Raw genomic sequence first — 137,293 nt, 5'->3', positions numbered from 1 at the left:
GGGCCTTAAATGGCAAGGTGACAAATTTGTATTTGGCCCTCTGGCCAATAGGGATTCACTGAAGATCTCTGCACAGAAGAGTGACATGGTCAGACATGGGCATTGGAGACATCACTTTTGCAGCTTCCTGAAGGAGGGGTGGTGGGTTAGAGTTTCTTAAATCTTCTCTTCTCTACTAGATCTTGAGTTCCTTAAGGTCAGGGATTGGGTTTTATTCAACTGTCTACCCCAAGACACAGGGCTCCCTAACACAACAGGTATCAATAAATACATGATTGATTTGACTATGACCTATTAAAATGTCTCCTAATAGAGTAACCTATTAAAAATGACAAGGAAGTTGCTGGGTTTTGGGGGTTTTTTTGCACTGGGATGATTATGGATTCAGGATGTATGGAGACCTAAGGAGACTGAGGGGAAACATTTCTCACTGTCACATCAGGTCCCTGGGGAGAAATCTTTTTTTTTTTTTTTGAGAAGGTCCCTGGACTATTGGCTCAGGCAGTCTTAATCATTAATGTGTCAGAAACATTCCACAGACAAACACTGAAAATGAGGGGGGGAGATGCACCTCCTTTGGCCAGGATCTAATGGCCTGCCCGTAAGCGCACTATTGATAAAGGCCTGATTTACAGCATATTTCCAAGTGGAGTCAATTTCCAACCTGCTCCTTACAGCGGCAAGGTCACCTTGCCTGAGGAGCAGCTCTGTTTATGTGCATGTTTTTGAATTTCACCTGATGGGAAAACACAAGGCCTGGATTAGCAGGGATTTGGTGGCCAGTGAGGAATAGCCCATCAGGAGGAGACTGCAAATCGCTTCTGCTAAGATTTATGAGCAATTACGCTGAACTCCAATCCAAACCCCATCTCAGCCACAGGCCCCCCGGGGCTTCCACAGGCCCCCCGGGCCTTAGCGCCACATTTTTAATAACTTCCATTTTCACCGACGTTGGCAATAATAGAAGCACTTAAGTAACAACCAGTGGGGAAAATATGTGATTTATCTTCATAGGTCATCATGGGCAGGGACTCCAGGGAGCCGAAGCTGAGCAGGGAGACCTGACAGGACTGCAGAGGAATTGGCAGATGGACATACCCCGGGCATTCCTGGGGACTTGGGGATGGCCAGTCAGAACATCCATGTCACAACAGGAAAGAGAGCCTTGGGAAATGCTACCTGGCTTTTTATTTAGGGGGGGTGGGGCCTCTATGAAACCAAATTAAAAAAAAATATTGGCATTAAAAAAACTAGTGTTTAAAGAATAAAGGATACAGGTGTTACTGGGGTTTGTCAGAATATGTTTCACTGCCCCCCCCAAGTATTCCCAAGACTATGGAAACAGAAACAACAACCGCACGTGTGTGTGTGTGTGTGTGTGTGTGTGTGTGTGTGTGTGTGCAATTTACAATTTACAAGGCATTATTTTATAGGAGCCTCTCAATGACCCTGTGGGGCAGCCAGTATAGGGATTATTAACCCCATTTCATAGATGGGAAAGCTGAGCCTCAGACGAATTAAGCAATTTGCTTACAGCGACAGTTAGTAGGAGACACAAAATGAGAACCCAGATCTCCTGACTACAGTCCAGAGTTCTTTCCCCTATACTATCCTGCTTCTCTGTTCAAAGGAATAGCTCAATTAATTTCAATTCAGCAAACATCTATCAGATGCCTCCTAATACTTGAGATAGCTGCACTGTGTCTGGAATCAGGAAAACCTGAATTGATTTTTTTTTAAATTTTAAATTCTTTTCAGTTCCAAATTCTCTCCCTCCCTCCCCACCTTCTTCTACCCACTGAGAAGGCAAGAAATAGGATACTCATTATAAATATGGAGTTCTGCAAAACATATTTCCACAGTAAGACCTGAGTTGAAATCTAGCCTCAGGCACTTACTAGCTGTGTGACCCTGGACAACTCATTTTACCTCTGCCTACCTCAGTTTCTTCATCTGCGAAATAATAGCACCGACTTCCCAAGGTTATTGTGGGGATCAAATTAAATAACATATATAAAACTGTTAGCACAGTGCCTGGCACATAGTAGGAGCTTAATAAATGCTTCTTTCTTTCTTTTATCCTTCCTACTATGTCAAAGCAAGAGCCAGCAGAGGGGTAATGAAGAGAAAGCAGACTTCAGAGTCAAAAATACCTGGGTTTAGGTCCTTTCTCTGACATGGAATACCTTTATGACTCTAGCCAAGTCACCTAACACCCCAGTGCCCCACGCATCTCATTAACACTATAAATTGCAGAACTGTGACTGAGCTGTACTAGTAGAGGGGGTCTCTACTCCGCAGAGTTCCCCAGATCTATAAATTCACAGGGTTGGATTGTGCATAAGAATGTGGAAAGTGTTGTGTGCTAGGTGAGCAGGTACCTCACCAGGAAACTCCCCCAGTAGAGTTTGGAGCCTAATATGGGGTTAAAGTATGCACACAAATCACTATGCCATGGGAATAGGAGCCACTCTCTTGGCCATTAAAGAGAGATGAACCGGGGCAGTTAGGTGGTGCAGTGGATTGAGCACTGGCCCTGGAGTCAGGAGAACCTGAGTTCAAATCTAGCCTCAGACACTTGACACTTACTAGCTGTGTGACTCTGGGCAAGTCACTTAACCCCATTGTCTAGCCAGAGAGAGAGAGAGAGAGAGAGAGAGAGAGAGAGAGAGAGAGAGAGAGAGAGAGAGAGAGAGAGAGAGATGACCAGAGAACAGGTGGAGACAGAACATAGATACCCTCTTCCAGTGAAGCAAAGAACAGAGACAGGAGAATATGAAATCAGTGTCAGCTGTGAGTATCACATGGAGCATTAGGGATCACAAAGCACTTTAGGTAATTCTCTCAGTTGACCCTTACAACAAAGCCTGTGAGGCAGGCATAATAGGCATTACCAGAGGCAGCACTCTGGGCAATGGATTTGAAAGTCAGAGGACCTGAGTTCAAAACTCTGAAGCTTCCTACTTGTCTGATCTTGAGCAAGTAACTCCATGGCTCTTTCCTTACCTGTAAAGTGAGAGGATTTAACCAGATGGCCTCTGAAGTGTCTCCTAGCTCAAAATCCATAATCCTCTGATGTCTCACATTTTGCTGATGAGCAAACAGGCTAAAAGAGTTAAGTGCCATGCCAAAAGTGACATAACTATTGAGTGTTAGGGGTAGGATTTGAACCTAAGTCTCACTTGACTCTAGGTGGCTCAGTGGATAGAGCTCTGAGCCTATAGTCAGGAAGATCTGAGTTCAAATCTGGCCTCAGACACTTACTTGCTGTGTGACCCTAGGCAAGTCACTTAACCTCTGTTTGCCTTAATCCACTGGAGAAGGAAATGGTGAACCACTCCAATATCTTTGCCAAGAAACCTGCATGGAGGTATTGCCTTCCTATGGTCCACAGTGTCATAAAGAGTTGGACATTACCAACAACTCTCTGGATTTTCAATCCAACATTCTTTCTCCCATACTAGTCTGTCTCTCAAATATAATAGGATATCATGGTTAAAGAAAGATGTCGGGCTTTTTTTGTGGCAGTGGTTGTTTTGTTTTTGTTCTTAAGGATAGCAGAGAGCTGCACAAGTTTGTAGGAGGGGAAGGGAAAAGAATCTAGGAGAAAGGGAATTGATGATGAGAAAAATGGAATAATCAATGGAGAAAGGTCCCAGACAGGTCAGAAGGGGATGGGATCAAGGGTATAAATAAAGCAATTAGCCTTGGCAAAGCAAAAAATTCTCATTCTCTGAGACTGGAGAGAGAAGCAGAGAGGGGGGAGCTGATGACATACAGAGGCTTTGATTGGTGGAGGAGAAATAAGGAAGCCCATGAGGGATGTCTTCCATCTTCTCAGGGAAAGGCAAGGTCATTGCTGAGAGAGAAGGCAGTGGTCATAGAATTGGGGGCTTTTAGACAAGGTTGAGAACAGCTTCCACAGGGAATGTGATGAAAAGTGAATTAGAGACAAATAAATGATTTTCATCCATTAGACTGCCCAGTTGAGGTTAGACAGCATGAATTTTAGCAGACCCCATCAGCATGATCTGTGGCTTTCCTCAGCAGTATCTGACAGTTCAGGGGTATGAGAAGAGAGAAGGAGGATGGTGAGGGTAGCCTAGGGACTGAGGATTAGCTGGTGGAAACAGGATAAGGAGGAGGAGGGCAAAGGATTCAAGGTTGGAGGACTTGTTGACATGGCATGAATTAGGAGTGGATCCAGTCAGTGTCATGGCTGGCTTTGCAAATGTTTTACATAGATACTTCTCTGGATATGCCTAGACCACTGTCTATAGGCAGCTACACTGAATCAGGTATTATGCCCATATGTTGGGCATCCACCTGTGACCACTGATAGACCTCTCTGACGATGACCAATCATCTGCTTAAACTGCTACCTGTTGTCTTGTCTGGAGTTCCAAATATTGTCTGCTTGCCCCAAGTGTCCCTACCACTCAGTGTGGTCAGTCTAACTTCTGATTCCTGCCTTCTAACAGATAGGCAGCTAAATGGCATAGTAGATGGAGTGCTGGACCTGGAACTAGGAAGTGCTGAGTTTAAATATGACCTCAGATACTAGCTGTTTGATTCTGGGCACATCACTTAACCTCCATCTGCCTCAGTTTACTCACCTGTAAAATGGGGATAATAATAGTATCCACCTCCCAGTCATGATGATAAAATGAGATATTTGAAAAATGCTTTGCACACTTTATATTACCATATAAATACTAGCTTTTATTTATTATTATTATCATTATTATCATCCTCATCATCACCATCACCATCTCTAGGCAGATCTATAACACCCTCAACTGAGCCCCAGGTCCAACAAGAGTCAAGCTCACCAGGGTCTTCTAACATTTCTGCTTTTACCAGGTCCATTCTGTCACTTCAGTTTCCCTAGATAGTAGATGTGATAGAGATAGAAGGATGAAATCTTGGAATCAGAAAAATATGTTGTTCCAACCTTCTTTTAAGGCCTCAAGGAAGTCTCAGATGGAGCAGTTCCAAATAAAAATGAGGCCTGTGGTGTGTCCATCTTAGTGGATCATTAAAATGGAGGGGGAATGGGGGACAGGGTATATCACTGAACATGGAGATAGTGAGCTTCTTGTCACAGAATACTTAAACAGAAGCTAGATGCTGGGGGGAAGATTCCTGCGCTGATTGGGAGCTGACCTTCAGTTCTGAGATTCTCTGATTGAGACAGGCCCATCAACCCTGGGAGGCTCCACTTAGAGCCTCTGTCTTCATTGGAGAAATCACCAAAGTGTCTTGTAATTAGAAAGCTGGCTTTAAAAAGCAACAGTTTTCCTGGCTAGAAAACACAGGCACCTGATCTGGGGGAAGAGAGGATGATGGCAATATTTTAGTTTCAAAATCCAGAGGCTGGCTTTACTTACCCTGCCTTTGTCCTCTCTAGATGCAGTGCTCTGCCGGTCTCCCTGGCTATCTGGAGGATGTAACTGTTGTTTGGAATACCAAGCTTGCACTATGGTATTTAAAACAGAGACACAGACAGCAATGTTTGCTGTTTCTAAAAATGTATCCTAGCCCAACGCCTGGCTTTTGACCTCTCCTCTCTAAGAAAGCTCAAGGATGAGTCCTGCTGCTGCTATTTCCAACTCAGCTCTTCAAAGTGCTCCCAGAAAACTCCAAATGAATTTCAAAGACTTCTAAAGCACTATTTTATTGATTCCTTTAAGGCATATTTTCCTATAATTCTTAATTTTGTATTTTACTATTTGTACTAAGTCACTGGATGGTCTTTTCCTTGTGCACATTGTAGGGGGTGGGGAGGAGGAGGGCAAGATCTAATAAGAAAGAAGTCCTTATGCTACCATCTACTCTCACCCCCAAATCTGCTTGTTAAATTCTACGCATCCTTCAAGGCCCAGCACAGGTGTCCCCTCCTCCACGAAACCTGCTCTAGCTGGAAGCGACTTCTCCTTCACAGGCTCTCTCATGGTCCATCTCTTATGCATTTATCTCCCACGCATCATAACTAGTTTTTAAAATAAGTTTTTATTAATGACCTCTCTTTCTGCTTCACCATAGTTATTCCATTTATCTCTTGCTCTCCTCATTCCATTTGACAAATAGTATTTTCAGGGAGGAAAAAAAATTAGAAAAACTAATCACACATTGAAAAAGTCTGAAAACATGGGAAATGTGTAAGACCTATGGACTTCCTAATTCCAGAAGGAGTGAGTTGGGGGTGTCCTCTCATATCTCTTCATTTGAGTCCTGGCTGATTTCTGGATTTTGGTTACATTTGCTTTGGATATTTTGATGTGTAATTCGTCCTGCATTGTTGTTACTGTATATGTTGTTTTCTTGGCTCTGTTCACTCTGCACCAGAGCATAGACATCTTTCCATGCTTCTCTGTATTCATCACACACATCATTTCTTGCAGTAGAGTAACATTACGTTCATATACCACAGGTTGTGTAGCTATTTAGCAATTGGATACCTACTTTGTTTCCAATTCTTTGCTACCACAAAATGTGATGCTATAAATATTTTTGGTGTCTATGGAGACTTTCTTTTTATCAATGGCTTCTTCGGGTTATAAGCCCAGTAACGGAATCTCAGATTCAGAGTATGGACATTTTAGTCACTTTATTTGCATAATTCTAAATTGTTTTCAAAAATCTCCCAGCTCCACCAACAATATATTAGGGTGTCTATCATTCTACAACCAGTTCAACATCGAAGATTGCCAATTTTTGTCATTTTTACCAAATTGCAGGGTATGAAACTGTAGGGTTGTTTTGATTTGTGCTTCTCTTATTAGTAATAATTTAGAGCACGCTTTCAAGTTGTTGTGGAATACTTCGCAATTCATCTTTTGAGAACTATTTGTTCATATCCTTTGACCAAGCACTTATCTGTTGGGGAATGGCTATTAATACATATTATATATATATAATATGTATATATATATATATATATATTATATATATATATATATATATATATATATATACATATATATATACATATATATGTGTGTGTGTGTGTGTGTGTGTGTGTGTGCGTGTGTATGTATGTATATGTATATATTATTTACAAATCTTGTATACAAAATCATTATCAGATACATATTTTTTCCCATTTGACCACTTCCCTTCTTATCCTAGGTGCATTAATGTTGTTTATGCAGAAGCTTTTCAATTTTATGTAATCAAAGTTATCTATTTTATCTTTTGTAATAGCCTTTATCTCTTGGTTGGTTAAGAATATAACTCTTGGGGCAGCTAGGTAGTGCAGTGGATAGCGCACCAGCCCTGGAGTCAGGAAGACCTGAGTTCAAATCAGGATTCAGACACATGATACTTACTAGCTGTGTTACCCTAGGCAAGTCATTTAACCCTGATTGCCTCACAAAAAAAAATACATTTTTACCCACAGCTGTGAGATGTACATGATCTGTTTCTCTTCTAATTTGTTTCAAGTATATCTTTAATATTAAGATTGCATCTCCATTTAGAATGCATCATGGGAAAGCCTAATTTCTACCAGACTCCCTTCTAGTTTTCTCAGCATTTTATATTAAATAAAGAGGGTTTTTTCCTAGGTAATTTCAATTTTACATTTTATCAGACACTAAGTTATTGAGCTCTATTCCCTCTGAATCTCTCTTGTCTGGCCTATTTTATTCATCTACCCCTCTATTCTTTACTAATACCAGATGGTTTTGATGACTGCTACTTTATAATATAGTTTGAGGTCTTGAAGTACTATTCTCCCTTTATCCCTACTTCTTTTCACCATTTCCCTTGACTTTTTAGATCTTTCATTCTTCCAAATGAATTTTGTTTATTATTTTATCAAGTTCTATAAAGCATCCCCTTGGTAATTTGATTGGCATAGCATTAAAAGTGTAAATTAATCTTGAGAGTATCATAATTTTTTATTATCTAGGTACAGCCTAGCCATGAGCACTGAATATTCCTCCAGTTATTTATGTTGTTCTTGATTTCTTTAAAGAGCACTTTGTAATTGAGTCTATATAAGGATTTATCTCACTCTCTTCATTATCTATCCTCTCTCTCTACTTCAGACCTTCATACTCTAGATAATATTCCTATAACTATCTAGTTTCTTTCTAGTCTCTGTATTCCTCAAGTTAGCAACACTTCCCAAGTATCCATTTTAGGCTCTCTCCTCTAGGCAATTTATGCCACTGACATTAGAACTTGTTCTGTGGATTCTCCTTTATCATTTTGCCTGACTCCCAGAATAATGCCACATCTTACAGTTGTCAGAGCAGACACTTCCCGATGGTAGCTCCCCCACCCAATGTATTCATGATTATTCAGCCCATGGCTCATCCATACCATCCCCCATTATCTCTTTTCCTCCCATTTGTCTTTAAATCTTCTTGCTGGGTCCATGACCTCTCTCCTTGTCCCTAGGAGTTCCAACTGCCTCCCCACCCCCTCCCAGGGTAGGACAAATGGACTTTTAAGCATGAAATTGCCCAGACCACACCCCATTTCCCTTCACAGAGTCTCTTCATCTACAGGAGCATTCATCAGTAGAGCCCCCTTCTACCACCAAAACAAAGCCTCCTTCCTTTCTTCCCCTTTTCATTCCTTTCCCCCTCCCCCTTACCAGTTCTCTTTTGGTCTCTTTACTTCCCCTCATTGCTAGCCTTTTTTGATCTGGGCAAATCACAAATTCTCTCTATTACCCTGTTCCCTTCTTCCGCTCTTTTCATATACCCTCTCATGTTGTACTGTAATCCCACAAAAACCCTTGATTCACCTGTAGGCAAGGTGTCACCAGATCTTGTCCATAATGCCCCCATCATTCCACCTCTTTACTCTGACCACCACCAGAGTTCTGTCTTCATCCTCGTCTCATGTACATTTAGAAAGAAGTCTCTTGCTAATGTCTTTGCTGTCAGTCTTTTCCAGTTGCTGCCTTAGACTGTTGCATTTATTCACTCCTCCTGCATTTTTATTGTCTGAGGTGTTAGAGAAGCAAATAATCTCTTCAATTTTGGTTTTCTTTTTGAAAATGTTTCAAACACCTCTTTATCTATCTTCTTTCATTTATCATCAAGTTCAGATTTTCAGGGTAGGTCATCCTGGGTTGCATCTGAGCACTATTGCTCTTTGGGAAATATTATTCCATTACCTCCTACATTTTCAGGTGAGTGCAGAATAGTCTTGTGTTATTTGAATTTCCTTTTCTTTGTATTTGAAAGTCTTTCTTTTGATGACTTGCAGAATTTGTTTCTGAATTGAATTGTTAAATTTAACCACTACTTGACTAGGAATTTGCAGCCTTGGTTTTTGTTGTTGTTGTTGTTTTTCTGGAGGCAATCTATGAGTTCTTTCAATTGAGATTTCATTTTCTGTGTTCAAAAGTTCTGGGTAGTTTTCTTGTGTTGTTTCTGGCATTATAGTATTCAGGTGTTGTTGGGGTTTTTTTTGTCTTGCCATGTTCTTCTGGGAGATCTATGATCCTTCAGTTGTTTCTAGGCATCCTGACTTTAAGATCTATACGTCTTACTTACATAGTGAGCATATTTTCTTTTAATGTTCTTGTTTTTTAATTCTCTTCTTCCAGATTGTCCTTTACTTCTATGTATTTGCATTTCTGATAAATTGTTCTCTCTTTTATTTCTTTGGTGAGGTTTGCCATTGTAAATTTTACTTTTTTTTCTATTCTGTCCATTATTTTTGCTGTGCGGGCCATAAATTCTGCTTTCATAATTCTCTTTTAAATCGTTCAGAAATAGCATGTTGTGGTTCCCTGTTCTCCTCTCATCCCACAGTGTTCCCTGTCTCATCAAGTGTTGGGTGATTTCTCTTTATTTTGCAGTGTTTATTCATAGATGCCTGAATTTGTTTACTAGATCTGGGGGCCATAATTCTTTCTGTTGTTACTGTTTTCCTTGTTGATTTATCTGCTTATGTTCAAGGTCTTTGAGTTTTCTTCTTCCTCAGATCTTTGACAATTTCAGTCTTCACCTTCCCTACCTTATTTTCTACTGCTGTACACTTTCTCACTCTCTCTTCTCTGATGGTGGTTTCCTTGGGGGCTAGTTCTCAAAGTGACTAAGCCTCCTTTCATGCTGGGCAACTCATGGTTCACCAACTCAAATATCTTTCTTAAGTAACTTTTGGGTGGTCACAATTGGCCTCATCTGGATGCTGAGGTTTAGTGGACTGCTGAGCTGACACCACCCTCTCCTCAACACACACATGTTGTCCTGTCCTGCTCCCTCTGTTCCTTGGTTCTTTAGGCCAGCACCAGTAGTTCGGAAAACTGCTGCATGGTTGTCATGGCACTGTCTGCCATGGTGCTGATAGTTCAGAACTTTGCAGTGCTGATGCTGTGGGGTTGTCTGCTGCACACTTTTGCTCCTGAAGGGCTCCCACAGATCTAGCTGTCTTGGCAAACTTCTGCAGCTTGGAATTAGGGTCTCTATGACTTAACTTCTCTTAGCCTCAGTTTCTTCTTCTGTAAAACGGGGGAAGGGGATTCAATGCCCTTCTTCATTTTACAGCTGAAGAAATTAAAGCTAAGACATTAAGTGACTTGCTCAAGGTCACACATTTCATATGTGTCTGAGGTAGGAATCTAAGCTAGATCTTCCTGATGCTGAGTTCAGTGATCTCTCCACTATACCACGTGGCCTACAAAAGGAGGCCCAAAGGAGTTAGGTGACTAATTCCAGGTTATACAAATAGTGTCAGGGGTGGGATTCAAACCCGGATCCTCTGATTCCAGAGCCAGTATTTTTGCCATTGTAGATTCTTAGTCTTTGTTGGCTCTTCACCCATGTCATGCCCACTACGGATGTTGCCCAAGGCTCTATCCTGATCTTCTTCTGTTCTCTCTATATCTCCTTTATTAATCACAACAGCACCTATGGGTTCAATTATCATTTATATGCTGATGATTCTCAGAAATATATATCCAGTCCTAACCTCTTTCTTGAGCTTCAACATCCCTAACTGCATTTTGGACATCTGGGATTGGTTGTCCCATGGACATCTCAAGCTCAAAATATTCAAAATAGAACTCATTATCTTTTCCCCAAACTCTTCTCTCTTCCAGACTTCCCTATTACTCTTGAGGGTTCTCCATCTCCCCAGTTACCCAGACTTGAACCCTTGGTGTTATCCCCATCTTCACTTGCTCTCACCCCACATGTCCAATCTGTTGCTATGTCTTGTCATTTCTACCTTCACAGCATCTCTCATGCATATGTCTTTCTCTACACTCAGAGCCACCACTCTAGTGCAGGCTTTCATCGCCTCTTGCCTGGACAATTGCAATAACATCTGGATGGTCATGCTGCCTCAAGTCTCTCCCTACTCCAATGCATCTTCAACTGAACACCTAAATTTTCCTAAAGTGCAAGTTTGACCATGTCGCTCTTCCTCATTCAATAAATTCCAAATGGGGACATGGAGAGTTGGACACCACTGAAATGACTGAATAAAACACGCATATATATCTTCTATGAACCTATTTACATGTTTCCATCATATATATGTATATATGCATATCTATACACACACACATATATATTTATGTCTCTTCTATATACTTAATTATTTACATGTCTCCCTCAGAATGTATGCTCCTTGAGGGCAGGGACTATGTTCTTTGTCTTTCTTTCTATCCCTAGTGCTTAGCTCAGTTACTAGAACAAAGCAGATGCTTAATAACTTCCTGGATCAAAAATAATGTCCTCTGGCATTTAAAGCCCTTCACAACTTGGTTTCTTCCTATTTTTTGAGTCTTCTTATATTTTATCCCTCTTTGTATAGTCTATGACCCAACAATATGGGCTTCCCTAGTTTCCTTCAAGACTCAGCTCAAATCTCAATATCATCAGGAAGCCTGTCTTATCTCTCCCCGCTTCCCCTAGCTTATCTTCTTGTCTCCTCCCTCTCTCTCTCTCTCTCAAAACATATACACACATATATGCACACACATATATTTGTGTGTGTGTACACGTATGTGGGTAGCTAGATGGCAAAATGGATAGAACACTGTGTCTGGAGTTGGGAAGACTCATTTTCCTGAGTTCAAATCTTGCTAGCTTACTAGCTGTGTGACCCTGGGCAAGTCACTTAACCCTATTTGCCTCAGTTTCCTCATCTGTAAAATGTACTGGAGAAAATGGCAAACCATTCCAGTACCTTTGCCAAGAAAACCCCAAATGGGGACATGGAGAGTTGGACACCACTGAAATGACTGAATAAAACACGCATATATATCTTCTATGAACCTATTTACATGTTTCCATCATATATATGTATATATGCATATGTATATACACACACACATATATATTTATGTCTCTTCTATATACTTAATTATTTACATATCTCCCTCAGAATGTATGCTCCTTGAGGGCAGGGACTATGTTCTTTGTCTTTCTTTCTATCCCTAGTGCTTAGCTCAGTTTACTAGAACAAAGCAGATGCTTAATAAATGCTTATTTGACTGTCTATCCCAGGCTGCCTCCCTACCTAAGAGACCTTTAACGAATGATTGTTGATTGAGTGATGGATTCTACCATCCCCCTCGGCGTAGATAAGTACAGAGGCCTAAAACAGGACAGATGTTTGGTGAGGTGACTGAATAGCTGTAAACATCATCTCCTTTTCTGCCCTGCAGATAGTAATTTCCTATCAGTGTTTGGTGAGATGGACAAAGCAGAAGAGTGTGTCACGCCCTTAGTGTTCTTTCCCTTGCCTGCCTTCTTTCTAAACCAATCCTAGTGATAAAATATGTTCCCTGAAACCACTAATGATGAAACAGGCCCCATGAACCCCTAACAAATCGAAGTTGTCTGACTTAAGTGAGATCTTAGGAGAACCTGGTCTGGCTCCAACCCTGAATGGCTGTACTTGGGTTGGGCTGACAACAGGAACCTTTGTATGTGATCCTCTTTCCTTCCCGCTCCCCACCCCACCCCCAGAATTTACCAGAGGCCAAGGCCAGTCTGGCCTACTTAGTGCCCATCTGTGACCAGCGGTCATCCATGCCAGTAACATTCTGCTCCTCAACAGCTGGGAGGACAAAGGCTACACATGTAATGAAAGGCAGCCCTCTCCTAATGTGGCTGCTACCGTCTGGGTTTGGGCTCATCTCCTTGTTTCCAGACAGCTCACATCTGAAAAGGGAGCTCAGCCTTAAGGGAACCATTCATTCCCCAAGGCACTGATCCATCAGGGCCTGGCAAGACACACCAGGCCTTGATTCTTGATCTGAATGGGAAGGATTTATTCATCTTCTCCTCCGAAAGAGGGAGGCTATTTGAATGACGTTCTCCCCCCTCCCCTCTAAAGGATTTGCTAACTGCTCTTGACTCCAAGAGAGAAAAATGCAAGGCTTTTAGGCTCAAAACATAGCTAAGGAGTCATTTCATCTGAATTTCCTCCTTCATTACATGAGGAAACTGTGACCCAGAGAAGCTAAGTGACTAGCAAGCACAGTGCCTGGCACATAGTAGGTGCTTAATAAATGCTTCTTGACTGCTTGATTATTCAACTAAAGTAAAATAGTTACCTCATGGCAGGGCTGGGCCTAGAACAGGGGTCTCCTGAGTGCCAACATTATGATCTTTTCACTACCTAAATAACCTTGGGCTAGTGTCATAATCTCCCTGGGCCTGAGTAGAAGACCCCTGAGGTCTGTTTGAGCTCTAAATCTCTGACTGTATGATTTTAGTTACTGGTCTTTCTGTTTTCAGAGGCACTGAAGGTCAATCCTTGTGCCAGGTGGACATCTCCCTTGTATATAAATGTGGGTCAAGGAAGTTCTCTGTGTTCAAGGTCTCTAGTAAAAGGGAAGCCATCCCCTCCCTCCCAAGTAAGTCCATTCTATTTTCGGACAAATCTAACCGTTAATAAATTCATCCCATTTAGCAAGGTGAAATCTGCCTCTTTATAACTTCTAACCATTCCTCTTATCTCTGCCTTCTGGGGCCAAACAGAACAAATCCCATCCCTCTTCTAAATGATAGCCCATTCTAGACATTCAGAAGATAGAGACGTCTTCTGGATTCTTTTCTCCAGGATAAACAACCTTAATCCATTCACAGGAGCACAGGAGAAATGCTCCCTGTTAGGCCTGGACCCCATTCCTCTCATGATCCTGGCTCCCTTCTTTCCAAAATCAAGGTACAGAAGAGACCAGGTCTGAGTACGACGAGGCTAGTGAGGTGGCCACCTTCCTTCTCCTAGATGCTGTGGGCCTTAACACTATTTATGATTATTTCAGCTTTTTTCACTCCCAGATCATGTTGCTGGATCATCTCATACTTGCAGGCCCAGGTCTTTTTTGCATGAATTGTCTTACCTCTCACACCCTGGATTTATGATTTTTTAAAAACTCAAGCTCAGAGGATTTTTTGTTGTTGTTGTTATTGGTCTAGAACTGTGATTTCATTGGTGTAGAGTCCTCATGGTAAGGAAACTCAGTCCACCAAAATAGATCAGCATCTGCTTAGCAACTTAAAATCACGGAGGGCTGCATGGTTGGTAAGTCAATCAGTCAGCCAACAAACATTTATTAAATGCTTACTATTTAGAATAACTTATAGACATAAACTTTGAAAAGAGAGAGGCCATTTTAATAGCATTCCTCAGCACCTCTCAGGGCCAGGCACTGTGCTAAGCATGGGGGAGACAGAGACACATAAAAATATAGTCCCTGTTCCCTGGGAGCTCACATTTTAACAGGAGAAACAACCTGTAAATAACTGCGCACGTACAAGATTAATACAGTGTAAATGAAAGGTGATCTCAGAGAGAAGGAACTGGGGGAGGGGGAAAGAAGGAGGAGCCAGAAAGTCTCCTTCAGAAGGTGTGCCTTGAAGAAAGCTAGGAGGTAGAGCGGAGGATGAAAAGTATTGGAGACACAGGGGACAGTCAATAAAAGGCAAAGAAATGCAACAGAGTACCGCCCTCAGTGCCAGTAAAGGGACCCCTGTGATCTCCTTCTGACCATCTGTGGGCTGACAGCTCTGGAAACTACCACTGCTACCTCCGATTCCCTCACCCACAAGGTCTACTGCTGGTTTGCTGGGGCATGGCCTGCACTGGACAGTACTCCTCTCTCACCCTGGTGCAACAGACCTTTCCTGCACATCTTTTAATCTTTTAAAATTGTCTTGCCCCATCCTTTTGTGGGTTCTGCCACTCCAGAATTTGTTTTGAGGCATTATTTAAAGTTGTTTGGAGGGGTTTAGGGGAGAGCTCAGGCAAGTCCCTGACTTTTCTCTACCATCTTGGCTCTGCCATCAAAAGTCAAAGAAATGGGGCATCGTGTTTGAAGAGCAGCAGGTAGGCCAATGTAGTCGGATTGCAGAGTATAGAGAGAGGAAAAAAAAGAGTAAGAAGATTGGAAAGGTAGGAAGAAGCCAGGTTGTGAAGGGCTTCAAATGCCAAATATTTTCTCTTTGATCCTGGAGGTAATAGGGAGCCATTTGGAGTTTTGGAGTGGAAGAGGGAAGAGGAATATGGTGACATGGCTGGATCTTTGCCTTAGGAAAATTACTTTAGCACCTGAATGGAGAATAGAGTAAAGAGGGGAGAGGCTTGAAGTAGGGGGACCAAGGCTATTGCAATAGACCAGATGATGAGGTCCTCCATGACGGTGGTCCCTGTGTGAGTGGTGAGAAGGGGACACATATATGAGATGGTGGGAAGGTAGAAACAAGACTTAGCAACAAACTGGATATGTGAGGTGAGAGCGGCCCTTGACAGTAACATTAAACTGGGGAAGAAAGATGAGAAGTTCTGTTTTGGGCATATTGCGTTTCAGTTGGCTTCAAGACATTCATTTAGCATCTGTTCCCAACCTATGGTCTTATCTTTTTTTCTTTTTCTTTCCTTCTTTTCTTTTCTTTTTTTTTTCTTCCGGTATGCCAACTTAGCTTTTAAAAAGCTAATTTTATTGCCCTCAGCACAAATTATCCGCCTTAGTTCATTCTGGCTTTAGCCTTCTCATACTATTTCCCCAGGACAATGATACTCCTGTTTTATTCATCCCCCAACTCTTGTCCTTGTTTCCATCTCCTATACGTATTTTTTTAGAATCTAGGTTGGATGCATCTACCTCATCTCTTTAGGTGGTTTCCTTGGATACTCTGGTCTTTTTTGGGAAAAATTCCCTCTTTTTCCTCTCACCAGAATCATTTGCATGTATTTCTTCAGAATTTCATTTTTGAAATCTATAAACCTTCTTTCCCTATGGAATTTTAGAACATAGGATACCACTTATTTTCTCTCTTAACTTCTCTAATCCTATATTCTTAAGGTCTAATGTCTATGTGAGACAATACTACCTTTCCTCTCCTATTAACAGGGTAACTAGGGGGCTCAGTGGATAGAGTGCTGGCCCTGGAGTCAGGAAGGCTTATCTTCCTGAGTTCAAATCTGGACTCAGACACTAGCTGTGTGACCTGGCCAAGTCAATTAACTCTGTTTGCCTCAGTTCTCTCATCTATAAAATGAAATGGAGAAGGCAATGGCAAACCACTCTAATATCTTTGCCAAGGAAACCCTAAGTAGAGTCACGAAGAGTTGGACACAACTGAAAATTGACTAAACAAAATCATGAATTCTAAATTAAAGTGGTCCTTTCTCCAAAGGTTCCTATTTTTTCTACTTCTACAACTTGATGATCTTTGCTGGTCAGAATCAGGTATGAAATAACAATTCCTTCTCACTGCTTTCTTCATCTTTTGAGCAACGACTTTATCATGAAGGCAAGTCAAGAGTTTTTGAGAAGCTTGCTTTTTGACAGAGATGGAGCTCCAGCTGATACCCAGGTAACTAAAGTCCTGTATCACTGATATATCATGCCCTTCGAATCTAGGAATGCTGACTCTAAATTCATCACTTCCCACTGCACTATCTCAATAATAATAATAGTAATAATAATAATAATAATAATAACAGCTAGCATTTATATGGTACTTCAATTAATTTAATTAAACTCCAATTGCTACCTATTGTCTCCAGGATCAAATATAAAGCTTGCAAAGCACTCCATAAATATTATCTCATTTGATTCTCACAACCCTGGGATGTAGATGCTATTATTATCCTCGCTTTACAGAAGAGGAAACTGAGGCACAGAGCAGTTAAGTGACTTCCCCAGGATCCCACAGCTAATAAGTGTCTGAGGCTGGACCTGAACTCAGTTCTACCTGAGTCCTGGTCCTGTGCTCTAGCAACTGCTCCACCTAGCAGCCATAATAATAATATTGACATTTATATAGGCCTCAGTCTAAAACCACTTTGTATGTACTATGTCAATTGTGCCTTATAACAACCCCATAAGGGTGCTTCCAGGAAGAAGACAGTATGACCTAGTAGATAGGACTTGGAGTCAGGAAGACCTGGGTTTGAATCCCATCTCAGACACTTACTAGCTATGTGAGTCACCCTAGGCAAATCACTTCTGAGTGACTTCTTTGAGTTAACAGTTTTCTCATTTGTAAATAGGAGGGTAAAAACAAAAATTAACTCTAATTTGTTTCTTGGACTCATCTATTTCTCCCTGCTGATCAGGTAATCTATAATATACTCCTTTGACATTATTGATTCTTCTTCTCCTTCCACTGACCCTCACCCAAATGCCTTCCACCATCTGGTAGAGTGGCATGATTACAGAGAACTGTGCTGTCTTCAGCATGCATCTAACAAATGACCCATTTACATCACCAAGATTTGGTAAGATGGGATGCACAATTGGAATCTGCCTCTGGAAGGGATATACCATATTCAAAAGGAACCCAATAGATAAAAGAGAAGTGGATTCACGTTGTATAGTAAGAAGAAGAACTCTTGAGTTACCTGTTGATTAATACTTGTCGACCTTAGGCCATAATGTTGAGTAGTGTGTGTTTCTTGCCCATTCTTTCTTGAGCAATCCTACAAAGACAAATCCAGAATGGAAAAGTGTGAAAAGAGCATGTGATGTAAGAGTCAGAGTACATGCATTTGAATCCTGGCTTTTCTATATATTACCTGTCTGCCTTTTGGCAAGTAATTTTATCTCTCTAAGTCTTAGTTTCTTCATCTGTAAAACAAAGGGGTATAAGGTAGAAGGGGGATTGGACTAGATGGTGTCTAAGGTCCCTCTGATCCTACAACTCATCCATACCCCAAAACATGGGACACTCAAGGTAACCAGTTCAGTGAACTTAATGCCCTCTGATGTATAACAGCATCAGGGCTGTGCATGAAAGGAAGAGAATGAAAGGATGGTGTTGAGTGAAAGATGGACTAACCCATTGGAACTCAGGACAATGGCAGCTGGGAGAGTAATCGCAGCTTAGAGGAGAGAGAGGTCTCAGGAAGATGAGGCAGGAGCATGATAAAATAACTCCAGTATCTTTCATAAATGTTCATCAAGTTGAATTTCCCCTCCCTGGCCTCCAATTTCCACAGCACTCATTTATCACAAGGAGAAATTCTGTGTCTCATTCTCTCCTTTGTGGTGGGGGCTTTCAAGCTCCTGGTGGTCATTGTCTTTGCTGAGGACCAACATTCTGATGCCCACATCATCCCAGGCAGCACCTGGGCCTGCCCTGATAATCTTCATGTGCACTCCATCAGAGAGTCAGAGACACTCAGACCTGGAAGGAGCCTCCTTTGGGTCATCTAACATTCAAGGCTCTCCATAATCTGGCAATGTCCTACCTTTTCCACCTCATGTTGTACTATCCCCCTTCCTGGACTCTGTGTGCTAACCTGGACTATTCACTGTCCCCTCCCTAAATACAGTTCATGCTCTCTTGTCCCTCCATATTTGCTCATGCCATTTCCTATCCCTGGAATGTCAGCTTTAGGCCAGGGGCCAAGTAGTGTATGTTTCTTGAGCCTTCTGTCCTCTGCAGTCCTACTGAGCTCAACCCAGAATGGCATAGTAAAAAGGACCCTACAGTTGGAGTCAGAAAGTCTGTGTTTGAATCCTGGCTCTGCAACTTAATACCTGGTGACCTTGGCCAAGTCATTTCCTGCCTAAAACAGATATAAGAAATGTCTAGAGAATGATCCCAGAAGCAGCAGTAGTAGTCCTACCCCGAGGTTACACTGCCCCTGGGCACTTTCCTTCCCTGAGAAGCAGCTGGAAACAAACAAAACAAAAACAGGGGAGGAAATTACCCCAAGACCACTCAAGCAATTCCTAGGCAAAAAAAAAAAAGTTTTCTCCATCAAAATCCATAGGCTTTTCTTTGTCAGAAGTCCTCATCCAAGCCCACAAACCCACCCACCAGCCTATTATAAAGAGAGGCTCCCTGGAATTCTCTGCGGTGCTTCATCCAGACCAGACCAGGTGACTCCTTGGAAAGCAACTGTCCAGGTCTGACAGAAAAATTCTCCCCTCCCCTCTCCCTCCTCAGTGCCTCTACGGCATAAACCTCCTGCTCACCACATCCACTTTCACTCATGCCATTCCTTCCCAATTTAGCTATATCAATTAATAGTGAATCAATAAACATTTATTAAGCACCTACTATATGCCAGGCCCTGTTAAATGTCAGGGACGTAAAAAGAGGACATAAATACTCAATAAAAAATTGTAATCACTTAAAAAAAAAAGAGCTATATCAGTCTGATGAATCCTTTATGCTAGAACAAGTCCTAAGCCAAAAATACTAAAGACATCTTACTTCTCTGTCTCAGTTTCCTTATCTGTAAATGGGTAGGATTTCCCAAGATTCTAAGATTCCATTCAATTTGAATCTACATCTTCAAAATATAGGAGAAACGGATCCCTCTCCTGCTTAGTGCATGAAATCCAAATGCCATCTCCTTTAAGAGGTCTTCCTTAATTCCCCAAATATGAATGGGCTTTTGTCCTTTGGACTTCACAGAACATATTGTCTATACACCTCTCATACATTTACTATTACTCAAGTATCACAGTTATTTGGCCATGTATCATATTCCCCTACTAGACTATAAGCTCCATGAGACCATGGGACATAGGACCATGCTTTAACCAAACTTTGTTTATACTACCTTATTAAATGTGAGGAGAACTGAATTGAATCTAGTCCAACCCAAGCCCAAAACAGGAATCTGCTTTACAACATTCTTGGCAAATGCTTATGCAGACCTGACCCAGCAATCAGGCATCAAAAGATGTCACTGAAACAGATCCAGACTACTTTATGTCTTCTGGGGATATGTTCTCCTTCCACTGTGGCGGGGCCAGTGGCATTTAGACCAGCCTGGTGCCAGGAGAAATTACTGTACCAGGAAACCTTACTCCCCCACCCCTGCCTCTTGGATAAGCAAATTGAAATTCTCTGCCCCACTAGCTTGGCATTCTGCATAAATTATTCTGGGTTTTTTTTCTTCTCTGTCTCCTCCTCTTTCCCCTTCAGTAACACACAGTGATAAGATATGAGTTTTATTCAAGTTTTTGATTAATTGACTTCAAAGGTTTATATTATCTGAGCTAGATCTGGCTTCCCTCTGCTTCTCCGTCAAAACTCCCTTTGAAGCAGAGGAATGGATGGGGAGAAGAGGGTGCAAGTCAGGGCTATTTTCTAAGGCTCAATTTGGTTTTCCGCTGAAGCTTTCAAGCTTAAATCTGAGAAAATTTCAGTATAGTATAATGGAAGAGCGTTGGATTTGGAGTCAGGACCCAGGTTCGATTCCTATCTCAGCTACTTACTATCTGTGTGACTTTGGCTAGTCACTTGAACTCTCCAGACCTCAAGGGGGTTGAGGTAGATGGCCTCTGAGGTCCTTTTCTAGTTCTAAATCTGTGGTCCTATGATATATCATAAACCCTCAACACTGACAACTATCCAGGATTCTAAAAGTTTAAAGGTCATGGGATATTTAACCCGAAAGGGACTCTTAGGGATAATCAAGTCTATGTTTCTTACTTTTTGTCGCTGTTGTTCAGTCATTTCAGTTGTGTCTGATTCTCTGTGATTCCATTTGGGATTTTCTTGAAAACAAGATACTGGAATGGTTTGCCCTTTCCTTTTCCTGCTCATTTTACAGATGAGGAAAGTGAGGCAAACAAGAGTTAAGTGATTTGCTCAGGATCACGCAGTGAGTAAGTATCTGAGGCTGGACCTGAACTCAGGTCTTCCTGAGTCCCGGCCTGGCACTCTATCCACTGTACCACCTAACTGTCTGTCTCTTACTTTAGAAATGAGGCAAACAAAGGCCCAGAGGCAAGAAGCCCCTTGCCCATGTCCACACAATCACTGTCAGACATGGGTCTAGAACCTAGGTCTTCTGTCATTCAGGCCATGTCTTTCTCTGCCACATGGTCTTGCCTCTTCAGAAATATAATTTCTGGGAAATCTCAAAGCCTGAAGTTGGAAATAACCAAAGGAAAACAAATTATCAGAAATTCAGGCTTAAAAATTAAATTCACCCAACAGTGGGAATTTAATCTCCCTTTGGCATCCCTCTGGGGGGGGCACTGCCAAGGTGCCAGTAGAAATATTTCAGGGAGCCAGCATCTATCAAACACGAGCCCTGTACCAGTTATATGAGCTTCTAATATTAGTGAGAAAATGGAGAAGTGGGGCCATTTCTTTTTTGTCCTTCCCCAAAGGTATCTCTGGCTGACACCTCTATACCCAGCTAGGATTCTTCCCAAGAAAATCACAAAGGTCAACTTTAACCACAGCTCAGTCATAATTATCCTGGGATGCAGAGGGAAGATATGAATTTTAATCAAGCATTTGCTTCATCCGGTTGGCTTCTAAGGGCTACAAGGAGCTATTGTCAGGTTTATTTAAGCTTCACCAGTGTCATCAGCAAGTTGTAACAAAGAAAGCCAGGCCTGTTCCCTGTGACTTTGCAGAAAATCACGGATATGAATTCTCATCTCGTAATAAATAACTGACTAGAAGAAAGGAAATCTCTCTGCAGCAATCTGTAAATAGGGCGATGGCTCCAGAGAGGCACCTGGTCATCCTTTAGCTCTGGCCCTCCTTAGAAGAGGTCAGGTGGGCTAATAAATGATTCAAACATTCCCCATCCTCTAGCCAGCCCCAAACTTATGTCAACACCAACTTCTGGGGACTACTACCATGCAGAATGTTCAGCCTGTACAGGAGACAGAGTGGTACAGTCAAAATAGTGCTGCATTTGGACCCAGAAGCCCTAGGTCCAAATCCCAGTTCTGCTGTGTGTCATCCACATGACCTCGGGCAAGTAATTTTACTTCTCACCTTTGAAATGAGAAGGCTGGACCAGAGGACTTATGTTCTTTCCAGTTTTAAATCTATGACTCTAGGATCTGATACAGTGCTATAATATCTTAGAGAAGCTCACAGGGTCCGTAATTTAGAGATGGAAGAGCCACGAGAGGTTGTCTGGTCCACATTACCCACTCCCCCTCCACTTTAGAGATTTCAATGTCAAACAGTTATAACCAAGGACATCACCTACAAGAACCCAGGCATGGCCTTCAGCTGCAATGACAGATATTCCAAGGCTGCTTGATAACGATGTCAGCATGCACGGCACGGGGTTTGTGGGGCGACGTAAATATTTGGTCTTCCCCTTGGATAGCCATCATTTCATGTGGCTGATTGAATGGAACCCCTTGGGGACCATAAACAATGGCTCACTGCCACGGTGCGTTTGGATAAAGAACCATGGGCACTCTGAGCAAACATGCATTCCATATTTCATTTTTAACCCAATTTCCATATTATCTCCAGAGGATACTTCTTACAGGCACATATTAGTTTTGTCTCTGAAAAAAAATAACACCCGTTCTTTTAGATAAGTAACCTCAATGGTCTAACACTCTTGTTGTTGATATGTATAGATTTAAGGATGCCTTTTAAAAGTCTTCAAAGTTAACAAATATGAAATTAATATTCTAGGCAGTAGCATGGGCTGAAATAGGGAAGAGAAATATCAACGGTGGCCACAAAGATTTCACACCATCAAAAATATACACAGCTTAAAAGCCTGCTCGTAAAACAATATGGCTCCACTACTGAGTATTAATAAAACATCCTTGCAGACAGCTTAAACCACTTTCCTCTGTTATGATGTATTTATTTGCATAAGTATTGATAATATGATATAATCTTTGGGGAATTTGGGGTGAATGGAGGAGTGGCCAAAAATCAGGAGACAGGCAAATGTTTCAATAGTTAAAATTAGATTTCCCCCAACTTAAGGTTGACTCTTCTTAAATTTCTAGAATGGATTATTAACTAGACGGTTTGTGAGCCTTTAGGAGAGAAAGTGATTATCACGAAGAGTCAGCATTAGCTCACTAAGAATGAATTATAGCCCCGTCTCTGTCTCTGTCTCTCTCTTGGCAGGCTTACAGTTTGGTAAATCAGAGGAACTACAGGAATTCTTGCCTCTTTCAGGAATCACAGATTGAGTACTGGAAGGGTCTGTGAAGCAGTCACGTAATCCAACCCATACCTAAAAGGAAACCCCAATATAACATCTCCATCAAATGGCTTTCCAGCCTCTGCTTAAAGATGTCCAGTGTTGGGAAATCCATTCCACTTTTGGTTAGCTCTGGGGTGGGGAACCCATGGCCTCGAGGCCACACTTGAGGACCTGGAGAGCCACATGACAGGTTCCCCACCCTGGTAGCTCTTCCTTGTTAGAAATTTTCCCTGGCCTTCAGCCTCAATATACCTCTTCAACTTCTATCCACTGTTCCTGGTTCTGCTTTCTGGGTCCAGACAGAACGAAGCTAGCCCCTCTCTAAGCTATCACCTTCTAGCATGCTCTTCACTGGCTTCTTCCCACAATTCTACAAAAATGAGCAAGGCTCCCCAGTGATCAAACAGACAATAAACCCACCTTTCCTTGACCTTCGTAGCCTTCCCAGCCACTACCTTCAGTCTCCTCTCTTAAACAGCTTAATGTTTTAAAGCTTTCTACAGCTATAGAGCTCCAAGACTACCACCAGCCGATCTCTCCTCAACCCCCGGCAATCCAGTTCTCATCACCACAACTTTGTTGATATCGCTCTCTTAAGGGTCCCCAACCTTTTCTCAACGGCCAAACTTCTTCTCATTCTCTCTAAACTCCTGGTAGAATGTCTGTGGCCCAGAGGAAAGAACATTGTACTTGGAGCTTAAGAAGCCTTGGATTCAGGTTCCAAGTTCCGACACTCACTAGCTGTGCATCCGTGAGGAAGTCAGTTACCTTCTCTAGTTAAAAATGGCAATAATAATAATACTTTAATTATTTTACAGATTTTATCATGAGGAAAGTGCTTTGCAAACCTTAAAGTACTTTATTTTTTACTGTCCCCTTCTTCTGGATACCCTCTCCTTCCTTGGCTTCAGAGACACCAAACTTGTCCAAGACTCTTCCTACTTTTCTAACTGTTTCTTTTTTTTTTTTTGGCTCCTCATCCTCTTTCTGCCTTCCTAAAGTTCTGCCCTTGACTTTTCTCACTTTACTTTTTACACTTTCTTCTTTTTCCAATTTCATTCACTCTTTAAGTACTCTTATAGACAGATGACTCTGAGATCCGTGTTTCTAATCTTAATCATCTTTCTGAGCCACAGATTCACATTTTTATCTCCAGGATATCTCTACTGGCAACATTCAATTTACACCTTAAATTCAACATGTACAAAACCAGGCTTTTTAGCTCTCCCCCTAAACCTGCTCCTCCCTGCCACGTGACTATTTTTGTCTTTGGTGCCATGATGGAAAATGCTATCCACATCCAAAGAAAGAACTATGGAGTTTGAATGCAGATGGAAGCAAATTATTTGCTCTTTTTTTTTCTTCTGTTTTGTTTTGTTTCCTCTTTCTGGTGGTTCCTCCTATTGGTTCTAATCCTTCCTTACAACATGACTAATGTGAAGATATGTTGAATAGGAATGTATATGTATAGCCCATATCAGATTATGCACTGTCTTAGGGAGGGAGGGGAGAAAAATTTTAAACTCAAAAGCTTATGGAAGTGATTGTTGATAAATCAAAATAAATTAATAAAAGAATTCAATGGAAAAAAAGTTTGTGCTTATTTTTCATTTTCCCCTTTCCTTCACCTCTCATATTCAATTAGTGTCCAAGACCTGGTGATTGCTCCCTTTTAACACTTCTTAAATCTATTTCCTTCAGTCATTCATTCAACAAACATTTGCCGAGCACTTACTGCGATGCACTAGGCTAAGTATACAAAGGGAGAATGGGACAGCCTCTGAATTCAAGAAGTTGATGTTCTATTGAGGGAGAATAGCATAGATAGAAAAAAAATTAATAGAAATAAATCTGAGGGTCTTTTCTCAGTCCTCCTCAACCTTGATCATGTTGAAGTTTCGGATACTGTTGATTACCTTCTTTTTCTGGATACTCTTTTCTGTGACACTGCTTTCTCTTGGCTCTCTCTGTATTTGTCTGACTTGTCTTACTTAGTCTCCTTTGCTAGATCAGGCATGTCCTGCCACCAAACTGGCTATACACCAAGACCATCCTGGTCTTCCTTCTCTTCTGTCTCTCTCTGTACTCTTTCATCTGGCGACCTCATTAAGCTCCCATCGATTCAGTAATTTCTATACATCTGACTCACATATGTGTGTGTATCTGACATTATATATATACATGTATACATATGTATACACACATATTTATACATATATTATACATGTACGTATGTTTAAGATCCCTTGGGCATCTCAAACTTAATATGCTAAACCAGAACTCATATTTCTCCCAAACCCAATCCCCTTCCAAACTTTTCTATTTCTGTTAAGGGTGACACTATCCTTCTAGTCTCCCAGGTTCACAACCAGGCTGTTGTTCTCAGCTCCTTACTCTCCCTTGCCCCACACATTTGCTCACCTGGCCACATCTTGTAATGCCTACCTCCACCACTTCTCCTGCCTCTAGCCCCATTCACAAAGCCACCGCCTTTCACCTGGACCATTGCAATAGTCTCCAAATTTGTCTCCCTGACTCATCTCTCCCAACTCCAGTCCACCTTCCACACACCTGCAAAAGTGATTTTTCTAAAGCACAGTTTTAATCATTTCATGCTCCTTTTCAATAAACTTCAGTGGCTCTCTATTACTTCTAGAATCAAATATGAATTCCTCTGTTGTTACTTAAAGTTCTTTACAATCTGGCTTCAGTTTACCTTTTCAGGCTTGTTATACATTACTACATAATATGGCTTATTATTAAATGCTTATTCCTTCCCCCCCTCCACTACCTTTTATGCACCCTATGGTCTAATCTAGTGAAATTGTCCATCTTACTGATTTTTTTTAATTGTGAATCTTTATTTCATACCTCTTGCTTTTTTCTTTATTTTCTTTATTCATTTCTAATTTTCAACATTCACTTCCATAAGCTTTTGGGTTTTAAATTTTCTTCCCCTCCCCAAGATGGCATGCAATCTGATATAGGCTCTACATATACATTCATATTAAACATATTTGCACATTGGTCATGTTGTAAAGAAGAATTGGGACCAGCATCTTACTGTTTTTTCCTCACAGGGCCTCACACAGAGCAAATCTTCAATAGATATTTGTTGACCAATTGATTGTTCCTTGTACGTGACATTCAATTTCCCATTTCTATGCCTTTGCATAGAAATATACTTCTTTGGCAATATCACTTCTTAGAATCCCAACTCTCCTCCAAAATCTGCTTAAGCATCATCTTCTCCACGAGGCCTTTCCCTATCCTCTACCCCCCAGCCACGTCGTATCTATTTTGCACATATCTCTACATGCATATGGTTTTCCCCAATAGAATGTAAGCTCCTTGAGGGCAGGGACTGTTTCATTTTTGCCTTTGTATCACCAGCAGCTACCACTGTGCCTGACACTTTGATGCTTGTTTTTAACAGGACCTGTGATTTCATCCATAGAAGGAAAGCATGTCCTCTACCAATGCAGAATAACACCTACTCTGCAACTTATAGGTTAAAGAGTCATCTGTGAAACTGAGAGGTTGAGTTATCCTAGGTCACACAAGCAGTATGTGTCAGAGGCAGGACTTGAATCCAGGCCTCCCTGACTCCAAGGCCACCTCCCTATCCTCCATGCCACACTCCTGGCACATAGTAGGTGCTTAATAACTGTTTGTTGATTCACTGATTGGAAAGAAGAAGACTAATTAGGAGGCTCCTGGAAGAGTTCAGGTCCTGTGGGCTTCATGGATTGTTGGGTGAGTGAGAGGAAGGGACAGGTGCAAGATACACTGGGAAATGTATTCCCACATACACTGTTAACCAGAAAGTCCTGGTAACTGAATGGATGTATGTACACGTGGGGTCAAGGAGAAGCAAGAGTCAAGGATAAAAGAAAGTTGCACACCTGACAATTGGGTAGTAGTTTTAATAGAAACAGAGAAGTTAGAGAGTGGCAGGGGTGGGGAGCTTGGGGGAGGAATGTGATGAAATTTTGCTTTGCACATATTAAAGTTGAGCTGTATATAGGAAGTTCAGCTTTTATCCAATAAACAGCCAGCAATACAGGACTGGAGTGTAGGGAAGACCAAGTCTGGACACAGAGATCTTGGAGCCATCTGCATAGAGATAACAGTAAACTCATCAGAGTTGAGCCAGTGAATGGGGAGAGGGGACGACAGAGAGAGACAGAGACAGAGGAAAAGAGAAAGTGGGAGAGAGAGAAAAGGAGAGAGACAGAGAGGGAAAGAGAGTAGGAGAAAGAGACAGAGGAAAAGAGAGTGGGGGAGAGAGAAAAGAAGAGAGACAGAGAGAGAGGGAAAGACAGTGGGGGAGAGAGGCAGAGATAGAGACAGAGGGAAAGAGAGTGAGAGAAAGAAAGAGGAGAGACAGAGACAGAGGAAAAGAGAAAGTGGGAGAGAGAGAAAAGGAGAGAGAAAGAGAGAGAGGGAAAGAGAGTGGGAGAAAGAGACTGAGGGAAAGAGAGAGTGGAAGAAAGACAGAGAGACAGAGTGAGAAAGAGACAGAGGAAAAGAGAGTGGGGGAGAGAGGCAGAGATAGAGACAGAGGGAAAGAGAGAGTGAGAGAAAGAAAGAGGAGAGACAGAGGAAAAGAGAAAGTGGGAGAGAGAGAAAAGGAGAGAGAAAGAGAGAGAGGGAAAGAGAGTGGGAGAAAGAGACTGAGGGAAAGAGAGAGTGGAAGAAAGACAGAGAGACAGAGTGAGAAAGAGACAGAGGAAAAGAGAGTGGGGGAGAGAGGCAGAGATAGAGACAGAGGGAAAGAGAGAGTGAGAGAAAGAAAGAGAAGGAGAGACAGAGACAGAGACAAGAGCCTATTGCCACTCTATCACAGGCCCTCATTAATTTCTGGGACTAAAATAGGTCCTTTCTTTATTTTCTCCTCACCTTCCAATCCATCACTCATACTGCTACTAGACTAATCTTTCTTCCCTAAAGATCTCATCACGTGACTCCTATCTATAAAAATCTTGAATGGCACTTACAAAGACCCAAGTCCTTTACCTGGCATTCACAGTCCTTCACCAGTGGTTGTCACACTGATTCTCTAGACTTATATGTGCATTCTACATTGCCATCAAAGTTCTGAATTTCTCAGCATTATTTAAAACTCAACTTAAATCCTACTTCCTCCACAAAATCATCCTTCATTCCTCCCTCCCTCCTTCCTACCCCTTTCTACTTCTCAAATAGTTTCTCCATTTTAACATCAGAAAGCACTTTGTTCTACTTTCTCCAAGCATTAAACCAGTACTGAGTTTAATACTGAGACCTTAAAGAGTTTCAAGATTTACAAGCTCATACTTTCTAGATATCTTTAGTGGCCTCAAACTATAGCTTAAGTAGCCTATGCTTATGCCTGGCATGAGTCAGCTTAACTGTGCTGGGGTGGGGAACCTGTGGCCTCCAGGGCACATGTGGCCCTCTAGGTCCTCAATTGCAGCTCTTTGATTGAATCCAAACTTCACAGAACAAATCTCCTAGATTTGTTCTGTAAAACTTGGACTCAGTCAAAGGGCCACACCTGAGGACATAGGAGGCCACATGTGCCCTGGAGGCCACAGGCTCCTCACCCCTGCCTTAGGCAAAAGGCCCCACTAGGCACTGGCACTTAATATTAATCAACAGGCATTTATTAAGCACCTACTATGTTCCAGACACAGTGCTAGGCTCTGGAGATACAAAGACAGACAATGAAAAAATCCTTACTCTTGAAAAGCTTATATTCCAATGGGGAGACAGCAAACAAATAAAGAAGTAAATATGAATAAATTTTAAAAAATATAAAGTAACTAAGAAAGGAGGACATGAGTGCTTGGGAGGACCAGGAAAGGCTTCATGGAGAAGGTAGGGTTAAGTTAGTGGATGTATATTTTCTCTCCTCCTGGACTATAAGTCCCCTTGAAGACAGTCCAACATAAACTTTGCATCTTCCCTGGCATAAAGCACAGTGCTCTGCATACAGTAGGTGCTTAATCCATATTTGTTGTGGCTCTTATTTATGTAACTTATTCAAGAGCACACAGATAAACAGTGTCAGAGCTAGGACTAGAACTCAGGTCCTTGTGGACAATGCATCATCCACCCAACTGGCTACATACTGTCCAACACTGTCTACATCATACATGACAACGTCTAACCTAACACACCCACCTCATCTGATAGCATCCATATGCACACTCCCCACTTCTCTGGGAAGACGCAGCTTTCCTCACTAGTTTTCTAGGAGTAAGATCATGTTCACATCTAATGTATGTCTGGGCCCCCTCTGCACCACCAGAGGACTTTGTGAAGTGGGTGTTATTCTCTCACTCGGGAAAGACAAAAGCCAGTGAGGGATAGTGGAGATGTTGTTGGCCAGCCTCACAGTCAAGAAGACCTGAGTCCAGGTACTGCCTCTGACTCCTATTAAAAGTGTGACTCTAGCCAAATCATTCAACCTTTCAATGTTGTTGCATTATTTTTTAGTTGTGTCCAACTCTTTGTGACCCCATGTGGGATTTTCTTGGGATAAATACTGGAGAAAAGTGTCATTTTCTTCTCCATCTCATTTTACAGATGAAGAACTAAGGCAAAGAGGGTTAAGTGACTTTCCTAGGGTCACACAGCTAGTAAGTATCTGAGACCAGATTTGAACTCAGGAAGAGAAGTCTTTCTGACTCCAGGTCTGGTGCTCTATCTACTGTACCACCTAGCCACCCAACCTCTCAGTGTTCTGGGCAATTTCCAAGACTGAAGTTGCAGAAAAATTGCTGATATGTCTGGTGAAGCCTATGGACCTCTTCTTGGAATAATGTTTTTAAATGCATAAAATGAAATACATACAATTATAAGGGAAAACTATTGTACTGAATTAGATTCATCTTTTTTTTTTTAAGTTCAGAGTCACCTCCAGTTAAAGAATAGATATGTTTGTGAAAAGAGTTCCCTCTTGGACTATTTTAGAAAGGCCAGGATCACCTCATCTTAATCATGCAGATACAATGCTCCCTAAATCAAATGCCATATGATTTCTCAACTTAAAGATTACTGGTAGTGGCACGTGCATCATTCATGTCTCATTTGTGCCTCTGCCTGGTTGTGGTCCCTTCCTGGGAGCTGATCATGCACTGGCCTATTTATTCCCCACAGATCACCCATCATTGCTGATAGCTGCCATGTTCTAAGGCCTGCCCCACAGCGACACTCCGCAGGGCTCCTCTGGGTCAACGACAGACGTGAATGACTTGATGCATTAATAGGGTGGGTCCTGAAGGGACACATGGGAGGTGCCTGAGAAGCTCCAGATCCAGCTTTTCCAGGGGCCGAGGCAGTCACAGCAATAGACAGAGCACTAATGGATGTAATGTGCCCCTACCATTCACGGACTGAGGACATGTCAGGGTAGCAAAGGAGTCAATTAAGAAATATGATCTGTTGCTTCCGCATAATGTGCATGGAGAGCTCCCATTAATGTTAATCAGAGTGATGCAGGAAAGAGCGTGCTAACACAAGTCCCCTACATAAAAATCATTTATAGCTTGGTCTCACTACACCTTCTGCCTTGGGCACTGCTACTTGTGGGAAGCTCAGGCAAGGACAGGACAAGGTAGTAGAGGCAGTAAAACGGACTCCTCCCCCAAACCACAAGAATGCCAGGAAAATGTGTGTTTCTCTCCCCCACACACCCATCTCCTATATAGCCACCCTGGATAATCTGAACAGCCCCATCAGTTGGCCCCAGAGGGACCACAGGGGTGATGGTGATAAACTGGGTGGGAGCTATGCTAAGCTTCTACACTCATGGAAGACAATGATACAAGCAAGTGGCACCCTGCTCGGATGCTGGGGGAAAGGATATTTGACTGTAAAATTCACCCTGATTCAACCTGGGATAGAGACCTGCTTGGAAGAGGAGATTAGTGGGGTATTCTTGATAACTGGGCAAGGTTCCATAAGGCCAAAGATTGGCACGAATTGCAGCACAAGGGAGATGCCCAGAGCAGGACTCATTGTTTGGTGGTGCTTTTGAGATTGATATAGGGAGCCTAGTATCCTTGGATAAGGGAGCCCTGGAAAATCCCCATCCAGCTATATGACAGATCACTGAGAGAGGAAACCATCTGGGGAACCACACTACTGAAACGGCTGGAGGCTCTATTACAATGGAAGGAAATGAGCACGAGAGAAAGCCAACGCCATCTGTGGAGACCCAAAGGAGAGCCATGGAGAACCCTAGGTAATGAAGCCTGGTTGTGACAACCAGTGCCCCATGCCGGGGCAGTGAAGAACTGCAGGCAAAGTGAAGCTCTCCAGGGAGAAGACAGTGGAGGAGGATGGCAGCAAAGAGTGACCCTGGGTGTCCCTTCTGAGGCTGCAGGGATCCTCACTAGAGGCAGCCCCTGCTGTAGACCTTCTCTAGGGCAGATGCAACAGGAAGAAGTAGCTAATGTCACACAGGCCTTTGGAGGAGGTCTGCTCATAAATAGGCTTGCTATCCTCCAGGAGTTCTGCTGTGAACCTTTATTTGTTTTAGATGACCTACAAACAGGCTGTATTCTTTTCCTGCTTTGCACTTGGTGAACCATGTGCTTATAAGGGGAATAGGTGACAGTCCATTGGGGGGTATCAGATGGTAAAGTTCTCATATTATCTAGCTGGAGATAACTATCTCAAGAAGTGAGGAATCTTGGGGCAGCTAGGTGGCGCAGTGGATAGAGCTCCAGCCTTGGAGTCAGGAGGACATGAGTTCAAATCCAACCTCAGATACTTGACATTTACTAGCTGTGTAACCCTGGGAAAGTCACTTAACCCCAATTGCCTCACCAAAAAAAAAAAGAAGTGAGGAATCTCTTAAGAGGTACCCAAGTCCTTTGTGCCAGGTGAGAGCTTTTGGTAGGAACTCACACAAGTTTGTGGCTGTATCGGAGTAATGGTACCCCTTGGCAACACACACATTATGGACAGGCACAGAGATGGAGATGCCTGGGTGGGACTGCTTCCCTACCTTTAGTCAGACAACTAAAATCTCTCTATCTTCTCAGGGTAGTGAGAAATTTACCTCCCTTCTCTAGGCCCATTTCCTCCTCTAAAATAAAAGAGTTAGGCAAGATAACCTCAGAGGTCCTTCTCAGTTCAGCTAATTCTGTGGCTCCACGCCTTCATTTCTAAAACAGGCCATCATGAGCAGCTGTGATGCAGGACTTACCTACATATTCACAGGAAACCTGTGTGATCCCAGGCCAGGGCCACATTCCTGTGAAGCCCAGGGTTCCAGTTTGCAAAGCCTTGTCCTAGATGCATGCTGCTTGGACCCTCCAACTTTCCATGCCCCAGAAATGAAAATGGGAAATTACCCAGAAATTGCTTTTATTGTTGGCTGCAGACAGGGCAGGAAGACCCATCTTCTAAGTCACTATTTTCTATGAGGAGATTGCTTTTCCTATTTAACTTTCCTCTCCCTCTTCGCAGTGAAGCCTCAGTCAGCCTCCAACTTTACAAACTAAACCCAAGCCCCTGTCGGATCTTTGGCCAGAAGAGACAGAATCTAAAACAAACCTTACTGCCATCTGCACGAAGGAAGTTGAGGATCATGGGATTTAGAGTCAACAGAGACTTAGAGATGATAGAACCCAGTGAGGGACTGACAACATCAAAGATGTATCTGGAGGAATATGTCCATTGCAGCATGACTAATAATAGCGAAAAGCCAGAAATAAATTATCCTCCCAAGATTGGAGCCAATAGTGGCTGAACATGTTGTGGTATCTGCAAGTCTCTTACAATGCCGCAAAGGATGATGATGAAAAATTCAAAGAGGTTCAGAAAAACATGAAGGAAAAATTGGGACAGTGTGATGCAGTGGTCAAGACCCGGTACATGTGACCAAAGATTCAGAAGCTGAAGGAGACCTCAGAAGCCAGTTAAGTCCAACCCTTTCATGTTATAGATGGGGAAACTGAAGCCCAGAGTGGTTAAATGACTTGCCCAGGGTTACACAGCTGGTAAGTATCTGAGGCAGGACTTCTAGTACAGACAAGTGGCAGCAAGAGAGAATGCTAGACCAGGAATCAGGAAGACCTGAGTTCAAACCCAGCCTCAGACACTTACTGGATATGTGACCCTGGGCAAGTAATTATTTTGGTAATAGTAATATAATAGTTTGAGGTTTGTAAAGAGTTTTATGAATACTATTAGATCCTTACAGCAACCCTGGGAGGTAGGTACTATTATTATTATTCCCAATGTATGGTTGAGGAAACTGAGGCAGGCAGTGGTCAGGTCACTCAACTTCCATCCATCTCAGTTTCCTCATCTGTAAAATGTGAATTAATAATAACTCTCACGGTTGCTATGAGGATCAAATGAGACAATATTTGTAAATTGCTTTGCAAACTTTTGAAACCACTACATAAATGCTAGCTGTTATTCTTAACTCCAAATCCAGGCTTCCACACGACAGCCACAGATTCTTGGTCACTTGTGTCACTTATTATCTATGCGACCTTGGGAAAATCACATTTCTTTGGGCTTCAGTTTCTTCACCAAAAAAACAAGGTTGGAGGGAAGGAGATGACCTTGATGATAAGGTCCTGAATAACTCTAAATCTATGATCCCATGGCCCTAAGTGTTATAAAGTGCACAAGGCAGAACCAAAAGAATAATATACAAAGTCACTCTAACTAGATGCATAAAGACTACTTCAAACAGCACCAACACTCAGAACAAACACAGTGGACAATGTTTATATCCATTTCTAAAGCATTATTTGGCCTTTCTCTTACTTAACAAACAGAAAAAACTACTGAAGCATGAAGTTGCGTCATATCCCCTGAGCATGCATCGGACCCTACGATGTGCCAGGCAAGTCAAAGACAGAACCAAAAAGTAAAAACAACCCAACAAATCAGTCTTTGCCCAACTCTTTGTGACTCCATTTTAGAGTTTTCTTGGCAGATATATTAGAGTGGTTCCTCATCTTACAGATGAGAAAACTGAGGCAAACAGGGTTACGTGACTTGCCCAGGGTCACACAGCTGGTAAATGTCTGTGGCCAGATTTGAACTCACACAGGTGAGTCTTCCTGATTCCAGGCTGGGCATTCTACCCACTGCACCACTAGCTGCCTATTTGAGGGGAGAGAACGCTAGCAACTAGAAAGGAATCAGGAAGGGCTCCTACAAGAGGCGACCCCTTCCCTGGGTTTTGGAAAAGGCCAAGGATCCTCAGAGGCAGAGGAGTGCTATCAATCACCATCTCTCTTTTATTCATCTTTTACTTAATTGTCTTTTAGGAATTGTAGCCACATAGGGGATTTAACTGTGAGTGTGTTGAGGTTTTGTAGACTGTACCAAAACAAAATTTATCTATAAAAAAGGGAAAACAAATTATCAGGAGGGGGTTGGCCTCTTCAGCATCAGTGACTCAGTTTATCAGGATGAGGTGATCTCAAAACTCCCTTCTGGCCTTGACAATCTCCGTCTATGATAATGGTGGTTCCTGGAGGGAGAGAGAGGGTAGGAGTTCTTCCCAAGGGTCCCTTCTGGCACTACACCCTAGATCTATAACTCCGGTTGCAAAGACTTTGTTTTTTCCTAATTGCCTTTTTACACACATTTAGAACATATAATCCTTCCTGGGTCAACTTGTTCCTTTAAAGACTGCATTGAGCAAAAGGCATGAATGTCTCTGGATGTCTCTGGGTAACCTGGAAGATTTAACTTCAAAGTTCCTTCTGTTTATCTCTTAGAAGCTCATTTTACAGACAGATTAAGGAGGCTTTCCATTAGCCTTCTGAGAAATGGGCAGTGATTAGTCGCATTAAATGGTGAAATTCATGCTTCTGTTGAAGCTTTATCAGCTGAGGGGATGGGGGGCGGGGAGGAAGGGAAGAAGCTCAGAAGACTCTTTTTCAAAGAAGCACCTATCACAGCTTGAGAAGTACAGAATGGGCTCAAGGCTGAGCCTTTGCTACCTATTCCACAGCAATCTGAAAGGAAAGGATTCCTACCCATCTCAGGCTACAGGGAAGGCCAGTCAGGCTACTTCAAGAGCAAACCTGCCACTGAAGCACTCAGACCTTGGTTTGCAGAGGCAGAAACCCTTGAGAGAAGAGGGAATTGTAAGAAAAGGGTGGTAAAGGCAGCAGACAGATCAAGAAATGTGAAGACTGAGAACAGACTGGAGGATTGACCAATGAAATTAGATAATAAGGTTACTACCAGCTTAGAAAGGACAGTTTCAATGGAGTAGGTAAGCATGGAACCCAGAGTACAGGGTGACACATGGATGAGTGTGTGATGAGGAAGCAGAGACAGCAGGGAGAGTTGGCTGTGTCTAGAAATTAATTAGTGAAAAGGAAATAAGAAATAAGATGGCAGCTAAAAGGGGGGAGGAAAACAAGCGGGGGCCAAGTTAAAGATTAGAGAAACCCAGGCACGACAGTGACTTGAAGGGGAAGAGCCAATGTTGAGAAGAGAGAAGATTCAGGGCAGAATGCAGACAAATTTTCTGATTTTATAATTCTCTATTTGTCTTTAGCTTTCCTTTCCAATCTTGTGATATTCTGAACTTTGCATTCTTGACACAGTTGTTATGGGACTATGCCCCCTCTTCAGTATTCATCCTCCATTACATGCCCTTGCCTTTAATCCAGGGCTTGTAAAAATCTTAGCTGGTTGCTGAGCTCCCAGAGGATCCAGGTCGGTCTCTGCAGATAACTCTCACCTCATCCTCCTCAGATTTGTTTTTCTTTGTCTTAAGAATTTTCAAGGCTTCTTTCTCCCTTTGCCCCAGATCCCAGAGGGAGAAGGTAGGAACAAGATAAGACAGAATAATGTTATTCAATCATCAGACAAGCTTCTCCATCTGATATTTTTGGTTAATTGTTTTTATTTTTCATAAGAGAGGATTCAGCTGAAGGGGAGGCTCAGAATGACTGCAATATAAAGACAAAAGGCACCAGGAAAATGTTTGTTTGTTTGTTTGTTTGATAGGAAGCAAGAGGATAGGAGCAAAGAGAGGAGGCTGTTGGGGCAATCCAGGGATTAGCAAGGGGAGAACAGCTGATGGTGAAGAGATGAAGGTTCCTAGGGTGATAGGGATCACAGCACTAATTTAAATGGCTGACCGTGGAAAACAAAATGCCAAGATGCCTTGGGCAGAGATGTCTTCCCATTCATGAAACCCGGGGAAAGTAAGAGTGCAGATGTGATGCTGCAGGTCCTCAGAGTCCAAGCTAAGAGTCAAGCACAAGTGTGGGAAGGGAAAAACCATGAGCTTACAGCCTGATGGACTATACAACCAGCAAGATATCTGTTCACTCTCTTTTTAGATGCAAAGTGAAAAGAACAGCGATCAGGGTTCAAGTCTTGGTTCTGCCTCTACTTTGCTGCATGCTTTGGGTAGGATGTTGCACTTTTTGGAATCCTAGTTTTCTTCTCTGTAAAGTGAATCAGTTAGGTAAGATGACCTCTAAGATCCTTTCCAGTTCTGACATTCTGTGATTCTCTGGGGACTTAGTGCAGTATTTCTTCTTTGTTTGCCTGGATTTCACTAGTTTAGGGAACTTCCCCAGTGGGAAACTCACTCTACTGGTAGAACCAGCAGCTCTTCTGTAACTCATTGTTAAGTCACAAGAGCATAGATCTAGAATGGAAAGAGACATGAGAGGTCATGGAGTCCAAAGCCTTCATTTTGTAGTTGGAGAAACCAGTCTTGAGTCACTAAATATCTTGGCCAAGGCTGAACAGGTAGAAATGTCAGAGGTAGGACCTGAATCCAGGTCCCCTAATTCCACAGCCAAGATCCCTTCTACTATACCATGCTGCATCTTTAATGGACTTGGAGAGTCATCTTCACTACTGAGAGGTAAAATGATTTCCCCAGGATCATAGAGGCTGCTAGGTGGCACAGTGAATAGAATGCCAGGCCTGGAGTTCAGTCCTGGAATACCTGAGTTCAAATCCAGCCTCAGACACTTCCTAACTGTGTGCCCTGGGCAAATCACTTAACCCTGTTTGCCTCAGTTTCCTCATCTATAAAAATGAGCTGGAGAAGGAAATGGCAAACCACTTCAGTATCTTTGCCAAGAAAACCCCCAAATGGCACCACCAGGGGTCACATATGACTCAGCAACAACACCAGGGTCTCAACCCACATGTGTCAGAAGACAATTGAACCCAGGTACTCCTACCCCTGAATATGTCTTTCTATCCACTAAATTTTGTCATCTCTCCCACCCTCTATATTTCACAGGAAGATGTAGTTCAACCCCGGTGAGACCCTCTAAAGGTCTCTAGCAGCTCCCTAGCCCAATGCTTCAGACAGAAGCTCAGAAATAACATGAGTGGGATGCTGTGAGGGGGCAGGGCTCTTCCTGGGTCACAAAACAATTGCAGAGAGTGAGCCTGGCATGCCAATGTTAGTTCTTCCTCTGGAGGACTGGCTTTGGAGGGTCCCTCGTCTGACCTGGAAACTCTGGGGCCAAGAAGGCTCCACTCTGCAGCTGGGCCACGTTGTAGCTCTGAATGGCTCCTTCTGTTTGAGGAGTCCAGGGGGGTGTTTAGCATGCATTCCTGCATGCCGGGAGGTGGAGACAGGGTGCTAAGGGACACTCCCAGGAGGCAGCATCAGGCACCATGACAGAGAGAAAGGAAGTGACCTGGAAATGCCAAACAAGGAGAGGGGATGGCCCGAATAGCACAGAGCTGCTCGCTGCCATCGATAATGCACCAGGCATAGGCTGGAACCTCATCTTGGTTAGCATTCGGCGCACTGTAGGACTATCCTGGTGTGGGCTGCAGCCGCAGAGATTGACAGGGTGGAGATTAATCTCCCTGCCTCTGGGATTGGAGGCCAGAGCAAAGAAACAAGCTGCTTAGGTTTTCTATCACGTCCAGTGTTACCTCAAACAGCCGAAACGTCAAGGCCCTGACCCAACGCTGCCTTTTCAGCAGAATGCACTGATAATCCTAGGCAGTCTAAACTGTAATCCTTCACGCGTGATTTCAGCCCTGAACAAAGCAAGGCGAAGATACAAAACTTCTATTCTCTGCCCTCCTGCTCCTTTGCCCTGGGGCTCACTCTTTAGACCAATCACAGAATGATAGACTGTCAGAACTGTGAGAGGGGACCCTGAAGACGATAGAGTCCAAACCCCTCATTTTAGAGAAGAAAGCACTCACTGCCTTGTACCATATATCACTGGGCTATTGGAAGGGATCAGCAAACATCAATCCACAAGCATTTATTTGCATCTATTTTGTGCCAGCCACTATGCTAGCCACCAGGGATACAAAATGTTAAATAGTCCTTGACCTCAGAGAGCTTTTATTCTATCGGGGAGACAACATGTACATACATACATAGAGAACACATGCAAAGATACATGTATACATTATATATATACAACGTTAGATACAAAATAAGAGAAGGTAATTCTGGGGGGAAAGTACCTAGCAGCTAGTGGGTGCTGAAGCTGAGTCTCAAAGAAAACTAGGGGTTCTAAGAGGCAGAGGTAGCACAGTGGAAAGAGCAACATACTTGGAGTCAGAGGATCTGGGTTCAAATTCTGCTGCTATCATTTGCTAACTGTGTGATCTTGAGCAAAGTACTTGACCTTCCTGGGCCTCAGTTTCCACATCTATAAAATGTAGGGGTTAGACTAGATGTCCTCTAAGGTCTCTTTCAACTTTAAATCTATAATCACATGACAGATATATAAAGGACTGTCAGGTGAGGAGGGAGTGCATTCTAGGCATGGAAGAACAGCCAAAGCAGAGGCATAGAGATTGATTTCCATTGAGGAAGAATCACAACCCATCCATAACCGAATATGCAAATCCTATGTGTCTCTATGGCTTAGGTTACTTGCCCAGGCTGTTATGTTTCAGAGGCAGGATTTGAACCCAGTTCTTCCTGACTACAAGCCTAGGACTCTATCTACTATGCCATGATGCCTCTATTCTATGAAATATTCTTGTAAATAATTATTTACAAGGAGTTATTCTTATAAATAATAAAGCAGAGAAATGTGAACTGCTATTAGCATGTGACATGTTAATTTATGAAAATTTCATCTAAGCTCTCCCAAGCCACAGACTCTAAGGCACCATATGCTAGTGTTGGTAGAACACAAAGTCTCTTCTGTCCAAGTCCCAAGTATTCCAGGATGCACTCAGAGCCTGCTCTAATTCTGGCTACTGAAAGCCTCACACTTTAAAAAAAAAAATCTATCACACCAGCATTGACGGTGTGAGAGAAGTGTGCAAAAATAGCCCCAAAGTACAGAAGGAGAAAAAGCATCCTACTTACCACAGTGTGTGCATGACGTGCTCACACCTTGTGATAGGCGCCTCTGAAGGGTGGGGAGCCCCCAACGGAAAACAACTTCTTTCTTCCTTCAACTTCCAAAGGGGCCACTCACTCTTAAGATGTACAGAGTTTGAGCCATCCTGCAACCAGGAAGCAGCCATGAGTTCTGATGAACCCAGAGCCCAGCTTGTAACTGCTCTATCAGGCCTTTCTGAGCCCCAAGTCCAGTGTTCATGCCACCTAGCTGAACCCAGCAGATTATTTTATCTCCTAGACCACATCTTGCCATCTCATCCACAAGGGTAGCATGAGAGATCCCACCACATACCTTGCTGAAATCCATATATGCTATCTGGCATCTCCTTGGTTTACCAGTCTGGTACTCTCATTAAAACAAACAAACAAATGAATGAATGAATGAAAAAAGAAAGGTAAATAGATTACTTTGGCTTGATATAACTGTGGTGATCATGATCTTTGGCGATCATCCCTTTCTTTTCTAACTTTTAAAGAATCATCCTTTTAATAATATGTTTTAGAATATGGACAGAAATCCAGTTCCAACATATTGACCTGTCTCTTCTGAATTTACCTCCTTTCCAATTTGAAAATCAGGACAGCATTCACCCAGCTCCAGTCCTCTAGAATCTCTCCCAATCTTTACAACTTTGTAGAGACTGTTAACAGCAGCATAACCACCACACTGCCCATTCTTTCAGAATCCTGGAATGTTCATTAGGCCGTCTTATCATCCCATCTCGGATTGTCACTGTTTTAGCCTCCCATTCTATTGCTGAGCCATGAATCCAGCCAGAGGTCTCTGCTGCCTAAACATTGCCCAGTGTCTGTGAATCTTAATTTCCCATTGAAGCTAAATATGGTTCCCTCTCGAAGATTTTTAAAAAATCTTTAGAGTTAACAGCCCTACCTCCTATGAGGCACCAGTTCAATTCAAGAAATATTTGTTAAGCATCTGCTAAGCATACAGTCCTATGCTAGGTAGTGGGGATATACAAAATAGATCATTTTCAGGCCCTGCTCTCCAAGAGCTTACAATCAGGGCAGCTAGGTAGCACAGTGGATAGAGCATTGGCTCTGAAGTCAGGAGGACCTGAGTTCAAATGTGACCTCAGACCAAACACTTGACACCTACTAGTTGTGTGACCCTGGGCAAGTCACTTAACCCCAATTGCCAAAAAAAAGAGAGAGCTTACAATCCAATATGGCACAAGACCTGTCCAAAAGGAACTGGTTCCTTTCTAAATCTAGGATCTTATGAATTATGTCACAACAGAAAATGTGATAAGTGCAAAGGAGAAGCACAAAGTTCTAGGAGAAACTAGAGGGGTAAGAGACCATTTTTATGGAACTTAATAAATGCTGTTGATTAGAAAGAGTAAGAGAAGTCTCTAGAGAGAAGGTGGCCCTGTCTGGGCCTTGAAGGGAGAGAATTTAATGTAGGGTGATCTCATCAGCTAGGTGGCAGAGTGGATAGAGTGCCAGACCTGAAGTCAGAAAGGCTCATCTTCCTGAGTTCAAATTTGGCCTCAGACACTTACTAGCTGTGTGACCCTGGGCAAGTCACCTAACTCTGTTTGCCTCATTTCCTCCTCTGTAATAAAATGAGCCTGGAGAAGGAAATGGCAAATCACTCCAGTATCTTTGCCAAGAAAACCCCAATAGGTTATGAGGAGTTGGACATGACTGAAAATGACTGAACAACAAAACAGAAGGTACTGTAATGATAGCTTCTAAGCCAATGCTGTCCTGGAACATAAAAAATGGCAGTCATCCTACACTGAAGCCGCAGAAAAAGTAACAACAATGTTGAACTATTATTTTAACCCTGAGGATACAAAGAAGCCTTCACTGATTCATAGGAACTGATGCAGAGTAAAGAAAGCAGAACCAGAAAAACAACACGTGTGACTACAAAAATGGAAAGAAAAAAACCCCACTAAAACAAAGCTAGACACTCTCAAATTATGATGACCCAACTTTACCAGAGAACAGAGGGGGAAATGATGTGTTCTCGTTTCCTTAAAAGAGGGTGGAGGAATATAGGTGCAGAATGTTGTATACAATGTCAAGCGTATCCACAAATAAATCGCTAAATCTAGGGCTGGAAGAGATCTCAGAGGCTACCTAGTGCACACCAACGAGGGAAACAAAGCCCAAGGAACTTCAGTGATTTGTCCAAGAATACACAAGAAGTCAAACTCAAAGGTAAGATTTGAAAACAAGTCCTTTTGTCTCCAATAGCAGGGCTCTTCATTTAGTTTTGCTTAACAAAGTGTTGATGTTAGAGTGGTACACTCAAAGTGACTATGATAGCAAAACAAAAAGCAGCAATAGAATGTGAATAAAAATAAGAGGCTTCACAGAATAACTGTTCCTCCAGGGCTTATAAGCACAGCTACTGAAGACCTAGAGAAGAAAGTTCTTGTCACCAGAGTCCTTGGCACTGCCAAATGGTTCAACGTTAAAAATTGATATCATTTTGTCAGTGAAAATGACATTAAAAAAGAGGCCTCACCATCTGCTTTGCCACTTCTTTCTATGCATCATAGGACCTTTCACTCTGGTTCATGTTATCTCCCCGATTAGAATGGGAGTTTCTTGAGATGTGGGGCTGTCTTCCAGCACACAGTAACCATTTAATAAATGCTTTATTCATTTATTCATTCATTAATTCAATAAAAAAAATGTTTCCTGCTTCCTTCTTCTTCCCTCCTCTCTGCCCCAACCATACTGCAGGCCTATGCCAAGACAACTCTGCCCATTTCTATGCTTCACATAGCTCCTGGGAATCCGTAGGAAAAAAAAAAATCTATCCTCCATAAGGTTCAACCAATCAGAGATCTCTGGAATTTCCAGGACCTTGGTCATTATCATTAGCTTCTGTTTCCTCTATGCAAGAGGGAGACCAGAAAGCAGCTCTTCCCGAAAACCAAGGTCACCCTTTCTGAGCATAGTTCATTCAAATCTTGACCCTCTGATAAGCCTCCTACACTTCTCCCTTCCACCTGGAACCTTATCATCAGAAGACCCAGGTCTGCTCAGGTCCCACCTGAATAGAATATAATCTACAGAATGGCAAAGAAGAGTCCTGGGCTATACCTTTCTACCATCTCACCAAAGGAATATAATCTCCTCTTCCTCTTCTCACTATTTGCCAGGGGCTTTCATTTGGACTTCTCCATCTCCCTTGTCTCAGGATGATTTGTGCACTTGTCCTTCCTCCATTAAGCACATTACTAAGTATGCTAATCACTAAGTATACAAAGAAAGGCAAAGGACAGTCCCTGCCCTCAAGGAGCTCACTATCTAATCTGAGACACAACCAATAATGTACAAACAAGATATATAGAGGATAAATTGGAAATAATCAACAGAGGGAAGACACTAGAATTAAGTATTGAATATTGTATAAAATAAAATTACAATATACAACATATTAAATATTATGTCTAACACATACCACATGACATATGAAATGTTAATATATAAAATTCCTTAGGAGGAAAGTTAGCCCTACAGAAGAGAAGCCAGGTTGGGGGTGGGGGGACTACAAATGTCTCCAAGTACATGAAGAAAAGGTTAGACTTGTTCTTTTTGGTGCCAGAGGGCAGAAAAGGAGTGATGGGTGAAGGAATCTGCAGAGAAGCCAACTTGGGCTTCAAGTCAAGAAGTCAACAACATATATCAAGTGCTTATGATGTGCCAGGTATTGTGATAAGCACTAGGGACATGAAGAAAAGCAAAACCAGTTGATGTCAGAAAAATTCCCTAATAATTAGAGTCACCCAAGAGTGGAAAAGGCTGCCCTGAGAGGGGGTGGGCTCCCTCCCCCCACCAAAAATGGTCTTCAAAGGGAGGCTGGATGAGCACTTGTTTCCTACATTATAGTTGGGATTCCTTTCAGGTATGCTTTGGACTACATGTTTCTTCTGACTCTCAAGGTCTGTGATCTTTGTCTTCCAAGCACAAGGTATTTGAACAGAACAAACACTTATTAAATGTTTTATCAATAGATGGGTGGATGGGTAGATGGATGGATGCATAGATGGATGGATGGATGGATGGATGGGTGGATGGATGGGTGGATGGATAGATGTATGGGAAGGCAGAGAACCCACGTTCTAGGCCAAGCCAAGCCATAAACCCACTGTGTGACTTTTGACAAGTAACTTCTCTCTAGACATCAGTTTTCTCATCTGTAAAATGGACAAGGTTGTAGGGGTTGGGAATGTTGGACAAGATCCTTCAGGTACCTTCTACTTCTTACTTTCTTTGGCTCCTGGCTTATGCTTATTTATAGTACATGATCTGATAAGGAATGGCAACCTTCGCCTACATTAGGGAAGGAAAGCAGATGGCCATGCTTCAGGACAGCCTGATTCTCTGCCAAATTGGCTTCAGGAAAAGAGCCAGCCCTTGGCCCAAATCCTTTCTGATGCAAAACTCTTCAATAATAATAATAATTATAATTATAGCTAGCAACTACAAAGCTGGCAACTGCTTTACATGTTATCTCATTGGATCCTCATGACAGCCCTGTGAGGGAAATATTTACAGATAAGGAAACTGAGGCTGAGAGAAGTCAAGTGACTTACTTAAGGTCACACAGCTGAGAAATGTCTGAGACAAGATTTGAACTCAGGTGTTCCTGACTCCAAATCCAACACTCCATCCACTTTGGCACCTAGCTGCCTGAGGGAAGAGAAATTGAGTGGTAGGGAGTTTTATTCCTCAGGGAAAACAGGGAAGTGGGATTAACTCATTTGCCCCACAGGAGAATATGGCTGACTCTCTCTGTTGAGTTGCTCAGGGAAAAGAGGAAAGTGGGGCTTACTCACTGGCTGCCCACAAGAGAGGATAACTATCTCTCTGCTGAACATCTTTCCAGAGGAGAAAGGAGCCCCAAAGAATTACCCAGAGCTAGGACCTGGGCTGTATCTGTTTTCACCTACCAAAATGTCAGCTTCAGCCCCAGGCCAGTAAATCCCATGTCCAGCAGGAGAACTGTTTCCTGCATAAATCAGGATAAACCTGGCCTCTGAGTGCCACCTGATCTTGAATTTTCAAAATCACTTCATACATTAATTTACTACATCAATAATTTCCATACGAGGATGTTGTCAAGTAAGAAATACGGGGTGTGCTGACGGAGGCAGAGCTGCTGGGGATGATAAAAGGCTTGGCTTTCAGGGGAGACATAAAAACACTCAAACCACAACAGAAGATGCTGAAGAAATAATTACACTGAGTGATGCCAACTGTTGAGTGACTGAAAGAGTCCCAACCTGAGAACGTGATTCACACAATCAGCAATTAATAGCTTAGCCATGCTGGACCCTTTACTGAGAGGAGCTCAGAACCCAGTTGCACTGGGCCAAGCTGATCTGCCGGCTTCTTAGGGCCACCACCTGCCAGGCATTGTCTGAATAGTACCATTTTCCTAATGGGGAGATTCCCCAGGGTAGTTAGCAATTCTCCAATATGGCCTAGTACTGAGAAGCATTAAATCATAAAACTTAGCTTCTCACATGGTGGGAGGAAGGGTAGAGAGAAAGGGCTTTAGAGAATTTCAGAACTAGGAGGCACCTTAGGGATAATCTAGTTGAACATTCTCTTGGGGAAACTGAGGCCCACAGAGATCAAGAGACTTGCCCAAGGTCATTAAGTATCTCTTCCAATCTCTCAGCAACCAGGAAATTCAAACTACTGGGTAAGGGATTAAAGCAAGCAGCTAGATTGAAATTGCTTTGGGGAGATAAAAACATAAATTCAGGCTGACAGGTCATTATGGAAGATTGTTATTTTACAATGAAATTTACAAAATGCAATGACAGAAGATTCTGGCCACTTATATGTTGAGCTAGAGCACAGGCAGCTTAATTGGGGCCCCTTCCTGGAAGGGCCTGCTCACATACAGTATAACAGGAACCTGCCCTTCAGCAATATGGTAGCGCTGCCCAGATCTTGAGCAGGACTGGGCAAAATGCAGCAGAATCATCATCCTTTGCTAGAGGTGGGGGTGGCGTGAGGAAGTGGCTCTGTGGCTGCTCTGGACCACCTGAAGTCCATGTACTCCTGGCCTTGTTCCAAAGACATTTCCTCTCTGGGGAAGATCTAAGCAATACAATTATCCCAGGAGCAAAAATTTGGAGGGTTTGTATTGAAGGTCAGGGGGTGGATGGCCAACAGATTCTTTGATAGACTCTGAGCCACTCTATTAGCACTGACATCTGCAACCAGGGACCATCTCTGCTCTACCTAAACCAAATCCTGCCCTTCCTGGGATAGGAAATACTCAAGTATTAGCTTTCTATGATCAAAATCATAAAAATGTTAGAACTGGAAGGGACAATGGAGATCAGTGAATCAACAATTATTTCTTGAGCACCTACTATATGAAAATCGGGCATCTAGGTGGTATAGTGGATGGAGTACTGGGCCTGGAGTTGGGAAGACTCCAGGTCAAATCTGCCCTCAAACACTTACTATCTGTGTGATCCTGGGCAAATCACTTAACCCTGCTTGCCTTGTTTCCTCCTCTATGAAATGAGCTGGAGAAGGAAATGGCAACTCACTCTAATATCTTTGTGAAGAAAAATCCCAAAAGGGGTCACTAGAGTCAGATGTGACTGAAAAACAACTAAACATACAAACACACACATATGATAAGCACTGGGAATACAAGCACAATGAATGAAATAATTCCTACCCATGAGGAGCTCACCTTCTTTTCCGGGGTGGGGGGAGTGGGGAAACAAACAATATATATATAAAGAGGATAATTACAAATAAATACAAAGTAATTTGGGAGGGAGGGAACTAGCATTTGGGGGCTCCAGAAACCCAGAAGCAGAAGGTGGTGCTCCAGCTTCATCTTAATGGAGGAAAGGAATACTATGAGAAGGAGGTGAAGAGGAAGTGCATTCCAGGCATGAGGATTAGTGCAAAGGCACATAAGTGGGAAATCTTCGGAGGGTTAGGAATGAGGAAGAGTAAGATAATTTGGCTAGAGTGTTGGGTGTGTGAAGGGGAGTAGTACATACTAAGGCTGGAAAGAAAAGTTGGAGTCAGGTAGTGAAGAGCTTTAAACGCTATTGAGTGGCATCCTAGAGCAAGAGCTCTTAAGCTGGGATTCACTGAACCCCATGAGATCTATGGATAGTTTTCAGGATGTCTGTGAGCTTGGATGGGAAACATTACATCATTATTTTCACTAACCTCTGACTAACATTTAGTATTTCCTTCCAGTCACTAAAAATATGATTTTGAGAAGGGGTCTGTAGGTTTCACCAGACTGCCAAAGGGGTCCAGGACACAGAAAGGTTAAAAACCCCAGTCGTACAGATAATAGGAAGCCGGTTGAGTTTATTAAGCAGGGAAGTGACATGGTTAGATCTGTGCTTTAGGAAAATCCCCCAGGCAGTTGTGTACAGGATGGCCTGGAGCATGGAGAGACTCAACAGGAAGGCTGTAACTTAAGACACCTCAAAGGACCAAGCAAATTCTTCAATTGACATGCCTGGTCCTTCTGGATTAAGGCAGGGAGATCAATTAGGAGATTGTTGCAACAACTTAGGTGAGAGGTGATGAGGCCCTGAGCTAAAGTGAAAGGATTAGATGTGAGATATGTTGTAGCGAATGAAACAACAAGATGTGGCAACTGATTGGACAGGAGAGGCAGTTAGGATGAGGAGTCAAGAACTTTGAACCCCTGGGAGACTGGAAGAATGGCAATACCATGCTTTGTAAAAAAAAAAAATCCAGCCTGGATTCCTCATTTTGCAGAGGTCAAATAACTTGCCCAAGGCCACATAGCTACTAAGTAGAAGACCTAGAACCAGACCTTGGATTTCTGATTCCAAGACCTCAGTGCTCTTTCCATGATGTCATCTCATTCTTCCCACAAACAGGTCTTCATAGCAGTCACATTTTGTATTTCTGCAGTGATTCTCCATGTGCATTCCGGCCACCTTCATGCCTTGCCAATGGCCGCACTAGTTCCCCTACCTTCACCTCCCCCACCTCTTGTTTTCTGAACAATGATAAAATCAACAATCATTCCTGGAAAGAACATGCTCACAGTCACCATCCCTCTGACTCCCTGACCAAAACACCAATTCTTGGCTATTACAACGTAAGCTTCTTGATGGCAGAATCTGCCTCTTTTTCTTTTTTCTCTTTGTATCTCCAGCACTTAGCAGAGTGCCTGGCACCTTGCAGGTCCTTAAAAGTCCTGTTTCTTGGTTAATATGGAAATATGTTTTGCATGACTTCAAGTGGATAATTGATGTCATATTGCCTGCCTTCTCAACAGGTGGGGGGAAGGACTGGAAGGAAGGAGAGAATTTGGTGATTTTTTCCTAAATAATGTTGTAAACAAACAAATTTTAAAAAAGAAATATTATTTCATTTCATTCATCCTGAAAAGGATGATGTTTCCATTGGAGTCATAATCAAGCATAACAACCAAGCAAAATGACCAAACAAGATGCTCAAGCATTTCTTGATCTTGATTCTTTGACTAGGCCAGCCAAAGCAGTACCATGGAGAGAGGCACTTCCAGGGAGCCTTGCTAAGAAGGTAAACATGTAGGTGGTTGGGATTCATATTCTGGAGGGTTCAGAACCTCCCTTCTTTGAGCAAGCCTCTCAACCCTCTTTCATTCATTCAGGAAATACCTTCTTGGCCAGGCAGTGTGCTAGGTGCCTCAATTTTTTCAACACAAAGCTGGTGAGAAATTTTCTCAGCACAAAGAAGCAGGTGCCTCAAGTCATAGCACCTTGGCTCTGCTACTCACTCACTGTGTGATCCTGACTAAGTGACTTCTCCTTTCTGAGCCTTGGTTTTCTCCTTTGTAAAATGAAGGGATGGATTAGGCTGTCCCTGTGAATAATCCATGTCAAAGGGACCATGATTCTATTCAATAAACATTCAGCAAATATTTCCTGATATCAATTATGGGTAGTCCCCTGTGGGTACCATAGAGGAGGGGGATGCAGAGATCATTAAGATATGGTTCTTGTCTCCACAGGATTTATAATTTCTAACAATATTTCTAATAATTTTATAATTTCTAATAATTAATCATTCTACTAATAATTTCTAATAATGCATTACTTATGCAGCATCCCCCACAGAGCTGCCAAACTGCTATTCCTAAAGCCTAGATCTAACCATACCACTCTCCAGATGAAGGAACTTCAATGACTACTAGCGCTATCCTTCAAGAAGGACACACCCAAACAGTCTTAACTTCTGGTGTAGCAAAGAATTGGAAACAAAATAGATACCTGGATAAGTAAATTAGTCAATGGACAATTGTAGGGCATAGATGCAACAGAATATTAGCTTGCCATAAGAAATTATGAATCTGATGTACTTAGAGGAGTATGAGAAGATGTGAACTAAGGCAGAGCGAAAACCAAGACAATGAAATGCACAGACAGAGGCAGTTGGGTGGTACAGTGGGTTGGAACACTGGGTTCTGAAATCAGAAAGACCTGAGTTCAAATTTGTAACCAGACACTGTAATTCTCAGATACTGTAATCCTGCGCAGTCATTTAACCTGTCTGCCTCAGTTTCCTCAACTGTAAAATGGGGAGCATGATAGCATCTACTTTCCTGGACTGTTGTGAGTATGAAATGAGACAATAATTGTAAAGCACCTAGCACACAGAAGGCACTTAATAAATGCTTATTTCCTTCCTTCTTCCTAAACAGAACCAAAAAAAAAACAACAAAAGATGAAACTGAATACTAGTTAATTATAATGAACAAACTTGGCCCTGTAGAAGAGGTGAGAAAATATGTTTGAAATATTGCATGTATTATCAGAGTCATCTGATATGTTGGTTAGTTTTGTTGAATGGATATTTTTTTCTCTTTCATTTTTTATTCTTTTTAATAAGCAGCTAGATGGTGCAGTGAATAACAGCACTGGGCAGAGAGTCAGGGAGATCTGGGTTTAAATCTGGCCCCAGACACTACTGGTTGTGTGGCCCTGGGCAAGTCATTCAACCTCTACCAGTTTTCTCATCTGTAAAATGGGATCATTATAGCACCTACCTCCCAGGGTTGTTGTGAGGTTCAAATTAGATGATGACTATAAAGACCTTAGCATAGTGTCCGGCATGTACTAGGTGCTGTATAAATGTTAGTTATTATTATAACTAATAACTTGCTGGGGAGGGAAGAGGAGAAGAATATTTGGCAATAAAGATGATGTAGGAACAAAAGATGTTAATAAGAAAGAAGTTGCAACAGTTCCTTATTGCTTCTGGAATCAGTGGCAAAACTCCTCTGTTGGCATTTAAAGCATCTCATAACTTGGATATGGTCCATCCTTCTAGACCTATTTACATCAATACCCTCCCCTGTGCATACCTGCACACACACACACACACACACACACACACACACACACACAAACACACACTACAATCTAGTTATTTGCTGAAAATGATATTAAATCTCCTGCCTCCATGCCTTTGCATAGGTCATCCCCCAGGCTATCCCTCCTCACAAGTATCTCTTGAAATTCCTAGCTCCCTTCAAGGCTTAGCTTAGGTGGCACATCCCATGAAGCCCTTTCCTGATCCTCCCAGGTGTTAATGCTTTTTCCACTTCTCTATATTTATTCCACACATATTTTACATTTATTTCTGTGAACATGTTATATCCCCTCAGTAGAATGTAATAAGCTCCTTGAAGGCAGGAACTGTTTTGCTCATGTCTGGGTATCCTCAGCACCCAATATAGTGCCTTGTGTATGGCAAGTACTTGTTGCTATAGTTCAGAAAGGCCCCCACCCATCAAGTAGACCCTCGTGAATGATATGGATGAGAGTAGAACTGGATTGGGAGGCATGGATGGGTTATAATCTGCATGACTTCAGAAAACGCCCATATTGACGAGTTCACAGGTTGAAGTACCAAAGAATTCTCAGCTTCCAGCATGAGGTTCCTGTACAGCTTAAGTGCTTAATAAAAGTTGGTTGTATACCTTCCAACTACCTTCTATTTATCTTGTATGTACCAATTGATGTAGATCTTATCTCCTCCATTTGAATTTAAACTCCTAGAGGGCAGGGACTATTTTGCATTTTCTTGACAGCACCAGGCCTGGTCTAGTGCTTGGTACATACAAGTGCTTAATGTTTGTTGATGTAAAATATCTGAGGTAGCTAGGTGGCACAGTGGATAGAGCACTGGCTCTAGAGTCAGGAGGACCTGAGTTCAAATGTGACCTCAGACATTTGACACTTATTAACTATATAACTCTGGGCAAGTTGCTTAACTCCAATTATCCCACAAAATAATAATAATAATAATAATAATGAAGTATTTTAAAGATGGAGGGGGACATACAAAGTAACCTGAAAAGCAGAAGAAACCCTGGTTTCTAACATAGCTGCTCTGCCACACCTTAAGATGTGGAAATAACACAAAATCATGAAATTCTGAGTTGGAAGGAACTTTAGAAATCACCTCATCCAACCCTACTGGATACGTGAATTCTTTTCTAGCCCATCTCTGACAAACAGTCATTCAGTGTCCAGCTGGAAATCTCTCTCCATTATTTCCAAAAGAGGGTGATCTCCCGGACCATCTCCAATGTTCTTACCAATGAATCCCACATCTGGAGATGCTGTCTGGCTTCATGAATAGGATGCCCTTGCTCTGAAACTGTTTCATGAGAGTGATCTTGTTTGTGGCTCTGTGTCTGACCTACCCAGATCAGCAAGGAAGGGGATGGAAATAAATAAATATCAAGCGCATTATAGGACAGGGTCCCCATACCATGTGCTCCTCAAGGATGTTCAGGCAAGGAGAACTGGTCTCCAAAACTTCTCCATGCCTATCCTTTGCTTCTTCTGCTATAATGCACACGTTTCACTGGCAGCTGAGCTGGAGCTTAGAGATCGTGGCTACCAGTCTAAAAATGGGTCTAGTGGTGTATTCAGAAGCATGACTAAGCAGCCTTCCTGCTTCCACTGAGGCTGGACTCCACCTGCATAATACAAGTGAACCAGACTAACCTCTACACTTCTCTCTGGGTCCCATCTCTCACCCAGCATTGACAGGAAAAAGACCAGGTACACAAAGCTCCTTCTCAGGTACCCAAGTGAGTTACAATACACCATAGGGGAAGTGCTGATAAAATCAGTTTACAAAAAAGGGCATTCCCTATAATAGTGGCCCTTGATGAAGAAATTCCCCACTATCCTGGGAAGTGGAGCTGAGGGCAGCTGGTGAGAAGACATCTCCATCCGAGCCACTGTCCCATCATGGCCTGGACCACTTTCAGGAAGCCTTCAGCTGCTGTTGCTGCTGCTTCTCTAGTATAGATCTTTTACAAAACCTTCAGACTGCACTTCAATTGATTTCCTGGCTCTCTCTCTTTCATTTATTTTCTGTGTTAAGAGCCTGGCAAGACTTTCTCAAAACATTAATCAAGCTAACTTCATTGAGCTTTTTATGCTTTCACACACACACACACACACACACACACACACACACACACGCGCACACACACGCGCGCGCACACACACACACACAGCTTCTTGTAGTAAGATGGATTTTTAGTGACTTAATTTTTGAACATTATTTCAAATGTGGGGGGGAGTCACAGCTCAAATCCTTTGATACCTATCATTTTTTAAAGTATTCACTTAAAAATTTCAAATTGAACATCAATACAAACAACTAAATGTGCCTAGTGAATACTTATCTTAATTATGATAGAATCGCAGATCTAGAGTTACAAGGGACCTTAGAGATCAAGCTAGTCCAAATCCCTCCCTTTACAAATTAGGAAAATGAGACCCACAAGTTTTAAGTGACTTTCCCAGTGTCTCAGAGGCAGTATGCATCAGTGGTAGGATTTGAACCCAGGTCCTGTGCCTCAAAAGCCAGTACTCATTCCATTGTCTCATGCTGTCAAATGAAGTAATATGCTACTTCAGTCCCTCCAACCTCCTATAAGGATTCTTTGTCCATCTACACATTCACTTTTCCTTGTATGATCATTGTCACACTGTGTATCTTTACCCTAAATTCTGCTTTTTTAAAAAAAAATTTCATAGTTTCATAAAGTTCTTCCCAGATTTCTTTGAATTCATCATACTTATTGGTCTTAATTGCATTAGTATTATATGACATTAATTTCTTATCCCCTTTCCATACTGTAAGCTCTATGAGAGGAAGGGTCAAGACTTATCCAATTCTGTACCTCCTCCCATAAACACAATTGTCTCTTAAGAATTGAAAATGAAAGGGAAAGCTAGGTGGTGCAGTGGATAAAGCTCTGGCCTTGGAGTCAGGAGAACCTGAGTTCAAATCTGGCCTCAGACACTTGACACTTACTAGCTGTGTAACCCTGGGCAAGTCACTTAACCCCCATTGCCTCACCAAAAAAAAAAAAAGATTTGAAAAAGATTTGACATACCGTCAAGAGACCAGCGTATGGTGGGTGTGATCAGACTGCAACATATAACCAACAGGTAGCTTCAAAGAATAATAGGAGTAAAAGATATCATCAGGAACATATAGGATAGGAAGAGAACACTGTCTGGTCATATAGTGAATTGAGGTGATAAGATGACTGGTGCCTAAGAGCTCTGTTGGCACCCTTGAAAAATCAGGGGAAATTGAGAAAGGTCTCCAGCATGCTTGTTGAGTTGCTAGGACTACAGGGATACAAAAATTATTATATCTACAGCATGTATTAAGCACCTATTGCACACTGTTCTCGGTTTTGAAGGAAATATAAAGGTCAGATAAAGACCCAAACCTGGAGAAGGAGGACTAGGAGAAGGAGGAGGAGGAGAATACATGATAGCTCTGCCTGCCAAGTCTGGCAGCAACAGCATTCTGCCACCCAAATGTGGTGGGTTTGTGTTTACCCAATGGTTCTTGGTGTCTCTTTTAAATACCAAATAGAGTCTATGCACATAGCTGCAGGCATTGCTTTCTACTGATCCCAGCATTAAGAGAGCTAAAATAACAGTTTCTAACAGTGTTTGTACGTTTAAGGAAAGGGGCACTTTACAAGTGTTAACTATTTCTTTCACACCCATTACTTCATTTGACTGTCATGCCAGCCCAGCCAGGACAATGAGGCAGGAGTTATTAGCCCTGTGCTTAAAAGTGACTTGCTCAAGGTCTTATGCTAGCAAATGTCAGATCTAGAGTTAGGGCTAGAACCTGAGTCTCTCAGGCCTTGTTCAGCTTTCTCTCCACTACACCCAGTAGCCTCTGCCTTTGGGAATCTGCCTTAAAAACCTACAGCCCTAGCCTTCTGCTTTGGAAGAATTAGGGCTGACTGGTTATCATGCCCACAGAACCCAGAATTTCAGTGTGTGAATTTGTCTCTATCACAATAGATGTCAGTGATTTACCAAATTGTTGCCCAATACACTCTGTCTCTGACTCCACAAAGCCAGAGAGCCAGGTCACCAGGTTGCCCAGCAATTTCATTCTGAAACCTGGGGTTTTCAATGCAATCTTGCTCCAGAACTAAGCTTCTTCTTTCAGATCACATTTTGCTACCATAACAAGGCAACTAGAAGGTGTCAAAACACAGGCTATCAAGACCTCTGGGCAGACATCTTGGAGCAACCTGCCTGGGGGTGTTAGAATGTCTCAGCTACCAACATTCAGGCTCCATCCTCTACTCATTCCCATGAGAAGGGGCCACTGCAGTTTCTTTTCCACTCAGGAGACACACTGGCCATATGGGTTCAGCTCCCTCCCTCTTTGAGCTTTTTCTAAGGAAAAGTACTGATACTTATTCCAGTTTTGAATTGAAGTTAGAAATCAGTGACAATCCTTTTGTTTTTCTTTCCCAGAAAGCTGAAAAATCTCATCTGGATGCTAAACTTAGGGGCTAGTACTTTGATCCAAGGCACATCTGTCCAGCCTGGCCATTTGGTTTTAGAAATTGCAATGGATTTAAAGCCAGTTTCAAAAACTGCCATTAATCTTCCAGGGCACAGATGGCTGCACCCTCCTCTGCATGCGAGTTGGCAGTGGCAGGAGAGCCCTGGGGGTGGGGTGGGGCTGGAGGGTTCAGGTAAAGCCAGCCTGCTTTGTACAGGCAGAAAAATGCCTAGCAAGTCTGGCCTCCCAGGAGGTAATGGATTTTAGGAAGAAGACTTTGAGCTGAAAAGCCCTTTGCATTCATGATGGAGCCAGACTGAATACAGAGGCCATCCATAGGGCCTCTGGAGAATAAGGGGAAACTCCCCACAACTGGCAATGGATTACAGCTGGGAGGCATTGAGAGCACATTGTGGGTTAAGTGCCCTGGACTTAAGTGTCAAGAAGGCCTAAATTCAAATTCCTCATCAGACACTTATTAGCTGTGTGACCTTGGGCAAGGAACAAGCATTTTTAGTCATGGTTTCCTCATCTATAAAATGTACATATTAATAGCATCCACTTCACAGGGTTGTTTTTGTTATTGTTCAGTTGTTTTAGTTGTGTCCGATTCTTCATGACCCCTTTTTTGGGGGTTTTCTTGGCCAAGATACTGGAGTGGTTTGCCATTCGCTCTCCTCATTTTACAGATGAGGAACTGGGGCAAACAGGGTTATGTTAAGCCCAAGGTCACATAGCTAGTAAGTGTCTGAGGCCAGATTTGAATTCTGGAAGATGAGTTTTCCTGATTCCAAGCCTAGTGCTCTATTTTCTGTAGTGAGAATCAAATGAGATCACTAGGGTAAAATGCTTTGCCAACTTTACAATTTACTATATAAATGCTAGCTGTCACTATGTTATTGTTATTGTTATTATTATTATTATTATTATTATTATTATTATTATTAATTCAATAAGCATTAAATTTCCTCTAGGTGCTAAGCCCTGTCCTTGGTGCTGGAGAGGTGCTGGAATGAAGAGTGGCAGTTACTAGCCTCAAGAAACTTATCCCCTAAGAGGGCAGATAGAACAAGTAGACAAATGAGTGTGAAGTAGAACACGGCAAGGGCAAAGGTAAAGGTCCAGCCAAAATATTCCTGGACAATTTAAAAGGAGGGTGCTCACTTTCAGATCAGGAGATCAGCAAAGACTTCAGAGAGAAGATGGCACCTTGCCAGGTCTTGAAGGAAGAAAAAGATTTCTACAGGCAGAATGATAAGAGTGTGCTCCAGGCATGGGGGCAGCCTGTGTGCATGCATGGAGAGGGCATAGAGAGTGTGCAACTAAATCAGGAAAGAGCCAGGAATCCAGTTTTGCTGGAATGTGGAGGATGAGAAGTGAAATAAGCTATGTTGGATCCAGATTGTGAAATAAGGTAGGTTGGACCCAGAGTGTGAAAGGTCTTAAGAACTGCCCTTAAGAAACTTTATTGAAATAGTAACAAGGACCAGCATATAGCCATGGAATGAAAAGCCTTATTCACAAATAATGTTATTGATAAAAGTTGCAGAGGAGATAATGTACTCATACCGAAATCCTGGAACTCAAAAGAAAAGTTTGGTAGTTAACATTTGAACATGCATACCCAAAGGGAGAAAATAAAAAGGTGATACAGTCATACGAGTACCTCCAGACCACATAGACAGAAGATATAGAAAAGAGTGCCTAGAAGCAAGTAATAACAGCAACAATATTAATAGAATTTATATAGAGCTTTGAGATTAGCAAAGTACTTACCACATATTTTTTCACTTAATCTTCACAACAACCCAATGAGGTAGGTGGTATTATTATAATTCCCATTTTAACAGATGAGGAAATGCCCTAGTTCTGTGACTAAATAAATGTTCCATGACTAAATAATTGCAGGCAAATTCTGAGGCAGAATTTGAATTCAGGTCTTTCTCACCCAAGGCTAGGCTCCACCTAGTTGCCTCTTAATTATAAATTAGGCTTGGAGGTATGATAGAGTAGTGATAGTGGATTTCCATTATGTGAACATCTACCAGAGCTGTCTTTCTGGCAAAAGTAGAGGGAAGGATAAATTTTTTTACTTGGTTTTATGATTCTAACCCCATTTTTCAAAAGGACAAGCAGTGAGGGGAGCTGCTATTTTGGATCTTATTATGGACAATAAGGGGGAGGAACTGGTTATTGAAGTAGAAATGTTGGGAACCCTAGGAGGAACTGACCACCTTAGAACTCATGTTAGAGAAGGAGAAAAAGACTGTGGGAAGCAGATTTCAAAAGGTCCAGAGGACAAGTAGGTAAGATATTCTAGTTTAAAATTCTATGAAGAAAGTTAGTCCAAGAAGAACAGGAAACTTTGAAGACACAAAGAAAAGTTATTTCTATGAATATTAAAATGGAGAGTTGTCCAAAGAGACTCTTGCGAATACAGGGGGAACTCATTAACCAACTTAGATTTTTTTTTCAATGTCTAATTTAGATTTTGAAAATACTTGTAGTAGAGATAAAAACATGATCAGATAAGGTGGATGAATATGAAAGTGTGGCAGTCTTTTACAAGAATAGTGTAAAGCTCAGAATGAGCAGGGTGGCAAGGAATACTGTAGCCAACAAAACAAGGAGGGGTGATTAGTTAGCTATGTTGGGGAAAAAAGGAAGATTACCAAAGGGGTAGGACTGCTACTTGAGGTAAAAAAATAATGGCTCAGAGAAAGCAGAACTATTAAACTCCTATTTTTTTTGGTTTTCTCTGCCAAGGAAAATAGTCTTTGGACTGGAAGGGATAAAACAAAAATGACTGAAAGGAAGTGAGAACCAAAGATAAACACGGAGAGAGTAAGAGAATAGCTGTCCATGGATGATTTCAAGTGATTAGGCCTGGACAAACTCTATCACAGCATTCTTTAAGGGAAGCACAATTTTTTCTGTAACATGGACCCCTATGGCAGTCTGGTAAAGCCTCTGGACCCCTTATCAAAATAATGTTTCTAAATAATGGAAGAAAATGCTAAATAACAGTTGGGTTAGCAAAAATGAAGGTGACTTTTTTTACCATCCAAGTTCACAGACACTCCATCACCATCACCACAAATCTATCCACAGACCCTTTGGGCATCCATAGACCCTAGGTTAAAGACCTTTGTTATAGGATCATAAAAAACTCCACTCGATGGCATGTAAATCCCTTCACAAGGTGACTCTAGCCTTTATTTCTAGACTCAAAATACATTCCTCTTTATATACTCTATGTTCCAGCCAAATGACCTTGTTACTGCTCCTCAGAAATGACACTCCATCTCCCATCTTTGTACCCAGGCACTACTTGGCCCCCATACCTGGAATGCACTGCCTCCTCACTTCTTCCTTTAAGGTGAAGCTCAATAGGGAAATATGGTTTGCATGACTAAACATGTATAACCTATATGACATTGCTTGTCTTCTCAATGAGGAGAGAGAGGCAGGAGGAAGGGAGAGAATTCGAAACTGAAATTTTTAAAAAATGAATATTAAAAGTTGTTTTTACAATTGGGAAATTGGGGGGGAATAAAGTATTTAAAACTAAGCTCAAACACCTCATCCTAAGTGAAACTTTTCTTGATCCTGCAACTGCTAGCCTCCCTCCCCCAAACTACCTGGTATTTAACTTTCTGTTTACTTGTATTTATTCTCCTTATATGCATTCTGTTTGTGACACTTATATAGGGTGTCCCAAAAGTGTCAGTGCAGTTTTATGCTTTTTATAGCATATTGAAATAGAAATGATGGGAACCCTAGGAGGAATTGACCACTCCACCTTTGATCTCATGTTAGAGAAGGAGAGAAAGGCTAGGAGAGAGCAGATTTTAAAGGGTTCTACTGTTGGGTTTTTGTTGAGTCATTTCAGTAGTGTCTGACTCTTTCTGACCCCATTTGGGGTTTTCACGGCAAAGATACTGGAGTGTTTTGCCATTTCCTCCTCCTGATCATTTGACAAATGAGGAATTGAGGCCAACAGGGTTAAGTAATGTGCCCAGGGTCACGCAGCTAATAAGTGTTATATGTCTGAGGCCGGATTTGAACTCAGGTCCTCCTGACTTAAGGGCCAGTGCTCTATCCACCATGCCACCCAGCTGCCCCTACCTAGCTATCTTTTTAAAGGGTCCAGAGGAGGTTTAAGCTTTGGTAGCTTAAAACTGCACTAACACTTTTGGAACACTGTCTATATCCTTGTTGTCTTCCCCTATTAGAATGCAAGCTTCTTTTAAGTACAGATTGTTCCATTCATTGTACCTGGATCCCCAGTACTTAGACTAGTGCCTGGTAGATACTTAAATACTTGTTGACTGATATCCAATATCCTTTCCGGCTTTATTCATTTTGTTGTGATTCTGATTCTAGAAAACTGATGGCTGAGTACTGTTAGTCCCACCGAGATCAGATATGGCTTAAACAGAGCAGAGATGGTCCTCAGGGGCAGGTGTCTGTGAGTCCCACATTAAGAACTCCTACTCTAAAAATGAGGATACGTGACTGCTGAGTCAATGATCTAGGATGTGCTCCAGGATGAACTAAGAACAAAATGCATATGGATTTTCAAAAATTAAAATAAGAGGAAGCCTAGTGCTAGGGAAAGTACACTGGTTTACATAAAAAAATATTTATAGCAACACTTCTGATGGCAGCAAAGAATGGAACAGAGTAGATGCCCCTCAGTGGGAGAATGGCTAAGCAAAGTGCAGTACTGAATGTAAAGGAATATTGTGGGCCTGTAAGAAACACATGGGCATCACAAATACAGAGAAACGTGGAAAGAATCCCATGAACTGATACAAAGTGAAGTAAGTCAAGCCAGGAAAACAATAGGCATAATAATCACAATAATGCAAATGGAAAGAATAATCACCATAAAACAACTGAAACAGAATGTTGTGAAATTTAAAAGACGCTTGGCCCCAAGATAAGAGAAGATACCTCTTCCTTTCTCTTCCCCACTCCCCTCTCTACTTTACAGAGACTGGGACCCATGGATGCATATAACATCACTTTTGTTTTAATGTATTAATAGGTTTTGCTGAATGCTTTCTTTTTTTAAAAAAAATTGTTTATAAGTGATACATATATGAGTTATAAGCAAGAAGAGAAGGAGTGATTCAGAGGGAAATATTGGTAATAGAAGAACACAGGATATCAATGGAAGGTTTTTTTTTTAAGTAAATTGAAATTAAAAAAAAAAAGGGATCACTAGTTTTAGAGTCATAGGCTTAAAGCCTACATCTGACACTACATGAGGACCTTGTGCCAGGCATTTAATCTTCCTGGGCCTCAATTTCCTTCTTTGTAAAGTGAAGGGGTTGAACTAGATGGCTTAGACATCCTTTTCTACTCTAGACATATGAACCTATGAGTTAAAAAACTGTGCTATGCCAAAAATCTTGACTTTGATTCTTCACAAGAGTTTGGGGTATGTTATTAAAGGGACAGTTAATATCTAGAAAAAGAAGCAATGATCAAAAAACATTCATCAAGAACAGGTCATGCCAGACTAAACCTATTTCTTTTTTGGACAGAGTCATTGTCAGGAGAAATCAGGCTAGTGCTACAGAGAATTTGCCTTAATTTTAAAGAAGCATTTGATGAAATATCTCAAACTATTCTTGTGGAAACAATGGAGAAATGTGGGCTAGATAATCTTATAGTTAGGTGAATTTGGAGCCAGTTGAATGCTCTAACCAGTCATTAATGGTTCAGTGTCAACTTGGAAAGAGGTCTCTAAGCTCCAACAATTATTCTTGGGCTTTGTGCTGGCTAACAATTTATCAGTAACTAGAATAAAGTCATGGGTGGAATGCCCCAACAAATTTGTAGATTTTCTAAGGCTAGGAGGGATAGGTAACACAAAACATGTCAGTTAGAAGATGAAAGTGTCTCAACTAGTTATACCATTGGCCTGAATATAGTAAGACAAAATTTAATAGGGATAAATTTAAAGACTTGTGCTTGGGTTCATAAAATCAAGTAGCTCAAGGTGGGGGGGGGAAATTATGACTTGCAAACAGTTCTTCTGACAAATATTTGCAGGGTTAGTAGACGGCAAGCTCAAAACGGAGGAATGGTATGACATGGCAGTCAAAAGAACCAATGTGATGTTAGACATCATTGAGAGGCACAATGTCCAGGTCTAGGGAGGTGAAAGTTCCATTGTACTTCATTCCAATTGGACCACATCCGGGGTACCACGTTGACTTTTGGAAGCCACATTTTAGGAAGTACAGTGATTGATTGAAAGCATCAAGTACAGGGCAAAAATATTAAGAAAGGGCTTTGAGATTATGCCATATGAGGATCAGCAAGAAATGGAGATGTTAAGCCTGAAAATGAAAACTCTTAAAGGGACATGATGGCTGGCTTAAAATATATGAAAAGGTTTCATGTGAAAGATGATTAGACCTGGTTGGTTGTTTTTTGTCTTGAAAGGACAATAAGGTTGATTAGAGCTGAGGGGAAACTTAAGATGCCTCAGGGAGTGGTTGGTTCCCTTCAGAGAGGTCCTCAAGCAAAGCCTTGATGACTACTTGTTAGGAATGTTTTCAGGTTGGCCTACACAACTTCTGAGATCCCTTTCAACACAGAAATTCTGAAATCACTAGGTTTTCATGTTATCCCATAAGCACTGGGGTGCCACTGATGGCTTTTGATCAGAGAAGCAATATGATCAATTAAGTGCATTAGGAAGATTGTTTTTGTAATTGAATGATGGACATTGGCAATAGCAACATGCCCATCAAGGTACTGGGGTCTTTCGTTGGATCAGAGTGAACAGGTCTTGGGCTCTTTCTCTCTTTACAAATGCCATTCTTCCTGTTGCCTCTGCAGTAACTAATTAACAAATTGCTCCACAAGGCAATAAATATATTCTTCTTTGCTTTACCCTGGGGATGTGACAGTGCCTAACTCAACTGAGGGTTGATTTCAGTTTTTAAAAACAACAGTAACTGTTCTTTGTCAAATTGGATGGATGGCACTTCTATATTTATGCCAACTGTCAGCTACTAACTCAGTAAGATGCAGAAGGCAATGTTCTTACTTGGAAATGGGCACACCTTTCTTCTGAACCTGATCTTGGCACAACAAACTCTCTGAGTCAGAAGCCTAACCAGCTATCCACAGAATCATTCTGGCCCCAGAGAGTTTTTTTTTGTCTATGTGTGGGGGCAGGGAGGGTTGTGTTTTAATTTTTTTTTAAAGTGCCACTACCAGGAATATGTCCCAAGGAAGTCAAGCATGGAAATAAAGCCTCGCATATACCAAACTATTCAAAGGAATACTTTCTTTGGTAGCAAAAAACTGGAAACAAAATTAGTGTCCATCAACTGGGAAATGTTCAAAAAACTATAGCTCTTGGATGTTATGGAATTTTACCACACCATAAAAAAGACAGATATGAGGAATTCAGAGAAGCACAGGAAGATTTGTATGAGCTGATGCAGTGAAGTAGAGCTAAGAGAACAAAATTTACAAAAACTAAAATATCGTAAATTTTAAAAACTAATAAAAAAGATGGGAATAGTCAGTGTTGGAGAGGCTGTGAAAATACAAGCACTCTAATGAATTGTTGATGGAGTTTTGAATCAGCAAAGCAATTTTGACAATGCTAATAAAGTGACTAAGATGTCTATACCATCTGACCTAGACTTCTCACCACTAGAGGTCAGTGACAGAAAAAAAGGTCCCAAATAAACCATAATGTTCATAGTAGCACTGTTTGTAGTAGCAAAAGAATTAGAACCAAAGTGGCACCCATAAGTTGAGAAATGGCTAACTAAATTGTGGTACTTATATTAAATAGAATATTATCATGCCATAAGAGATGATTAATGTGAATGTCACAGGGTGAGGAGTGGAAGACTGGACAGTAGGCCCATGCTTATGAGCATGTGCAGCATTCTCTGCTGATGCAATCCTTACATAGACTTCTGAGCATCCAGTCTGTTTGCCATAGGAAGAAGAGGAACCTTTTGATTGGAAGTTGAGCCTGAACTGAGAATCCTTACAAGAGGCACTAACCAGATGATTTGACCCCCTCCAGCCTGGCTGGTTCTAATGAGGAGAGTATGCAGTGAGACTTTGGGTAAGGAGAAGTCTTGGTCCTTCTCTCCACCCTGGCCAGCATGTGGCCTGTGAATACAAACAATTATCTGTTCCCTTCCTCTGCAGATTTGTTTTTTCTTACTCTTAGGTGGACTACCAGGCTAGACTTCAACCTTGTAAACTTCAGAAGATCCAGAGACCTCATCTAGGAGCTGGAATCCAAGTGTTTATATGAACTGCTGAGCCAGAGAAGAACAGAGTACCTAGAGATCTGCTTGGCACAGCCAAGCATGGATTGGAGGCAGCCAAGAGAAAAATATAGCGACTCATCCATCAGCTACACTACACACAGAAGTAAAATGTGACGGGGGCAAATGCTTTGTAACATCTGCTTTAAGATTGTGCCCATTCTCTCAAGGGACTGAAGTGATATAACCCTAAGCACTGAGGGAACGATCTGTAACTTCTGTTCTTGCTATATGTTCTCATTAAATATCCCTTGGCAAAAATCAGTTTATATCAATTCATTAAATGATACTAGGGCACTAATTGGTAAATCAATTACCAATGACATAAGGGGCATGCTAACTATAATTGCAGATTGATAATGGGGAGAAAGTACTGCAGTGGTGGCTCATACAGATGGCACTAGAGAAAAACACCATCAAAGCCTCAGAGGTACTTGTAGAACCTTGGAGAGGATAGAACATGACTCTGGGAACCCAGTATTAATATGAGCTTTGGGATAAGGACCCCTAGAGTTTATAAAAGAGTGAAACGTGGGAAGACAGATGAACTGATGTAGAATGAAGTATGTAGAATAAAAAAATATGGTAATGATAATTAGTATTTATATAGTCCTTAGACAGGCAGCTAGGTGGTTCAGTGGATAGAGCACCAGGCCTGCAGTCAGAAAAACTCATCTTCCTGAGTACAAATCTGGCCTCAGACACTTACTAGCTGTGTAACCCTGGGCAAGTCACTTAACCCTGTTTGCCTCAGTTTCCTCATCTGTAAAATGAGCTGGAGAAAGGAAATAGCAAACCACTCCAGTATCTCTGCCAAGAAAACCTGAATGGGATCATGAAGAATCAGACATGACTGAACAACATAATCTTTTAAGGTTAGCAAAGCACTATACACACACACACACACACACACACACACACACATACACACACACATATACACATATGTAATATAATTTGATTGAAAAGTATATGTATATATACACGCATACACACACTCATAATGATCACACCAACGTAAATGGGAAAAAAAGAACAAATGTTATGCAATGACAATGGCCAATTCAGCGAAAGGAGATGAGAAGATAAGAAAATACATTCTGCATGGAACATTACCTATATCTCAGATCCCAGTTGATAAATTGGTCAGTTTTCCTGAACTCTTTCCCCCCACCCCACCCTTTCGCTTCTTTTTTTCAACTTTTTGTTATAAAGTACAATGCTCAAGGTAGAATATGTGATGAACTGGTAAATCAACGTGGCCCACCTCGGTGGGGAGGAAACAAAAGAGAGAAAGAGAGGGGGGAGGGAAGGGGGAGTGGAGGGGAAAAGGAGAAAGCCTTTCAGGTTGAGTCTACACAGCTACAGGTGACAGGTCCACATGGTCCATACAGATCACAGAGCACAGTGCCTGACACAAAATTAGCACTTAAATGCTTGTTCGTTGATTGATTCTAGGCAATTACATGGTGCAGTAGGTTGAACACTGGACTTGGAGGTACAAAGAACTGAGTTCAAATCCTGCTTTGGACACTTACCAGCTGTGTGACTGGGCAAGTCACTCAACCTCTCTGACACCTAATCTCAATCTCCTCATTTGTAAAATAGGGATAATACTAACACCTCTCTCACAGGCTTGTTGTGAGCATCAAATGAGATGGCATATGTATAGCACTGAAAATCTTGAAGCACTTTATAAAAGGTAGCTATTATTATTATTATTATTATTATTATTATTATTATCATTATCATTATCATTATTGATATTAGGCCTACACAGCTCATGGCACTTCTCAGTATGCCCAATAGGAACACATAAAACAGACATGAAAGATGCAGATGCAGTCACTCTGTATATAATTTGAGGGCAGAACTACATGGACCAGGCAAACTTGGGGGAGGGGCCAAGGATAGATGGGGGAGGGCTATGCAATTATTTAGGTAAATCAGGCAAGATAAAACACTGAGTGGGATGTGTGTGTGAAAAGACCACAGGTAACCCAGGCAAGAACAAGGCTTGGCCAGAATTACTGGATAATTGCTCAGCTCACTTTGGCGATCTGTGGAAAGAAGTGGGTGTATAATTAGGGGTCAGCACATAATTAAAAATAATCAGACCCTGCAAATTGCCCATTGCCCCATCCAGCCAATTCAGGCTGCAACCACTTAGCAACTTCCTGCTGTGGTGGCTATAGACATTAGTGTGCTAACCAAGTTAGGCTCCTTCCTGGATGAGAAAAGTCAGAGTAAGTTTAATAGCCACTGAGCTGTGTCAGTGACAGAATCAGGATCCTCAGGCCAGCCTGAAGGAGTGATGTCCATTGTCTTCTAGCCATCCCTGACTCACAGGGGATCAACCCTCAGAGTCCAGGGACTTCTATGGATAAATACACTCCTAGGGGGTCAAAAAATCACAAAATTTGGAATAGGAAAGAATCTCAGTGGCCATCTAGTCTAACCTACCTGGGGAAAAAAATCCTTACTTTACTATATTCAAAATCCAGTCTCTGAGGGAGACACACCATTTACCCAAGCATCCCATTCTACTTTTGAACAGCTAGCATTTATGTAGCACTTCAAGGTTTGCAAAGCATTCTACACCCATTTCCTTATTTTTATCCTCTCAACAACCCTATGTGGTAGGTGCTATTACCTACAGGTGAAAAAATTGAGGTTGAGACAGGTTAAATGACTTGCTAAGGGTCACATAGCTAGAAAGTGTTTGAGGCAGGATTTGAACTCAGCTATTCCAGACTCAAAATCTAAAACTCTATCCATTACGGGAACTAGCTGCACTGCCCCCACTTCCCTCTGAGATCGCCTTCCATATGTATGTGTGTGTATATACATATATACATATACATGCATACATACATTATGCATATATCATATATACATATACACATACACACACACACACACACACCAATACACATATGCACTTGTATATATTTGAATGTTGTCTCCTCCATTAGAATGTGAGCTCCCTGAGAGCAGGGACTATATTTTTGCCTTTCTTTGTATTCCCAGCACATAGAACAGTGCCAGGCACATAGTAAACACTTAATAAATGCTTATGGTTTGATGACTGGCCTCTTGAATATTTAGAAGTTTTTCCTGAAATCAAGCCTAAATTAGCCTCTTTCTAACCCACTGCTCCTTGTTCTGCCCTTTGGGGTAAAATGGAATATATATAATCCTTCCCCCCAACATCCACCCCATGACAGCTTTTCAAATATCTGATCACCACTCTCCTTTCAAGTACCATGCCTTGGCACTATGCGTGGAGTTTTAACATGCTGACTCTTTAGCAAGATTGATATCGTCTGGTTAGTGAATCATTTCTCCCATGAGCACAGAAGATAGTTCCCTTTTTAAAGGATCTCAAGATTCTTCGTATTATTAGATCATAGAATCCTCAAATATTAAGAGCTAGAAAGCAACCCCCTTCACTATACAGATTAAGAAACTGAGGCCCAGGAAGAGGAAATAACTTGCCTAAAGTCCTAAAGGAGTGCAGACCACTGCCAGGAGGCACATAAGGAAGTCCTTTGGGTCTTTTTTGCGTTATTATCTCTTCATTTGGGTTGGCAGCATCTGGGCTGGTCACACCCTTTAAATGAAATTGATAAATGCCCTCTCCCATTCAGCCAAGCCTGCCAAAGAAACACAATACAGGAAGGTCAGCTGACTTCTGTCTCTTTTTATACTCTCACCACTTACAAAGCAAATGGTTATTTTCCCCTGGAAATATTTCAGAAGAACAACATGAAGACGCTTATAGGGCTTTTATCATCTGAAGTGCTACATTTAGGCGGAAACATCTGTCACTAGAGCCTAACTCTTTGTATCTCACAATCCATATCCCATCAGCAGCTGAGTTGTCACACGCGCCTGAAATCTACAACCATTTAAGCCCCTGGCACATCCCTCTGTGCCCCCATTCACAGAGCCCACTTAGACAGTAATATGTTATTCTTATGGAATTTTGTCCAATCATAAGTCATAGCCCTGGGGATGGAGTCTCTCCCTGAAAACTCCACCTTCTAGCTCCCCCACAACCTGAGCTATAAAGCATGGTCAGGAAATGAAATGTACTGAAAAAGTAAATTCCCTGATAAGCAAACTACTGAAATGTTATTTCAATTGGTTTTGATGGGAATCGCTCTAAAATATATTAAGTATGTCCCTGCCTTAGTAAACAGAGTATGCTGACTACAGTGGGTTCTTTCCTTGGTTCCTCAGCTTTATCTACATGTGTCCATCTTCCCAAGAGGCTGCAATAAAAGGTTGGGGGGTAGAGTGGGGGTGGTTGTTCCCTTGTCACCAAGGATAAAAGTGCTATTTGGCCCTACACTGACACTACTAGTTGGCCTTCTGTAGCTGATATTTCTGTCATATTCTCTCTTGCTGTCAAACCATCCATTCTCACTGACCTCAGTGAGTCTGCTTTATTCCATCCTCCAGAAAATTTTACTCCCCAATCCCTCCAACCCTGTCCTAATTCATTTTCTATCCACTGTAACCCCTAGAAAGAAGTTCATAGAATCATAGCTCTAGAGCAGGAAGGGAACTCAGAAGCCATAGAATTCAATGCCTTCATTTTACCGAAAAGGAAACTGAGGCTGAAGTGATTTTCTCAGGTGTCAAAGAGATAGTAAACACCATAGGTGGGGTTCAAACCTAAGTCCTCTGACTGGAGCACCTAGGTGGTGTGGTGGACAGAGTGCCAGGCCTGGAGTCAGGAAGATTCTTCTTCCTAAGTTCAAATTTGGTCTCAAACACATACTGACTGTGTGATCCTGGGCAAGTCACTTAACTCTGTTTGCCTCAGTTTCCTCATCTGTAAAATGAGCTGGAGAAGGAAATGCCAAACCACTCCAGTATCTCTGTCAAGGACACCTCAAATGGGGTCATGGAGAGTCAGCCATGACTGAAAAACAACTGACCGATAACCTCTGATTCTCGAGCCAGTGGTCTTTCCAAAGTTATAAAAACCAGAGAAGAAATTAATCTGTAAACTTACAGAATCATAGAATTTAGAGCTAGAAGGAACTTCAGAGACCAACTGCTTCAACCCCTTCATTTTATGGCTAAGGAACCCAAGGCCCAGAGAAGAGAAATTTCTTGTTCAAGATCTCAAAAAAACTAAGGAAAAAGGAAGGACTAGAACCCAGGTCTCTGAATTCCCAGTCCAGTGCTCTTTGTATACTTCAAAAGTTTCATATATGTAAAACATGACCTATTCATTCATTCAGTAAAAGTTCCCCATCTCTGTCAATGGTGTCACTATCCTTCTAGTTACTCACGTGCCAGCAGGGGCTCAGAGAGCTAACTATGGATGTGGTAACTGTCTTCAGGTGCTGCTGGAGCCAGATGTTCATCTCTAGCATGGGTGGGAGTGTCCCCCATAACATAGCCACTTCCATGCAGATCTGCTCCAGCTATTTCTATGCCTCCATGGTCTCACTGTTCCCTGCTTTGTGGGGGGGGGTGCTGTTTAGGCTCTCTTTAGAAAATGACACTACCATTACGTGGATCTAGGAGAAGGAATTTGAAGAGAGTCATATACGATACTGTTGTATCCCTTCAGTGAAACCTGACACAAGCCCCCTTCTGACAGAAAAAGAGGTAGGGTCCACAGAGGAAGGTAAACCAATGTCTGGGTCAGCTCAGGAGCCCGGATTTCTCAAAACATGAAAATCAAAGAGGATGAATGAGGCAGAAATGGAAAGATCAGGAGCTGAATTAGAGAACTTCAAGCTAGAGAGGTCTGCATGGGCCAGAAGGCATGCTACCCAAGTGTCAGTAAAATTACAACTCCCTTGATATAATCTGGCAAAAACTAGAGGCTGGGTCAGGACAAAAGCAAAATCAGAATACCAAAATCCAAGGGGCTGAGAGGGAAGTAAAAGAACTAGGAGCCAAGGTAGAGATTTCAAGTCTGACATGGTCTTCCCAAAGACCTGACCTTCTCTAATGGTGTTAACAATTCCTACTCCTAATCTCGTCCCCTTCCATATGTAAGTCATGTGTAGATCCACCATACCATTGAAACATATTCTTCCCTCCTTCCCTTCCCATTGAGGCATCCCTTGCAACAACGGTTCCAAAAGAAAGAGGAAAAAAAAGCAGTTCAGCAAAACCAGCCACATCTCAACTGCATGGGATGGTGTGTGCACTATTTTACACCCATAGGACCACTCCTAATAAAGTGAGCGATGAGCATCTAGATCCAAGCTTATTATCATTATACTGCTTTTAGTTTTGTTTTATTGTTCTTTCAGCTTTCATTTATGGAGCTATTATGCATATATTTTCTACATTAATATGAATAATTAATCATGAATAAAATAAATAATCAGCCCTGCATCAATTAAATAATTAATCAAGTGGTTGGCTATTAATAATTAATATATTATGTCTATTTTATATATTACATATACATTTTCTATATACATATATATATATATATATATATATATATATATATATATATATAATATATATATATATATATATATATATATATATATATAATTTTCCTGGCTTTGCTGACTTCCTTCTGCATCAGTTCATCTGTCTTCCTGTATTTTTCTGATTTCTTTGTTTTTTTAGGTCACAGTAATATTCCATTACATTCACTATTGCAATTTGTTTAGCTAGTCCCCAACTGATGGGCATCTACTTGTTTCCAGTTCTCTGCTTCCACAAAATGGGTTACTTTATGTTGGCACATATCACTACACTTTTTTTTTCTTTTTAAACTAAGCCTTGCTAGTGAGGCTGTGAATTCAGATGCCCAAGGTAGGAATCTCAATAACCTTTGACTCTTCCCTCTCTTTCACCCCATCCATCTTGTCAGCATGCTATCTTATCAATTCTACCTGAGAAAAATCCCTTGCATCAATTTTTCCTCTGAACTATCCTTCATATCCCATGATTGCCACCCCTCTAATCTAAGCTGCTATTAATTACCAGTTCCATTATTTCCATACCCCCTAAATCAGGGGTTCTTAGCCTGGGGTCAGTAGTCTCCCAAAGGTTCTACAGACAGACTCCAGGGGACCTGTGAACTTAAACAGGCAAAAAAACCACATCTTTATTTTCACTAACCTCTAACTGAAATTTAGCATTCTTTCAACTGTATAAAAACATTATTCTAAGGAGGCCATAGGCTTCATCAGACTGCCTAAGGGGTCTGTGACACAATAAAGGTTAAGAACCCCTGCCCCAAATGGTCTAATTACCTCCAATACCTTCCTTCTCCAACCTCTGCCTGTGTAATCTTCCTAAGGTAATACTCTAGCAACGTCACACCTTTACTCAAAAACCTTTAGTGGTTCCCTTTGCTGCCGAATCATTTTTCATGTCCAATTCTTCATGATCCCATTTCAAGTTTTCTCGGCAAAGATATTGGAGTAGTTTGTAATTTCCTTCTGCAACTCATTTTACAGACGAGGCAACTGAGACAAACAGGGTTAAATGACTTGCCCAGGGCCACACAGCTAGTAAGTGTCTAAGGCTAGATTTGAACTCAGGAAGATTAGTCTTCATGATTCCAAACTCTGTATTCTATCCACTGTACCACCTAGTGCCCTAGTGCCTATCAAACAAAGAATTAACTCACTATCCTGACATTCAAGGTCCTCCACAATGTGACTGTAACCTGTGTTTCCTCTATATTTCCATTTTCAACCTCATCACCTACAATTCCTTTCTGTGCTCTCTGTTCTTGCCAGACTGGACTATTTACTCACTGTCTTTCATTCTCATCTTAACCTTTCCCATTTCCTGGCCTTTGCTCAGGCTGTGCTTAAATTTGCAGTAGCTGATTCATCTACTCCACCATCCCATCAACTCGCCAACTCTTCTTATTAGAATCCTTCCCTTCACTGAATACTCTGTTCTCAGGGTCTACCTTCCCATAAAATCTTCCCAGTTCTACCACATCTGGAAGTATTCCCTCTCTTTTCATATTTCTCATCACACACTGTTACCAAGATGACTGATCATCACTATTCCTGCAGCGATAAAGATTGCGCTCTGTCATGGAAGATGAGAGATGTGGTTCATCACTTTGTATATCCTCTCCTGAATATACTCTGGGTCCTAAGGCTCCCAACCATCACAATACCCAACTGCAGATTCTACATGACCATTTCTTTTCTTTTCCCTTTTTTATATCAATGCCTTTCTTTTTATATCATTATCACTTCCTAATGACTCTCTGCCCCCAGAAAACTCTCCCTTTTGACAAATAAGTATAGTTACATAAAACAAATTGACACATTGGCCATGGACAATGTGTGCCACATTCCATACCTGCAGCCTACCATCTCTTTTCCAGTCCTAGGAAGTCATGATTGATCACTGCATTGATCAATATGTCTTTATGTTATTGTGGCAAAATGTGTAAATCATTTTCCTGGCTTTGCTTGCTTCACTCTGGATCAGTTAATGCAAATTTCCCAAAGTTTCTCTTAATTCTTTATAGTCATCATTTCTTATAACACAACAATAATCTATTACATGCACATCCTGCAAGTTATTTGACCATTCCCTAATCAATGGGCACCCATTTCTGCTTACAGCATCACTTCTCCCAACTATGCCACCTGACCATGTCTCCAAAATTGCCTTCTGCAGCCCAAACACTTTTGCACTTCAGAAAAAATTTAATCAAATCAGATGGCCTTCCAGATCTCCATTTATGGCAAGTTTTTCGAGGAGCCTCCAAAGGAGGTGAGTTTAGTTGCTTCTCACCCACAGCCAAGTAGAGGTGTTTAAATGGGATAAATCAGTTCCTGCTCTGATACACCATGAAGCTTCAACCAGACTTGAACACTGCCTCTCCTTCAACAACAGGACCTACTCTGTGTTCCAGTGATCCCCATATCCCAAGCTGTTAAAGTCAATATTCCAGAGATGTGACAGTTGCTAGGCTTGGAAACTGAAGGATGACACTTAGAGATGGGGCTCTGCTCAACACGATGGGCTCTTGACCAATCATGGGCATGGACTCAATAGCTCAGGACTAGGCACCAAGGGGATGCTTCTTGGTAGGACCAGGAGAACTCATTTGGCTAAAGTGCACATGCTTAGCAAGGAGGAGGCCCATTAGTCCTGTGATAAGCATTAATCAGGATCCTTGGCCCAATAGTGAATCTACTAACATACCAAACAGGGCAGATCAGTGGTGCCATGGATAGAGTGTCAGATAGAGTTCAAATCTGGCCTCAGACACGTACTAGCTGTATGACCCTGGCAAATCACTGAACCTTGTTTGCCTCAGTTTCCTCATCTGTAAAATGAACTGGAAGATGAAATGGAAAAGTACTCAGTATCTTTGCCAAGAAAATCCCAAATGGGGTTACCAAGAGTCAGATACAACTAATTTACCAAAAAAAAAAATGTTACCAACAAGTGTGGTGATACAGGAGCTTCACTAGGGCTGTATATGTGAAATGTGCATCAGTGGCCCCATCCACATCCAGTGAGGTGGAAGGAAGTAATTAAGCCAGTTTCTCACTTCCTTTGGTGCCTATATACGCTGGCCAGGACAGTCCAATTCTACTGCAAGTTAAAATGAAGTGGAGATAAGAGTAGAAAAATGGATGGCAACAAAGCCTCAAATTTTTCCCTTCCCTCATTTTCCTGTTCAGACCAGCCCAAACCTTATGTGAGATACAATGCAACATATGGGAAAATGGGGAAGTGGATGGCAGGTAAGACTTTCAGCAGATAGCTGCAGCAGCTGGGCTGGGGGCATGGGAGGAGGTGTTCTCCTTCCTGTCTTCCTCGAGGCTTTTCTGTATGGCCCTGATGGTAATACCTCTGAAGAAGGCTTGGGCTTCACAGATGGGCTCTTACACTGCTTTGAAGCCAGGACAGAATGTGTCCCAAAAGGATCTGAGCAGTGATGACATGTCCTAGGGATTTAGCCGCAGTCAGAGCCATGGAGCTGATCCTTCAAAACTGATCCCAGTCCTATATCCCTGGGAGAGATTTCTGTAACCAGCTGAAGTACTCCCCATAGCACACTGCCTGAGCCTCTCCTTCGAGTCCATCATTCCTCCTTGGATCCCAATTATTTGTGTAAATGCCATGTCCTTCTCTTAGACTATAAGCTCCCTGAAGACAAGGACCGTGCCATTTTTAATCTTTGAAACCACTGTCCCTGTGCTTCGCACATGGTTGGTGCTTAATACATGTTCACATAAAGTGATTTGAGTTGCACTGACAATTACTATGCAAAGAGAGACTTAAGCACAATATGAGGGGAGACAAATGAATGTCACAGCCTCTGTCATCAGAGTCTAGTAGCTGGGTTGGGGGGTGGGCAATGTTGTCCAGCCATGGACCCGAGTAACCTCAATACAAAGGCAAGACATGATGGGCTCCGACAGGGACTCCAGAGCTTGAGCAAGAGCCTGAGGCTGGTCCCAGAAACCCAGTGACATGTCACTACGGAGAAGCTAAAAATACTCAGGGCTGACGCCATGCATCAAATTCCTCCTGCTGTGCGAGTAACAAACAAAGACATCCTGTAATCAGGCACGCTCAGCACAATGATCTCCGATTGCTCAAGTAAGCCTTGATTACCAGCCACTGCCATGGAGGCCAGTGCAGATGAGCCCCGAAGAGAGCAGACACTAGGTGCTTATTGGAAAAAAGAAAGAGACTCACAGGATGATGATGACAGAGCTGGAGGAACTCTCAGAGACCATGGAGACAAACCTCCCGATTTTAGATGAGGAAACTGAAACCCTTGGACCTGCATAACTTGTCCAAAGTTAGGATTTGAACCTAGCTCTTTGGATTCCACTTCCAATGCTCTTTTCAGAGTTGCTGCCTGATGAATGCTATCAGTCAATCAACAAACATTTTTAAAGTGCCTGCTATATACTAGGAACCGTGCTAAGCCCTGGGATACAAAGAAAGCCCTCTAGGAGCTCCCCGACTCACTGGAGGAAACAACATGCAAACAACTATATAAAAATGAACTAAATGCAAGATGTTTGCTATCCATATATTTAGAGCTGGAAGGGATCTTAGAAGTAATCCAGAAAACTTCCCCACTTTACATATTAGGAAATGAGGCCCAGAGAGGTCAAGCAACTTGCTCAAGGTTACACAGAGAGTAGATGAGATTTGAACCCAGGTCTTCTGACACTGTCCAGCCCAACATTCCATCTCCTAAACAATATGGCTTGAGCTGAGCCTGCCTCATGTTGGGCCAGTTCAACAGGATCTTTCGCCAGCTCATCAGAATATCCCAAAATCTACCTGGGGGAAGCTTGGAAGCAGGCTGCTTCCTTAACATTACTAAGTCCATTGACACATTACACTTGGGCTTGCTCTCAACATTGATACTTTCTTGGGCATCTGACCTGCCAAGGCAGCGTGGGATCTATTACTGCCGGCACTCTTTGCAGCAGATCTGCCTGCTGACCCACCAATCACTCTCCAGAGACATGTGATGGGAGAGCCCTTTGAGGAGTCCATCCCATTGGCCTGGAATTGATTCCCTTTGACCTCATCTCCTCCTAGAAACATTGTACTTTCTTCCCTCCCATCACTGCCTCAGAAATTTACAGTTAGAAGTCATCTATTCCCTCTCCCACATTTTAAAGATGAAGAAACAGGCCCAGAGAGAGAAAAAAACTTACCCAAGGTAGTAAGCAACAGAGTCTGGATTTTAACTGAAGTCTCCTGACTCCAAATCCATTTTTTTCCATTGCCCTATGCTGGTAATGGCCAGCTCAGGTGCCATCTCTTCCTCTATCACAAGGCTTCTCTTGTCCCAGTTCTTTAATCTGGCCCCCCCAGCCAGAGCCAGAAGTGATCTCCCTGAGACTCCCCCTATGTACTTAATCATTGCATCTCTCCCTCCCTGCCTAGCCCCTGCAATAGATGGGGAGCTCCTCGAAGGCAGGGATCATGTTATTGTTCATCTTTGTAGTCAAATCGCTGAACCTTGAACATGGCAGACACTATGTATCTACAGTATGGAAGGTCCTTCTCCAGGAGCCAACCAGTAAATGGAGATGTACAGAAAGGCAACCTTGACCTCATGAAACTCACAATCCCATTGGCCAGTGGGAAGGGAGGAGGGAAGGACACTGACACAAATAAAGAAAATACAAAGTGGAATTAATAAGTGCCCAAGGACAATGCAGAAAGGGGCTAGGAGAGTTCAAAGGGAGGACAGCCATTTCTGGCTGAGAATGGGGAATGTCTACAGAGGAAGTGGGATTGGGGATAGGCCTTGGACAATCATAGGGTTCCAATGTGGAGGAAAATGGAGGGAAGGAGGGTGTATAGAGAATGGTATGAGTACTCAAAAACCTAGAGAAGTGGAATGAGCACTGGATTTAAAGATCAGGGATCTGGATTCCAGTCCCAGACCTGCTATTTACTATTTGTATGAACTTGGCCAAGCCTCATTTTTCTCATCTGTAAAGTGAAGACTTCAGACTACATAATCTCAAAGGTCCATTTAAGTTCTAGTTCCTATAACCTTATGTCCAGATAATATTTATTGGGTAATCCAGGTTAGCTAAAGTACAGAATATTTGAGGAGAAATGACAGAACACAATAACACTGTCAAGGTAATTTGAGGCCAAAGTAGAGAGGGCCTTGAATGCCAATCTAAGGAGTTTGGGCTTTATCCTGTAAATGGTCAGAAGCCGTGACAGGTTTTTGAGCAGGTCACTGATGTGTCAGGGCTTTGCACCAGGGAGATAACTGACTAAGTTAACTAACATGTGTGGCCATCCTCGCCCTGTCTCTCCCCAGCCCCCCTCCCCAGGGGGTCCCCAGGTCACCAGTGACAGAGTGAAGGGAGGAGAAAGCAGATCCTGCGTATCTCTTTCTCTCTCTGCTTTAAGTGAATTTGTGTTTTATTAATCACAACAAAACTATGTACATTTGAAGACAGTAATATGTATGTGAGGCTGTTAACAGAAGCTATGCTTCCTTGTTTATTATGCTAAGTCACATTGCATATTTAGTTGGAGTTAAAGACAGTGAAAATGATAACACCTGGTACACATACAAATTCATGGACCCTTAATGATGACGTTCCGGTCCTGTCATTCCCAAGAGCTCTTCATTCAGCCCATAGACTGGAAACCTTCTCTACCCATTGATTTCTCCTAAGGGTGCACGAAGCACTTATCTCATGTGGTACATGTTTGTAGTACATTCCCCTGACCCCTATTCTAATCACCCATGATCCTCTCCAAACCAATTCATCCACTGACCAGTCCACTTAATAGTGTCTTTCAGAACTCAAGCTCTATTGTCAATGTCCCTCCACATGCACAGTATCCAGCTTTTCAACCAATATTCCCTCTGCCTCGATTTACTCTAAACCTGGTCTTTCCTGAGGCTATCACATCCTTTTCAATCTTCTTCATTAATGGCCACTCCTCACACTCCCTCTCATAGGGCCAGAAAAATACTAGCCATATTCTTTGTTCCTGCTGTTGCCTCCAGGCCATTTCTGTAACACCATCCTCAATTATTTTGGCATTTCTCCTGTTTTTATGGTGAAGAAAAATGAAGAGAGATCCCTAAATCTCCGTATCCAACAGTTCAGAATGCCCACTTCCACTGCATTATCACTTATGAATTTTTTTTAATTTTTAAAAAATTACTTCTTATTGGCACATCACCTTTATTTTCAAATACGTCTCTTCCCCCTTTCTCCCCTGGAGTGCCATTCCTTGTAACAAAGAATAAAATAGGAAGAAAAAAAAACAACTGAAAGAAAATAACCTAAACATCAATAGAATCAGACAGCATATTTGATGCTCCTCACTCATAGGCCACCACCTCTGCAGAAGGTAGAGAAGAACCTTTTCTCCTGTATTTGTGGGAGGTCAAATTTTATCATTACAATCACACAGCATTTAGTCTTATTTTTTCATCATTTTAACAGTCACACAAACACATATCAAAGTCCCAGTATGTGCAAAGGTGCTTTGGGGAGAATACTGAGAAGAATAAGACATATCCCTGATCTTGTGGAGCTTATACGCTGGTAGGAGAACTGCATATATACACAAATTCAGCAGACTATAGAATGAGATGAAGTGAATAAAAGTCATAAAGAACACCAAGCAGCTAGCTGAAATCTTAGGAGAGAGAGTCCCTGTTGTTGGGCACAAGGTTGGAAATTAAGATCTCATCTCTGCTCTTCTTGGGGCAGGGGGGTTCTCAGATCAATGATAACCTCAAGCCAGTAAATATTCCTTAGCATTCATTATGTTCTCTTGAGTACTATTTAGCTAAATCCTGGTTCCTGATCTCATAGAATTTATAATGGGGAAGGGCTACAAAGCACAAAAGGAAAAGTGCTCATTTTAGAGTCAGCAAAGACCTGGGTTCAAGTCCTGCCTCTGACGCTTACTAAGTGTATGACCACAGGCAAGTCATAGTTTCTTGGTACCTCAGCTTCCTGATCTGTAAGAAGCTAGCATTTATATATTGCCTTAGAGTTGCAACATGTTTTACATATGTTAACTAATTCGATCCTCACGACAACCCTGGGAAGTAGGTGTTATTATGATCCACATTTTACAGATGAGGAAACTGAGGCACAGAGTGGTTAAATGACTTGCCCAGGGTCACACAGCTAAGGAGTGTCTGAATTAGGATTAGAACTCAGGTCTTCCTGACTCCTACTCCTGCACTCTATCCATTACCCCAACAAGCTTCAGATAAGACCTACCTCGCAAATTTACTGTGAGGTTCAAATGAGATAATGTATGTAAAGTGCTTTGCAAACTTTAAAGTGCCATAGAACTAAATATGTAACATACAGTTTTATAGTATCACTACATGCTGAAGTATGTGGTTGCTGTTCAGTTGTTTCAGTCGTGTCTGACTCCTTGTGATCCCATTCAGGGTTTTCTTTGGCATCTTTATCAGAGTGGTTTGCAATTTCCTTCTGCAGCCCATTTTGCAGATAAGGAAACTGAGGCAAACAGGGTTAAGTGACTGGCCCATGATCACACAGCTAATAAGTGTCGGAAGACAGACTTTAACTTAGGTCTTCCTGATTCCAGAACTAGCATTCTATCCCTTGTGCCACCTAGCTGCCCCCTGTAGTACATATCACCATTATATAGAAAAATAGCTAATGTAAAATAAATATAAATATGTAAAATAAAACATATAAAATGAATATAAAATAAAACATAAGTACATTTGAGAGGTATAGCAAAAACACTGTGTTATGTGAAGTTGGGAGAAGAAAAGATGAATGTCCACTAGAATGGATTGGGAACTCTGGAAAAAGCTTCCTTGAAGCAGTGACAGTTGAGGCAGGCTTTGAAGGAAGATCATGTAATGCATTGTTGGTAGAGTTGTGAACTGACCCCACCACACTAGAAAACAATTGGAAACGATGTGAGAAAAGTCATTAAAATGTCCATGTTCTTTGACCTAGCAATCCCGCTGTGGAGCATATACCTTAACAAGTAGGTAGGTCAAAGAAAGAAAGCAAAGTAGAAGACAGACAGACATACTCATGGAGGCACCTTCTTGGACACACACACACACACACACAAAAACCCTAGGAACAAAATGGATACTCAGTGGGCAGAGATGGCTGAATAAATTGTGCTATGCAAATGTAATGGAATATTCTTAGCACCAAAAGCGGTAACAGATGTAAGGAATTCAGAGGAATAGAGATCTGTACAAAGTGATATAGGGTAAAGAAAACAGAACCAAGAGAAAATGCACACAATGACTACAATAATAGAAACAAAAACATTTTTAATAGGAAGCTGAATTCAGTTTAATTGCAATGACCAATCTTCGACCAGAGGGAGAGATAATGAAACATATTTTCTACTTGACAGAAAGGTGGGGGCTATGGGGGCAGATATTGAATATTCTGTCAGACATGGACATTCCATCAGATAGTTTTATATAAGAATGTTTTCTTTATTACAAGGGAGGTTTGAATAGAGAAGAGAGATAGTTGGAAAATTACATGAAAACAAACAGTATCAATAAAACTTTTTTTTATATGGATGATTAGGAATCCAACAAATATCATTGGAGAGGAGTGTGATTTCAGACATGGGGGAAAGTATGGGCAGAAGCTTGGATGTGCAAAACCACAAAGAAAGCTCAAGGGGCAGGGAGAAGTCTAGATATGCAATAATGCAAAGTCTATGGAAGGAATTCATAAGAAATAAGAACAGAAAGGTAAACTGGTGCCAAATTACAGATGACCTTGACTGCCAGACCAAGGAGTCTGTATTTTATTTGGTAAGAAATAGAGAGACACCGAAGGATTTGAGGCAGAAGAGGTGAGTGGATCTAAACATTAGGAAGTTAGGTCAGACAGTGTGTAAAGGGTCCTACTGTACTCTAGTGGTGCTCAGGCAGCATCTGTGAGATGAATCAGCTTTCCACCTTGTTCAAACCTGAGCTCCCAGAGGGTTTTGTTTGAAAGCAGACAACTGGCTACAATCTGGATGTGATATAACACGTATGTTACAGAGACAGTCAACAGCCCATTTTACCACAATCCCCAAAGGCATGCTTTGGAAAGGCCTGGCTTGCTTGAGAAAAAGATTGAGACTTGTCTCTGATCAGGTCTGAGTTTCAGAAGGAAAGCTGCTCTTGAAAACTCCAGAAGTGACTTCTCTGTAAGAGGGACATTCTGCACTCTCCTCTTTGTTGGGGGTGGGGGATGGGGAGTACATTTTGTAACTTTCAAAGGCTCGTGGTAGCTTTAATTCTACCTCCATCCTAAGTGTGACTGACGTTTTGTACTTAGCTAAAGCCTCATTCATTTAAAACGCAAGGGACCAGAGGAGAAGAATTTAGAATTAACTGGATTTTGATAATCAGGAAGTTAAATTAACAAAAAATAGAGCAAGTAGTCAGATGGGGAATCCTAGTTACTGTGATTTACCTTCAGTTCTGAACAGGGAGAGAAAGAAAGACAGGTTCACTGTACATAAGAATTCACTGCTAAAGGTAGATAAGGCAGTTATAATTGCCCTCATTTGATGGATGGAGAAACAATGGTTAAAACAACTTGCCTGTTTGGGAGGACATTGGAGTACAATGGAAAGAGCACAGGTTCTGGGGTCAGAGGACCTGGGTTCAAATCCCACTTCTAACACTTAATACTTATGTCACCATGGATAAGTCATTTCATTTCTCTGGGCCTCAGTTTCCCCATCTGTAAAATGAAGGGAGTGGAATCAATGGCCTCAGTAGTCTAGATCTATGCTCCTAGATAATGGTAAGCTGACAACCAAGGCAGGTCTGCTGGAAATGAGGATAGAGCTCTGCCTGCCAGGTGACTTTTTCACGATGAAGAAAGAAGCTTAAATCTCAATCCTGCAATCATTCTGCAAAAAAGGAAATTATTAGGGCAGGAAAATCTCATTAGGCACCAATCAAATAATGAGGCAGGCTCAGAGCCCCCTGGAAACATCACCATGGCTGAGTTACCCATGATGGTTAATCAGGAAATGAGAAAGAGGTTGAGAGACACTGAGACCGAGCCAATAATCTCTTTTATAGCTAAAGCAACATCTCGGGAACCTTGCAGGTAGAGCCTCTTAAATGGGTCACAGTGCTGTAAGCACACGTGCTGACTGTGCAGCCCCCCGCCCCCCACGAACACACTGCTTCCTTGCCAGGAGGTGAGAACCTGATCAGAATTGTTCTGCGCTGTTTAAGATGCTTCATGAATCTCAATTGCTTCGGTACTTAATGACTAATAGAATCCATTCGGGTAACCGTTTTGTTGCTCGCTCACTTATTAACGAATCTTTCCTGGGTCCCTGTGTCAGTCCCAAGCTACTGGTGAGCAGAATGATGAAGACAACATGACAACAGGGCCTCTACTATACACACTCAAGGGCTTACAGTTTTGCAAATGGACTTGGAGAAAAGCTTTTCTGTAAAACCAAGGATCTGAATTGAATTTGAACTTCCTTTTCCTCTGTTGTCATTGTTGTTCAGTTGTTTTTCGGTCATGTCCTACTCTTCGTGATCCCATCAGGGGTTTGCTTGGCAAAGATACTGGAACGGTTTGCCATTTCCTTCTCCAGATCATTTTATAGATGAGCAAACTGAGACAAACAGAGTTCAGTGACTTGCCCAAGGTCTCACAGCTAGTAAACGTCAGAGGCTAGATTTGAACTCAGGAAGATGAGTCTTCCTGACATTCTATCCACTGTGCCACCTAGCTGCCTCCTTTTCCTACAGAAGCTTAATTGGATTCTTCTCCTGTTACGGGCATCCCTTACTGCTCCCACTGCTGCCATCTCTCTGTAAGGCGGTATGGTACAGGAGACAAGACGGCTGGATTTATAGTCTAAGGACTTTTCTCTAGTCCATTCCAGCTTTGTGTGACCCTTGGCACATCTGTTTTCTTCTCTGGGCCTCACTTTCTTCACCTGCAAAATGAGAGGGTTGAACTGGATGATCTCCAGAGCCCCTTTTAGCGCTAACTCTATTAGTCCAGGGCCTGTGTGACTTTGGATAGCTCCCTTCATTTCTCCAGGCCCCCTCGGCTTCCTTGTCTCCCAAATAAAGGACATGGCCCAGAAGACTCTAGGGTCTCTCATAGCTCTGAAGCTGTGATGCCATCAGGGACAGGGGCAGGGCTTCCCAGACAATTGCCTACCTTGCACCCTACTTCAACAAGCATTTATCAAGCGGCTACTATGTGTCAGGTGCTGGATATTCTAAAAGAAGGAAACAATTTTACTCAGAGAAGCAGGCACAAAATATATGCAAAGTTAGTACAATGTAATTTCAAGGGCAGGGAGGCCGACCTCCCAAGGGGTTAGGAGAGGTCTCTTATAGGAGGAGGCAGTTGATCTGGGCCTTGAAGGAAGCTAGGGGTTCTCAGACATAGAGACAAGAAAGAGAGGCTTCCAGTAATAGGGGACAGCCTGTTCCAAACACAGACATAGGAGATGGAGTACTGTGGACAGGAAAACAGCCAACAGGGCAGTGTGTCTGGAATCTGGAGAGTGATGTACAACCAGCCTGGAAAGAGAGATTAGAGCCAGATTTTAAAGGGCTTCCCAATGTCAAGATTAGGAGTCTGTGCTTTATCCTGGGAGCCACAATCAATCAATCAATCAATAAAAATTTATTAAGCACCTACCATGTGTAAGACACCATGCTAGGTGCTGGGGATACAAGTACAATGAATGAAGCAATCACTACTTGCTAGGAATGAGCATTCTAATAGAGGGGGAGGGCAAAGTATATATAGAGGTACAGACAGAATAAATATAAAAAGAATAAATACAAAGTCATTAAATGCAAGGTAGTTTGGGAAAGGTGGCACTAGCAGTTAAGAGGATCAGGTGTGACAAGGTTAGACATGTGCATTAGTAATATCGATTTGACAGATATGTGGAAGATAGACTAAAGAGGGGAAACTGGATGAAACTCAAAAACTTGCACAAGCAAAATTAATGCCGTTAAGATGAGAAGGGAAGCAGTGGATGGGGGGGTGACTTTGTAACAAATTTCTCTAATAATGGTTTAATATTATACTGTGTGTGTATACACACACATTTACACATACACATATCTAAACAATTAACAGATAGATGACATACATATGATATATGACAACCATTCCTCAACAGATAAATGATCAAAGGATATTAACAAATTCTCAGAAGAATTGCGAACTACTAACAAACACATGAATGAATGCTCCAAATTACTAATAAAAGAATGCAAGTCAAAACAATTCTGAGGTTTCACTTCACACCCACAAATCAGAATAATCAATGTTGGAAGGGTTGTGGAAAGTTTGGCACACTAGTGCATTGTTGGTGAAACTGTGAGTTAGTACAATCATTTCGAATTATGCAAATAAAATGACCAAAATGTCTAAAATGTCCATATTTTTTGGTCTAGAGATTCCATTACTAGGCTCATACCACAAGGAGAACATTGATAAAAAGAAAGTCCTCATATCCACCAAAATATAGCTGTATTTTTTTTTTGTGACAGCAAAGAATTGGAAATAGAGGAGATGCCCATCATTTGGGGGAATGGCTAAAGAAATAGTGGTGCATGAATAGAATGGAATATGACTATGTAGTAAGAAATGAAGAATGTAATAAACACAAAGAAGCATGGAGTGATCAAGAACTGTTGCAGAGTGAAAGAAGTAGAGCCAAGAAAATTATATACACAATGACTACAATGGAGTAAGTGGAAAGAACAATCACAGAAAAGAATCAGAAGTGAATGTTACAAAAATTGTAAAGAACAGCATTGCTTGAAAGAAGACATAAGGGAAGACAACACCTCCTCATTCTTTGGCAGAGGTAGGAGGTTCACAAGAATGGCACATTACACATATTTTCAGACTTTTTTGATTTATTAATCACATGCTGATCTCTCTCTCTCTCTCTCTCTCTCTCTCTCTCTCTCTCTCTCTCTCTCTCTCTCCCCCCCTTAACAATATTATTTGTTATATGGGATGACTCTGCAAAGAGTTCAATAAAGGTATACTAGAGAAAAAGAGGTCTATTAAAAAGTTGTTGTTGTTTAAAGAGAAGTGTACTAGTTGACATTACAGTTAGAGGATTCGGATCTTGTTGAATGACCAGACTTAAAGAGTAGTGATGAGTGGATTGATGCCATCCTAGAGGGAGTTTTCAAGTAGATCACCCCAGGGATCCGTCCCTGACCCTATTCTGTTCAGTACTTTTTATCAGTGTCTTAGATCAAGGCAAAGATGGCATGTTCATCTAAATTTCAGATGACACAGAGCTGCAGAGGCTATCTAACACAAGAGATGAGAGAATCATTGTCTAAGAATATCCTGACAGGCTAGAATGAGGAGCCAAATTTAATATGATGAAATATAAGTGTGATCTCCACTTAGAATCCTTGTGATTCTGAGCTATTGGCTGCCCAGACTGAAAATTCCTTCTATCCATGCTCGTCAACCTCATTTCTCTTACGTCCCTATTCCCTTTCATTCTACCCTTCGATTGTTCCTCCTCAAACTAAAATACCATATAGAATGTATCCATATGGATACATTCTATATGGTATTTTAGTTTTCTATGTACATGTCATTTCTCCCAACAGAGTATAAGCTCCTTGTTGTTTAATTTTTGTCTTTGAATATGCAAGAACCTAGCACAGTCCTTGGAACTTTTTTTTTGGACCAGGTCTACGTTAAAGCAATTCCTGGTGATTCTATTACATCTTGTCTCCTTCAGCAGACTGCCCCTTCTAGCATCCCCACTTTCTCATCTTCCATCTCGCCAGGTCTATTAGCTGCTTCCTTACTCTATCAATATGCTCATGTCTCCCCATCCTCAAAAAACTTACACTTGATCCATCCATGCCTGATAGTGTCTTTTCACCCTTTGGTGGCTAAACTCCTTGAGAAGGCCATCTACAGCAGGTGCCTTGATTTCCTTTCTTTTCACTTTTTTAACTCTCTATTGTCTGGTTTTCTACCTCATCATTCAACTAAAACTGCTCTCTCAAAAGTTTCTAATAATCTCTTAAATTTCAAATATAATGGTCTTTTCTCAATCTTCATCCTTTTTTACCTCTCTGCAGTCTTTGACACCATCAATCACCCTCTTCTCCTTAATATTCTCTTCTCTCTAGGTTTGTGACACTTTTCTATCCCGGTTCTTCTAACTATCTGACCACTCCTTTTCAGTCATTTTTGCTGGATCTTCTTCCAGATCATGCCCACTAAACAAGGATGTCCTCCATGGATCTGTCCTAGGCCCTTTTCTTCTTCCATATTACTTGACTTGATGATCGCTTCAGCAGTCATGGATTCAATTACCTTTTCTATACTAATGATGCTCAAATCTACTTAATCCAGCTCTAACCTCTGTGTTGACTTCAAGTCTTGCATCTCCAACTGATGCACATCTTGAACTCAAAGTTAAACTCAAAAACTGAACTTACTACTTTGTCCCTCAAAAACTCTCACCTCTTCCTAACTTCCCTATCACCATCCTCTCAGTCCCCCAGACTCACAACCTAGGAGTTATCCTTGATTCTTCCTCATTCTCTCTCACCATATCCAATCTGTTGGCACAGGCTGTCAAATTTACCTTTGTAGGATATCTTGCATACACTCCCTTCTCTCCTCTGACACTGCCACCACCCTGGTGCAGGTGTTCGTCACTTCACATCTGGATTATTTAAGTAGCCTCTTCATAAGTCACCTACCATTCCATTCTATCTTCTACTTGGCTGTCAAAGTAATTTTCCTAAAGTGCAGGTTTGTCTATGTCACACACCCATGCTCGATCAACTCCAGTGACTCTCTATCACCTCCACAATCAAATACAAAGTCCTCTGTTTGGCATTCAAAGCCCTTCATAATCTATGCCTCTTTCCCCACTCCCCACCTTTCCAGTCTTCTTCTATCTTACATTCTCCTACATACTTTGGATCTAATGACATTGGCTTCCTTGCTTTTGCTTAAACAAGATACTTCATCTCCCAACTCTGTGCATTTTCATTGGCTTCCTCCATGCCTGAAATGCTCTTCCTCCTCATCCCTACACCTGGCTTCCCTGAGTACAAGTCCCAGGTAAAATCTACTACCTTCTACAGGAAGCCTTTCCTGATTCCTCTCTTTTCTAGTGCCTGCCATCTGTTGATTATCTCTCATTTATCCTAAATATAACTTGTTTGTATATAGCTGTTTACATTGCTTGTTTGCATAGATGTTTGCATCTCCCCCATTACAATGTAAGCTCCTTAAAGGCAGAGATTGCATTTTGCCTTTTTTTTTGCATCCCCAGTGCTTAGCACAGTGCCTGATACATAGCAGATGCTTAAGAAATGTTTACCAACTGACTAGTGAGAAAACCACTTTCATAGATGCAAGTCAGTATCTGTACTGCAACTTATAGTTCTAAAAAGTTCCCCAGTATATAGTTGGTGCTTAATAAACACTTGAGATGAATTTAATTGAACTAGGGTACGTTGGGTAGAAGTTATAAAGAAGCAGACAGGCTTAATATAAGAAAGATAATTTTCAAATAATTTATGTTGTCTAAAAATGGAAGAAGCTATTTAAACAGGAAGTGAGTTTCTTATCACCAAGGGTCTTCAAGAGAAGGTTGGGTCGCCATTTATAGTGTTGAAGAAGGGATTCTCTTTCACTTAGGGGTTGGACCCGATGACTTTTGAAGTCCCAACACTGAGATTCTGTGTAAAGTTCCATGGTTCTCAAAGGATGACCCAAGCCTCCCTAGAGTAGGAAGTGCTTTAGAGTATAGATAAAATGTGGAGTCTATTTAGCTCGTAAAGAAATGCAATTAAACACCATTTAACTGTTCAGTGATGAAGGTAAGAGATTATAGTGATTTAACAAGGGGAAGTGAGGGCAGGGGATCTGACCATAGGAAACATTGTGAACAAAAGCAGAGAGGCAGGAAAATACAAGGCTCATATGTGGAAAAGAAGTAATCCAGTTTGACTAGAATATAGGTTATATGAAGAGGAGCAGTATAAGATAAGGCTGGATAGGTAGGGTAACATCAGATGATTCAGGGTCTTGAATATGAGGCTGAAAAGTCTGAACCTTCCTCAGGAGGCCTTTTGGGAACATTAAAAAGTTTTGAAGCAGAGAAATTATCATTTATATCACTATAAAAATAAGTTTTACATTTATAAAACATGTATTCATAAAAATAAGATAGTAACTAATGTTTTTATAGGATGTTATGCTCAGCTCAGGTACCACTTCCCCATAAGACCCTGCTTGATACCCCCAGCTAGTATTGCTTCCCCCCCCCAGCATTATTATTTTATATTTTACTTTGTATTTACATGTTCTATCCCTGACTAGAATATAAGCTCCTTAAGAGCCAGAACAGTGCCTCTTTTGTCTTTGTATCTCTAGATCCTAGTTTGTAGTAAGCTTAAGAAATACCTCCATAAGCATTTTCCTTACAATGCCCCCCCCCATGGAGAGTGTGAGTATGATTATCCTGAAGAAAGTAGGAGGCACCAGACACTCAAGGAAATTAAGCGATTTGCCCAAGGTCATAAACTCCATAAGTATCAGAGCCAAGGTCTGAAGCAGTCTTCTGTCTCTAAGTGTAGTGATTTTTGTCCATGACACCATATTGCTTATCTCTATTTAAAAGAGGAGAAGCAATTTGAAAATATTGTGTGAGCATTTAAGGAAACTCTAAACCTAGGATGGCACGGTGGATAGAGTGCTGGGTCTGGAGTCAAGGAGGCTCATCTTCCTGAGTTCAAATCTGGCTTCAGACACTTATTAATATGACCCTGAGCAAGTCACTTAACCCAGTTTCCTCATCTATAAACCGAGCAAGAGAAGGAAATGGCAAACCACTCTGGTATCTTTGTCAAGAAAACTCCAAATGGAGTCACAAAGACATGACTCCACAACAACAGCAACAATAACAACAAGCAAACAAATAAAAAGACAAAACCTAGGGTAAATGCAAACTTTTATACCTGGGATCAAAAAATCAATCATTAAATGAATCAATAATTATAATAAATTTTAAATCAACCACTACTAGTATAAAATGAGGGAATTATAGCTAGACAAGTTTGTATGAAAAAGAGCCAGAGGTTTTAGTGGACCACAAACTCCACAGTAAGAAGCATAACACAGCTGTCCAAAATGCTAAGGTGACTTTCTGGTCTGCATCAATAGAGAGACAATATACAGAGTGGGGAAAGTGATAGTCCCCCTCTTCCCTGCCCTGGTCAGGGCACATTTGAGATATCTTGTTCAGCTTTGTGGGCCAAATTTTTGAAATGATATCAACAAACAAGAGTTCTTCCAGAGGAGGACAATGAAGATGATGAGAAGACTAGAACCATGTCATACAAGTATCAGTTGAAGGAACTGGGTGTGTCAAGAGAAGAGGAGATTTGAGGAGACATAAGAGCCACTTCCAAGTATCTGAAGGGCTGTCACAAAGAAGACTTATTCTGCTTGGCCCTATAGTGATGAAGGTGAGAGACTGGAACCATTTCCTAACAGTCAGAACTATGCAATGGTAGAAATGTCATCAGGAAGTAGTGAGTTTCTCATTACTTAAGGACTTCAAATATAGGCAAGATGATCATGTGTCCAGGTTGCTATGGAACAAATTCTCACTTGGGCAGCTAGACCAGCTGACCTCAGAGGTCATTGGATGGCTCTCTGACTCTGAAAATAACTTGTTATTTTCTATGCATACAAATGTACTCACTTGGAAATTGGAGGTGCAGAGAGAAGACTTTAAACATAACAAATACTCTCCTAATCCTTCCAATCCAACAGCTTCCACAAAAGCAAACCCATAGGTCCAGCCATCATAAAAAGGAGATGCCTCTTATTCTCTCCATCACACAGCAAGGTCAATTACATCTGCAACAGACTGATAGGAGGATAATTAAATCTGTCTGTCACTGTGATCTTTGCTGCTGGTCAGAATATGCCTATGAAATAAGGACTCCAGATCAACATGTCCCCTCTGTGATCCGGTGCTGGAGAAACTCTTGCTCAAGAAGCAGGCCCAGAAAACTGGCCAGGGTCAATATCAGCTAATTAACTGGGGGTGTATGGGCACCCATATTTCTGAAACAAGCATGCTGAAGGGTGGGCTAAGCAAAGCTAAATCTCCGTAAGAGATAAGAATAAGAAGTATCATAGAATGGCTCACAAACGGCTGGAAGGGACCCTAGAGGTCGCTGAATACAACACCCTCATTCTAAAGCTGAGGAAGCTAAGTCCAGAAAGATTATATTATTTAACCAATGTCAAACACGTGGAGTGTCAGAGCTGGGATTTGAACTCAGATCCTCTGACTCTAAATCCAGCTTGCTACTATACTACACTCTAAGAAATATTTAAAACACAGCAACCAAGAGCCCTGGATTCACTTTGTATTTATTTTGTAAAGGATGTAGTGAGAGAGTCGGCCTCAAAACCAGGAAAACCTGGGTCTTTGAATAATACTGGCTGTGTGATGTCATGAAATTTCTCAGCGCTCTAGACAGCGCTCTCTCTCTCTCTCTCTCTCTCTCTCTCTCTCTCTGTGTTTCTCTGTGTCTCTCTGTTTCTGTCTTTCTCTGTCTCTCTCTTTCTTCTTCTCTCTGATTCTTTCTCTCTTCCCTCTCTCTGTGTTTCTGTGTCTATGTGTCTCTCTGTGTCTCTGTCTCTCTCTGTCTCTGTCTCCCCCCCACCCCCGCCCCTTCCCAACTCTCTTAAGACTAGGTATTACAGAGAAGGTGCTGACTTTCATTGGTAAAGGGAGTTTCCTCACCTGGGAGCAGAGGTATGCTGTAGCCAGCTCCAATTAGCTTGCTCATCCATCCATTGTTAAATTTCCAGTATAAGTATTTACACCTCAGAAACCAGCAAAAGCTACACATTAGGGTTTGATGTATTGTTTACTGATTGTCTATCCTTACTAAAGTGATGGAGAAAATGTTTATAATGCAAATTAAGCTTAAAAATGAGTCATGTCCACATCCTCCCTTCAGAGCCATTTAGTGGTTAAACATTTACCACTACACCTGCCTAAGAGTTCACTAAACCAATGAAATCACAGGTCCAGTATCTAATCTATTATTCTGGATGCAACTTTTATTTACTTATCTATTTACATGTTGTTTCCCACAGCTAAGAACCTTCTTTCTGAAGGCAGACCTTCAGTTTAGAGAGAAATGAGAGCAAGTAATGCTGTGGAGAAAGTATGTTTGATTCCCAACCCTGTTACTTGCTACCTCTGAAAGCCAAAAGAATCAGTTTGGATTTTGAAAGCTGAATTTAGAGTCAGAAGACCTGAGTTCAGATCTCAGGTCTGACACTTAATACCTGTTTGATCTTGGGTAAACTCTCCGGACCTCAATTTCTTCATCTGTAAAAATGAGAGGCATTGGACTAGACGACTTCTAAGATAACTTTCCAACTCTAAAACCATGATGCTTAGCAGGAAAAGATATCCATACATCTTCCTAATGACAGAATTTCCTCCCTGAGGGTAAAAACCCTGCATTTATCTAATATAAATGGTCAGCTTAAACTGTCCAAGACTGACCAAGTTCAAGGACAAAAAAACAACAACAACAACAAAAAACATTCTCCTTGTTCCTGTTGCCCTCTATGCCTGTGGGCTATTAATCTGGCCCCTTGGAAGTACCTTTCTCTGAGCCTGTCTTGGCACATACCTCAAAGCCAGAAAGACCAAAATTTGACTGTCGGCAGCTGAAGTTGACTACGGCACCCAGCCATAGTTACTGCTAAGAAGTATATTCTGAGCTCCATAGCCACTGACTGATTGATACCCACCACAGCTGACCCAATAATGATGAAAACATTTAGACCTATTCTTGCAGGGGACTTTCGGTCTTCTCAGGGAAGTATCAAAGAATCATAGCTGTGGAGACTGAGTCCCACCTCGTTTTACACATGAGAAAATGGATGCCCAGGGAAATAAAATGATTTGCCCAAGGTCACATGGCAATTCTGCCATTTGTGTACATATGTTTGTACATACATATACACATTTCCATCACAGGCCAGGCATTTAGCTGTATCCAGTTCCAGGTCATTGGGCAGTGTGCTTGGGCACCCTGATAAATGACCATCCCAGCTCCCCAGGAGGGTGCAGCTTCTCAGCTGCTTTGTCTTAAAAGTTCCTGAGAGTATGGGGTAGTATAAAAAGCTAGATTTGGAGTCAAATGACCTGGGTTCAAGTCCCACCTCTGAAATCTGCTGGCTGTGTGACCTTGGGCAAGTCATTTAAACTTTTTGCCTTAGTTCCCTCAACTGTAAAATGAAGGAATTCAACTCAATCACCTCTAAAGCCACATCTAGTTTTAAATCTATGATCCATTTGGGATCAATTATAATATTCTATAGGGTAGCTAGATGGTGCACTGGATAGAGCACCAGATCTGGAGTCAGGAAGACCTGAGTTCAAATGTGGCCTCAGATACTGTGACCCCAGGCAAGTCACTTAACCCTGTTTGCCTCAGTTTCCTTATTTGTCAAATGAGCTAGAAAAGGAAATAGCAAACCACTCCAGTATCTCTGCCAAGAAAACCCCAAATGGGGCCACAGAGTCAGACACATCTAAAAAGTGACTAAACAAAACACAATATTCTATACTGTTATTTTTCAGATTTTTTAAATATCAGACTTGTAATTTTGTTGATATAGTGAAACTCCTTCTACCACAGCAGACCAATACCAGCTTTGTAACTTTTAGTCTTAGAGAGCTAACTGCTGCACAGAGAAGTTAAGTGACTTGCCCAAAGTCACACAGCAGGCAGGTATCAAAGGGACTTGAACCCAAGGTGTTCTAAAGTCAATCCACACTACTCCAAGCTGCCTTAGATGCAATGCTCACAGCAAACCTAACATAAGGGAAGCTCACAGCACTATGTAAATGTGTTTATTATTATCACAAGCTTAAAAAGTAATTTTTTTAAATAAGGGTGTTGGAGAAGAGAGTTATTTTGGTAGAGTTTAGTAAGAAAATACCTTTCTGTTCTGAGCTGCTCAACAAATCCTAGATTTGGAGGAATCAAATTTGTTTCAAAGTAAACCCAGGAACTGACACTGGAAATTCCCACTTCAGCTGAAGACAAATGTCAAAGGGTGAATTATTTATCTGTCCCCTCTTGGCTGCAGTTTTAGGCAGAATTTGCCTGCTGAGAACAGAGCTGTCTCTGGCAAAGATGGAGCATGCACAGGTGCGGTGATGCAGCTGCTGCTCACACACGCAGAGAAGGATCAGCTCCTTCACCTCGCTAGCTCCCGAACTCCCCGCCATGGCTGGGTTTCTGTGATATCTGTCTTGCTTTATAGATGGAAAGTTGGAGAGTCACAATTATGCTGCGGATCCCCACTCCCTCTGAGAGAGTAGGGGTAGGGGGCAAAACCTGAGACAGATCACAGCCTACATTGTCCTGGATCTATCACTAGTTAGCTGTGTGACCTTGAGGATGTCAGTGGGCCTCAGTTTCCTCACTCATAAAATGACTGGGCTGGAATATGTTACCTTTGAGGCCCCTCTCAGTTTTGACATCCTAGAATTCCATGTTTGCAATGAAAGATAACATCGGTGATACTCAGCTGGTCAGTTCCCCTTTGGAATTTCAGTGGCACTGGAGCTTAGGGATTACTTTATGAAAATCTGGTGAAGCAGTGTAAGCAGTGGAAAGGGCACACTGTACGTCAAAGGACCTGAGTTTAAATTCCCATTTGCCTATCATTACCTATATGACCTTGAGCAAGTCACTTAACTCTCTGGGCCTCAGTTTCCTTATCTGGAAAATGAATGGGCTGGGCTATGTGAGCCTCAAGGCCTCTCTTGGCTCAGACTAGCAACATCTAAATAAACCTGAAAGGCAACATCAGCTATAACTAGCCTGTCAAGTCCCTTCTGGAATCTCAGGACCACTGAAGTGGAGGCGTGGCTTTGTGAAAATCTAACCACAAAGGTGATGCCACTAAGTCCCGATCCCAAAGTGTGAACTGTCCACAGGGGCTTTAGTATTACAAGACCTCTCACTGCCCTACCCACCCTCAACTTCTTTCTGCAGCTAGAGCTGTGGATGGAAAAGCATCCTCCTGGAGAGCAAAAGTGTACCCTGCCTCTCCCCTCTCCCTTCCAAGGTTGAAGGTGGGCTGGAGAGGGGGGGAGGGAATATTTCTCAGAATCTTAACTCTCCCAAGCCGACTGTACCTTCAAAATTCACCCATAAGAGATGAAAGTGACATTAGAGATCATGATATGAAAGAAACATTTTACAGAGGAGAAAACTGAAGCTAGGAGAGGCAGTTGTCCAAGGTCACACAGTTACTTGGTGGCAGGTCTAGGACTCGGGTCTCCTGATTCTGAGTCAAGTAGACTTTTTCACTTTAGTGCCAGCTGAATAAAACAGCCTGACCGTTAAGTATTTGTTTATTTACACACACACACACACACACACACACACACAAACACACACACACACACACGACATCCTTCTACCCCACCAATGAGCGCACCTCTAGTCACAAACGTGGTGTTCCTGGGACGCTTAAAGGTTCTGCAGGGCATCTTCACCTTTCCCAGTCAAAGACGGCAGTGTTATCTTTTCCAGGAAATGGAATAACAGAAGAAGCACTCTAAATACATACACAAACACACATGTGAATCCAGAAACACATGGGCACACAGACACATACACAGAGATGCACAGACACATTACGGACACTGAGCTACAGGCACATGGAAACACATATATACGGAAGTCATGTGGACGTGAAGCAACACGCAGGTACATGCCGACCCACCGAGGGCCAGAAACCCTTAGAGACAGGAACAAGCACACACACACACACACTCATGCATATACACACACACGGAGATGCAAAGGTACAGGCTTGCACAAGCAAGTGGATTCTCGGGGACTTGGAGACACACACACATCGAGACCCATAGACCCACAAACATACGGAGATGTCTCGTAGGGGGTGTGCATGGGCTCATCTTACTCCTGGCTCGGGGCTCAGCTTCCTCAGAAGCTCTGCGGATAGGGGTGAGGGGCCGGGGTTTCAAGAACCAGGTGCGCTCAGCTCCTGGACGCCTGCGGGGCAGACACACAAGCGCGCGCAAACACACAATACACACACACAGACAGACACACACTCGCGTGCCCCAAAATACAACCTCGCCTCGTCCTGCTCTTGACGCATCTTCTAGTGACTGCTACTTACCCGCGGCTAGGCGCGCCGGTTTCCCCTGATCCTGCTAGGGAGCACAGCCATCCCCACTTATACCTTCCCGGGCACAGTCGGCTCTGGACCGAGCAAACCTAGCGGCGCAGGGTGCGCGCAGGTCGCCAGGGCTAGGGATACTCAGGCGAGGGACGATCTCCCGGCAGCTCGGGCGGGGCGCCAGGCGGGGCACCCTCGGCAGAAGCCAGGGACTCACTGCAGCTTCTGCCTCCGCAGCCGCCGGCTAAGGAGCCGCCGCCGCCCCTCCCAGCCCGCCCCAAGTCAGGCAGCGCGCACCAACAGAGTCCTGCGCGCCGCCTCGCGGCCGCGCAGAGAACTAAAAATTGGGGGGGGGGGGACCGAGATGCGTGGAATAGGTCCAGGGTACTGAACGCGAGTGGGAGTCGAGGGAGATAGGCAGTATCTTTCCCGTGCATAGTATCTAGTAATGTGGGGAGAGGCCTGGCAGTCCCCATCCCTCACAATCTGGCAACATCCTATCCTTCCAGATAACCTCCTATTATTTCCCTCCACGAACTCTACACGCCACTCTCCCCAGACTGAACTCTCTATCTTCCCAACATACTGTGGCCTCCCAGCCCCCCACCCCATCCCCTCTGGTCATGCTTCCCTACGTCTAAAATATCCTACTTCCTCTTTTACTTGCTGAATTCCTTCTTAACTCGAATGCCGCCTCCTCCAGCGGGCTGGGCCCGACGCTCACGGTAGGAAAGGACCTTTCCTAGCTCAGTCCTCACCTGCCTTTCCCAAATATTTATAATGTAATGTTGCGTATTACAGTTATTGCTGAACCGGGTGCCTTATTCCCCCCAGTTGCCTTGGCAAACTCAATGAAGGCAGGGACTTTATCCATTTAAATGGTGTCTCTTTGCCCCCAGCATTTAGCTCAGTGATCTGAATACGGCGGTCACTTGATCTTCGTTGAATGTAGAGTAGCTCGCTAGACCCTGGGGAGAGGGAAAGGCTGGAACTGGGGGTCCTCTTAGTTGTTACGCTTCCACTGATCTCCAGCAGTAGGGTTCCTGCAGCTCTGTTCCTCAGGCTTTTCCTCCCCCCAGACCAGGGAGTTAGTCCTAACCTTGAAAGGTCCAGACCAGAAATGAGAATGGGGGTGGGAGGAGAGAACAGCTAGGCTGTCCAGGGGCCCTTTGGCCTGGGGCTCCATAAAATCTCAAAGTATTCTCAGAGGCTGCTGAATAAAAGGAAAAAGATAGGAAAAGCAGAGCACAGATAGGAAAGCAGTTGAAGCACATTAACTCTACGGTATATTGGAATTTGGTTCTTTGAGAAAATAAGGTTCAGCATGCTTAGCTCAGGCTAAGTGACCTGACCGACGTTGCCAGGCAGCAGGTCAGTTGTTTCACTGATCCAGGGTCACAAACCACAGTAGACTTTTCTGGGGAGGCAGAAAGAATGGGTTAGTGCAACTAGTCTATCATATGATTGCTGGGAAATTACTCCAAGCCCATGGAGGGAGGGAGTTAAGTTGGTACAAACAGTGCCCAAGGCAAGTACACCCTCAACTGAAAGAGTGAGGCAGAGCACCACAATGTGAATTGAAGTAGAGGTCCTATGACATATGAAAAAGTAGGAGAGAGGAACAGAGTGGGATATGAGAGGAATTAATCCCACCCCTCCCTTGGGCAGCTTCCCATTCTCACTCATTATTCTTGCTATGGAGGCCCTAGGCTCTGTTGCTTCACTGTTACTGAAGCAACAAGTGCCATCTGCACCCTCTAAATTTGATGGTCCCTAAATTCATCACCCTGGGACAAAGACCTAGTCTTTTCACCCTAGTTACATATTTGCTCTTCACCATCGAGGGGAAGACACTTGGGCAAAGGGAGAGTCTTAGCAGAGATGCCCCTGGCTACAAGCTTGTGAGATATAGGAAATGGATGCTTCCTTTCTTCAAGGCACATCAATGTCCCTTCCTGAGTGTTAGGGAAAGGCTAAAAGAAGGATCTTCTCTGCAGGAAGTCACACTTAGGCCAGGACTGGGCAAGTCCTCAGCCCAGGCCAATTTGGAAAGCCTAGGGCTGGAATGAAGGAGAAATCGGTTGTAACCCAAGATGCAACACTAACTAGCTGGGTATCCTGGGCAATTCATTTTCTCTCTCTAGACTTCAATATCTTCTCCTGAATATTGAAGGAGATTGGACCAGATAGAATTTCAGATCTCAACACACAGTACTATAATACAAACTAGGAAAGGAAAGCCTAGATGAGTTACAAAGGAGATGCTATGGGGAATTTTGAAAAATCCCAGCTGGAAGGGATCAAGGATGGCTTCAAGAAAGAGGGAGAATCCAATGTGGGCCTGCAAGGATTTGAATGCAGCAGATAAAGAGCCCTTTGAAGGATTTACTACCTGACCTTTACTTTCTCTGTCACCAGATGATACTGAATAACTGTTTAGGAATACATTCTGAATATAACCCAGTTAACTGATCCCTATAGCTACAGATCCCCAGCAGACCCAGTAGCCTGCCCTGACTGCAGAGACAGCCCTATCTCCTAAAGGGCTTTGTGCAGGGCAAGTTTTTTTAAAATCATTTTCAAGAGATCTTCTGCATAAGAAACATGATGTCTTCACATATTTCTCTCTGTTTCAAGGGGCCATTATCATTTGAGAATGAAATTGCTTTGTGGCCCAATGAAAACATTTCCTTTCCTTCAGTTATTTACCGGACAGTCTGACCTGAGTTCTTTTGCTAGCTGACTCGCGCTACTCCTAAACCAGGGAGTATTTCACAGGATAACTGGTGCAGGTAAAAATGGACATGTTCTTTCACTAAAACCTAAACTAGAAATGGAAAGACCGACAACAACAACAAAGAAAACAAAGCTGAATGCTAACTTGGTCTTGAAAAAAAGAAGCAACAAGATACTTCCCTCCCTTCTTTGCCGAGGTGGGTGGCTCTGGGTATGGAACACTGCATACTACCAGACTTGGTTGATATGTTGGTTAGCTGCGCTGAATTGCTTTTTTTCCTCTCTTTTTCAGTCTTTGTTCTAAAGGATGACTCACTGGGTGGCAGAGGGGAATATATTCAGAAATGAAGGTTTTGTGAAAACAGAAATATCAAGCATTTTTAAACTTAAAAAATAAAAACCACGGGGTACCAGAAGGAGGTGAAAAGAGTGTGGCTCCAGGAATCAGAAGTTCCTGGTTCTGGCATAAACTTTCTGTGACGATGGGAAAGTCTCTGCCTGTGCCTGGGGCCTCAGTTTTCCTTTTCCATCTCTCTGAATATGCTTGAACTCATCTCAGTGGGTTTTATCAGTTCTCCTATTTGTACATAATGGCATGTTTTCTTCTTCCCCATTAGACCTTGAGCTCCTTGAAAACAAGCACTGTCTTTGCCTTTCTTTGTATCCCCAGCTCTTAACACAGTGCTTGGCAAATAGTAGGCACTTAATAAATGCTTGTTGCTTTGGCTCCTAGCTCCCAGTGGAATTGTGTGGGAAACACCCAGCTCACTTATCTATTGACTGCACACTTCTGGGATATCCTGTGTGTCTGTGCTGTCTTTCGTGTTAACAGAGACTAAAACAAGCAAAGAATTATGACCTCTCCCCTTCCCCTCCCATCATCCCCTCTACCCCAGGATGGGTGCAGAATACTAACAATGGGCCTTGCAGCTCACTCAGAGAGAGCATGAAGCTACTGAGGACAAGATCAAAAGCTTGAAACCTGAAGAGTTCAGCTGGATTAGTTCAAAGGAAGGACAGTCCTTGGCATGGCTCCAAGATGGATGCTGCTGGTCACAAAGGAGATAGTGTTGGGACTATAACTGGTTCGGCATAACACTTCTGAGCAATCTAAGTACAGTGGAAAGAGCCTTGGCTATAAAGTCTGAGGACCTAGATTTGAATCTCCAGTTCCTTCCTACCTTGGTGACCTTGGCTTAGTTATTTCACCTCTCTGGGTCTCATTTTCTTCATCTGCAAAATGAGGGGATTGGACTCTAAGGATCTTTCCAGCTCTAAATCTTTGCTTTCTGTGTTGGCAGCAATATTCTCCAGAACAACTGCATCCCTGGGAGCTGGTGCCAAGAGTGCATTGGGGGTCCCCTGTGCAGCATTGGCACCAGGAGCTTGTGGAGACAAGAGGAGCCATGGGTACCTGGGGCTGCCAAAGCTTCTCCAAGATATGCAGCACCCACACAAACCCATCCCAGCTGGGGGAGGAGGGAACTTACCAGTGCAACTGTCAAGGTGTCCAATGAGCCCCTCCCCCACACTCCTAACCCTCCCTCAGCCCACCACCACCCCAGGCCTGTGCCTTGGAAGTAGAACCCTAGAGAAAGAAGTGAGCTTGGCTACCCATTGTTCAGACATGCAGTGAGCTCCTGACCTAAAAAGCTCTCAGCATTACTCACTCCACACAAGTACACTGTGTTCTCCGGGTGTCCAGAATAGGGGTAGGGGTGCTTAATCTTGTTTTGTGTCATGGACCCCTTTGGCAGAATCCTTGATGAAACCTATGGACCCCTTCTCGGAAAGACATATATATATATATATATACACACACATATACATATACACACACACACACGTATATGTGTATACATGTATGTATGTATATGTGTATAGGTACATGTATATATACACACATGCACACAGATACACACATGTGTGTGATATATACATGCGTGTATATGCATACATGTATGTTTGCATGCATATGCACACTATATATACATATGTATGTGCATACATATTTATGTGTATATATACATATGTGTGTATGTGTGTATATATTTCAAATCTGGCCTCAGACACTAGCTGAGAGATCCCGGTCAAATCACATAGCCCTGTTTGCCTCAATTTCCTCCTCTGTAAAATGAGCTGGAGAAGGAAATGACAAACTACTCCAATATCTCTGCTGAGAAAACCCCAAATGGAATTATAAAGAGTTTGACGTGACGAATTGATTAAATAACAACAACAAAGACAGATTATACGTAGAGATATAGTATATGGAGATAGAGACTTTCTTTTTTTATTTTATTTTCTTTTTTTTTTAAATTTTTTTTTCCATATGCTTTTGAGTGAAAATTTTTTCTCCCTTTTTCTCCCCCTTACCCTCCCCAAGACGGTGCACAATCTGATATAGGCTTTACATTTACATACCCATTAAACATATTTTCACATTAGTGAAGTTGTAAGTAAAAATTAAAACCAACAGGAGGAACCATAAGAAAGATGAAACCAAAATTCAACTTAAGGTAAAAATAAGTGAGAGCGATTCGACTTTCATACTTCTTTCTTTGGATATGGACAGCATTTTCTATCCCGAGGCCTCTGGAGATGTCTTAGATCCTCGTAATGCTGAGAAGGGTTCAGTTTAACATTCTTAGTCATTGCATAACGTGGCTGCTATTGTATACAAAGTCCTCTGGGTTCTGCTTACTTCACTTAGCATCAGACCATATAAGTCTTCCCAGGTTTTTCTGAAGTCAGCTTGTTCATCATTTCTTATAGAACAATAGTATTCCATTACATTCATATACCACCACTTGCTCAGCCATTCCCCAATTGATGGGCATCCTCTCAATTTCCAATTCTTTGCCACCACTAAAAGAGCTGCTATGAATATTTTTGTACATGTGGGTCCTTTTCCCATTTGTTTGATCTCTTTGGGATATAGCCCTAGAAGTGCTATTGCTGGATCAAAGGGTATGCACATTTTTGTAGTCCTTTGGGCATAGTTCCAAATTGTTCTCCAAAATGGTTGGATCATTTCACAACTCCACCAACAATGTATTAGTGTTCCCACATCTTCTCCAACATTTATCATTTTCCTGTTTTGTCATGTTGGCCAATCTGATAGGTGTGATGTGGTACCTCAGAGTTGTTTTGATTTGCAATTCTCTAATCAATAACGATCTAGAGCATTTTTTCATATGACTATAGATGGCTTTAATTTCTTCATCTGAGAACTGCCTGTTCATATCCTTTGACCATTTATCAATTGGGGAATGGCTTGTGTTCTTATAAATTTGTCTTAATTCTCTATATATTTTAGAAATGAGGCCTTTATCAGAAAGACTGGTTGTAAAAATTCTTTTCCCAATTTTCTACCTTCCTTCTAATCTTAGTTGCATTGGCTTTGTTTGTGCAAAAACTTTTCAATTTAATGTAATCAAAATTATCCATTTTGCTTTTCATAATGTTTCTATCTCCTGTTTGTCCATGAATTCTTCTGTTCTCCATAGATCTGATAGGTAAACTATTCCTTGTTCTCCCAGTTTACTTATGGTATCAGCCTTTTATATCTAAGTCCTGAACCCATTTTGACTTTATTTTGGTATATGGTGTGAGATTTGGGTCTATGCCTAGTTTCTGCTATACTCTTTTCCAGTTTTCCCAACAGTTTATTTCAAAAAGTGGGTTCTTATCCCAGAAGCTGGGGTCTTTGGGTTTATCAAATAATAGATTACTATAGTCATTGACTACTGTGTCTTACATATTTAACCTATTCCACTGATCCACCTCCCTATTTCTTAGCCAGTACCAAGCAGTTTTGATGACTGCTGCTTTATAATACAATTTAAGATCTGCAATTGCTAGGCCACCTTCCCCTGCATTTCTTTTCATTAGTTCCTTTGATATTCTGGGCCTTTTGTTTTTCCAAATGAATCTTGTTATTATTTTTTCTAACTCTATAAAATAATTTTTTGGTAGTTTGATTGGTATGGCACTGAATAAGTAAATTAGCTTAAGTAGGATTGTCATTTTTATTATATTAGCTCGGCCTACCCATGAGCAACTGATGTTTTTCCAATTATTTAGATCTGATTTTATTTGTGTGAAAAGTGTTTTGTAGTTGTGTTCATAGAGTTCCTGGGTTTGTTTCGGGAGGTAGACTCCTAAATATTTTATAATGTCTACAGTAAGTTTAAATGGGATTTCTCTTTCAGATAGAGACTTTCTTAAGACTGCATTTCCCTATCTTGCCCAAGCTGGATGTGCATCAGCTACTCTCAGGTCTGATCCCAATACTGAGTGGCATGTAAAAAGAAATTTACCCTACTCCATTTTTTCCTAGGTGGGCTGATTTGGCCCCTCCCTAGGCAGCCTCCTCAGCCCCCTTGACATGCAGGGGGACTTTCTTGATTTTTCCTCCATTCCCCAAGGCTCGGCATATTGGTGCCAGACTTATTTTGGATACCTCATCAGCATTGGCCTTACTGTAGCTTAGAATTCCAGAACTCAAGTAATCCCTCCATAGCCAGATTATGGGCATGCAGCACCATGCCCAGCTTAGAATTATATTTTTAATGCATGAAGCAAAGTACATAGGATTGCAAAGGAAACCAATTATGTCAAAATGTAATTACCAAATTTTTTTATTTAAAAAATAAGATTGGGGCAGCTAGGTGGCACAGTAGATACAGCACCGACCCTGAAGTCAGGAGGACCTGAGTTCAAATCCAGCCTCCGACCAAACACTTGACACTTATTAGCTATGTGACCCTGGGCAAGTCCCTTAACCCCAATTGCCTAAAAATTAAAAAAATTAAAAATAAGGTTCCCAGACTCCAGGTTAAAAACCCCTGCTACAGATAGTCACACCATGATCTCCACACAGAGGAAGCAAGTCCCTTTAGTTCTGAGGGCACCAGCCCCCCAAACCCATCTGCATCTCTCCCTCTCACATTGTAATTGAGACAATGAAGAGGACTCTCTGCCACTGCATTCTCTTCTAAACCATGCTCTGTTCTCCTGCCAAATTGTACTTCACAGCATCCAGACTGGGTTATAGATAACTTAATGCATCGGGCACCAGCCTTCTGCCTATTTCCTGACAACCCTAGAAATCCCTACAAACTACAGTCATTCCCCACTGCAACTGCCCCTGTAACATCCAGAGCTGGGGAGCAGCTACACTGGTAATTCTCATCCCCTCTAAGACCCCTACATAGTGTCCCATCTTATGTCGCTTACCAGTATAAATCCTGTTTGTTTCTGATGTGCCATTAAGACTTCACTAAGCATGAAACTGGCTGATGAAACTGGCTGATGGAAAATGTGATTTCTCTTTTCTTTATGAGTTTGCAATAGAGCCCAGTCAACCAGGGGAAAGATAATCAGTCAGAGAGGGCCTACGGTTAAGGACCCATGTTCCACTAAGTTCAGGATGTTCAGCTTGAGGCCAGACTGTTAAAGCCTGCCAGGTGACTTCCTAAGAGACCAGGGCAACTTGGTCCGCAGGTTTCATAGGGACGGTCCTCATCTGTGAACCGAGAAGGAGAGAGTAACCCCAGGGGTGCACATCACTCCCTACTTCCACACCACTTCAATTGGTGGAGAGGAAATGGCTGGAGGATTAGGAGGCTGGTTCCCAGGTCCTTTGGAAGGACTTAGCCATGGGGTAGTATACGCAATAAAAGCTCTGGATTCATTCCAACTTCCCCACAGCGGCCAAAATAATCTCACTAATGTACCTTAAGTTGTTCCCTTTTGCCAACAGGATAAAATGAACTCTCCTTAGATCGGCATATAAGACTGTCAGCAATCGGCCTACATCCTACCTTTCCAGCCATATTTCACATTTTTGTTCTAGCCAAATGTTCCAGCCAAACTGAATGGTACTAGCCGTTCTTTCATCTCCGGCCTCTGGGCATGGGCATAGGCACATGTCAGGATTATATAGACTTGTCCTCAGCCTGGTGAAATTCTTGTGTTCCTTCAAGGCTCAGCTCAGGCAGCTCCTTTTCCATGAAGCCGTCCCTGATTCCCCCAGCTGAAAGCACTCTCTTCTCTCTCAAATTCTCCTATAGTACCCCATCCAGATCTCTCCTTTGTCCCTATTACAATCTACCTTGTACACAAAACACATACTCAAATGGAATTTTGACCTCATCAATGTGGATGGTCCCTGCAGTGATTCAAGTCACACTCCATCCATACCTGACCATCTGGTACCACTCTCATCTTTGGGCTCCCAGAAGTTCACCACAGAGAGGCCACCTGACGTGCTGGGGGACTTCTGTGATTTTTCTTGTTATATTCAATACACTAGTGGAGCCCAAGGCTGTCCCTTGCTCTAGCCTTGGGTCTAGTTCATCTTTTTTAGTCATAGATTTCTTTGATGCCTTTTTTTATTTCACTGTAGTTCTTTATTTACAGGTGGCATAGTGCAGAGTGCCAGGCCTGGAGTCAGGCCAACCTGAATTCAAATTTAGCCTCAGATACCTACTAGCTGTGTGACCCTGGGCAAGTCACTTACCCCTGTTTGCCTCAGTTTTCTCATCTATAAAATCAGTTGGAGAATGAAATGGCAAACTACTCTGGTAGCCTTGCTAAGAAAACCCAAAGGTCACAAAGGGTCAGATGTGACCGAAAAACAACTGAACAACAACAATAAAAGTTTTTTAGTTGCAGTGTATTGGGTCACGCCCACCAAACACCTCTCCATTGACCTCTGAATGATGCTCTCTTAATTCCTTGGAGACTAGCATTCCAGGACTTGTAGCCATATAGCATCAGTAGAAAATTTATATCAAAATGTAAGTATTTGTTTCTGAGAGAAACTTAGTGTTATTTAAAGAGCCTTGCATTTTTTCTCAGACCACCCAACTTGCTCTCCTCTTTCTACTTGACTCTAAGCTCAACTGCTTGTTCATTTGCAGAATTTGTCAAAGATATGTGTACTGATCCATCTAACTGTCTATCATAATCTAGACAATAAGCATTCTTCATCCACTTGGTATTTCCTGGATGGATGTTTGCACTAAACTCTATGGAGTAGTTACAGATCGTTTCAAAGAGCCTTCTCCATATCTCCAATGTTCTGGGGCTTGATATAATTAACATGATGTTATCTTCCAGCAGTATCATCTAGAGGACTTCACATTGTTATAAGGATTTCCTCTTCGATGTGGACTCTGTGCTTGATCCTCTCTGTGACAGTGGTAAGTGTATCTGGCAAACATAAGCTTTTTTATTGCATACCTTGTCTGATATTAATGATCAGAGGGTCACCAAACAAAGTTATCTCTATTGTTGGAAGTGGAAGAGGGTATTTGAGCAGTCCTTTTGCTCTTTACAGTAGTATCTTGTCCTCTTTATATCTTTTAATAAAATACAAGATGGTAAGGATGTGGTCTATTATGGAATAGCAATTATAAAGGCCTGGAGAGTTTATTCATAGGAAACTTTAATGTAAATTGCAAAGTAGACGTAAAGGTTTGCAGGTATTCTCTCAGGTACCTTTTATTCTAGTCTTCTGGTATATTCCCTTCTTTCAAATACGATGTGAATCAATCTGTCAAGATCATCACAAATTTCTCACCTCCTGTAAAGCTGTCTTTTACATACACTTGAGCTAATGAATTTGTTTTCCCTACATTGCTTTCCCCAGTGCCACTTCCACCTTCTCTACAAGTTCACATGGCTCTGTGATATGAGTCTTGGTATGGTGGCTCCACTGTCCTTGATGTTGGAGAAAAGTTTGTTATGAAAATCTTTGCAGATCTTTCCCATTTTTCTTCTCTTTATCTTCCTCTATTCATTTATGTTCTTTAATGCCTTCAGTATGAATTTGCTTAGTTGGTTTTCTCAACAAATTTTCTTTAAAATGGTTTTGTCCTTTGTTGTTTCTTTCTATTTTATGGGTTAATACTGCTCATACTCTTCCATCATCCTTCTTTGTTTCTTTCTATTTTAGGGATTATTACTGCTGATTACCTTCCATCATCCTTCTCTGTGAAATTTTACAAACAAATTTAGATTCCAAGTGATCTCTTCACCATGACTTTATTCCTTGAGCCTCCTGAGCCCTTGAGAAACTAGGACTATATCCTTGGGGCCCCCCAGCTCTGACAGATGATCTTTCACCTTATCTTTCCAGGTCCCAGGCCTCCTTAGCATTTCCTAGACATCTCCTCATCCTGCATTCTCCCCTCATGCAGATATCATCCTCTCCCTACTTTCCACATTTCTAGTTCCCCTTTATGTATTGTTTTCTCCCATTAGAATGTAAGCTCCTTTAAAGCAAGAACTACCTTGTTTGCTTTTAATCATATGCCCAGAGCTTAGCACAGTGCCTGGAACAGAGAAAGTGCTTGATAAATGTTCTATCTATCTATCACCTTCTAAATTGTGTTAAGAGCAGCTCCCATATGTCTCTGTTTGATAAATAAGTCAAGTGTTTGCTGACTAAGGCTCTTTTGTTCTTTCTATAGTAGCAACTGATTTATATCCCTTATTGTGATTGTGAAATTATTGTAGCCTATGTGTATAGCCTTTCTTCTGTATATGTCCCTTTTTCATCATTAATAACTTACATAAATTGATCAGGATGGAATTTTAAATGCATGACATGTATTTTCATAATTTTTATTGTTTTTAAATTTAATTTTTTATTCTAGCTCTGTTCTGATTTTGATCTTTTTATTTTTTTGATCTGTCTTTTTTTATCTGATCTAGACAGCAGATTCAGAAATGACTCTTGTATCAGAAATGAGTTATTAAACTATAATCAATGTTTTGTTCTGGGTTTTTATTTTGCCTTTTATTCAATGCTCACCATGTCCCAAACCTTCTAGTCTTTCCTCCAAGAAAGTATTCATGATAGACCAGCTACAAGGCTTCTTTGTAGTCCATAAGTCTTTGGCCTCTTGTTCCTTACCCATATTTTCTAACATATTTCTCACCTTCCTCATCTATTTCCCACCTTTGCATTGACGTCTATTGAAGTATTGAAGCATATATATTGATTTAATTTGGAGATCTTGTTAAGCATCCTATAGAACTTTTTTGCCTCTTTATTTTTTGCAATAGGTGTTGGCACACAAGCCCCATCTTCTTATACTTCTATATGAAGCCTTTCCTGATTCCCTTTAATTCTAGCACCTTCCCTCTGTTGATTATTTATTCTCCAGTCATCCTGATTGATGTCTGGCCACTGGACCCAGATGGCTGTGGAGGAGAAAGTTACACAACCCTCCCTCACTCAAATAAAAGTCAACAGTAAGTCATGCCATCATCTCCCTGATGTCATGGTCCTCTTCCAGAATGAGCAACAAACCACAACCACAAACCACAATTTCCAGCTTATGACATATATCGTGTGTGTGTATAACACTTGGGCATAGTTGTTGCCATGATGTCTCCCTCATGAGACTGTGAGTTCCTTGAAGGCAGGGGTTTTCGTTTGCCTTTTTTTTTCTTACCAGCGCTTTACACAGTGCCTGGCACATAGTAGGCACCTATAAATGTTTATTGACTGACTGGTGGTCTTTTTGCAAATAATTAACATGAGCCCTGAGATATAAGATGACCAAATGTCCCATGAGATGATATTTCATGTTGTTTTGGGGGATACAACAGAACCAATTCCACCAACGGCCTTATTTGCCTCTAAGGAGAAACTGTGAGCCATCCTTCTGTGGAGCTGCAACCTCCTGCTTTATTCTGGCCTCATTTATAATGAGACTGTCAAGATGTATATAATTCCATTTTTCAGTATTACATCCACTCATTCCAGAATTGATGCTCACATTTAGAATCCCTGTAGCTAAACGAAAAGTTCACAGATTGTCTAAAAGGCACATGATTCTTACCAACCTCCAGCCTCAATTTTACCGTAACCTTTTTTTTGCTTTCTCTTAAAAAAAAAAGTGGGTTTTTTTTTTTATCAGTAATTATCAAAACTATCTGCGACTGGCTAAGAAATACAAAGACCAATGGAATAGAGTAAACATACAATTTACAGCAGCAAATAAACACAACTTTGTATTTGATAAATGTGAAGACCTAAGATTTTGGGATAAGAATTAGTTATTTGGTAAAAATTGTTGGGAAAACTGGAAAGCAGTATGGCAGAAATGAGGCAAAAGCCAATAACTTACACCATTTACCAAGATAAAGTCAAAATGGATACATGACCTAGATAAAAAGAGAGATTTTACGAGAAAATAAAAACACAGAACATGTTACTTAGCAGACTTATGGATATGCAAACAATTTATTAATAAACAAGAGATACAGAGCAAAGTTAGGTGTAAAATGGATAATTTTGATTATATTGAATTAAAAAGAGTTTGTACAAATAAAACAAATGTAGCCAAGATCAAAAGGAAAGCAGAAAATTAGGGAGAAAATTGTATAGACAGTTTCTCAGATAAAGGTCTCATATCTCAAATATATAAAGACCTTTGTCAAATCTATAAGAATATGAGTCATTCCCCAATTGCTAAATGGTCAAAGAATATGAATAGGCAGTTTTCCAATGAAGAAATCAAAACAATTTTTAGTCATATCAAAAAATGCTCTAAATCATTATTGATTAAAGTAATACAAATTTAAAACAACCTTGAGATATCATTTTACACCTACCAGAATGGCTAAAATGATTGAAAGGGAAAGTTAAAAATGTTGGAGGAGATGTGGAAAAATTGGTACACTAATTCATTGTTGGTGGAATTGTAAATTGATCCAATCATTTTGGAGAGCAATCTGAAATTATGCCCAAAGAGTTATTAAACTGCCTATACCCTTTGACCCAGCAATGTTTATTTCCAAAGATGATTAGGAAAAAGAGAAAAGAGCCTATAATTCTAAAATGTTTATAGCAGCTCCCTTTGTGGTGGCAAAGAACCGGAAATTACAGGGATGCCTGTCAACTGCAGAATGGCTGAAGAAATCGTGGTATATGATTGTGATGGAATACTACTGTGCTATAAGAAATGATGAGCTCAATGATCTTAGAAAATAATGGAAAGACTTGCAAGAAATAATGAAGAATGAGATTAGCAAAACCAAAAGAACATTGTACACAGTAACAGCAATATTGTTTTAAGAATGGCTTTGAGTGAATAAATCATTTTAACTATTACAAATACCCAAATTAACTATAAAGGATATATGAAGAAAGATTCTATCTGCATCCAGAGAAAGTATTGATAAGTAAAAGTATGTATAGAATAATTTTACATATGTGTGTGTGTGTGTGTGTGTGTGTGTGTGTGTGTGTCTAATAGTGGCTATCTGTAGGGTGGGGAGGAAGAAAAAAATGAAAAAAAGGAATTTACATGATAATGGTTGTACATTTGAAAGAAATAGCAAGCTGTACATAGTAGATTTGCAGTTTCATGTGAAATCGTCTTTTTTTTTATTATACTATGTTATGAAGATGCTTGTTTTATTCCATAAATTTAAAATAAAATTAATTTAATTTTTTTAATTTAGAAAGTTTCCTTGGTTTTTTTTTATATTGTCACCTCCCAGTGACTTCCAACCTCCATCCCAATAGAATCCTCCTTTAAAACAGATAAGTACAGTTAAACAAAACAAATCAAGGTATGAATGGTGTCTGAAAATGTATGCCTCAGTCTACACCTTCCATTGACACTATTTATACCCTGTATATAGATAGATACAGATATAGATAGTTGTTCACATGTCATCTCCCCCATTAACTTCATTGAAGGCAAGGACTTTTTTGCCTTTCTTTTTTATCCCCAGTGTTTAGCACAGTGCCTGGCACACAGTAGGCATTTCATAAATGTGTGTTGACTGACTAATCCACCAACCTTTTGCCATGAATCAGAAGTCATCTAACCTCAGCCTCAGCCTCAGCTCCTCACTCTCCCTCACCCCACGTGTCTTGCTGTTCCCACCTCCAGAACATCTTGCATCTGACCTTCTCTCTCTGCTCCCATAGCTACCACCTTAGTTTAGGTCCTCACCACCTCTCACCTAGATTATTGCCACAGCCTCTGACTGGTTTCTCTGCCCCAAGTACATCATCACTCTAGTCTATCCATAGCATTGCTGCCAAAGTAATCTCACTTAAGTGAGATCTGACCATGTGATGCCCCAACTCAATCAATTCAAGTGGCTTTCCATTGCCTCTAGGATAAAAATATAAACTCCTCTATTTAGCTTTTAAAGCCATTCACAAATGGCCCCAGACAATTTTTTCATCCTTGTTGTATCTTACTCCCCCTCCTCTATCCTGAGAACTAGGTAAAATGGCCTTCTCTCTATTCCTCACATGTCACTATCCATTTCCTATCTCCGTGCCTTTGCACTGGGTGTCCCCAATGCCTGGGATGCCCTTCTTCCTTACCTCTGCCTCATATGATAGAGTCCCTCTCTTTCTTAAAAATGCAACTTAAGCACTATAATCTTTATGAAGCTTTTCCTAGTCACTCCAATTTCTCATGCTTTTCCTCCCAAACCACCTTGTATTTCCAATCCAATTCAATAAACATTCATTAAGCATCTACTATGTGCTAACACTGGGCTAAACACTGGGGATGCAATTAATTGAAAGAAAGACAGTTCTTGCCCTCAAGGAGCTTACAATCTATTGGAGTGAGACAACATACACAAGTAGTTGGGACAACGGAATACCAAAGGGTACTGAGGGAGGGGGTTCAGTGGAGTTGAAACCAGGCAGAGCAGTAAATACAGAGTGGAGTGAGCCCAAAGGTCCAGTTTCTGCCCTCTATAAAGGATGGCACTGGAAGGAGTTAGATGCTCCCTGCTCCAGTCAGACAACACCCCGTCTTCCATCTCTGAGCCTTTGGACTTACTATCCCTTGTGTCCTCCTTCCTAACCTCTACATCTTGAAATCTCTGACTTCCTTCAAGACTCAGTCAATGTGCAATGCTCTTCATTGATCTTTCATGATTGTTTTCTGATGGTTCTTTCCTGATCTTCTTTTCCCCTCTCCCTAGCTATTAGGACCTTCTCCCCCAGTATTGCCTTCTAACTGCTTTATATTATTTTCTGTGTACCTACATATGCACAAATTGTTTCCACAGGTAAAATACAAACTCCCTATTTGTTACAAGGGTTTGATTTTTCTTTTCTTTTTTTCCAGTAGGGGAAGGTGGTAAAAAGGGATATAATTTTTTTTGTTAATTAAAAAATTTCCATTAAATTTTTTTTAAGCTAAGCAATGGGGTTGCGACTTGCCCAGGGTCACACAGCTAATAAGTATTTGGTGTCTGGGGCTGGATTTGAACTCAGATCCTCCTGAATCCAGGGCCAGTGCTCTATCTACTGCACCACATAGCTGCCCCTATTAAAATTTTAATAGTAACACCAGGTCTGTTTCATTTTGGTCTTGGTATTCTCAGTGCCTCATCCAATGACTGGCACATAACAGACATTGCATAAGAGATTGTCGATTGACAGAGTTCTATAGGTATGGCCTACGGAAATGAGTAGGACTTGTGGAAGGAGCACTGGATGTGGAGTGAGAAGACCTGGGTTCAAATCCCAGCCTTGTTACTCACTGCCCATATGACCTTGGCCAGTCACCTCACTTTTCTGTACCTCAGTTTCCTCTTCAGCAGGATGAGGGGTTGGACTAGCTGAACTTTAAGGTCCCTTCCAGTTCTCAAGTGATGCTCCAACTATGCTCTGAATTTGTCTGAAAAACGTCACTCCTAACACTTCCTTTCTCCCCCAAGGTCAGATCCAGCATGAGATATTTATCACAGAGAATTAATCAGGTGCCAAGTGTGAAGCTTTATGGGGTTGGCAGTTTCTGAGTTATTTTGAGAAGGGGAAAAAAAACTCAAATGAAGCCACTAGGGAATGTATTGCTTTCCTTGCCCCTATAACTCAAGCCTTGTTTAACTGAGTTCGATTTTCCAGCAAAGTTCACCTTTGCATTGAGCTAAGCAAGAAGAGGCCGCTTCAGGCCAACGGGGGAATTGCTGGAATCATTATGGACTAATGAAACAAAGGAGTTGATGATGGAAGCAGTAAGAGAAATTTCAGCCACAGGCAAAAAAAATGGCTTTGTCAGTTCGGAGCCCATCAGCCTGTATCCATCCATCTATCTACCCATTTGCTGCAACCTTGTTGGGGCCACGAAGTTAAGTGGCAAAGTGGATAGAGTGCTGGACCTGGAATCAAGAAGGCTTGAGTTCAAGTCCAGCCTCAGACACTTAATAGCTGTGTGACCCTGGATAAGTCACTTAATCTATCTGTCTCAGTTTCCTCATCTACAAAATAGTGATAGCATCTACTTGCCATGATTGTTGTGAGGATCAAAAGAGATCGCACTTGTAAAACATTTTGCAAATCCTTATGCGAGCTATTCTTATGCATGTAGAACCGCTAATTTTCAGCACTACAATGCTGTAGCTGATGCTTGTCTTTAGCATTGTCATGAGATCTGCACAAAAGCCTAACAATTGCCGGCTAAAGTGTGGTTGCTTGTAAAAGGGGGATGAGGTTGGTTATTCTTGGGATGAGTTATCTTCGTGGTTGGAAGATAAAGTGGGGATTGTAAGAAACTACAGAGAGCTAAAAAAGGAAGTCATTTTACAAATGGGTAAACTGAGGCCCAGGGAGGTTAAGTGGCTTGCTCAGAGTGAAAGGTATTAATTGGTAAAGATGAGATTTGAACTCAGGTCCTCTGACTTTAGAGCCACAGCTCTTCCCACTGTGTTCCTCCTTTACTGGTTGTCCAACCAATACTTCTTTCCAGTTGCTGAAGCACTGAAGGAACCAGTTAAGAATGTGAAATCTGGAAAATATTCTTGATTATCCAAGAGAAGCAGACTCTAGACACATCTTCTGTATTATCACTAGCATAAGTGGTCATTTTTTAGTGCTTTCAGCTCCAAAGAACATTCACATCCACTATTTCACTTGATCTCTAACATAGTTCTCTGGAATGGGTCGTGCAAGCCTCATCATCTCCATTTTACAGATGAATAAATTACAGCTCAGAGGTTAAGAGTTTTTTCTAAGGTCATACCTCTACTATTAAGTTGTAGAATCATAGACCCTCAGCATGAAAAGAGACCTCAGGGCTCATCTATTAAGAATCCTCTTTGTAATATCCCATCCAGATTAGGAAAACACTTACTTATGGGAAATTCACTACTTTCCAAGACATCCAGTTTTACTTTTTGCAAAAAAAAAAATTTTTATGTTAAATAACAAAATGCCCCTCTGAAATTTCCACGTATTCTTCTTCGTTTTGTCCTCAGGGACCAAACAAATAAGTGTAATCTTTTTCCCATGTGAGATTTATTATGTGTTTCCTTCTATCCAAGTCTTCTCTGCCTTGGGCTAAATCTATAGATCATAGCAGCAGTTCTCAAAGCAGCAACAGGAAGTGTTTTAAAAACACATGCAACAGGACCCAGTGCCTGATTGAATTTGAAAGGTGAATGAAGGGAAGAATCAAGCCAGATTTGAACTCAGGTTCTCCTGACTCCAGGGCTGGTGCTCTAGTACACTGAGCCACCTAGCTGCCTTAGCCTCAGTGATTTTTAAGGGTACAAAGGGATGCTGAGACTGAAAAGGTTGATTACTGGATTACAGGATAACAGACCTAGAGCTGAAAGGGACCTTAGAGGTCATCTAGTCCAGTTCGCTTCATTTTACACATGAGAAAACTGAACCCCACATAGTAAAATGGTTCTTCACAAGTTCACATAGCTAATAAGGGTCAGAGTCAAGATTTGAATTCAGGTCTTCTGATTTCAAATTGAATACTCTTTCTACTGTATCGCATCTTCCCCTAATCAGGGGCGGGGAACCTGTAGCCTCGGGGGCACATGTGGCCCTCTGGGTCCTCAAGTGTGGCCTTTTGACTGAATCCACGCTTCACAGAACAAATCCCCTTAATAAAAGGATTTGTTCTGTAAAACTTGGACTCAGTCAAAAGGCTGCACCAGAGCACCTAGAAGGCCACAGGTTCCCCACCCCTGATTGATCCTATGTATACCAAGGTTTCCAGTCCCCTCACCACCCTGGTCACCCTCTTCTAAACAACTCAGCTCTGTTAATCTTCCCAACACATGGCACCCAATCCTGATTATGAGGGTCCCTAAAGCCAGGGGAAAGCTTATCCGCTATCCACACCTTTCATTCTTTTTAGCCACATCATCTGGAGGGTGCAAAGGCCAGCCCCACACTTTCTTTCTAGTACCTCAGTCTGGCATTTAAGACCTCCCACTTCTAACACCTACCTACCTACCTATCCTGCTCCTTCTTCTGCCTCTGCCATTGTTGCCTTTGGCAACCCACTTCATCTTGATCATCCTTGTTCATAAGCTGGGTTTGTACTTGACTCTTTCCTTCACTCCCCTTTCAAATCCAATCAGCTACCAGGTCGTGCTGTGTATATGTTTCTAAAACATCTCCTATTCCCCTGCCCTCACTCTGGTAGAAGCCCTCATAACCACTCATCTAGAATATTTAACTACCTCAGTAGTCTTCTAATAATTTCCCCTCCCTTTGCTCTCTCTCCCCTCGAGACCATGCTTCATAATATCCATACGTGCTAGAATAACCCATTACTCTTCTTCTCAAAAGTCTTTGTGGCTCTGTACTGCCTTGCAGGGAAAGTTCCTTACAAGTCCTCTACCTATCATTTGCAGGTCTCCAAAACCTGGCAGCCACACTACTTTTCCAACCTTATTTGCTTTAAAAAAAAAATACATATTTTTTAAAATTTGTCTTTCTTCTTTGGTCCAGACCTGTGATTTCACTGGAATAGGGAACTTCCTGTGAGGAGACTCCCTCTACCAATGCAAACCCACAACAGTTATGTAAAATTGCCTGCAGCACTGAGAAGGTCACTAACTTGCACAGACTCACACAGACAGTGGGGGGGAGGGTCTTCAACTTGGACTTGGACTTAAACACAAGTACTGGTTCTTTCCACTATGATGCTGCCTTTCTCAAGCTTTATTTCATATTCATTTTCTCTGCTCCTTAAACATCCAATGTGCTGTCAGTTCTACAAGACTTTGCTCAAGCTGTTTCCAATGCCAGCAATACTCTTCCCCTCGCCACCCACCATCTTCGAGTTCCTACCCTGCCTTGAAAGCTGGGGTTCTTTACTTGAGGTCAGTGAACTTGCTTTTTTTTTTTTTAACATTTTGATAACTGTATTTCAATTCATTGTCTTCCTTAGTAAGTCAATATATTTTATTTTATGCACTTAAAAACATTATTCTGAGAAGAGGCCTTGTTGAAGGAGCCTGTAGGCTTCACCAGACTGTTGAAATTGTCTATGACACAAACAAGGTGAAGAACTGTTTTAAAGTCCAACTTTTTAAATGAATGAGTGCTGGGACTGGATCAGTAAAATCTAAGTTCAATTCAGGCCCCAGACACTAGCTGTGTGATCATGAACAAGTCAATTAACCTTTGTCTGCCTTAATTTTATCAACCATAAAATGGAGATAATAATAGTATCTACCGCTCAGGATTGTTACGAGAATGAAAAGAGATATTTGTGAAGTGTTTAGCACAGTGCCTGGCACATAGTAAGCACTTAATAAATGCCTATTTCCTTCATTCCTCCCTCTCATCTTCCCTTCCTTCTTTCCTTTATTCTTTCCCTCCTTCCTTCCCTTCTTTCCTCCCTTCCTTCTTTCCTTTCCTCTCTCCTTCCTTTTTTTTTGAGTTTTTTTTTATTTTTTAAAAATTAATTCTTCCTTCTTTCTTTCTCCCCTTCCCCAGTTGAAAATAGTTCTCTGATCCTGCTATCTTATAAACTTGGCTTTGTAATTCTCTGGTGAGCTTAGCATATATTGTTATATACTATAGCTCTTTGTATTTGTGTCTTATTTTCTTACTAGTCCAGGAGGGCAGAAACCTTGTCTTATCTAAACTTATATCTCTCCATGGGACTAGCACATACAAATATATGCATGTGTATATAATACATGTGTGTATGTGTTTGTGTATTAATGACAACATAATATTAAAAGAGAAGATAATAGTGAAAATGCTATATTTCCATGATCTGTTATCTTACTAATATGGCTACTTACTCCTTCCAATGGCACAACTCCTGATCCATCCACTCTTTTTCTTTTTTCTTTTTTTAATTTTATTAATTTATTTTGATTTATCAACAATCACTTCCATATGCTTTTGAGTTTAAGATTTTTCTCCCCTTTCCTCCCAATCACCCTCCCCAAGATGGCAACAATCTGATATAGGCTTATACATTTACATTCCTATTAAACATATTTTCACATTAGTGAAGTTGTAAGTAAAAATTAAAACCAATAGGAGGAACCATCAGAAAGAGGAAACAAAACTCAACAAGAAAAAAAAAAGATAGCGATTCAACTTTCACAGTTATGATTATCTGTGTCTTTTTCTCCATCCTTTTCCCCTGTTTATGCTTTTCTTTCTTTTCTCCTTCCCCCCCACTAGTGTTTTGCTTTTGACACACCTCCTTCAGTCTCTCCTCCCTTCTATTATCCCTTTCCCTTTTCTTCCCCTTTGCCCTTACTGCTTCTTCCCTCCCTTCTTCCCCTCCCTTTTCTTTCACCTTTTCCCTCCTACTGCCTATAGGGCAAGTTAGATTTCTATACCTAACTGATTATGTTATTCCCTTCTTGAGCCAAATCTGATGAGAGTAAGGTTCAAACAATGCTCACCCCTCCCTTCTTTCCCTCTGCTGTAATAGGATTTTCTGTCTTTTCCTGTAATGTAATTTACCCTTGTCTGCCTCCTCCTTTCTCAGTACATTTTCTAAGATCAGACTAATCCACTTACTTGGATCCATTTAACCCACTTGATTAGATTTTTTTTTATCATTACATCAAAGTCAACTAATATCCACCCCCTTTATGTATACTCCTTTAACATGGTGTAATAACAATACAGTTCTCAAGAGTTGCAAGTGTCATCTTCCCTTGTAGGGATGTAAACAGTCTGCCCTTATTAACAACATTTTGTATCTTTCTGTCCCCTTTACCTTTTTATGTCTTTCTTGAATCTTGGACTTGAAGATCAATTTTTTCGTTGAGCTCTGGTCTTTTTATGAGGAAGGTTTGGAAGTCCCCTATTTCATTGAATATCCATCTCCTCCCTTGAAAAATCATGCTCATTTTTGCGGGTAGTTGATCTTGGCTGCAATCCAAGCTCCTTTGCCTTACAGAATATCATGTTCCACGCCTGCAGTCTTTTAATGTAGAAGCTGCAAGGTCCTGTGTAATCCTGACTGTGGTTCCATGATATTTAAATTGTTTCTTTCTGGCTGCTTGCAGCACCTTCTCTTTCATCTGGTAATTTTGGAATTTTGCTATTATATTCCTTGGCATTGTCAATTTGGGATCTCTTTCAGGTGGTGAGCAGTGTATTCTTTCTATGGTTATTTTCCTTCTGGTTCTAGGACTTCTGGGCAGTTTTCCTTTATGATTTCCTGAAAGATACTGTCCAGGCTCTTTTTTTCATCATGATTTTCAGGTAGTCCAATGATTTTTAAATTGTCTCTCCTGGATCGATTTTCCAGGTCAGTTGTTTTACTGATGAGGTATTTTATGTTTTCATCTATTTTTTCATTTTTTTGTTTCTGTTTGACTGATTCTTGCTCTCTCATAGAGTCATTAGTTTCCATTTGTCCAATTCTAGTTTTTAACAGATTGTTTTCTTCTGTTAGTTTTTGTACTTCCTTCTTCAATTGGCCAATTGTATTTTTAAGGGATTTGTTTTCTTCAGTGTACTTTTTTTTTTCCAGTTTGCCAATTGTGTTTTTTAGGGACTTGTTTTCTTCAGTGTACTTTTTTTCCAATTGGCCAATTGTATTTTTAAGGACTCTTCTACCTCTCTCATTACTTTTAAAATCCTTCTTGAGCTCTTCTAAGAAGGCTTTTTGGGCTTCAGACCAGTTCATATTCCCTTTTGATGTTGCAGATGTGGGTTTGTTGACAATGTTGTCCTCTTCAGAATTTCTGTCTTGATCTTCACTCTTCTCATAATATGAATCTATGGTATGTTTCTTTTTACTCATGGTGTTTCTTTATTCCCTGGCCTTTAAAGAGATTGAGCTCTCCTGCTGGGGAACAGAGGGCACTGACCCAAGCTTCTTGTGTTGGGAGCCTAGGTCTTGGTCACTGGCTTTGTGTGCTGGGGCCTCTTATGTTGGCAATTGGAGGCTGTAGGTTTCTGGCAGCTTACCTCGTGTTGGGCTGGAATCAGCAAGGCTGGAACTTTCAGGCAATTCTAGGTTGCCTGCTTTTCCTTTCCTTTAGCTTTCTTCAGCTCCTTTTAGATGGGTGCTGCAGGGTGTTTATCTGCCTGGGGCACCTTGCAGTGCTGTCTCCTCTTTCTGCTAATGCACTGGGAGATTCCTTTGGGTAGAGCACTGAGGCACCTGGTAGTTTTCTGAGCTGGTTTCCACCAGTTCCCCCACCTTCACTGAGGCACTTGGAGGTCCAGGTATTGGTGTTTGCCTGCTTTACCACCTGGGCTTCAGGAGCTCCTCCTGGTTGACAGTTGGAGGCTGTAGGGTTCTGACAGCTTACCTGGTGTTGGGCTGGAATCAGCAAGGCTGGAACTTTAGGAAGACTCTAGGTAGCCTTCTTCAGCTCCCTTCAGATGAATGCTGTGGGGTACTTATCTGCCTGGGGCCCTTTATAGTGCTGCTTCCCTTATTTTTGCTGAGGCACTGGGAGATCCGTTTGCAGGGCTACTGCACTACTGTTCCCCATCTTTCTTCTAGTTCAGCTGTTCCAGGTTTTTTTTTTATCTGGGGTGATATTTTCTGGGTTTTTAGAGGTTGATAGGGGAGGGTGAGAGTGACTACCTTTTTATTCCACCATCTTTGCTCCCCCACTCTTTCTCATCAGACTGGCTTTCATCCATGTCTTTCTGTAAATTCTCCCAACAGGCTTGGAGCCTGCCTTCTTCAAGGTCACTTGACATTATGTGGATAGCAACAGAGTCCGCAATTGTCTGGCTGTTACCTCTTACTTTTGCTTCACGACCTCTTTTCCTAGTCATATATATATCTCTTGTATTACATCTGGGATGTAATGGACTTGGATGAGGGACTCCATCCCTCAGACTACCATTTCAGGAGATCCCCAGCCATGCTTACTTCACTCCTGATTCAACTCATTCTCTGGACTTCTTAGGCATTATCTAGTCACTTTCTAACTTCCTTTTATGTGTCAGCCAATAAGCATTTATTAACCACCTACTCTGGAGCATCTAGATGGTTCAGTGGACAGAGTGCTGGGCCTGACATCAGAAGACTCTTCCTGATTTCAAATGTGGCCTCAGTCACTTACTAGCTGTGTGACCCTGGGCAAGTCACTCAACCCTGTTTGCCTTAGTTTGTCATCTGTAAAATGAGCTGGAGAAGAAAATGACAAACCACTCCAGTGTCTTTACCAAGAAAACCCTAAATGGGGTCACAGAGAGTCAAAGATGACTGAAACCACTGAATAACAACTGTGCTAGACGTTGTGATAAATTCTGGGACACAAAAAAGAAAGAAAGAAAGAAAGAAAGAAAGAAAGAAAGAAAGAAAGAAAGAAAGAAAGAAAGAAAGAAAGAAAGAAAGAAAGAAAGAAAAAACCAGTCCCTTACTTCAAGGAACCTGTAGACTATCGGAGGTGACAACATGAGTTTAATCTCCTTAAGGGCAGGGCCTGACTTGTTTGCTTATATTTGTATTGGTAGTTCTTTGAATAGTCCTTGGCACATAATAAGTGTCTAATAAATGTTCTCTAGACTTATCTATCTGCTGCAGCCTATTTATGCCATTTCCTTCCACTTTGGGTGACCTCTGTCTTTAATCCTTGAGATTAAAAAATCCTTGAGACTGTGACCTGGCTCCATGTATGGGCAATGCAACAGATTCCTGCACTGCAATGTCAGCAAAGGGAACCCTGTAATCTCCTTCTGACCAGTTGTCCGACTCCCTTACAAGTCTATGGGCTAAGAGCTTTGGAAGCAGCTGCTGCTGATGATGATGATTCAGTCACCCCCAAGTCCTGCTGCTGCTTTGCTGGGGCCTGATCTGTGCTGGCTTGGCCTGCACTGGGCTGCGCTCCTCTCTCATCCCTTTCTCACTGACTTTCTAAGTGGTCTTGGGCTGGAAAATTGTTTCACTTCATCTTTTTTGTGGGATCTGCTGCTCCAGAATTCATTTTGAAGGTAATTTGGGAGTGCTCAGGTGAGCCCCTGCCTTTTCTCCACCCTCTTGGCTCCACCCCCCGAATGTTTTTAAATGCCTAAAGTAAAAATGCATAGGGTGATGAAAAAAACAATTATATTGAAATACAATATTAAAAAAAAGTTTGCAGATCTTGGCATTAAGAATGCTTGCTATGGTCAAAAGTTATTTATCCTTCCTTTGAATTCTAGCATTGTAGAAATTCTAACATTGTATTGGTAAAGACAGTCATCTTTACCACTTATGTGGACCTTATCACGTTCTCTCATGTTTTATGATGATTTGTGTCTGTGTCTTCTCTACCTACTTAAGACTACAGACTCTTGAAGGGCAAGGACTGTTTCTTACTCATCTCTGTCACTGCTCTTCCCCTCCCCCTTCCCCTTGATAGGAGTAACAGGTACTTAGCAATGTTTGCTGAACAAATAAGTGAAAGTACAATCACTTGAAGAGTGAACAGTAGGACATGGGCTAAGAGTACCCCAAACCTTAGAGAGGAATCTCTGAATCTCAGAGTCGGTATTTTCCTCAGATGAAGAAAGATACTATCTGCATCCAGAGAAAGAACTGACAAATAGAAGTATGTATAGGATAATTCATATATATATATGTGTGTGTGTGTGTGTGTGTGTGTGTGTGTGTGTGTATGTGTGTGTGTGTGTGTGTGTACACATATATACCTATTTGTGTCGAATGGTAGCCTTGGAAGGTGGAGAAGAAAAAAAAGAAATTTACATGATAACTTTATTACATATTGAAAAGGAATAGCAAGTTGCACACAATAGATTTGCAGTTTCATGTGCAATTATCTTTTTTTAATTATACTATACTATGGAAATGTTTGTTTTATTCCATGAATTAAAAATTAAATAAATAGGTGAAAAAAAAAGAAGTATCTAGTCTAACCCTTAACCTCTACAGATTATCTGACAAGCAGTCTCTCAGCTTGCTTTAAATACTTCCAGTAAGGGAAAACCTACAGTTTTCCAAAGTAGCCATTCCGTTTTTGGACAGCTCTATCTTAAGGGGATTTCCTTACATTAAGCCTAAATTTGTCTCTGTACTATTTCCATTCATTGTTCCAAGGTCTGCCAATATACATGGAGTCCTTTGGATATGTGAAGAAAATGATCATGAAGACCCCTCATCTTCTTTTCTCTGGGATATTTATGCTGAATGCTTTTCAGACTGCAGATGATACAATTCATGAATTCCTAAAATTATAGATCTAGAGAAAGAAGTGTTCCCAGAGGTCTTCTAGTATAGTTCAGGAAACGGAAAGCTTTCTTTAACCAATTCTTAAATAGCTAGCATTTATATAGAGCTTTAAGATTTGTGAAGCATTTTAGGAATATGACCTCTCTCATTTTATCTCCACAACAACCCTGGGAGGAGCTGAGAAAGGTTAAGTGACTTGCCCAGAATCACACAGCTAGTAAATATGTGAGGCTGAATTTGACCTCAGGTCTTCCTGGCCAGGCCCAGTGCTCTATCCACTATTCAACCTAGCTGCACTGTAATTCTCATGTGAACTTCAAGAACTTTGCCATCCTGGTTGACATCCTTTAGGTATCCCCCAGCTTTTCAATGACTTTTTTTTTCTTGGTGTCATGCCCAGAACTGAAACTGATACTCCAGAAACAGTCTGACAAGGGCACAATATGGTGGGACTACCACACCCCTAGTCCCAGAAACCATTCTTCTCTCATACTTAAGACTTCATTAGCTTTACTGGCTGCCAAGTCATACTGTTGATTTGTATTGAGTTTGCATTTCACTAAAACTTCCAGACAAATTGTGGTCTGGCCAATATCCGTTTTCCTATACTGGTGACTGTGATGGAAACCAAGTGTAGGCTTTACATTTGTCTCTATTAAATTTTGTCTGAAAATGTGAATTGCACAGTTCTCGGGGACACTCTACAAGAGCCATCATTCTAAGGTGAAATGGACCATTAATAGTTACCTTTTGGATCCAGTCAATCAATTACTACCTTTTTTTAAGGCTATACACGCACAATTATATTAAGCGTATTTCCACATTAGTCATGTTGTGAAAGAAGAATCAGAACTAAAGGGGAAAAAAACACAAGAAGAAAAATACAACAACAAAAGAGAAAATAGTATGCTTTGATCTGCATTCAGACTCCACAGTTCTTTCTCTGGATTTGGATGGCATTTTCCATCATGGGTCCCCTGGAATTGTCTTGCATTGCTGAGAAGAGCTTAGTCTATCAAAGTTGGTCATCGGATGATGTTGTTGTTATTGTATATAGTGTTCTGTTTCTGCTCACTTCACTCAGCATCAGTTCATGCAAGTCTTTCCAGGTTTCTCTGAAATCTACCTGCTCATCATTTCTTATAGCACAATAGTATTCCATTATATTCATATACTACAACTTGTTCAGCCATTCCCCAATTGATGGGCATCCCCTCAATTTCAAATTTTTTGGCACCGCAAAAAGAGCTTCTAGAAATATCTTTGCACATGTGGATCCTTTTCCATTTTTTATGATCTCTTTGGAATACAGACCTAGTAGCAGTATTGCTGGATCAAAGGGTATGTACAGTTTTATAGCCATTAATCAACTAGTTCTGAATCCATCTAACTATGCTATTGTCCAGTCCTTACTGCTCAATTTTTTACATGTGAATAACATGAAAAGCTTCCAAATACTCCAACACCAATTATTTCTGTCTCTCTTCATCTGTGCTGATTTTACAAATGCTTTTTCTTTAAGCATTTAGATGCTACACCATCTGAAGTATGTATGTTTAATACTGATATTAATTAATTGTTTATGGTATCTTTCAGCAAAATGTAGTTTCCCTGTTTATCTCTTTTAATTAAGTCTATTTTTGCTATTGCTTTGTCCCAGATCATGATTTTTACCTCTGACTTTTTTACTTCAGCTGAAACATAAAAAATTTTGCTCAAGTTCTTTATTTTAATTCTTTAAGCATCTTCCTGTTTCATTGTGTTTCTTGTAAACAACATGTTACTGGATTTGGTTTTCTAATTCATGCTCTTTCATTTTGTAATTGTGTTCATTCTATCCAAATTCATGATTGTAAATTATGTATTTCCCTCCATCCAATTTGCTTATACTTTTTCTTCTCATTGTTTCCTGTCACCTCTTTAACAGAGTCAGCAAATCAACACTTATTAAGCATCTGCTAAATGACAGGTAGTGTAGTAAGTGCTGGGGATACAAAGAAAGACATAAGATAGTCCCTGACTTAAGGAGCTCATAGTCTAATAGAGGAGGACGATACAATAAAAAAAAAACCTGAAGAAAGAGGGGGTATTCAGTGTAGGGGCGTGATGAAGTCTGGTAGCCAGGGTGGAAAATGATCTGAGGAGATGTGAGTTACAGACCTGATTTCATCTTGCAGGATGACGAATTTCTAAAGATCATGAAGTCCAGGAGAGCACCCAGGTGGGAAATGATGAAGTGAAAGACCTGAGTACCTTCCTTGAATGGTAGAGGATCTAGGAGGAGCTCTCCAATATCTACCCTGCACCCTCTCATAGTAAGTGGTGCTGAGGAGGTGTGAGTTTCAGAGTTTATAAAGTTTATAAATAAGAAGAGGGTGATGAGAGAAAAGGAGTGAGCTTAACATCAGTTCTCTAGATTTCATATAATTTGCTTCTGTTTCCCTGACCTTTTTCTTTCCTTCACCCAAGCCCAGTAACAGATTCTTAGCATTTCTTTCTTTTCTTTTAAACTCCTCTTCAACATCCACCCTCCTTAGTTTGTTTTGCGTAAGACTCTTCCTTAATTTACCCTTCTTCCTGTTATCCCCTTTCTCTTTTTCCCTTTCTGTTTCCCTCTTGAATGAAATACATTATTGTATCCAATTTTTTATGTATGTGTATTCTTATCTCCTTTGACCAATTCAGATGAGAGTGAGGTTCAAGTTGTTTATTTCCCCATCCCTTCCTTGTTTACATAGACTTTTACTAGGATACCCCAATTATGTGAGATAATTTTGACCATCCTCTCCCTTTTCTCCTCCACCCCAATATACTTCTCCCACTTCCTTTCCATTCTTCTTTTTAGATCATCAAAACATAACAAAACTATTCCTAGGCCATCTGTCTAATTAGACTCCTTCTATGACCCCTGATGATGATGACTTCTGAGGAGTTATATATATAAATTGCCTATGTTAGAAGGTAAATATTTTTTTCCCTTTTGATTGTTTGCTTATGTTTGCCTTTTTGTATTTCTCAACTCCTTTGTATATTAGCATTTCTATGAAGCTCTGGTCTTTTCACCAGGAATGCTTGGAAGTCCTCTGTTTCATTAGAGATGGATTTTTCAATTTGTAAGATTATACTCATTTTGCTGGGTAAGTTATTCTTGGCTGTAAGCCTATATCTTTTGCCTTCTGGAATATCATATCCCAGACTCTCTTTTTCTATATAAGGGTGGAAGCTAAATTATATATGATCCTGATTGTGATTCTTTGGTACTTAAATTCTTTCTGGCTGCTTATAGTATTTTTTCTTAGACCTAGAAGCTCTGAATTTTAGCTATAATATTTATTTGAGTTTTCATTTTGGGGTTTCTTTCATAGGAGGAAACTAGTGAATTTTTCCATTTCCTTTTGGCCCTCTGATTCTAAAAATCTGGGCAATTTTGAAAATAATTTCTTAAAATATGATATCCAGGCTTTTTTTTTTAGTCATAGTTTTTAGGTAGACCAATGGTTCTTAAATTATGCCTTCTCAATCTGTCTTCCAGGTCAGTTGTTTTTGTTGCAAGATACTTTACATTTTCTTCTATTTTTCAGTCTTTTTACTTTAATATATATATATATATATATATATATATATGTATATGTATGTATGCATGTATTCCTTATTGTCTCATGGAATCACTGACTTCTATTTGGTCCATTTTAATTTTCAGACAATTTGTTGCTTGCATAGGGTTTCATACCTCTTATGCCAAGCTGTTAATTTTCTTTCCAATTCCTTCTTCCATAGTTCTCATTTATTTCCCCATTTTTTCATTTAGAGCACTCATTTGAGTTTTAAAATCATTTTTAGCTTTTCATTTAAGCTCCTGCTTCATACCTCTCAGGAACTTTATACCTATGGTATGTTTTTCTTTGAGGTTTTGCTTATAGATGTTTTGGATTTATTCTTTTCTTCTGGCTTTTTGTCTTGAGTCCCCCACCACCATAATAGCTCATTATGATGGGATTCTCTTTTATTTGATCATTTCCTAGCTTTTTTTCTGACCTCAGACTATATTAGGGCCAACTTTCATGGACTTCTAGAGAGAATGTTTGGGCTGAGCTTGTGAGCTCTTGGATCCTTCTACTGATTTCTTGGGAATATTGAATATTATATTAATTTAGGATTTCAGAGACAGAATCAAATTGGGGAGCTGTAAGCTTTCAGCACTCTTAAATTGGTCTTATAAGAGGCAAAGTCTGATCACTGCCCTTCTGGTCTGATCACTACAAGTTCCTGATGTAAGGTTAGGTCTGAGCAACACACCTATGGGCCTGCCCCTGGTTTGAGTGACAGTAGACTTTAACTGGATTCAGCCAATATTAGTTAGCTGGAAAATTTTGCAGGGAAAAGAACTTCAGGGTTCCCTTTGGTCTAGAGTCCTATCCTAGTTGTTCCACTACAGGCTTCAGAGTTAGCTAGAAGCTGAAAATGAGACCCAACTCTGCTCCTGGAGTCAGAGCCACACAGCTACTGTTTGCTTCTGAACTGTGTCCTCACTCACTATATAGACTAGGGCTCATGTGTGTATCCTGGAATGCCATCCTTAGGCACATCCCTCCTTAGTTATCCCTAGATCTGTGACCCAGAACTGGGTAGTGAATGACATAAGTGCAAGTTGGCATCTTTTCCCACACCCTGCACAAGGTATGGGCCCTCCAGTTTGGGTCTGGGACCTCCTTTTTCTCTGGTGCACAGCCTTGATTTTCTTTTAGTACCTTCACACTGGAATGTTCCACTTGGCCCAGTTACATGGGTAGCTAAACTTCACTCCCAGTTGTTTTCTTGTTTACTTTTGGGTTGTTGGGGGGGGGGTTTGGGTTTTTTTGTTTGTTTGTTTGTTTTTGCAAATCTTTCTGACTGTATCCCTATACTTACTTGGTTTGGAAATATGATTGGTGAGTTTTCTTGGATTTCTTGATCAGGATTCAGTCTGGTATATTTTCAAGATCTTTATGGAGAAGTTGTGTTGGAGAGCTAGATTACATCACCATCTTGGGTCTGCCTCTCATTCTCTCCTTTCCCTAGAAATTCAGTACCTGACTCACAGTTTTCCTCTCCATCTCAACCTTATATCAGGAAACCTCAAGATATATATTATATTTTTTTCCCCTCAACCAGTCCCAGGTCTTCAGTCTCTTTGAATCCCATGATCTAGTCCTTCAGTCTACCACAGCCATATGAGGTAGAAATGGTCACACCTTTACTCTGATCATTACCCACAAATGATTTACATCCATAATCAAGAATTCTGAAATTTGTACAGCTGACCCAAACCTTCTGCTATGTGTGTGTGTGTGTAGGTATATATGTGCATATAGGTGTATATATGTGTATATGTATATATGTTATATCAATGTGTGTATACATATATGCCTCTCTTTCTCTGCTTCACTCTTCCTAAACCTATTCTTCATCTTCACAGTGACCTCCAGTCCCTCTGTCCCTAAGTGCTCTACCAAACCATCACCAGGTCCTTCGCTCTGCCTTCACTTTCTTCCCCTCCAAATCTTGACTTTGTAGTCAACCAGTTCAACACTACATTGTCCTCTAGTCTCAAATTCCTTTCCCCTTTGTCCTACCACTGTTTGTTTCTGCCAAATCTTAACCCTGGACTACCCCTTCTATTCACTTCACTGCTGCTCCTAATCACATACTGTTGGATAATGCTGCAGGAAGCCAAGCAACTCTGCTGACTTAGTTCTCTATAAATGAATGTTATCTCAGCACTATCAGGTCTACATTACAACAAGGAGATCCTTTTACTCTTCTCTATTTGACTCTTTCACAGTCCCTACAGATGCTGTTCTGAACCTTTTCTTCTTTTCCCAAGCCTCCCATAGCACTCCTTTTTCCATCCTCTTAGCAGATGATCTTGCCTCATACTTTACTTAGACAACAGAGGCTATTTGTGATGAACTCCTTCACCATCTCATTCAACAACTCCTTAATGTCATTCCTCCATTCTCCTTCTATCCTTTACTCCATTCCTTCTCATGTGCCAGCAAAGCCACCTCCTCTACTTGTACCCATCCTTCCTTTCCTGCCTCCTATGGGTAGATCTGTTGAGTCACTGGCACCTCTGGCTCAATGGCCAATAAGGAAATTGCTTCATCACCCCAAAGCACAAGTTCCCTCAGGTGGCCCCATTGGACCATTTTCTGTTATGTGCCTCAGGGGTGTATCCAAATTCAGCCCCTATTTCAGAGGCATTTTATATTTATTTATACGTGTGCATGTTGTTCTCCCTAATAGAAGACATCTCCCTGAGGGAACGGACTGAACTGTTGCATTTTTGTCTTTGCAAACACAGTACCGAGCTCTGGGGTCACAGAAGGTGCTTAATTAATGATTGATTGACTGACACAAGAGCTTTCCTCATTCCCCCAGATATGAGTCCTTTCCCTTATGAAATGTTTTTGTACTTAATTTGTATGGATGCACGTTGTATCTTTCCAATAGAGTATATTCTTGAGAACAGTGGCTTTTTCATTTTTTTTCTTTAATATTTCCACCATCTAGCAAAGTGCCTTGCATAGAGTAGGCACTTAATACATTTTTGTTAAATTGAATTTGTTGGTGTTAGAGGTCCCCAAAAGGTATCCAGGTCTGTCTTATCAGAAAGGACCCCCAACACACACACACACACACACACACACACACACACACACACACACACACGCACGCACACACTAGAATTATAACAGCCATGTTAACTATCTGTCCCTATCCTAGACATTATATATAATATCATCCAAGGGATCTGGGAATGATGCTGTCTTTCCTCTGGCCTGGTAGGGTATAGAGGACAATCATAGAATCTTAGGATCTCAGAACTAGAAGGGACCCCCAGCATCATCTTGTCCATACCTGAGTAGGAATCTCTTTCACAAATAATAATCCAATCTGTACTTGAACACTTCCAGTGATAGTGAACTTACTACCTTATCAGGCAACCCATTCTATTTTTGGAAAGATGTGATTGGTAGATTTTTCTATATATTGAGTTAGGGTACCTTAAAGGGGCATGGAGCTTGGTAAATTTTCAGTACCAATATAGAGCAGATCTGCTGGGTTCAAGATAACCCTGAAGAATGTTTGGGACAACAAGCTGTTTTCTCCACTACTCAGAGAAAGGACTCTCCTTATCTGAGGGCATCTCAGCTCCACAGATTTGTCCCTCTGCCCCTTCTCTTAAGCCTTAGACAATGGAGTAGTTGAGAAGAGGGAAAACAAGAAATCCTTCATTTGCAGCCTTGGAACAAAAGCCACTAGTTGAAGCCAGCAAGCTTGTGGTAGGTCCAGGGCCCCAGGGGGCAGGGGTCCTATTTCCCGAAAAGAGGAGGCCCAGAGAATGGTCTCTGTGGAAAGAATCCATGACATCAGGGGCCCTTAGAATCTCTGTGCTTATGGCTCTGGTCAACGGAACTGTTTGAGTGGGGACACTGTGTCCATCCAGTAGGACAGTGTGTCCCTGATGTAGAGATCACTGAAAGACTCAAAACAAGGAGTGTTTCACTGTCTTGGGGAGGGAGGGGGAGAAAATTTAAAACTCAAAAGTTTATGGAAGTGATTGTTGAAAACTAAAAATAAATTAATTAATTAAAAAAGGGGTGTTAGCATGCATTTGGGAATGGCTCCAGAAAGAGGCAGAGGGAAAAACACTGGGCTGGGAGTCAGGAGAGGTAGGTTCGGATCTTAGCTCTGTCACGAACTCATTTTGTCAAAGTGAACAGATCACTCCTCCTCTCTAGGCCTCAGTTTCCCCATCTGTAAAATGAAGTAGTTGTGCTAGGTTGTCTCTATAGTTCTGATGTTCTATGGTTCCACTCATCAGCATAGGCTTCCCAGGGCCTGTCTATGGAAAGACTCTTGACAGGCAGTTAGTTCACATACTTTGAAAATCACAAAACTATTTTTAAAGAAATATTCTTTTCTTCAGAATGGGTACTTATATGACCTAGCTGCCTTTCATCATTTGTAATTCCTAAGGATGGACTATTGCTATCCTGTAAGGTCTCAGTGTCAATTTCCCTGGGAAAGGGAATGGCCCTGCTACCCTGTCCAACAATCAGAGTACTCGAGAGCTAGAAGAGTCCTCAGAGGTCATCAGTACCTAAACAGGAATCCTATCAACAACATCCTACAACTGAGTCATTACATCCAGCCTCCAATGGAGAACCTCCAGTGGTGGGGGAGTTCGGTATCTCTTGTGGAAGCCCAATTCTGTTTATATGGCTCTAATGATTTTTTTTAATTTTTAAATTTTAATTTCTGGAATAAAACAAGAAAATGATTGTACATAAAACTGCAAATCTATTATGTATAACTTGCTATTCCTTTTAAATACATAATAAAGTTATCATGTAAATTTCTTTTCTTTCCTTTTTTTTTCTTCCCACTTTCCCCCTGCCCTAGAGATGGCTACCATTAAACACAAATAAGTGTATATATATATGTAAATATATATGTAAAATACATATGTAAAATCTTTTTATACATACTTCTAGTATCAGTTCTTTCTCTGGATACAGATTCGTCTTCATATGTCCTTTGTAGTTAATTGGGGTGTTCATAATAGTCAAAATGACTTATTCATTCAAAGTTGTTCTTAAAACAATATTGCTGTTACTGTACACAATGTTCTCTTGGTTCTTCTCATTTCACTCTTCATTATTTCGTGTAAGTCTTTCCATGTTTTTCTAAGACCATCAAGCTTGTCATCTCTCATTGCACAGCAATATTCCATCACAATCATATACCACAACTTATCCAGCCATTTCCTAATTGATGGGCATCCCTGCAATTTCCAGTTCTTTGCCACCACAAAGAGAACTGCTATAAACATTTTAGAATATATAGGATATTTTTCCTTTTTCCCTAATCATCTTTGGAAATAAACGTAGTAGTAGTTTGCTGGGTCAAAGGGTATAGGCAGTTTAATAACTCTTTGGGCATAATTCCAGATTTCTCTCCAAAATGATTGGATCAGTTCACAATTCCACCAACAATTTTCCACCAATTTTTCCACAACCCCTCCAACATTTTCCCATTTCCCCTTCAATCATTTTAGCCATTGTGATAGGTATAAAATATCTCCAGGTTGTTTTAATTTGCATTTCTCTAATCAATAACGGTTTTGTTTTGTTTTGTTTTGTTTTGTTTTTTGTTTTCTTCATTGGAAGACTGCCTGTTCATATCCTTTGATCAGTCAGCAATTTGGGGAGTGACTTTTATTCTTATAGACTTGACAAAGTTCTTTGTATATTTAAGATATGAGACCTTTATCTGAGAAACTGTCTATAAAAATTTTTCCCAAATTTTCTTCTTTCCTTTCGATCTTGGTTATGGTTACACAAAACCTTTTTAATTTAATGCATTCAGAATTATCTATTATTTTACACCTAACTTTGCTCTCTTATCTCTTGCTTATTCATAAATTGTTCAGCTATCCATAAGTCTTATAAGTAATGTTTCATGTTCTTCCAATTTTCTTTTAGTATTTTTCTTTATATCTAGGTCATGATGTATCCATTTTGATCTTATCTTGCTAAATGGTGTAAGATATTGGTCTATGACCAATTTCTGCCATATTGTTTTCCAATTTTCTCAACATTTTTTACCAAATAATGAATTCTTAAGTCTTTATGCTTGTCAAATATAAGGTTACTGTATTCATTTGCTGCTGTAAATTGTGTATCTACTCTGTTCCATTGATCTACTTTCCTATTTCTTAGCCAGTACCAGATAGTTTTGATAATTACTGCTTTGTAATATAGTTTAAGATCTGGTACTGTTAAACCTCCTTCCTTTACACTAGTTCCTTTGATATGCTTGACTTTTTGCTCTTCCAAATGAATTTTGTTATTATTTTTTCTAATTCATTAAAAAAAATGGTACTTGGGGCAGCTGGGTGGCACAGTGCATAGAGTACCAGGCTTGGAGTCAGGAGGAACTGAGTTCAAATCTGACCTCAAACAGTTGACACTTACTGGCTATGTGACCCTGGGCAAGTCACTTAACCCCATTGCCTAGCCCAAAAGAAAAATTTGGTAATTTAATTGGATATATAAATTAGTTTAGGTAAAATTGTCATTTGTACTATATTGGTCCTGCCTACCCATGAACAATGAATATTTCCTGAATTATTTAAACCTGATTTTATTTTTATAAAAAGTTTTTTATAATTTTGTTTGTATAGTTCCTGGGTTTGTTGTGGCAGGTTTACTCCCACATATTTTATATGGCTCTAATTATTTAAAAATGATTCCTTGTATCAAGCTGAAATTTGCATTTCTTCAATATCATTCATCACTTCTAGTTCTTCCTTCTGGGACCAGGTAAAATAAGTCTAGTCCTTTTTCCCCATGAAAAACATCCAAAGACATCAAAATAAGATATTGTTTGGTCCAATTTGGTAGTTAAAGAAACTATGGCCCAGAAAAAGTAAGTGCCTTGTCCTAGCTTACATAATTAGCAAGTGGAAGAGCCAGGTTTAGAAATCCAGGACCAAATTAGATGCTCTTTTTACCACATCCTATTATCTCTCAAAAGCATTGGCTCCACCTACTTACTCCTACCCAGGACACCTAACGGAACGTGCTTCCTCCAGGTCATCTCTTCTCCAGGCTAAATGTCCTCAGTTCTTTCCACGTATGCTTGTATAGCCTGGCCTTTCTTTCCTTACCATAATCATTTCTGCTCAGAATTTAGTCCTTGGGAGTTCTTCAAGTTTTAGTACATAGAGGTCTCCAGCAATTATCCAAACAATTGAAGTTCCTCATCACTCCCATTATCTCACTTCTGTGCCCTTTCCGTCATCTGTTTCCAAAACACATTATCCATGTGTTCCTTATGGTCAGCTGCTCTGTAATTTGTTTTGTTTTGCCTTGTTTTGAATCATCACAATATTACTTCTGTTTCTCCTGATCCTCACATATCATTTGGCCTTGACTCTAGTTTGTGTATTTCAACTCAGGAGTGTATCTTCTTGACATTCAGCACTATTGCCCTGCCTCTTTTAACTTACCCATTTCTTTGGAATGAGATACAGCCTTTCATTGCCATATTCCAGCCGTGGGTCACATCCCACCAAGTCTCAGCAATACCTGTGAGGTCAACTTTATTCTCCTTGTATTAAATTCTCTAGTTCACTTTATTACCTCTGTGTGTGTGTGGGGGGGTTCAGTTGTGTCTGATTCTTCATGACTCCATTTGGGGTTTTCCTGGCAAATCTACTGGAAGTGGTTTGCCATTTTTTTCTTCAGTTCATTTTACAAATAAGGAAACTGAGGCAAACAGAGTGAAGTGACTTGCCCAGGGTCACATAGCTAGTAAGTGTCTGGGGCCAGATTTGAACTCAGGTCTTTCTGATTCCTGGCCTGGCATTCTACCCACTGCACCACCTGGCTGCCCCTTATTATCTATATTCTGTGTATCAATATCTAAGGCCACAAGAATTGTTACTTCCCCCTTCCTGAATTTGCCTACTGTGACTTTTGAGGCCTCTCCTCTGATATTCCTTTTTCTTTGTCGTAATACTATTTTGGTTTAGCAGATGGCAGCTTAGCATATTTGTATGGTAGTTTTCTCTCTATATCATTTGATTTGCCCTCTTTTATTGGAAGAGTGAAGGTATAGTGAGAGGAATATGAGGCTAGTGTCCCAGAGATGACCCAAAGTTGAGGCGTTTACAAGAATCAAAGACCAATTCTACAAAGCAGACTTCTCTTTTCAAAGGCCACGCCTAAAAGGATGCTTAACTCCTACCAAAAGGCTCAGGAGGAAATAAGGATTCCCTTGGTTATCCTGAACCATAATGTCAGCAGACAGGAAGCTAGGGGCACCCTGGCAGGAAGGCTTTGTACAAAATTAGAAAGTAGTCATTGACTTGGATTGATTTTGTGTTGTGCAAATTATTTAAGCCCGCCTGGGGTATCTGGGCTCACCTAGGTAAGCATACCCAAAGAATTCTGCTTAAGTGGGCAAGTGGAGGAAAGCCCACAAGCATTTGGTAATTACTAACTACCTAGGGCAGGGGTGGGAAACTTGTGGCCTTCTAAGTCCTCAAGTGAGGCCCTTCGACTGAATCCAAATTTCACAGAACAAATCCTATTATTATTTATTGTTCTGTGAAGGTTTGGATTCAGTCAAAGGGCCGCCCTTGAGGACCTAGAGGGCCCCACGTGGCCTCGAGGCCACAGGTTCCCAACCCCTGACCTAGGACAACTAGAGGGTAAAGTCAGAGGGTAGGGGATAGATGGAGCTCAAGACTGACGGCAGCCAGTCCATCCAGGGCTTGGACAGGTTAGTGACGGCAGCTGACGATAAAGCCCAGGAGATCTAATGCATGGGAAGGGGGAACAGGTCCAATATGAGACAGCATAACATGGGACCAGACTTCTAACTGGGAACGGTCACTGAGAAAGGAGTCAGGAACTGCAAGCGCATGGACCGCAGGCAAAAACCTCTATCAGATCAGTAGCACGGCACTAAACACAGCTCTAGTACTTAGAGTCTTATGTCATCATCATGGAGGGAGGGTGTGCTTGCTGCCAGGGTTCCTGGAAAGAATTCTTTGTCTGAATAACCAAGTAGCACTAATGTGGCTGTAATGGACCTCCCACCCACCCACCCAGTGAGGGCTGAGGCTTTCCAGTGATGACGTACTTGAATATGGATTCTTTTCTACAAATGAAGCTAATTACAAATGTATCTTGAAGCAGGCTCTAAAGGGCTTTGGCTCAGCACTTCTTTCTTAGCAGGTAGTTTGGAGTCCTTCCACATACTTGAAAGGGGTAGATGTGAAAGCTAATCTTCCCAGGGAAGTTGCAGCTGGAGGTTCCTCTTCTTTGGTTCCCTCCTAGGTCCCGTGTTGTTCTTTTGCCAGATGGACAGCAGTTGGCAGCTCAGGGAGAAGTGCTTTGATTCCCCCGTGACTCCTTTCTCGGGTTTTTGAAGCTCAGATGCCCATGGCTTCTCTGTTCCCTCCAAGATACAGATGGATCGCTGTTCCAGAGCCCAGCTCTCCAAAGGGAGTAGTCATACTTCCCTGCGGCTCTGAAGAAAGGTTACATCCCCAAACTGGTTCCTTTTTTCTGCTGCCTCTCCTTTCCAGAGCTTACGTTGCCACATCCCCAAGAGCCTGGATGATCAGTTAAGCCCACTTCTCCCCCATTTTGCACTTGAGGAAAGCGAGGCTTGGAAAGGCTAAATAGAATGTTTATGGTTACCCAGCTAGTAAGTTCTAGAGCTGGGCTTGGAACCCAAGTCCCCTTCCTCCAAATCTAGTACTCTTTCTGCCCAATCATATCATGTCTCAAAAAAAAAAAAGCTATTACCCTTGGGTGTCCCCTCCTCCCATCTATAAATCCCTCTTCGGGATCCCTAAGGCACCATGCTTCTTTCCCAGGCCACAGGGGAGGGCACTACTGGGGAGATAAATATCTGGTAGTCAGTTCCCATGATTTCCTCCCTCTTATCAGGAGGGATAACTATAGGTGGAAGAGTAAAGGGCAAGGTTAGACCTCTGGTCAGGGCAGCGTAAACTAAATGTATAAAACTGTAGGATCACAGATTCAGAACTATGGAAGGAACCTTAGAGGCCATTGAGTTAAACCCACTCACTTTACAGATAAAGAAATTGAGAGGTTAATCAACTTGTCTCGGGTCACATAGCTATTAAGTATCTGAGAAAGGATTTGAACTCAGGTCTTCCTGATTCTTGCAAGTCCAATGCTTTTTCCACTATGCCATCTTCTTTGAGGGCAGGGACCACTGCATTCTCAATACCAACAGAGTGTTTATAGAGAAGGTGCTTAATAAATGTTTGTGGAGTAGGGTTGAATTGAATTGGACCTGTGCCCAGTTCCATGTGTGGAGCTGAATAGAAGACCAAGATAAAAACTGAATCTGCATGGCAAAGGCTTCATTTTCATTCCCATAGGTAATGATGTGTCGTAATTGAAGTCCACATGAATACAGTTGACACAAATTGTGTCAATCTATCCAGCACAGGATGTCCCTGGAAATTCAGGGTGGAGTATCTAACCCAGTCCCATCACCTCTTCTCCTTCTCATCTCTTACCCCTCAACCAAAACCCACTGAAGGCCAGGAATAGAGAAAAACCTTGACCTCTTGAACTCTGCTCCCTGCTCACAAAAGATGGCTCTGGTTTCAAAGGTGATCCTTTCCCTTGTGTGGGGGAAGCTGGCTATCCTGGTCCCTCTAGCACCTGTCAGTCACACATCAATGGCCCTGCACCTGGTGAGCTTCTGAGCATGGCCAAGCAGTCTGTCACCTGTCTTATCAACTGTTGGGGACAGCTGGGACAACCCCTTCCCCCCTGCCATGCAATGAACCAGCTGCACTGGGCTTATGTTTATGTGTAGTGAGAAGCAGCCCTTGGCAGGCCTGGTTTTGTGGGGGTTGGGAAAGGGAGAGAGTAAGGGTGTTACTACTGATGGCAACATGGAGTATTGGAAAGAGCACTGCGTTTTGAAGTTGAAAGGTCTGGGTTTCAGTCCTGCCTCTGCTCACACCACCACTACAGTTAGTTCAGGCCCTCATCACCTCAGTCAAAGTACCAGAGACCCAAAGGCAGAGAAGGGGACAATAGGCACAGCATTTTCTTTTGCTCTTTATTGCCTTCAATTCACTGAGGATTGTCCTCTGTGCTAGCTTTTAACATCTCCCCAGTGGAAGAAAAATGGGAGAAGAGAGGCCAGGCTTTCTCTGTTTTGCTCCAGAATCTTTGGCTAATTCAGCTCAACTAAACCAAGGCTTCCTGAGGCTTCCTAAGTGCAAAGTCCTGTCCTAGATGCTGAGGGGCAGAGAGTACTGAGACTTCGTTCCCTCTCTCAGGAAACGTACAGCCTAATGAAGATGGCACACGAGCACAGGGAATACCACTTTGTGCTGAAAGAGAAAGCACAGAGTGGTATTCACAAGGAAGCCTAGTATGGGGGTTAGAGTGCTGGACTTGGAATTCAGACACCTGGATTCAAATACTTATTCAGATCCTCACTAGCTATGAGGCCTTGGCCAAGTTACTTGAACTCCCTGATCCTCAGTTTCTCCATATGTAAAATGGACATCATAATACTCACACTTCCTACCCCAGAGGACTGTTGTGAGGAAAGAGCTTTGTAAACCTTAATGTGCTTTTTAGAAAAGTGAATTATTATTATTGAGGGCATTCACAGGATGGAGAGGCTGGAAGAGACAAAATGTGACATTTTTTTCAGATGTGCCCCAAATGTTTTCCTGGGAAGAGTTCTCAGAGCCCTCGGTGTATTATTTCATCTAGCACAATAGACCGTTGTCAGTGAGATCCACTTACTGGCCAGCCTTCCTGGGGCTTCAAAGTGAGCACCAAGGAGACATGAAAGTGTAGACTCAGATGGCCTCTCAGGTTTGCCTGGGCTTTCTCCATGTTTTCCCATGAGTCCCAGAAACTTCTCTTTCTTCAGAGGCTTCTAAGCATCTAAAAGCAAAGTGGGTAAGCAAAAGGCTTCTTTCCAACCCATTCCCAGGTGAAGGCTTTCATTTAAACTTCTATCCTCCAGTAGGAACCCAGCAGCAAGTTACAAGGGCAACATGGGAAGCAGAGGGAGGTGTGGAGGAAAGAAGCTGAGATCTCCAAGGTAATGCAAGGAGGAAGAGTTATCTGCAGGGAGGGAAAGGGTTTGGTGGTAGAGGTGGGGACTGAGGAAGGAGGAAAATGTCTGAAACAACCACTGTGGGGGGTGTGAGGGAGTCGAAGGAAGGTACAGCATTATCAAGGGCCCAGCTAAAGTTGAGTAGGGGTTTCTCATCTGTAAAATAGAGATAAGAACACATGCAAATAATCATTTTCAACAATCTCACATGTCTACTGGATATGTAGACACATACACACACATGCATACACGCACGCACACATGCATGTATACACACATACATACACACACACACACACATACCTCTTTTTCAAACATGCATTCTCCTGGTCATGCTATATGGCTCCAGAGATCAGAGAACCCCCAATTTCTGAGGAATCTGTGTTGCAGGTGACCCAGAGGACAATGGAGGGAGACATGATGGGCTGCAGCATATTAAGGGAAAGGCGTCTATTGCAGTAGGAAGAATGCTGGATTTAGAGTCAGAGGCTCTGGGTTCAAATTCCTGTTTTTGATACTTACCTCTGTGACCTTGAGCTAGTCATTTCCTTTCTTTAGGCCTCTTCTCAGCTATAAAGTTAAGGTGTTGGACTAGATAACCTCTAGGTCGCTTCTACCTCTAAATACTTTAGGAAGTGATGGGAAAGATATACCAAAAAATGTATCAATCATGCAAAGGAGGTGCACCAGTCATATAGCTAGAGTAAGGGATAAGAGATGAGCAGTGCAGGCGCACCAGTCCCACAGGAACATCAGAAGATCCAGGGGAAGGCCGCCACCACATTGACTGGGTCGCCTGTGGAGGATTAGTGGGAGAACATGGACAAAAATCACCCAAGATGGGACGTCACGGATGAGTTGGGGCCTGCATTCCTGAAGAGGGTACTCAAATCAATAATGTTGTGGACTCACTGAAATTGTGAGAAAGGATCTTTGTCAACCTCAAAGGGCACAACACAGCTGGAGAATTGTGGGAGCGCTTAGGATTTCTTTGGTCCCTGGCCTGGTCTGCACACCTTGAGGCCTTTCCATGGAGCGCTTCTTTAGAAATCTGCATCCATCTTGTGGCAAGGGATTTTGGAAAGAGCTTGTTAGTGGGGAAAGAATTTGATGGCTGAGAAACTCAGCTGACCAGTCTTGATGTCAGAACCATGTCTCCATCTATAGTGATCTGACAGGACTAAAGAGAGCTTTGCAAAGTGACTGGCTCCATCTAGTGATGCGGTTGCATTGAAGTCAATACTATCCACTTATTTTAATCACTTTTAAGAGTTCTATCAATCAATTACCAAAAGGCAGCACAATTTATGAGAGGGAGTCCTGGACTGAGAGCCAAGAGAGCGGAGTTCTAGGTTCTATTGATTGTGTGACCTCGGGCAAATCACTCACCATCTCTGGGAGTGTTTCTTTACATGTAAAATGAAAGCTATTCTCTGAGGTCCCTTGCAGCTCTGACATTTTATGATTCTAATACTTGGAGCATCTATTATGTGTTCAGCCCTACATACAGGGCGGAAGGGGGGATATAAAAAGAATATGACTTACTTCTTGCCCTCCAGGAGCTTATGTCCAGCTAGGGAAAAATGTTATGTATACCCATCAAAATTTGAGAGACAGAGAGAGACAGACAGAGAGACAGAGACAGAGACAGAGAGGCAGAGAGAGACAGAGACAGAAAGACAGAGACATACAGAGACAGAGAGACAGAGAGAAAAAGACAGAGACAGAGACACAGAGACAGAGGGACAGAGACAG

General features: G+C 41.6%; 2 long non-coding RNA genes across 2 annotated transcripts; one reads left to right on the top strand and one right to left on the bottom strand.

Moving 5' to 3' along the window:
- Window positions 1–17,834: 17,834 nt before the first annotated feature.
- LOC144455648 (uncharacterized) lies at window positions 17,835–93,910 on the bottom strand. Its single transcript, XR_013484366.1, has 3 exons — window positions 93,684–93,910; window positions 39,698–39,837; window positions 17,835–17,913 (listed from the first exon to the last, which is right to left on the bottom strand). It is a non-coding gene; the product is annotated as an uncharacterized LOC144455648 (long non-coding RNA).
- LOC110216836 (uncharacterized) lies at window positions 37,055–63,173 on the top strand. Its single transcript, XR_002326889.1, has 3 exons — window positions 37,055–37,252; window positions 62,586–62,714; window positions 62,823–63,173. It is a non-coding gene; the product is annotated as an uncharacterized LOC110216836 (long non-coding RNA).
- Window positions 93,911–137,293: the final 43,383 nt, after the last annotated feature.

This window comes from Phascolarctos cinereus, unplaced genomic scaffold (genome assembly GCF_003287225.1).
Source record: "Phascolarctos cinereus isolate Bilbo 61053 unplaced genomic scaffold, phaCin_HiC Scaffold_2;HRSCAF=192, whole genome shotgun sequence".
NCBI lineage: Eukaryota > Metazoa > Chordata > Mammalia > Diprotodontia > Phascolarctidae > Phascolarctos > Phascolarctos cinereus.
This window is presented reverse-complemented; position numbering and strand designations above follow the sequence as displayed.